This window comes from Microtus oregoni, unplaced genomic scaffold, assembly GCF_018167655.1.
Source record: "Microtus oregoni isolate MIOR12 unplaced genomic scaffold, Mior012 000014F_ref0000157, whole genome shotgun sequence".
Lineage (NCBI taxonomy): Eukaryota > Metazoa > Chordata > Mammalia > Rodentia > Cricetidae > Microtus > Microtus oregoni.
The window spans coordinates 2,282,564-2,426,742 of NW_024543073.1; the positions used below are offsets into that span (position 1 = coordinate 2,282,564).

A 144,179-nucleotide genomic window follows, 5' to 3' on the forward strand; every position below is an offset into this window, starting at 1 on the left:
GAGTATAGCCAAGATGATGCATACAGACGAGGTGGGAAAAGGAAGAAGCTGGGAGCACTAGTGGGGTTGGCGGTTCTTAAGAATCAAACCATTGTTGGAAGAGCCAGGCTACTGCCGTTCTTTCATTATGTAGAAGAGATCCTGTCCTTAGAAGCTGAGTTTTCATGTTGGCATGTACACAGCAGAACAGAAAATATGAAAAGGAGGAAAAGAAATATGGCCACTATACATGTTTAAAGAAGAATGCTAGAGCCGGGCGATGGTGGCGCACGCCTTTAATCCCAGCACTCGGGAGGCAGAGGCAGGCGGATCTCTGTGAGTTCGAGACCAGCCTGGTCTACAAGAGCTAGTTCCAGGACAGGCTCCAAAACCACAGAGAAACCCTGTCTCGAAAAAGCCAAAAAAAAAAAAAAAAAAAAAAAAGAATGCTAGAAAGTTGCCACATAAGGGCCGGAGCTGTGGTTCGGTTGGGAGAGTACTTACCTAGCATTCCTGAACACCTGGGTTTGACCTCCAGCATCACACGAAAGCTGAAGCTGACTTGGTGGCACACACCTGTAGTCCCAGCACTCAGGAGGTGAAAGTAGAAAGGTCAGAAGTTCAAGGTCATTCCCAGATACGTGGTGAATTTTAGACCAGCCTGGGCCACATGAGACAAACAGGATAGTTCAGTGACTATGCTTTCTGGTTTGAGCTCAATCCCTGGTACTCACATGATGGAAAGACAGAATGACTCCCAAGGTTGTCCTTGACTCACACGGTGGAAAGACAGAATGACTTCCAAGGTTGTCCTTGAACCTCTATACCCGTGCAATAGTATATGCATTACGGTACACACACAATCACCCCAGATGCAAAAATTTTTAAAAAGACAATTCACATTTCCCTTATATTTCACGGTCTAGAATTTGATAATACGGCTATTCCGATTAATTAAAAGGTGCTTGGGAGGCCGAGGCAAAAGAACCACAGCGACCTAGTAGGAACTTGCTTCAATTAAAAGAGAGAAAATAAAATAAAACCTTTACTCCAGCGGTCAGTAAAAATACAAGTTCTTTTACCAAGGACAAAGAGGGAAATATATTAAGTTAGGCAATTGCTGTACTTTTTGTTTGTGGTATGTGCATTTCCCACATCTTCCCTCTAAAGGCAAGACACGTAATTGGTACTGTGTCACGGTTCAATTGCTGGATTTTTTTCTTTCTTATTAGAACAGAAACTAATGATGAGTTTTATAGTTGATGACATCTTTCTACTCTAAGAAGGAAAGTGGTATTTTGCCAAGACAGAGAATATATAAGTGAGCAAGAGATTTTCTAGTAGTGAAGAAAAAGAAAGGACATCATTGGTTTGATTTCTCCATCTTAAGTTTGAGAAGGACATAGAAGCAGTTGAAACCTTAGGACGAGAATTCAAGAGTGTGAAGGGGCATGCGATTCAGTTTATGTAGGAAAATTCTTTGAGTTCATAAAGGCTTTGATCGTTTGTACCCATTTCCCAAAACTGATTTCAAGAACGAGTTCCTAACTACACATGGAAATTGTTTCATTGGTTGCCAACGTCTCTAAAGCCCTGCCAGAGGTCATAATAATTTTATAAGATGATACTGTATTAATTCAAGGTTTTTCAATTAAATTAGCAATAAAAATATAAGATGTGATTTAAAAAATTAGTTTGCAGCCAGTAAATGATGATGGAATTTTGCCATGCCTCTGGTGATTTTGTGTGAGACTTCTGATAGAAATATCTGGTTTTAATTTATTTTTCTGGATGCTTTATTAAAGACCCATGTGCAAGGAGCAAAATCAAAAACAGACAACTTTAGATCCACTGTAAATTTCACATGCCATCAGAAATACTAAGCTAAATGTTTCTTTTGGCCACCATGCATGAAATGCAAGCAAGAAGTCAATTCCTATGCTAATGCTCCTATTTTAAACAATAAAATGCAATTTGCTTTGAGATATCCTGTTGAACCTACTAGCATAATCTATAGTTTGGATGATATTGCATTAAAAAACCCAAACAGCAAACTATTTACGCTTCATTATCCAGCTTATATTCACTACCTGAAATGTAAGAAATCAGAAAATGAAAGTAGTTATATTAGTTTTTTTTAATGAGAGCTTAATAAAAGGTAGATTTATGTTTTCAGATCTCCTGCCAGCCCCATGGAGTCCTTATCTGTGGTATCCACCAAAGTATCCAGAAAATGGCATTTGATCAAGGATGGCATTTTAGAAACCAGTGAGGTGTATAGATTGGTGAGAATAACCATAGTAAACATAATTTATACACACTTTTTCTAAGTGACAAGAGAGAAATTCTTTTCTTGCACTTTATATTTATAAAGTTATAAGTAGTTTTCTTTTTCGTTTTGTTTTTGTTTTGAGGCACAACACTACTATGTAGTCCTGGTTGGCCCAGAACTTACTAAGGAGACAAGGCTAGCCTAGAATTTACAGAACTCTGTCAGCCTCTGTCTTCTGAGTGCTGGGGATAAAGGTATGCACTAGCACACTTAGTTTTTTGCACATCTTTTGCTACCCAGTATGTATCAAGTACTAGGCTAAACAAATGAGCATGCTGGTAATTGTAACACTCAGTAGGCTGAGGTAGGAGGACGGTGAGTTTGAAACCAACCTGGGCTACATACCAAGATTCTGTCAGGAGAGGGCGAATAATGAACTAGGCTACATGCTGGGAAAATGATCAGCAAAAACAGATATGATCCTTTCATCAGATAACTGACTTTGCATTCTAAAGAAAGAAGCAACTACGCTGAATTAAAAATTAAGCAAAGGAGACATAAAGAAGGAGACAGGTACTACCCTAGGGGAGTCTACACCAAGAACTGACACGGTCCCAGAAATCAGAGAGGGTTTGTTTGTAGAAGAGTATTCAAAAAGATGTTTCTGGTCGTAGCATGTCTAAGAATTGGTGGCATAATAATTAAGCTATGTATTATCTAATATCACAAAAAATGTGGACATATTTTTGCTCAGGGTTGGTTGAAGGCTTTATCAATGATGTCCAAAGCTCTCCAAAAACTACAGAGAAACCCTGTCTCAAGACCTCCCCCAAAATACAAACAAACAAAAAAAATCAAAAAACAAAAGAATATTTCCAGAGGTGAGATAAAAACTCTTAGAGAATTGATCTTAGAGAGATGGCTCCAGTAGTTGAGAGCACTCGCTGCTCTTTCAGAGGACTTTGATTCAATTTCCAGCACACACCTGGCAGCTTACTCTCTACAGTCCAGCTCCAAGTGATTTGACACTCTCACACAGGTATACATGCAGGCAAAACACCAATGCTCATAAAGTAAAAATAAACCATAAGAAGAAAACTGACCTTATTAGTCAAAGGATTTTTTGCCCTTGCTTCACAAATCATATCTGACTTTTCACAAAGGGCTAAAACTTATAAAATGCAAAATGGAAGAAAAATAAATCTGCAAATACATACAGAAATTTCTGGGGTGGTATTGAAATTGTAGACATCGAGGTTAGAAAGAGCCTTACAATGAAGGTGACATAAGAGCAAAGTTGTAGGATGAAGGACAGCAAAAGAGAGTGGGGGCAAAGGAAAGGCAAGATAAATGGAGAAAGAGTATTCCAGACGCTAGAAAACCATCCTGGGCATAGAGAAGGTCAAAGTCAAAGGCTCTCAGATAGAGAATGGCTGATACATTCTGGGAATAATATAGGTGATTGTGTTTAGAGGGTAGCAATTGAGGGGACAGAGTAAGGAGGGAAGTCAAGAGTCTTTCCCTTCCAGTGCTAGGACTGTGCCCAGGCCCTTCTCCTTGGTCAACAAATGAACCACTGAGCTACATCTGAGCCCCTACTTAGAGCTTTAAATGACAGAAGGTGTCTGACTTTTCTACTGAGGGGCTGAACTAGAAAGCCCTTGGGTGTTTAATAGAAAAGAAGGGAACTCTTTACTCTGACTCAATAGCTTTGACTGTTGTGCTGTGTGGAAGCACATTGGGGGACAATGAATGCAAACATCCCTGCAAAACAGAACTGTGGTTTGGATCAGAGTACAACTAGTAGCAGCAGGGAAAACAGTCAAATGCTGGATATATTTGAAAGATGGGGGCAAAAAGAGAAACTCAGAACCGCCCCCAAGAGTTCTGGTCAGAGAGCACAGTGGTAAAAGTACCTGCCACCAAGCCTGTGACATAGTTGGAGTTATAAAACTGGCTCCTCCAATGTCCCTCTAACCTTCACAATGTATGTCATGGCACATGTTGGCATGCCTACACATACCAATACATACATTTAAAAAATACCCCAAATATTATAAATATCTGAGTGAAGGCTATATCATTAGAAAAACATTTTTTTTTCAGGCATTCTGCTAAGCTCTTACAAAATTAGTGACTCCCATCAATGTTGGAGTATCACCTGATAAACGACGTTGAAAACATTAGTGGATGAACAGCTGTGCTAGCACTTGGGAGGCCAAAGGAGGAAGACTATAGGCTGATGGCTAACCCGGACAACACGGTGAGAGATCCTGTCTCTTACAAGCTCAGTGATAAACTGCACACTCACCCTGGATTGGACCACCAGCCTTGGAAGAAAGAAAAAGAAAAGGATGCTGAAGAACTGAGGAGCCAGATAAGGTTAGATAGGACTCATGTCAGTTAAACCTGGTTATTGTCTAGGATCTTGGGTTATTGTTCCTTTCAGTGGGGATTGGAATGGGATGAATGACAAGTGGAGGGATGACGGAAATGGGGAGAGTAAACAGAATGACTTCGTCCCTTTTCCTGACGGAGGTTTGTGCGTCATAGCTCCAGTGACAACCTTCCATACAGACCCTCTTCCTTCAACCTCAAACCAAAGGTTTACTAGAGATCAAAAGCTTTTAGGACTGCACCACCAGGCTCTGGGCTACCTCCATGCCAGGCAAGCACTCTACCAACTGAGCCAGATTTCATATAAATCCATATGTTGTTGTTGTTGTCCTTCTTCTTCTTCTTCTTCTTCTTCTTCTTCTTCTTCTTCTTCTTCTTCTTCTTCTTCTTCTTCTTCTTCTTTAATCTTTGGCGAGGCCTTATTTTTAGTGTGGAAAATAAGATTATTGTAACTACAGACCATCAAACTGAGCGCAGCCTGTTCTGAAGGCTTGCAAACAGAATCTGGCGACACTTTGAGAAAGTACTACTTTAGTTTCTCAAAGACTCGAGGAGCCCTCCGGCTCTTCCAGTGGGCTCAGACTCAGATATTCTGAGTTCTTTGAAAAATTATGAGTTACAGGTGTTTACATTTTTGAAGCATTTTCTTTCGGGCTTCTCAGCCTCAGTCTAAATAACCAACCCTGCTAACAAGGATTACTTTTTATAGAGGTAACATTTACACTCACTGAACCTTTTAATTTTTTTTCTTTCATCCTTTTTCCTCTTCAATTCTTCCAATCAGACCTTTTAACTCTTTTCTAAATCCCAACATCAAAAGGAAAACAAACACTAAATGATTTTGTTTCACTGCGGCCGCACTGCCTTGAGAACGAAGGAAGTGAGTCCCTAGCGGGGATCCGTCCTCCCGTCCTGGCGTTTGCCCGCAGGAAGATGGCGGCGGTCTCAATGTCAGTGGCGCTGAGACAGGCGTTGTTGGGGAGAAGGACAGCGGCTTCAGCTGCCGTTTCCGTCTCTAGAGTTCCAGCCAGGTAACATAATTATCAGCCTCGTCAGGCTCTCCATTCAGGTTTCTCAGGTCGCTGCGTTTTGGCAGAAGCCGGGCCGGCCGGGCCTCAGAGGCGGCCTGGGGGAGCGCGTCCTCGACTGACCCTTCCTTGGGGTGCGGGGACGAACTCGGGGCTCCCGCCAGGCGCCCGCGGGGCCTCTAGTTCTCGGGAGCTCTGGTTCTGCAGCCCCGGGAGAGGGTCTGTGCGGAGGAGCTGTGAACAGGATCTTGGTTCCCGAGAAGGGGAGGAGTCTGGCCGACTTCTCTCCCAACGTCCTGCATCCCTTCCGTTCTCACCTGTTTGCCCTGGCTGGAAGGTTAAAACCCTGCTCCCCTTCCCAGGCTGTAGCTATTATCTCTTGAGCTTCCAAACAGAAAGGTTGTTTTATTCACCATTCTGCAAACGAGGGAAACTTCTTAGGACTTCAGGGGTAATAATAATATTTATTGGAAGGTGATAGCGTACCTATTTTCCATCTTGGGGAGGACTGGAACCCCGGCTGTGAGTTCCAGGTTTGAGCTCCACCGCGGAGCTACGCCCTCAGCCAGCAAGGTGGTTTTTATTTGTATTTATTTTGTTTGTTTGAGACAGGATCACACTGTGTAGCCCCAGCTGGCCTGGAAATCAGATCAGCCTGCCAGCAAGATGATTTAAAAAAGGTTGATGGTAGTGTCGTTAAGTTTTCTCATCTACGTGTTTACTGACCCGGTACAGTAGTTGAGGGATTGTGGTTATTTTGTGATGGCACCCCTCCCCCGCTCCCGAAGCATTACTTTATTTTACGTATTTCTCTGTTTGCCTGAATTTATTAATAGCAGGTGTATACACATATTAGCGTTTTAATCTACGAGATAGCACGTTTTATCTCTTCTCTCACTGTTTGCTCCTGTATGGCCATGTATTGTCAGCTGCATGCTATGGAGACCACCCTAACTGTTCCCATTGAAGATGGAAGACTGTCAGGGCTGGGAAGCATGTGGTCGTTTTTTAGAAAAAAAGAAAAGTCAGGCGCAGTGGCACAGGCCTTTAATGCCAGCACTGTGGAGGGGGCAGAGGCAGTTGGATCTTTGCGAGTGCCAGGCCAGCCTAGTCTACAGAGAGAGAGTTCCAGGATAGCCAAGGCTACGTAGAGACCCTGTCTCAAACAAAACCAAGCCATTAAATTATTTTTTTAAAAAGGAAAACAGGGCCTATCAAAGTGCTTGTTAATTTAGTGTTAAACTAATACAAAAGGAACTGATTAGAACTTCTGAAGGTACATTTTATTACAGTTTTAAGTAGTGGTTTTGTGGGAAAGAAGAGGTTGCCCTTAGTAAGGTCAGGGGATTTGCGGTTTCGGGGACTGAGGATGTAGGTGAGTTGGTAGAGGACCTGGCATTCATGAGGTACTGGGTTCAGTCTGCAGCATCGAATAAACCCATTCTTGGGCACATAAACTGTAATCCCAGCACCCCGGAGTTGCAAAAGCAGGGAAAGGGAGGCTGTTCTGTAGGCAGAAGCAGAGCAGTGCATATATAATCAACAGTCACTGGAAAATAAATGCTGTTATACTGGTGGAAGTAAAAGGCACATTTGTAGTTAAGTATTTTACTTATGAGGAACTTAAGAAATACCAAGTAGTTCTCAAAGATAAAATACTCCGTGGTTAAGGCTACCATGGTGGTGATCTAGTTTAGTTCTGTTCTTAAATGTTATAGGTGTTATTTACAGACCCTAATACTAACATATTCGATATCGGATTGGAGCTAGACACAAATATAAGGGATCATTAGTATATTTCTCAGCAATTATGCTAGTTTAAATTAAGACAATACTGGATTTTACAAACTGATAGCTACTACCACACATCTAAATTTAACAGTTTCTGCTTGTGAATATGTTATTAGGGATTTGAAAATAGCTTATATAAATAAGACAACCTTTGTTTCTTATTTCAGAGAAATTCAAAACCCAGGGAAAATAATTTTGGCTTCACACTATTTTTATTTTATTTACATTGTTTTATGATATGCATCTTACTTGACAATTATGGTTCCCCTTCCTTGTTTATATGGAAACTTCTTACAATATGTGTTGAGAATAAGGCTTTGAAAAGGTTGAGGAGAAGGTTCCAATCCACCTGGGAAATTTAAATGTAAATTTCTTTTTTGGTAATCCATAAAGAAATTGCAATGACATGATTCTGCAGGTGTCTTGTGTGAAATAAGGGAGAGTGGAATCAGTAAGGCAAGTGCTGAGAGAGGAGTAGGGCTTCCCTACTACATTACCGTTTGGATTCAGTTATAAAGTCAGTGTAAAGAAAAAACCAGCCAGTAACATAGAGAAAGTCAGACCACAGGCATGTATTCAGACAGGAGCGAAAGCTGAGCAGCACTAGTGTTGGAAGCTTCTTAATGGCTTGTGTTCTAGAATGAGCTTCCTTGACTGAACATCCTTTGTCACCTGTTCTTACCCTTACCATCCATAAGTAGCCTAAAGGGTTTCCAACACAAATTCTACCTACTTAAGGTATGCATCTATTAATAGATAAGCTGGTTTTCTCTTTCAAAGCAGTGACACTTGGGACTTAAGATAATTGCCGTATCGGTAGGTTTTTGTTCATTTTAACATGATCGTGTATGTTTCTATCACCTGCTCTCATTTCTCTCCTCAGATTTGGACTAGAGTTTGTGTTTATCTAAAACAAAGCTCTGGGGATAGCAGGTCCCCACAGCATGTTAGTCTCTATGATGAAGACTAGGTGTACAGACTTTGTGAAATCTGTTTTATGTTCCCAATCTCTGCCTTTATTTTGTGGCCTCCTTTCCGACTGGGAAGTTGAGGTTGCACAGACCTCTTGTGATGGAAAGGAAAGTCTAAATTTGTAAACAAACATTCAAGATCAATAGGTTGGATTCTACCTGATTAAATATTTTTGCTTATATTTATTTATTTTGTATGCATGTGTATATATTCATGTGGGAAAGCAGGTCTTAAGAGAAACATCAGTGCTGGGCAGTGGTGGCGCACACCTTCAATCCCAGCACTTGGGAGGCAGAGGCAGGTGGATCTTTGTGAGTTCTGGTTGACAGAGTGAGTTTCAGGACAGCCGGGGTCATGTAGAGAGACCCTGTCTCAAAAGCCAGAAAACACAAACAACAACAACAAAACAACCAAAGAGACATTTAAGTGAAAGCCAGGTAGGTACTAGCCTACATAAATGTGAATTAAAAATATCTACAATATATATTTTTTATAATTATTTGCAGTGGTCTGAATTTAGGATATTCGCCTTGAACTCTGTTAATTTCCATATTAAAATTGTTTTATGAATGGATTTATACCTAGCACATTATGACAAATATCCTCACTCCTTTTTCATTCAGAAATTTAAAAATGGGAAGTGGAAATGAGTGATTTGTGAAAGGTACTTACTAGAATATGAGGACTTCTTTGAATGAGAATAATTGATTTCCCATGAAGATTTCAGTGAGGCATGATGGGAAAAGATGGAGCCCCTTGCTTCCTGAGTAACACCTGCTAGACTAGGTTTGGAGATGGGGTGGGTATAGAATTCTCACACCTCACAGACTGTTCGAATGAAGAAGCTTCTGCAACTTGTCATTCCTCTATCTAATGTGTGTAGTATTGGTTCTGAGCATAAACTCTGCAGAACTAGCTTTTGTAACTTAGTGATCCAGCCAGTGTGCCGAGGATGTCCCCTACCTGGTGTCTTGTATTTTCTCAGCAGCCCCGTGAATGGATGTTCTTGTTTTGTAGCAGAGTAGACAGGTACAAAAGAGAAATGACTTAAGTTCTCTTTGGTAGAAAAAAGTTTGATTTATTCATCAATATGTTGACTTTTGTAATGAGTATTATTTCTGATAACAGTAAATTAAAATTTCAGTGTCTTGTTTTTTCTTTTAGCAAAGAGTGTTCTTTGAAAAACTACTACAAAAACAGAAAAAGGAAAGAAAAACTGTCTACTGATGCTCTTGTCTTACTTCACCGTCACATCTCTACAGGGGCAGGGATGAATGTTGGGCTCTGAAAAAAAAGTAATTTTCTTCATGAATTCAGTATAAGAGATTTTTATAGGTGATTTCATTTTACTTTTTAACTGTTGCTTTGAGACAGTATCATTTGGCCAGGTTAGCATGAGACTCACCAAGTAGCTGGGATGACCTTGAACTCTTGATCCCTTAGCCTCCCTCTCAGGTGCTAAGAGTACAGTGAGTGCCACCATGCCCTGCCCTTTTTTATACTCTTAAGCAAAATATGTATAATGCATGTATTAAATGTGGAATCACAAACATATTTTTTTTTCTTGAGAACTTCAGTGGTCCTTAGAAAAACTGTATTCTACTTTTTAAAACTATTGAGTATACCAGCTATGCTTCTGTGGCTCTTGAGTCTGTTTTTTCTTTTTGTTTTGTTTTTCTAATTCTTCCTGCATTCTCCTTAGTAGTTTTGTTACCTGGAAAACTATGGTATTTGGGGATTTTAGTCTCATTAATAGACGACTTTAAAAATGGACTTGGAGAGAAGCTCGAGGACAGTTTTTATTAACAGTTAAGAGAAAAACAACAGACAGGCAAACAGCTCTTTGGAGCAGGAAAATAGGAGAGAGAGAAAGCAGCCGTATGGTGAATAAGGTAGGGTATCTTGAGAGAAAGAATAGGACTTCCCAGAGCACCAGGAACACACGCCCAGGCTTTGGTCAGTATCTGAAAGGAAAAGAGGAGAAGGGACAGCAGACAAACCAGATGTCAGCGGTGTGGAGGTGCTGCTGATGTTCTGAAGCACTGTAGGTAGCTACACCAAGGGCCGGGCTTCTGGGCAAGGTAAATACGGTGTCTCTCTCCTTCAGGGAATAATTATGTGAACCAGCTTTCCTGAGAGGTGCTCTCTTGGTCACATATAATTGACTAGCTAAACTGTACTAACTTAAAAAAATGATTTATTTTTACTTTATGTGTGTGTTTTGCCTGTATGTATGTATGTATGTCTGTGTACCATGTGCTCACCTGGTGTCTGAGGAGGTCAGAAGAGAGAGCCTTGGGTCCAATGGATTTGGTGTTATAGATGGCTGTGAGCTACTGTGTTGATCCTGGGATGTGAACCCTGTCCTGGAAGAAGCAGCCAGTGTTCTTAACATCTGAGACATAGTTCTAGCTTCTGGTTTTAACTCTTAAAGGAGGAGACAATGGTATGTAAAGTTTTGATCTTGAAGCAGATCAGAATATAGACAGAGGCCCACTGTTTGATTAGGAGAAAATAGCTTTCTCTTTATAGTCCTTACCTTCAAAACTACTTTAGCAGTGCTCCTCCCTCAGCAGCGGAGACTCAGAGAACATCCAGAGGGTGACTGGGATTGGAGAATAAATACAACCCGTTCCACCATGATAATCTAGAGATCCAGTTTCGGTTTGTTTCCCAGAAAGGATTCATGTCAGGACCAAAGTTTCCATTACATCTTCATGTTTCTGTCTGTTGGGTTTTTTGATAGGAAAATGCAGCCGTACGTTTTTTAGAATTAGTTAACCAAGTAGAATCTTTTCTCGCCTGCATTCACCAGACTTACATTAAAAAAATAGGATCATCCTTCAGTTTAATATTTTGTTCTTTCAATGTCAGCTGCTCAAATCAGCTCACCTGTTATTGCATCTGAGCCGTTGGTGTTCTTTGGCCACAGTTCAGTGCTTCAGTGAGTTAGGCTTAGGCTTTTAGCTCTGCAGTTCTGATAGGAAACTCCTGCCTTTCTTTCTTTCTTTCTTTCTTTTTTTTTCTCTAAGTAGTTTTAATGTTTTATCTTCAAAGACTTCAAAAATATGACTTTGGGAGAGGAATAACGGAGATTTCCAGAAACAAGAAATCTTCAGTTTTTTTCAGTTTTCACTCATATACTAATCAGAGGCGTTGGGGGGATGGGTGTTAAGGGGGTGTTAGAGGCAGAGAGGCATTTTGGTAGTTTTGGAGAAAGCAGGCCTTGCTGCTCCTCTCTAGAGACGCTTGTTCTTCATTTTGGAAGGGCTCAGGTTTAATATAGCACAGCTGTTGAACTCTGCCCTTTAGAGTTTTAAGAAAGTGTCTTATCCTTTATAATGCGCATGTGCTTTTTAGGGAGATGGGCTTTGGCTGGGCTAGTTTTTAAGAAAGTTCCTTGCTTTTCTAGAGTTCTTTTGTTTCAGTGAGCTTTTAGAAGGGAGTGCAGATCTTATTGCTTTTGTAGTGTGTTTTGCTGTGTCCTTAAACAAAACCAGGTGAAAAATTATTTCTTTGTGTTTTCTAGGGCTCAAAAATATGTTCTTTCCTTTATTTGGCCACTTCATGTAAGTAAAAGGGCCTTACTTGACAAAAGATCTCGTTCTAGATGACAGCGAGCCGTGTGCTTCTCCTGAAACTGTCACTCTGTCCTGATGAGCTTTAAAGTGAAGACAGATGTTGTGAGTCTTTTGAGGACCACTGCTCTTTGAATGGAAAGAGCACTTCTTTTTCAAGGGATTTCTTTATTGTACTTTTAATAGTTTGAAATTTATTTTAATATTCTTATTATTATGTTTTTGAGAAATAAAATATACCTCATTATACAGCATTGATTAATATCTTGCATTTATTAAACTTTAAAATATGAAACTTAAAGTACTTTGTAGTAATTAATTTTGGGTAGTGATAAGTGTTAGCTTTTAATCGAAAGGGTGGCTTCTACCTTCATAGGTTAACTTTTGAAATATAGTTTATAGAGTCTTGTCATACTTGAGTTGGAAGAAAATTCTTTTAGGGCTGTCAGCCCCTAACCTTTCTTTAGTGTAGGAATCTCTGGAGCTTCTGCTAGTGGTCTGAGTTTCTGGTAGCTCTAGAAAACAGTTTTCTTCACTGTGACAAGATGCGCTCTAGAAATACCAAGGCGGAGGGAGGTATCGTGGCGAATGTTTCAGATGTGTTGCCTCTATTCCCATGGACCTGTGATTAGCGGAGCACATAGCAGCAGAAGGGTGTGGCCCAGCACTGCTGCTTACCTCATGGCAGGCAGGACTCACAGACTGCAAGGGGCCCTAGCTAGATCCAGTCCCTGAGGACATCTGCCTCTTCCAGATACACCCTACCTCCCAAGTTACTAGCACTTTCCAAAATAGGGCCATTAGCTGGAAACCAAGCCCTTAAGACATGACGGGTGTGGGAGGGAGACCTTTCCTATTCAACCCACAGCACTACACTCTGTTCTTTTCTGCTCATTGGTAAGTGCTAGTTCTCTTTGTGTTCTTGGAGTAAGTCTTTCCCCTGTGTACTCATCAGCCCTTCCCATAGCTAGGCTTATGCTTAGCATCTTCAGCTTGTTTATTCTATTAAGATGGCCAGATTTCTTGACACTTTCTGCTTTTTGTACTCCTTAGGATGCCATAGTGTTTAATTTTGATGAGCAGCACGGTTGTATTAAGAGTGCCTAGGTAATTGGTGAAGCACACTTTTGAATATGTCTATGATGGTGGTGGTCTTGGATGATAGAACATACGGATTCTGGAATGATGGCTGGATCAATCCTTAGATGGATTCATATATTAATATCTGATTAGAAGGTGGTACAAAGAAGGCGGTGTGGTCTTTATGGGAAGTAAGTCTTTGGGAGTATGTCCTTGGGTCTTTACCTCACCTAGTCCCTTTCTGTACTGCCTCTTTCTTTGCTTCCTGGAGTGCCGTGAATGAAGTGGATAGTTCTGCCAAATACTCGACAGTCATGGTATTTTGCCCAACCTCATGGAGCCATGTGACTCTGAAACTCCTTCTGAGCCATCTACCCAGAGCTAATTTCCTTTCTTTGACTCCTTTTGGTTAGATTTATATCAAGATGCTACTGAACTCAAAAAGAGCTAGGAGTTGTTTCTCTTCCTCTTTCGAGTTACTGTAATTTTATTTAAAAAAAAATTATGCTGTATTTTATTTTGCTTAAAACAACTTTTTAATTTTACTTTGAGAGTTTCATACCTGAATACTGTACTTACATCATTTCCATCTCTCAGTAAACCATCTTCTTATTTCCCCTGAGACTTTCTTGATCATTTGTTGAGGGTTTGTTGGGCTGAGCACTTAGCATGAAGCTTAGTAGTAGAGCATTTGTCTGCAATGTGGAGTCCCTGGCCTTTACCGGCAGCACTGCAGCACAAGTAAGTAAAGTACAAGTGCCTACTTGATATGTGAAACCCAGTTTCATACAACTTCATTTTTTAGTGTCCATCCTAAAACTTGTGGCTCTATTGGCCTGGCTTTGTAGTCCACTTTCACAGTTGCCCCTGAGTCAGTCAGGGTTAAGGAACCTGGAATAAAAAAAAAAAAAAAAGGCAGGCTTAAAGAGCAGGCGTTGCATGAGCCCACCCCTTTAGAACCATCACTTCAGTGAGTGGAGATAAAGAATTTAATTAGTGGCAGTGGTGTACACCTTTATTTTCAGTACCCAGTAGACAGAGGCAGGTGGATCTCTGTGAGTTTGAGGCCAGCCAGGTCTACAGAGCGAGTTCCAGGATGTCAAGTCCACACAGAGAAACCCTGTCTTGAAACAAATAAACAGAAACTTTTTTTTTGTCATTTTTTTGCTCTTGCAAATATTTGTTGTTTCCCCACTGGTGCGGTTGCAGGATTATCTAAGATTGGTGCCAGGTATGAGAAAGGCAAGGTAAATGGTGGCTTCTACAGTTTCTGAGCATTGCTTTTCCTTTTTGTTCCTTGGGACAAATTTCTACAGAAGTGCTTATTTCTGTTTTCAGCCTTGTTAAGCACAGGTTTGGAGCACCATGGAGCAGAGTGAAAGGTAGCTTCACAGCAGGTTAAATGAAGCTCCAGGTCTGGGGCTTTTCCTGTTCTGCCTGCTGTATGCATCCAGATGATTATTATTATTGCATTTAGTGGGAGAGACAGTGGAGTGTGTTTACTAGATATTGCCTAGGACCAGACGCCCTAGGATGAATTACCTTAAAAGCTAATTATACTATTTCTTGCATTTTTAGAATAGCTGAATGGACTTAAGTGATCTAAATTGACTTCAGAAGTCATTATATCTTCAGATTCTTAATGAGTTATTTCTCAACTCTAGTGAAATTCACATGCCAGAGTCTGGGAAAGCAGAGAAAGTATTTCAGAGTATATGCTCCTGTTTGCAAATGTTGGCATTTAATAAAATGGAAGCTTGTAGTGAGTGATACAGAGCCAGAAAAATTCATTGAGTTTAAACTATCAAGCAACAATTTTGGTTAAAGACATTGAGCCTGACAGTGGTGGCGCACACCTTTAATCCCAGCACTCGGGAGGCAGAGGCAGAGGCAGGCGGGTCTTTGTAAGCTTGAGGCCGGTCTGGTTTACAGTCTGTGGTTACTCTGGAGGCATTGTTCTCATTGCCTGAAAAGACAAAGCCTTAGAGTGGATAGCACCATTCCTTGGTTTTGTGTTCTGGTCTATGCACAGTTATATGCTTCAACCTTCAGAGTCCCTCCCATTTGAAGGATGGAAGTCTTGAACATTCATCCAGAGTGCCTTCCTTCCTTCCCATTATAGGTATTGAAACCTAACGTACCTTGTGCATGATGGGCAATTGTTCTTCCACCGATCTTTATCTCAAGCCTGCTACCATGACTTTTAAAAGTCATTATTTATTCTTTAGCTGTTTCATACATGTGTATAATACATTCTAGCCACATTCACTTCACTCTTTTATCCTTTTCCGACTCCTTCCATAGTTCATCCTCTGATCCACCCATTGTCATGTCTTTGTTTTTGCTTTCCAATCCACTGGGTTTAACCAGGGTAACTCACCAGTTATTACATCACTGAAGGCAATGGCTTCTTTTCTCCCAGCAGCCCTAGACTATATGAGTGCCTTTGGATTGGGGTCTCATGAATTCATTCCCCTGTCTATAACTAAATGTTTTTGAGCCTAGTCTTGTCAAGCCCCATTCAGGTAACCACAGTTTTTGTGTGTTTGCGAGTACCGTGGCATGTCAGCTACCACGACTTTCTAAAGACTGAGTGTATTACACTGAAATTTCAAGAAATTCAATTTACAGAGGGCAGCTAAAGATACTTTAAAAACAAGCGACATAATGATGACATTATTCTATTTAGTGATCATTTGGTACTTCACCAGAGAAATAGTGACTTGTGGGAATGTGGGTCTCCATTGGAAGCTCCTCGGTAAAGACTTAACAGCAATAACTTTGAAGTTTTGCCACAGACTTTAGTCCATACCTAACACAGTGTTTTCTGTGCCTTCCCAGAAATCTAGACACACCTGGACAGGACTTTGCATGGCATCTTGATCTCACTGGAGTTGGAGCAATTGATGACATCATACCTTTATCACTCTCTGCCTTTCCTTCCTAATTACTGTCATCAGTACCTGGATGGTTTCTAAGCTAGGTACTTGTTTCATTCCTGTCTCTTTTCTCTTAGGCCTCATTTATTAGTCAATAACTTCTTAAAATATATTTTTTTAAAATACATGTATTAATTTGTATGTATATGTGGGTGTGCATGCAATCTTGTCATAGTATGTGTGTCAAGGTCAGAGGACAACTTGCAAAAGTCAGTTCTTTCCTTCCATCCCAGGGACTGAATTCATGTCATTAGGCATAATGCACACACCCTAACCTCTTACCATTGGAGCCATTTCTCCAGCTCCTAGTCACTAAATTCTCATGTTTATTTTTCTCTTGTATAGCTTCCATTTTCTTTCCATTTATGATTCTAAGAAACTGTCACTCAGCTTCCAACTGGTCTGCATTTGATGTGTCCATTTGCATTTCAAGTTGCATACAATATAAAGTTCAAACTTCTCTTCATTTTTCTGCTCTCATCTTCTATTCCTCTGTTCATTCCTGGGCATTCACCCCTTCTCCTTTTCTTTAAGTAGTAACTGGTTATACAGCCCAGATTGACACAGATTACTTCTGTAGCCCAAGTTTGCCTCATACTCACAATGTTCCAGCCGTAGCCTCCAATGTGCTGGGGTAGGCAAATGCAGCTGAACCCAGTGGCATCTGTATTTTTAACAACCTCTTTCTGGCCCAGTCTTCAGCCATGCATTAACACAGTTTTGGTGACTCTAAGTTACATACAATTCCATAGTTCTTCCCCCTTTTGTAATTAAATTTGTCTCTCTATACTGTTTCTTTCCTTCCTCCTAAAACTCCTGAAGCTTGTGTGCCTCTCTCTTGCCTACCCCGGCACCCTTTGCTCACAGATTCATCCTCAGGGAGCAGTTAGTCACACTAAGGTTAAACCTAGAGGTTTGGAGTCAGTGCCAATCTATGTGGTTTAGGGCTTCCTAATAGCATGCCCTGCTTTCCAGCATAGGTTGAATATTCCTATCTGAGGAGTCTGTGGCCAGATATTTTTCATTTTGAAAATCTTTTTAGAAATATTTGCATACACATAATGAGATATCTTGGAGATAGGACCCAGTCTATCTAGTACACAATTCACTTTGTTTCTTACGCACGTAAGTTAGAGTGTGGAACTTTCCATTTGTGATGGCATGTTAATGTTCAAATAGTTTCAAAGTTTGGAGCTTTGAGTTTCAGATGACTGGATTAGAGATTCCCTGTACTGCTGTGTATCCCTCTAGACTTGAGATCATTGGATTTAGAACTGTTTGTTATTATGTGTTTTCAGAGTATGTCTCTGGAGTCACTAGATTATGGAATAGTGTAGAAATTTAAAAAATACTGTTTAGCTGTCTTTCAATAAGGATATCATTCTGAATATTCTCTTCTTTTCTTTAAGATATATCTATTAATGGTACCAACCATTTAATAAGGGTTTTATGAACATGGTTTCATTTAATTCTCACAGTATCCCTATGCTATAGGTGAAAATATAGTCAATAGTGTTTTCAGTGTAATATTGTAAATGGGGAATACAGAGTTCTATATTGTAAAACACATTTTGTACAATTTCCTCTACCTCTGTCCCCATGTATTCTAATTTATTATTGTTGTTTCTATCATTTAACTACCAAATCACTGTTAGTAGTTTCTTTAAAGTCCTAAAAATGTTTTTGTTTTATATGTATGAGTGTTTTGTGTGCATGTTTATCTATGCATCTATGCCTGATGTCCACAGAGACCAGAAAAGGCCATCAGATCCCTTGGAACGAAATAGAGTTCCAGATGTGGGCCACAGTGTAGGTTCTGAGAATCAAACCTGAGCCCATGAGGAGCAGCCAGTGCTCTTAGTCATTGAATCATGTAGCTGAAGGTTTCTTTCCTGCCTGCCAGTTCCCAAATAACCACTCTGAGACTTAATATGAATTGCAAACTGTTTGGCCTATTAGCTCAGGCTTATGATTAACTAGCTCTTACAACTTAACCCCTTTCTATACTATATTTTACCACAAGGCTCGAGGCTTGTTTCCTCACATCTTGCTTTTCTTGCTGCTCCTCTGCCTTTTTTCCCCCATTTCTCTGCTGGATTTTTTGCCTATTTTCTGCACGACTACTGGTCAAATGAGCTTCTTTATTAACCAATGGTATTAAGGTATATTTGCAGCATACAGAAGGGCATCCCATATCATCTCCCCTTTTCTGCCTAATTGAAAAGGAAGATTTTAACTTTAACATAGTAAAATTACATATTACAAAACAGATATCAAGAATCGTAGTTATAATAGTCTACTTGTATTTTTCAAAATTAAAAATTTATCTGTCCTATCTTTGTGAGTCTAAAGTTTCATATTTAATTTATTTTTTATCATAATTAAGGAAAACTGTAATTGTAACTATCTAGTCTTCAACTCCATCAAAGACCCCAGAAGGATATAATATTACCTAAGTAAATTGGAAAGCAACTTACAAAACTCTAGAAATGACAGAGACATCTGGCTACCTGAATAGTTCTTCTGTAATGTTGGGACATCCATCTTCAGCCTATAGATCTAGAGTATCTGACAGATCATTTACTACAAAAGCAGGAAAATTCATAAGACTGTCCTACCATGTCTTGGCAAGGTTCAGCAGTCACTTTTCCTTGTGTCCTGCTTGTACAGATTGTATAGCATGCTTACTGTCAGCAGTTTGCCCAGTGGACCAGTTTTGCAAAGAAGAAAACAAGCTCCAAATGGAGTGTCTTCAGTGCCTGGCATCCTCTTATGAGTGCTGCTAGAAGCAATCATGTCTCACATTAACAGAATTCTAAGTAATTAAAACATTTAAATTCCATATTCTGTAGATCTTTGAAGTGTTTGAAGATTACCTATCTATATGGACTATATTCTTGTGCATCTAAAAACCTAAGTATTGTAACTATAAGTTTGACTGTTATAGATGACTATTAATTATTAATTTGTATTTCTTAACTGTACATAACATTTTAAATGAGCTGCATAAACATACCTTAAACAACAGTAGAAATATACATATAGTATAATAAAATTAATCTTAATTTTGTATTAATAAATCAAAATCCATACCAATGTAAAATATTTTGAGATTAACAGTTGTCTTTTTGGATTAAAGTGGACTCAATAATCAACCTTTTTTCATCTCTGTATCATATACCCCTTTTTCTTTCTAGATTTCAAGAGATTGACTATGACCATTAACCATTAATAACCAGCCCCCTTTTAAATGAAAACAACCATTCATAAAAATATTTTGGGAATTTGGGCATAGTTCTCTAGACTACTTGCTGATTAGTGGGTGCTGGTCATCTTATAGGTATCCTGACAAAATTTAGAAGAATGGTTAAATCTTGTGGTAGTCTATGAGGCTGCATTGTCTCAGCCAGTTGCCTTGAAGCTATTCTGGATGTTGGATCACATGGGCCATTGTTCCCATGGGAGACCTCTCAGGGGGTCTTACTTGGTCAAACCACATTAGCCTAGAGGCAATCCACAGCATCTCATCTTCTGTGGAAACAAAAACTGAACCTCTTTTTCAAAGCAATATATCCTTAGACCCCAATTTTGAAATCAAGATACCTTTGTGTTGGTTTAGGTTAGCTGCTAGAGTTATAAGGGATGCAGGCTGTTAAATTTGAGGTCAGCCAGGCTCCATATCCATGTCCAAGACTGTATTGAACAAGCTAGCTAACTCACTTCCTCAAGTACTAAAACCATTTGAAGTGATTAGAAATGTCTTGCTATGCCATCTCTACTTAAATTTTAAAAGACAAATTATAAGGCTAAGGCCATAGTTCACTTGCAGGGGTTCTGGGTTTCATCCTCAGCAGCACTGCATAAAATTGGGTGCACACCTGTAATCCCGTGGAATGTGGTGTGTAAATGTAGGAGGGGGAAAAGGTAAATTAATGAAGAGTTTTAGGCAAAGAATGATATAATCCGGTATAATTGCTTGATTAGGTGGGAGGATGCTTTGGCAGAGATTAGAGACAGTTGGGTTTAAGGGATTGTTGTACGAGCCCATGTGGAAGGAATGAAGATAGAGCAGTGGATATGATCACACCTGTAGCTGGCAGGGGGGCGGGGTGGGGAACAAAGGAAAGTCAGTTGGCCATGTTTGTTTAAGCCAAGTCTGGAAAAGATACTTGTCTTGTAGGGGTTTCTTTCCTCTTGGTTGTCTTGCTTGTTACTAGAGGGAAAGAAAGGAGCGTTTGTTTCTCTATACCGGGCATTACATGCAATTACTTAACATGCTATTTAATTCTACAAGTAACTCTGTGAGCTATTATTAACCTTGTTTGTATAGAAATTGAAGTGCAGAGTTGGAAGTCATGTTTTCAAGATCTTACTGCTGTTTAGTGGCAGATCTAGAGCTCTAACATGGGTATGACGGACTAGCTGGAGTCACTGGATGATTGTTCTCCAGTTTGTTTCATGAACATAGGAAATTAATGGTATTTTAAAACATATATTCATTTTAATCATGTGATCATCAACTTTCGAAAAGTGGTTTGTTCAAAATGCAAGATTTTGCCTACCAACAGAACTTCATCTTTGATCTAAAGAGTAAATAAACAGCAGCTACTAGTTTTATCTTTGATGTTATATTGGTGTCCCAAAAGATAACATAATGTGTTCAAAAAGTATTTCTTATCATTTCAGCATATTGGCTGTGGTCTGTTTGTTGTAAATATATTTATGATGCAAATATGGTCTCCGTGGCTTTTATTGCAGAAATAAAGTTTTTTTTTTTTTTTTAAACCCATAGTTTCCCAGGGGAGGGGAAAGGAGCAGCAAGTAGGAATTCTTAAAGTTGCAGATAAATGCCTAGGCTTAGGTAGCTCTTAATTTAGCAGGTAAACTCCACAAGCTGTAACAGCAACTTTAAAGCTTTTGTGAAACAGTCATCTAATGGCTTTTGGTGTCTTTTGAGCTTGGAAGACTTAAGAACTTAAATTATGCTGCCCTTAAGACCAAAATGTAACTTGGTAAAATGTGACATCTTGATTCACTTGAAAATAGTAAACTCTCAAAATATCACACTGAACTTCAAACAGTCAGCATATCGCAGATACCATGCAACTTGAGTGCTCATGTGGCATTCCCTGGAGAAGTATTATCAACAGACAATTGCTTATCAAGCTATTGCTGTCAGGGTTTGTTACTATGCTTTGTGTCTCTTACGGGGCAGTTAGGAATTTCATTCTCTATGTCCTCATTTGTGGATACCTTTGATTACTATGACAGGAAAAAAAGCTGAGGAAAAGGAGCTTAAGTCACGTGTAGACTTAAACTTGTCCACTTTTGTCACTTTCTTTTACTTTCCCCTGGCTAACATCATCACATGCCCTAACTAATTTTGAAGATGGTAAGGCAGTAGTACAGCTCCGCAGATGCTTGGGAGAAATGTAATATTACTGTCCAGCCCTAATGAGTAAGCTTTTATGAGGAGTATACAGAAACATTCATTGTTGATTAGTATATTTTTGGTAAAAGGTGTTAAGTAGCTCTTAAGTAATCCTGTTTAGACCCAACTCCCAACTGCTAGAAATAGGTCTAGGGTGGTGTCCCTTCTAGGTAAGGGCTCTACCACTGAGCTGCACCCTCAGAGCTGAATGCTCGGTGGCTCGTGGAGTGTGTGGTTACCTCCATCGCTGTTCTAGTGTTCTTCATTTCCACTGGCATGAACTGGCAGTCCTGGAACTGCATGGCCTGGAAGCTCAGCCTAGTGATAGCCTTCAGCATACCCTTGCCATTCAGAGAGTTGTAAAGGAGATAACTGTTTTTCTGTTGAAATGAAATATGACTTTAATTGTAATCTTGTCCATTATGAACTTAAAGTAGTTAAACATGATGGCAATGAAAGACAAGGTTCCCGCATTCCTGCATGTTTGAAAGGGTCTTGCAAGGATTGATTTAAACACCACATCTCTCCAGTGGAATTTCTGTTGGTATGGTACAACACTATAACCAAAACAACTTTGAGAAGAAAGGATGTATTTCAGCTCACGACTCACAGGTTGATCACTGAGCAACCACTCAGTGGTTACACAGCCACTCAAGGCAGCAATCTGGAGGCAGGAATTGAGGAAGTACCCATAGAGTGCTGCTTATTGACTTGCTTCTCCTGTCTGTCAGCCTGCTTCTTTATATACATACCCCAGGTATGTATGCCTCCTGTCGGGGGTAGCAGCACCCACAGTGTGCTGGTCCTTTCCACATCAATCATTAATAAAGAAAACCTCTCACAGGCTTACCTATAGATCAGTCTTATGGAGGTATTTGTTTGTTGAGAGAGGTTTTCCTGGCTTTTCAGGAGCTTGCTATATAGATCAGGCTGGCCTTGAACTCACAGAGATTCTTCTGCTTCCATCTCCTTCAGCAAATCCTACCAACATGCTGATGGGCCACCACGAATGACCATTTTGTCAATTGAGGTTCCCTTCCCTCAAACAACCTTAGCTTGTGTCAAGTTAAAAACAACAATAAAACACTAACTAGCATACCATGAAAGGCTTTTGAGGTTCCAGTTGTGAGCCCTAGAATTGTGAAACTTGAAACTAAAAGCAAACCCTTGTGTAACAAGGAAAATTGATACCTGCAACAAATGTTTATTAGTTCAAATGAAATACTGGTGTGGGATGTCCTTCTGTGACATGGTCGACTATATCCACATAAAAACATGAGAGAGTTTGAAAAGGAATTCTACACACACACACACACACACACACACAAACTCCAGAGTTTAACACAGTTTCTTGCTCTGTTTGCTGGCAGCAAGCAGAGACGTGGCTCCTTTAAGAGGTTTCCAAACTCAGCTTTAGTGGCAAGAACTGTGTGGTTTCTTTAAGGGAAGGCTTCCTGATTTGTGCTAGTTACAGGAACAGCTCTGGCTACTTTGTGGGGTTGATGCCCACCACCCACTTCAGGTTTGGATGCTTATGTGCCCACTCGGAGTTGGGAGGAAAGTAGCTACTCCCTGCCTGGGCAGGTGGCAGGATCGAGTCTGCTCAGTGGTGTACACAGGCAGGAGAGCATGGCGGATTTCCGTTGCCATATATAGAGATATTTCCAGGCTGTACATTGCGCTGCATGACAGATTTAGCTTTTACTCAGATAAAAAGGGTTTATATGCCGCACCGTGCTTCCCAGGGTTGAGGTGGTGAGGATGGCTCTCACCAGGCAGTCTCAGAGGCAGTAAACATGCTTCCTCCATGTTAGACTGGGCAGAGCCAACAGGCAGGGCCTTGTTGGCCTTAGCCATGCCTGCTTAGCAAAAAAAAAAAAAAAAAAAAAAAAAAAAAAGAGAAAAAAGACACTTCTGATCAGATAAAAAAAAACCCTCTAAATGGATCATAGTGTTGGTTTATCATAGTAATAAGAGCGGCGGGGCTGCGTCCCCAGCACCCGGCTGCCTAGCTAGCTTATGCCCGAAATAACAACACACAAACTGTATTCATTTAATCACTGCTTGGCCCATTTCTAATCATCTGTGTAGCGCCCCTAGGTGTGCTTACCGGGAAGATTCTAGCCTATGTCCATCCTGGGTCGGAGCTTCATCGCGTGTGTCTGCCCGGGAGCGAGGCATGGCCTCTCTTCTGAGGCATCTGCTCCCAAGAGGAGAGCTGTGGAATCTGAGCTCACTTCCTCTTCCTCCCAGCGTTCTGTTCTGTTTACTCCTCCCACCTATCTTCTAACCAGTTTCTTTTTATTTAACCAATGACCTTCCTCCATCATTTCCCGTTTTTCGGTTTAAACAAACAAACAAAAGGCTTTAACTTTAACATAGCAAAATTACATATAACAAAACAGTTATCAAGTAAAAGTTACAATAATCTTTATCATAACTAAGGAAAACTATAACTATAACTAACTATTCTTAACTCCATCAAAGACTCGAGAAAGATACAATACTACCTAAGCAAACAAGAAAAAAGCAACTTTTAAAACTCTAGAAATGACAGAGACATCACGCTGCCTGGACAGTCACCCAAAGTTCCTCTGAACCGTTGGGGCATCCATCTTCAGCCTTCAGGCCCATGGTATCCAGCAGACATTTCCATAAAGCAGGAAAATTCAAAGTCAGTTCAGTCACTATCTGTTGTGTCCTGCAGAATGTCTCGCAGACTCTTTCATGAATCAGGAACCCTGAAAGATCATCTCACCTTAGGCAAGTTCAGTAGTCCTCTCTCTGCGGGTTCTCTGTGTCCAGTTTATGCAATAGTCCAGGCAAGAGCAGTTTCTTGCCCAAATGGCTATCAAACTCCATAAGGTGCCTCTTCGATGCCCATCTTCCTCTTGAAGTAGATTGGTACGGCCAGGAGCAGAGTGTCTCATTGTCATGAAAAGTCCTAAGTTATTAAAACATTTAAAATGCCATATCCTATAATCTTTGAAAGATATGAAAAATGCCTATCTAAAATATATCTATGTACATCTAGAAAATCTTAACTAACATGACTACAAACTTGACTATTATGATTATCTATTAACAATCTATATTTCTAATTATATATTACATTTTTAAATGAACTACACAATCACAGTTCCTTAATCAAGATCAGAAACACATATACATATAACAAAATTGACCTTAAATTTAAATCACTAAAACAAAATCCTTATCAATGTAAATTATTCATATCTCTATCATATCCTCCTTTAAATGTAAAAGAACTTTTATAAACCATATTTGGGAACGTGGGCGCAGTTTTTTCTCTCCAAACTGCTTCCTGCTGAATGGGGGCATCGTTAATTAGGTCTTTCATGGTATAACCTGTGTGCTAGTTTCATCTCAGTTGGCAGTTGAGCGAAGCAATTTTTTGAAGGCGTGCACAGGAACCATTCAGGAGGACGTGGTCTATCATACCACATTGGGATGGAAGCAATCCACAGACTCTCACCCTCTGTGAAAACAAAATAAGAAACTCCTTTCCAAAGTATCATATCCTTAGATCCAAATTCAAAATACCTATGTTGGATTAGTTCAGCAGCATTTATAAATAAATATCTTTTAGCAGCTGTTGCTCCTTCCTCAGCATTCAAATAATTCAAAGAGAGCATAATAGCATACAGTATCAAGATTCTCTGTGTATTTTCCATCTTTGTTCGTTTTATTTTAACCTCTATTTTGTTTATTTTTACTTTTAACTTTTTGCTTTTTGAGATAGGTTCTCTGTATCTTTGACCTGAAGTAACTCTGTAGACCAGGCTGTCCTTGAGCTCTCAGAGATCTGCCTGTCTCTGCCTCCCAGGCATTGTGATTAAAGGCATGTGCTACCACACCTTGAAGTCACAGAGGTCAATCTCCCTCTGCCCACCAAGTGTTGGGATTAAAGGTGTGTACCACACACAACAACTCTCTTCCTTATTTTTTTAGTTTGTTACTTTAAGAACTTTAAATTATAGTCTGCATATATTTTTTAACACACTTCAAACCATTTAAAATTTTCTTTGTCTTTGAATCTCTCTTTACTGTATATCTTTCTTTTTCTGACCACATGAGTCTTTAATTTACCAAGCAATCTCAGTAGGACTAAAGGCATGGCTTTGCCGGCTAGATGTAGCCCATTCCTTAGCTTTCCAGCCTCATGGCTGAGGTACTGGCTGTAGCCATGTTTATAGCCACAACTCTATGGCGTTTCAAGGTCCCTGCCAGCCAGCGAGCTACAACAGACAACACTCAAGTCCTCTCTCTGGAGCCGGCCCTCCTGCCTCAAACAGTCAGAGTTTGTCCTGGCAGGATGGCCCAGAAAGCTGGCATTTTTAAACGGTGCAGCTTTTTTCCTGCTATGGCTGAAAACCGAAAAGCATGCGTTCAGCTTTTCGTCAACACCATGTAAGTGTTTTGTGGCAGGACCTCTTAATGAGCTGCAGGGTTTTGCAGCTGAAGCTGAGTCAGGAAGCCTCTCTTAGATAAGAGCGCTTGCTTGCCTCTAGCAAGCAGAGTAGAACCGAGAAATTGCTGCTACCAAGAAACCAGGCACAATGCTTTCATTTTGTTCTAGAATTACTTCCCAAGCTGTCTCAGGATTTATGTGGAAGCAGTTGTCCACGTGGGCGCCATTTGTAGTAATAAGAGGAGCGGCGGGGCTGCCTCCCCAGCATCCCGGCCGCCTGCTTGGCTAGCTTATGCCCCGAAATAATTACACGGACACTGTATTCTTTTAAACACCGCTTGGCCTATTTCTATCTAGCCTCTTCTAGGCTAATTCTCGCACCTGGACTAGCCCATTTCTGATCATCTGTGTAGTGCCCCTAGGTGCGCTTACCGGGAAGATTCTAGCTTATGTCCATCCTGGGTCGGAGCTTCATCGCGTGTGTCTGCCCAGGAGCGAGGGGAGCATGGCCTCTCTCTGAGGCGTCTGCTCTTGAGAGGAGAGCTGTCGAGTCTGAGCTCACTTCCTCTTCCTCCCAGTGTTCTGTTCTGTTTACTCCTCCCACCTATCTTCTAACCAATGAGGGTCAAGCAGTTTCTTTTTATTTAACCAATGACCTTTCTCCCTCATTTGTGGGCTTGGGAGAGAGAAGAAAAAGAGTAGTTAGAGTTATAAAAAGAAGAACAAAATCTTTAAAGAGACAGAGTAAACTTGTAGAAAAAGTAAAGGAGTAAAGAAAAATAAACCTCAAAGATGGAAGATACACAGAGAGTCTAGATTATGTATATTATTGTGTTTTCTTTGAATTTTTTTGACTGCAGAAAGATATTTGATTCTACAGACTGCTAAGATAAACCAACATAAAGGTATCTTGACTTCAAAATTTGGGTCTAAGGATTTGTTGCTTTGGAAAAGAGGTTCAGTTTTTGTTTCCACAGAAGATGAGATGCTGTGGATTACTTCCAGGCTAATGTAGTTTGGTGGACCAAGACCCCCTGGAAAGTTGCTGTGAACACCCCCCAAAATACTTTGCCCAACAAAAAGCCAGAAGCAGTTTGGAGAGAACTACTCTCAAATTCCCAAATATTGTTTATAAATGTTTGTTTACATTTAAAGCTATAGGGATTAGTATTTCGTATTTATAGGGATCTTTGCTCATTGATACAGATTTAAGGTCAATTTTATTATATATATATTTCTGCTCTTGATTAAGGTATTGTGTTTGTTCAGCTCATTTACAAATGTAATATATAATTTAGAATTTTAGGTTAATAGATAGTCATCTATTATAGTCAAGCTTATAGTCATCTTAGCTAGGTTTTCTAGATATGTAGAGATATATTTTAGTTAGATGGGGATTCTTCAAATCTTTCAAATACCTTCAAAATATGGCATTTAAAATGTTTAAGAACTTAGGACTTTTCATAACAACGAGACACATCTGCTCCTGGCAACACCAATTACTTTAAGAGGATGATGGGCATCGAAGAGGCTCCTTATGGAGTTTGTTAGCCATTTGGGCAAGAAACTGCTTTTGCCTGAACTGTTTGACTGGATACTATGGAACAGTAGGTGGAAGACTGATGCCCGCAATGTTACTGAACAGCTTCAAGTGACTGTCCAGGCAGCAAGATGTCTCTGTCAATTCTAGAGTTTTAGAAGTTGCTTACAATGCATTTCTGTTAACTTAGGTAATATTATATCCTTTTTTTTGGGGGGGGGTCTTTGATGGAGTTGAAGTTATAGTTTTCCTTAGTTATGATAGGAGATAAAGTAGATATAAATATTCTCTCATTCTTTCCCTCTACCTCCTCTCTGCACTACCCACCCCCATCCACTCCTCTGTTTCTGTTCAGAAAGGGGCAGAAAGGGCCTATCAAGTTGAGGTAGGACTAAGCTCCTCCCCTTGTGATAAGGCTACCAAGTTTGAGGAATAAGTTCCCAAGAGCCAGCCAAAGTGTTAGGAACAGCCCCTGCTCCCCTGCTAGGAGTTTGGCTTTTAAAAACAGTGCCAATGAAATCCTAAAGTAGATCGAGAAATACTGAAGGGACTTTTAGAACATAGGACATGATTGGCAGAAAAGTATACTAGAATGTGAAGCTATGGAAGGGTTTCCCATGACTCACTGAGTAAAGCACTTGCCGTGCAAAACATGAGGACCTGAAATCAGATCCCCAGCACTCATGTACAGTCCATACCTTTTCACACATGTCTGTAATCCCAGGCTGAGGGATGGAGACAAGGAGATCCCGAGGCATTGTCCAGTCAGCTTAGTCTAACTGATAAGCTGCAAGATGCCAGTGAAGTGAAAGACCCTGTCTTTTTTTAAAAAATATTTATTTATTTATTTATTATGTTTACAATATTCTGTCTGTGTGTATTTATGAAGGCTAGAAGAGGGCACCAGACCTCACTACAGATGGTTGTGAACCACCATGTGATTGATGGGAATTGCACTCAGGCCCTTTGGCAGAGCAGGCAATGCTCTTAACCACTGAGCCATCTCTCCAGCCCTCTAGAGAGACCCTGTCTTAAAAAGTAAGGTGGAGAGCAACATATAATAACCTCTGTCTGGTTCCCACATATACACATAGGGCTAGTGCGTCTGCACACAAGTACACACCCTTTCCCACACAAATGAAAAGTAATGTGAAAGCCTATATTTACTGTCTAACTCCCCTGCAAAAATCACATTAGTTTACAGCATGCTCCTTCATATGGGGAAGCTGTGGATTTGGTTATTGAAGACAAGGTGTCTATGTGATTATTGTAACATCAAAGACTGTTCGAATTGCTAGCTCCTAAAAGGGACCTTTGCCTGACATTGAAAAAAAAAAGACAAAAAGAATTTACAAAGATAATTATCTTAAGGTAATTTACAGTAAAGTTTAAGTTTTAAAAACTTTTTCATAAAAGAACAAACTTTTTAGTACTTTAAGAGGAGAACTAAATAGTTACCTGTTTGTGCTTAGAGGCTAAAGAAAATTGCTTTCAATTTTATGGCAAAGGAAGTTCATGAAATTTTACTTAAGAGTCTTAAATACAAATCTGTTTATCATAGCATTTCAGACATGCTTTACCAAATTTATATCAGTTATGGTATCAACTTGTGGAGTTTGTTAAATGTTGTATCTGTCTTTGTTACCTTAAGCCTCTTTTTCCTATGTCTCCCTCTTTGCAAAAAAAAAATCTCTTGTGAAATCTTCCTTTCCCTATTTTTGAAGTGTGTTTAGAATATTTTAAGGTATAAGTACTTACCAATTTTTATGTGGCAATGAAAATAAATATATACAAATTGGTTAATTTTGTTTCTGTTTTGAATAAAATTTTTATGTTTAATAGTGAATCTTTTTTTATTTTGGTGCCTAAAAGTAAAATGGGTAACTTAAAATGTCCATTAGTTACTGATCTGCCTAGAGAAATCACTGACTCCCTAGGCCTACTTTCCCTTCTGTTTTGTCCCTTACAGTTTTTTTAAGTGTCTTGTAAGAATAATTGCTTTCACGTGTTTGTTTATAAATCTATTAAGTAAAGAAAGATTCAGCATTAACAACTATTTCTATGTGAAATGTGTGTTGAACACTGGTGCTAGCCCAAGGTCTAAAAAATAGTAAGGGTGGCAATTGGTGGGACATATGGTCAAAAAAGCATGACCATATTTTGTTACACAGACACTAGAAGTTTCTAAAATGTATAATTTTTTTCAAAAGTGTATAATTTTGGAAAATTTGCTACATAATGCAGCACAAATGAATAATTATTGTGAAGTTCAGCAGCTCAATCTGGACTTCTAAACTTTTGTGAGCTGAGTGGTTAATATATACAGACATAGTATTTCTACATGCATATGTGAAGAGACTTTCTCTAGGCAAAGTTACAAGTCTACAACTTTGGAAACCTCTAGTGAGCCTTTCTCTTTATGAGGATAAACTGTGGCTCAACAGTTCTTACAAGCTATACTTTTTCTTTTTGACAGGGTTTTAATTGTGTAGCTCCAGCTGGCTTTGAATGCACCATTCTCTTTCCTCAGCCTTCCAAGTACTGGGGCTTCAGAAATACATCACCGTGGCTGGTCTCTCAAATTTTCATTGTGATAAAATATTCACAAAGAAAATAAACTCTTCTGTTTGTTTCAAGTGTGAGTTAGCATCTTGTATGTTTATGTTATTGTGACAAAAGGCTACCACTGTCAACACTGTCCTCTAATGAACTATTCATAACCCCAGTGGAAACTCTGGCCCATTATGTGATGTTTCTTCTCAACCTTCCAGCCTCTGGCAGCCACTGTGAGCTTTGGTGCTTCTTGAAACATACATGTTTTCTTTGCAATTGCTTTGTCTCATTTCCCACAGTGGATTCAAGGTTCATCACTTTTGTAGTAAGTGCCAGAATCTGCTTCCTTGGGGCAAAGTTATGTTTCTTCACCACGTTGTGTCTATCCACTGACTTGTCAATAGATTCTGGAATTGTTTGCACCCTTCAACCATTTGTGATTAATGCTGTTACAGTTTTTGAGTGTGCAAGCATGTCTTCGAATTTCTGTTTTCAGTGTCTTTGGTGTATATTCTGAAATGAAGTTGTTGGATACTGCAGTAACTTCATTTGTACTCTTTTCCTTGGTGCTGCAGTGAATAAACTCCCCCACACCCTTTGCCAATTCTTGCTGCTTTCTGTTTGTTTTAGTAATAATAACTTCTATGATGAACACAAAGATTTTTTTTATTTTGTTTCATGTGTGTGTTTTGAATTTTGAGATATGGTCTCACTATTTAGCATATCTGTCTTGGTACTCAATATGTAGACCAAGTTGCTGCCTGCCTCTGCCCCTTGAAGGCTGGATTAAAGGGGTGCACCTCCAGACCCAGCCTAGACTGTTGTATCTTAAACGTGTTTTGTTTTGTTTACTTTTGTTTTCTTGAATATTTTTGCATGTTTTTGTATAGACATTGAGCTTGTAGCTCAGATACATAATTGTTCTTGTGTTAGCTTTGTAAGAAACTGCCACATATGCCTCCAAAGTGGTTGTACCATTTTGTAGTTCAGTGATGAATGAGACTTCCTGATCTTCTCAACCTTGCCAGTATTTAGTGTGATCTGTGTTTTGAAATTTAGCTGTTTTTTGTTTTGTTTTATATTGTTTTGTTGAGACAGAGTCTCTACATAGCCCTGGCTGGCTTGGAACTCACTATGTAGTTATTCTAGATCTGCAGTTCCATTTTTTCTCCACTATTGTTTGAATTTTAACTTGTGATTGCCAATTGACATATGATGTGGACCACCTTTTCATATGTGCTGAATTATTATGTGGTTGTTATTGTTTGAAACTATAGGATCCTACTGTGTAGTCCTGGTTGGTCTGCAACTGGGTATGCAAATCATGCTGGCTTGAAGTCATTGCAGTCTTCCTGCCTCTGCCTCCCGAGGTCTGGGGATTAGAACATGAATCATCCTGCCTCATTGTGTGTCTGCTTTGATGAGATGTCTGATAACATCTTTTGCCTACTTCTTTTTTTTTTTTTTTTTTTTGATTTTTGAGACAGGGTTTCTCTGTGGTTTTGGAGCCTGTCCTGGAACTAGCTCTTGTAGAGCAGGCCGGTCTCGAACTCACGGAGAGCTGCCTGCCTCTGCCTCCCAAGTACTGGGATTAAAGGTGTGCACCACCACTGCCCGGCTCTTGCCTACTTCTTTTTATTTTATTTATTTATTTATTTTTTTGGTTTTTCGAGACAGGGTTTCTCTGTGGTTTTGGAGCCTGTCCTGGAACTAGCTCTTGTAGACCAGGCTGGTCTCGAACTCACGGAGATCCGCCTGCCTCTGCCTCCCAAGTGCTGGGATTAAAGGCGTGCGCCACCACCGCCCGGCTTCTTGCCTACTTCTTAACTGGGTTGTTTTCTTAGTGAAATTTTTGAGATGGTTGTGTATGATGGGTGCATTTTTTTTATTGAGGTAGATGTTTTGCAAATACAGTCTCTTAGTTTGTAGCTTTTCTTTTGATTTTTTAAAAGACAGTGATTTTTATATTACAGTAGTTTTCATTTTAATAAAATACAATTGACCCATTTTTGTTTGTCATGAATCATAGTTTTGGTAGCTACAAACTCAGTACCTACCGTAAGAACACCTAATTTTTTTTGCTTCTTAATATTAGTCCTTTGGTCTATTTCAGAAAATTTTGGTGAAAGGTTTAAGGTCAGTGTATGGAGCATAGGAAGAAGGCTCAGTGGGTACAGTACTTGCTGCACAGGTACAAAGGCCCAAGTTCACATTCCCAGACCTCATATGATAAAGGTCAGAAGTGACGTCATGAGCCTCTAACTGTGGTGCTGGGGAGGTGCAGACAGGAAGATCCCCAGAGATGGGCCTGCTTGCTATCTAGCTGATTTGTGAACTTCAGGTTCAGTGAGCTACCTGCTACCTTTCTCAGATAATGGAGTGGAGAATGATAGAAGGGGAAGCCCAGTGCCAACCTTTGGCTGCCACGTGCCCACACAGACATGACAGACTGACAGATGCAGTATTAAAGTTACTGTATAGATTTTTTTCCCCATCTTATTGCATTACCTTTTCTCCTTTTCCAAAAGTCAGTTGATTCTATATAAATAGTCTATTTCTGGGCTATTAGTTGTGTTATGTTGAGTCACTTATCTTTGTGTATTCATTGCCACATGCAGACGTGTTTTAAGTTCCACAATCAGTCTCCTGATTTTCTTAATTTTCTTTCAGCATTGTATTAGCAGTTTGGATCTTACGTCTTGAATATGAAAGTCTGGATTTGTTTACTAATGTCTTAAAAGTAACTTAGTAGGATTTTGATAGGGATTGTTACATCTTTAGAATAATTTGGAAAGAACTGATGTTTTAACAATATCATGGCCGGGCAGTGGTGGCGCATGCCTTTAATCCCAGCACTCGGAAGGCAGAGGCAGGCGGATCTTTGTGAGTTCGAGGCCAGCTTGCTCAACGAGAGCTAGTTCCAGGATAGGCTCCAAAGCTACAGAGAAACACTGTCTCAAAAAAACAAAAAAACCCAACCCCCCCCCAAGAAAAGCAATATCATGTATCTGCTTATGAATATAAAGCATATTGTATTTGTTATTTAGATATTTTAAGCATTCTTTCACTAGAGTTTTCTAATTTTGCTTATAAAGATCTTATACATAGTTAGAACTTCATCTAAATATTTACAATTTTATATCACTTAACTATGGGAAGAAATTCTGAGAATTGCATTGATGATTTATTCATTGGACAAACATCGTAGAATGTACTTTGGTAAACTGAGACACCTGTGTTGCTACTGGAGGTTGTGATTCTATGGAAACCTCATGATTTGTTGATGAAATGCTATTTTATAGTGTGACTATATTGTTGTATGACTTGTACAATTGTATTGTTTAGGGAATAATTTTATTTTTGTTGCTATATAAAAATTCATAAATTAATCGATCAACATATTCAATATTTGGATATGTTGTGTCATGCTTTGGCCAGATTAAACCCAACTATCTCTTCAAACGTTCACCTTTCCTTTATTGTAAAACCTTTGCCTGTGTGTGTGTGTGTGTGTGTGTGTGTGTGTGTGTGTGTGTGTACACTGTGTGTGCTTGGTGTCCCTGAGGGCAGAAGAGGATGTTAGATCCTCTCAAACTAAGTTATAGCCATGTGGGTGTTCAGAACCAAACCCGAGTACCCTGAAAGAACAGAAAGTGCTCTTAACTGCTGAACCATCCCTCCGCCCTTGCCCCCCTTTTTCTTCTTTCATGTCAGGTTTATATGGTTGTTTCCCCCCCCTGAAGTTTTCTGTGGTAGGTGCTTAGATTGTTGAATTTAGATCTTGTGATATCCTTTGTATTGTATTATTTTAGATCTTATCACAAGTTTTTCTTAAACATAGGAATAAGAAAAAAGACACCTATGAATAGATGATATTTACAATTTATTGATTTGACCAGCTGACAGTTTTTAGTAATAGGTACTCAGCGATAGAAATTACTGTAATAAATCTGAATTATAAGGTAGTTTTGATGAAAGGAGTACAACTGAAATATTTTCACTGTTATTTCCTTTGAACCTAAAGCACTTGCAGGATCTTAATTTTTTTCCTTTTATTCTATTCTGTATATTTTCCCAGAATATTAAAATGGTCTCTTGATAATTTTGAGACACACACAATTTTGAGACACACACAAAAGGTGAACAAATGAAGGCCAGAAGACAACTTGTAGGAATTGGTTTTCTCCGTCTACTATGTGGATTCCAGGAATTGAACATCTTTACCCATTGAGCCATTTTGCTGTACTCTTTAATCCTATTATCCTTAATTTGCTCATGAATAATTTATTATTGCTTTTTTCTAGAGAAAATTTGCTGAAGGCAATTTAAAATTGCTATGTTGATTTAAATTTCTATGTGAGAAAATTTAAGATCATTATTTGAGGGTAATTAACATATCAACACATTTCAGGTCCAAGATAATTACTGTGATATGGAGAACATAGATTAATACTTTGTCATTTCTATTAGAGTCTCAGTAATATTTTCCTATGGTTTAACATGGAGCTAAACACTTTCTGATTTAATGTGAATTTGGGTTAACTTAGTTTGTAAGAAGTTGGAAACAAACACAATGGGTTCTAATAAAAGTCTAAGGACTAATTCCTAGAGATTTGTGCAAGATTAGGAATTTTATTTTGTACACCGTGGATCACTTCTTGTCTTGAAATTACTAGCCTAGCTTTAATTTTATAAAGTGATATTTAGTTATTTGCAGAAATTTTTGGATAAGTACTGCTGATTCCTCACCAAAGGAGATAAGAGTGTGTCTGCTCTGTGCTGTGTGTCCTCTGATTGTTTAACTAAATGTTGAACAGAAATCGTGTTCTTGGATGAAGTGACACTAGACGTCAGTTCCTCTTCTTTACATGGACCGATCTTTATATCATGATCTCTGGGTTCCAAGAGTGACACACCCAAGAATTAATGTCCCAAGAAATAGAAAGAAGAAACTGCTAATCTCTCCAACCCTTTCCTGTAATACACATAGCTTCATTCTCCTCAACAGGTAGCTTAGAACTCACTGAGGAGGGACATGACCTCATGCTGCTGGTGTTAACAGGAGTGTCAAAGATATTTAGAGCCACATTTTTAACTATCACAACAGATGGGGGACGTTGACTAAATTATTTTTACTTGACAAGGTTAATTTTCTGCAAAGTGGGGTATTATTTGTACTTTGGGTCAAGAAGTTTACTCTTATTCAGATTTTGTTTTTGTACAAGTGAGCATCTAAAAGATTTGAAAAGTTTTATGTTGAAAACAAGCACAATGGGTTCTGATCAAAGGCCAGGTTTAATTCATTCTTTAAAGGTGCCTATAAGATTAGCAATTTTATACGCAGGACAAACAAATAAGTTCTGGTCTTGAAATTACTAGCTTAGTTTTAAAGTTTATAAAACTGTATTCAGCTTTTTTTTCCTGCTCACAAATCTGAAATTCAAGCAGATTTTGGCAGGGAAGTCTGTCTGCTCTATGTTAAATATGCTCTGTATGCTTTGAAACATTAAAATCAGTATTTATAAGCTGGGTGTTGGGACATGTGCCTGTATTCTCAACTACTTGAGACCTTGAGGCAGGAAGATCACTTGAGATCCTGCTTGGGCAAGTTGCTATGTCAAAACAATCAAGCACCCCAGTATTTAGAAAGTCTAAATGAAGAAAACCATGAACCACTGATGAAGGAAGTCAAGTAGATTCACAAATGTGCACTCATGGTGATATTAGAAAAGCATAAAACTCATGGTCCATCAAAGAAAAAAAAATGTGGAAGCTATACTTCATTGGTTTTGAGCTCAAGGCCAGCATAGTCTACATAGTGAGCTCCAGGCTAGCAAGAACTATACAGTGAAACCTTGTCTAACAAAGTAAAATAAGAAATTTGTATCCTATGAGGTAATACTCTAAAAAGAATGAAAAGACACTACAGCATGAAAGAAATATTTTCAATACACTCATCTTTGAAAGATCATTATCTACAATTCACAAAGAATTTGGAAGACAATAAGGCTTGATGACACAGGCCTGTAATCCCACCACTAAGGAGGCTGAGACAGGAGGATGGCAATTTTGAAGCCATCCTGGGTTATGTAGAAGGGGGTGGTGGAAAAGACACTTGTCACATGAAGGCTAGTGATCTCAGTACAGGTAGGAGATAGTCCACAAAGTTATTCTCTGACTTTCATATGCATGCCTTGGCCCATGTACCACCACCATACATGCACACACACTAATAATAAGTAAAAAAAAAAATTAAAAATAAACCATCTGGACTGTGAGCAAAGTGCTAATGACAGTGAGATAGCACTGTACACCTATTAGAATGACTGATAGCTAAAACAATAACCATAGTCAAATACTAACTAGAATAGGGGGGAAAAGCCTGACTTATTTTTAGTGGAAATGCAAGGTGGTCCAGCCACATTAGAAAGCAGTGGAAAATATGGAAGTTTATTAAAAAGTAGTATTATCATAAGATTAGCTGTTCTTTACACGGGTATTTTCCCAAATGAGCTGAAATCCTGTCTGGACAGAAGCTTCTACATAGGTGCCTTTTTTTTGCAAAATAACCCAAGTGGTCACCCATTAAGATATGAATAAGAAAACTTGAAGTTGTAACTGTAGATGTTTAAGGAAAATATTTCATGAGTATGTAGAGACTATTATTATATAGAGAATTCTTCAAACAAATTAGAAGTGTATGCATTGTACTTACTGGGATCACGTAGACTGTCATTATTAGAAGTGTTAGAGCAATCAGTCTTTTTAGAAACATAAAGAGTGACATCTGGAAACAGGAGAGCTAGGAAATTGTAAAGCCAGGGTTAGAAATAAGACCTCAATTCCCAGTTACATACACACACACAGACAGACTCACTCACTCACTCAATCACTCATACGCACTCTCTCCTTCTTTCTTCCTTCTTCTCTCTCTCTCTCTCTCTCTCTCTCTCTGTGAATTTACACCCACTCAAAAGTAAGTGAGTTGTATACTTTAATAATAATGGTAGCCAATAATTACAAACATAGCTGGCAGAGACTTATCCTTTGGGCTGAGAATTAATAATATTAATACTTTAGATATCTGGAACTATGATTGGTCCAATTACAAAAATGTAAGTGGTTAATTGATTCTCAATGCTGTCTTAGTTTTTGCTTTTAACAGTGTAGCACTCTTAGGATCACTGGTGTATAAAGATCTTTTTAAGATACCACTTTCATTTGTTGGGACATATATTCAGTAATGGGATGGCCACATCAAATGATAACCCAGTGTTTAATTTTTTTTTAAGATACCACCATGTTATTTTTGCACAGTCCTGTACCATCTTAGATTCCACAGAGATCCCAGTTTCTCTGTGTTCTTGTCCATGAGTATGGTCTGTTTGTTTATAACTATCCAAAAGGATATGAAGTAGCATGTTGTTGTATTTTGACTTGTATTTTCCTAATCCTTAGTAATCTTGAACATTTTCATTTACTTATTGGTCATTTATAAATAGATAAATACTAATGTGTTCATTCCTGCTTTTATTTTGTTTTATTTTTTTGCTGCTAAATCTTTGTAGACTTGGGAATTATTCAGTGTATTGGTCTTGCCCTTTTGGAAACTGAGTCTTTACTGTCTTGTAAATACATTCTCCTTGCTTGCTATCTAATATTATGTTATAGTACATTTGGTTTAAAAGATTATATTCTGTAGGTATATTCCTTAGGGTTAGGAGAAATGCTGCATTTCAAATCAGAGCCTTGAGCTTCCAAGGCAGATGCACTACCACTATGCTACACTCTTTCATGGGTATAATTATTATTGTTATGTTTATAATTGACTCTGGCTACTTAAATATTTGGAACCAGAGAACATTTTCTTCTCCTGCATATTTATTTATTTAGCATATAGCCTAGACAAATATATATTACATATCCTTTATGTAGGCAATTTTTATGAAATTAAATACATGGATGTATTATTTTAAATAAAAATTAGCATCCTGCTAGCCATGGTGATGCCCATCTTTAATTCTACCTCTCTAGAGGCAGAAGTGAGGAGATCTCTCAGTTTAATGGCAGTGTGGTCAACATAGCAAGTTCAAGACTAGCCAGGACTGCATAGTCTGAATGCATATCAAAAACAGAAAAGCCACGGAAAAAATAACCCTCCCAAACCCAGAAAAAGTTAGAATCTTTTGATCTCATTGCAATATAACACATCTTAAAAGTTTTCTCTTATAAAAAAAATTAAATTTTGGGCCTGGAGATGTAACTCAGCCTGTAGAATGTCTGCGGAAAGTGCAGAAACCCTGGATCAGTCCCCACTACTACAGAAACTGGCACGGTAGTATGGTAGTAAGAGTACCAGAAGCTCAAGGGCGGCTTTATCTACTGTAAAGTAGTTCAAGGCTAGCTAGAGTGTTTAAGACCTAAGTCAAAGGAAAAAGAAGTCATGAAAGGAATTGCTTTTGTGCCCTACTTCCAACCTAATATTTCTGTTTCAATATTCAGACTCTTTTCAGTTTTGTGAACAAGATAGTGGACTAGACTAACACTAGTTAAAGTAATCGTTCAAATACTTTCTGTTTAAATTGCTTCTAGATTGAGAGTGAAGAAGCTTGTTCCTATAACTGCGGACTCCCCTTCCCTGATGCCGTCATTTAGGAATCGGCATTCCAGAACAGTTGATAGTATTTTGCATCCTTTTGCCTTGTCTTGACAAACCAACACTGTACCCTCATAGAGAGCAGCAGTCCAGCTCTTGTCATTGGTGTGGCCTCTCTGTGAGAGTCTGCAGACTGACGGAAAGTGCCGCCTGTTGTGAACTGTCAAGTGAGAGTCTGCCAACAACTCAGCAGACACAACTAATTGGGGAGAGAAAGGGCTTTTGTGCCGTCTTCTCTTTCTTTCTTTCTTTCCTTTCATTTTGATTTTTAAGAAGACAGATACTGTTAAAGTAGCATGTTTATGTAAGTCTGTCTGCTTCTCTCTCTTCATGGCAAAGATCATTATTTAACTCCAAGTCTTGCACTGCAGGTTGTTGAGCACATCCACATGGAAGCTGGCACAGGATCAAACTCAAGACACACAGCTTATAACAGTTGATGAAAAATTGGTAAGGATTTCCTACAACATGTTGCTATGAGTCTGCCACTGGGATTGTTTTATACAATAAATTTTTCAGTATAGTGGTCTGAGTTCTGCTAGGAAAGTTATATACAGACCTTAAGATTTTCACAGTGAAATAAAAAGTTGAATACTATATTTAAGTACTAAGAAATTAAAGAAAGGTTTCTATTTTTGAAATGCTGATGAGCGGTAATTGGAAGCTTTATTGTGAAATAAATATATTGTTTTCTAAGTTACATTTCTATTTAAGTTTTATGATACTTACCATGCTCTCTAAATTAAATATTTTAGGTTTTTATAGAACCATGAGTTTTGTGATACTTACCAGTGTTCTCTAAATTAAATATTTTGGGTTTTTATAGAACCATGCAATGTTATTATCACTGTCTTTTTGTATGTGTGCCCATAAGCAATGCATTTCTGCTTACTAAATTATAGATAGCAACAAATGAATAATAGTAATGTTTTTCCATCATTAGTCAATAAAATTTTTGCAGCTATCATTCAAAAATATCCTCAGTGTTTAGATGCAGTTTGATATAAAGGCTTATATTATATAACAAAACAACTTTTGTAATGTTTCAAAACTACTAGCACAAATATATAATAGTAGAATAAGTATGCATTTTGTTTATTATGTGGTTTACAATATAAATGGAAGTGTCTCTTCATTACCCCTTCCTAGACAAACTCTACACTGAGCTCCACCCCAGCACCACCTTTCTAATGATGTATTTTTTAATCACGCGACTTTGTATCTATGAGCATGATCCATACATGCCATTCTGAAATTCCTGTTTATACTACTAAAGATAATAGATGGATAAATAATAGAAAAGTAGTAGATAGTTTGGAAAATTCCTCTTAGACCTCAGGCTAATTGGTGTTATTCAGACTGTCTGTTGACACTGCTGTCATCTTAGTGTAGACAGTGTCATGTGATTGGTCTCCCCATGTTTTTCATCTCCTTCGGATTCATTGTCCCCAGCATAGTTAGATTAGATTATTGTTTGTTTGTTTATTTTTTTGAGACAGAGTTTCTTTGTATAACAGCCCTGGCTGTCTTGGAATTCTCTTTGTAGACCAGGCTGTCCTCGAACTCTCAGAGAACTGCCTGCCTCTTCCTCCCAAATGCTTCATCTGTACCTGTGCCATACCCAATGTAACTCCAAGTTTTAGATATAAACTTGTGGTACTGAATTTCTAACTAAAATATAAAATTCCTGGAAGAAAATGAAGGAGATTTTTGTAGCTTCGGATTAGACTAATAGTTTTTAGATGTGACACTAATATAATAGTGTTGAATTTATGGTTTTTAAGAATTATAACACTGGACTTTCTCACAATTAAAAATGTGCTTAAAAAAATGTAAGACAGGGACTAGCAAAATGGTTCAGTGGATAAAGATGCCTGCCACCAAGCCTGATGACCTGAATTTGATTTGCAGATCCTTTATGTTGGAAGGAGAGAACCAGTACCTACAAATTGTCCTATGACCATTACCTGAGACTGTGACCCACATGTGCACACCCACATACAAACATGCAGAAACACACACACACACACACACACACACACACACACACACACACGCACGTACAAATATGCAGAAACATACCCACACACTCACACACACACACACATAAAAACATGCAGAAACACACCCACACACACACACATACAAACATGCAGAAGCACACACACACACACACACACACACACACACAGAGTTAAGTAAAATGTATTTGTTAAATGTATTTAATGGAAATTATATCCAGAAAATTTATGCATAACTTATGTCAGCCTCAAAGGCTATATGCTATGTAATTCCATCGATGTTCTAGATATCAGAAAACTATAGTAATAAGAAATTTATTAGTGATTAGCAGGATTGGATGTGGGTTAGGAAGAATTAAATTGAAAAGAAATGAGGAATTTTGGAGAGTGAGGTAACTATTCTTAATTGAGATGGTGAGCCTCTTGTGAAAGCCCATATTTCTATTGATTTGTGAAATTAGCAAAAATCCACAGAACTGTGCAATAACAGTAGCACATTTTCCTGTTTCTAAACTATCAATTTTCAAAAAGAGTATGAAGGTCATTTCTTTTTTTTTTTTTTTTTTTTTTTTTTTTTTAAATATTTATTTATTTATTATGTATACAATATTCTGTCTGTGTGTATGTCTGCAGGCCAGAAGAGGGCACCAGACCTCATTACAGATGGTTGTGAGCCACCATGTGGTTGCTGGGAATTGAACTCAGGACCTTTGGAAGAGCAGCCAGTGCTCTTAACCACTGAGCCATCTCTCCAGCCCCCTGAAGGTCATTTCTTAAACTTTTTTTTTAAAAATTAACTTGTGTCAGTTGTTCTAAGGTCTTCCCAAATCATATGTAGGGCATGACATATTTTATAGGTCAGCCGTCTGTGTACTGAATCTGCTGCCAGCTTTTGGGTCTATTAAATTGAGACCTTAAAGGATGGTTGTAGGTTTCCTTGCAAAGTGAATTATTTTCATAATCACACCATCTTTAATTGCCCTTCTCACTGTGTTAACAGTTTACAAAAAGATAAAAACCTGAACAATTGAGGGGGTGTAACTGGTCATTAAATCCTTCTGTTCTTTGCAACCACAGTTTGAAATTAAGGAACTAGTTTATGTGAGGAAACTGGAAAATTTGTAAAAATTTAACTTTTAACCCTGTGTACATATCTTTTTATGTTTCAGGGAATAAAACAAATTGTGCATAGAATATTTCTGTTATTCACCAGAGCTCAGTGGTCGTCCTTAGGACAACCATGTGTGCTTTAATATTGTTACTGATGGAATTAGCCAGATGACAGACTGGGTATTTAGTCACGCATATTTGGCAGGCATTTTCCCCAAATGAACCCACTAACTTTAAGAAAATGTTGTCTATGGTGAACTTGAGCTTTTAAGTGAAAATTAGGATTCTTTTTTAGTTAAAACATACTTCTAGTGTTCCTGTGTGGGTGTACGCACGTGTGCCTATGTGTGGTTGGACTGTGTGAAAGTGCTCTAGAAGGTGGGGAGTGAGTGTCAGGTATGGCTTCAGGTGTGGGTGCTCAGGCATGGCCTCAGGTGTTGCCCACCTTTGTTTGGAGGTAAGCTTGATTGCTAATTTGGCTGTGTTAACTGGTCACAAGTCCCAGAAATCCTCTTGTCTTCACTTTCCTCTGCTGAAATTACAAGCACACATCATGTTTGGCTTTTTACATGGCTGCTCGAGGAGCAAACTAAGGTTTTCTTGCTTGCTTGGCAAGAACTTTACTGACTGAGCTATTCTGAAATTTATAATTGTTGTAGACTTTGGTTGTGCATCTGACCTGATTAAATTTGATGCCTTTGTAGTACTTCAGTCCTATTTCAATATGATTGGAATTTACAGCAACAAATGTTTTTTAAAATTTTTAATTTTTTTAAAGATGTGGTAATAAGCCAGGCCACCACAAGCCCTTAATCCCAGCACTCAGGAGGATCTCTGTGATGTCAAGGCTAGAGTGAGTTCCAGGACAGCCAGAGCTGTTACACAGAGAAATCTTGAAAAACAAAAACAAAAATGTGGTAATAAAATATGTTTGGAATATGTATTTGATATATATATATATATACACACACACATATATATATACATATATATTTCTGTGAATCAGTATAACCAATACATGATGATTCTTGGATAAAATTTTAACTATAACACAATGAATTATAACCAGATATGAAACTATTAGCATTATCAAATAATTTATTTTTCTGATTAATGTCTATTTGAAAATGCATTTTTTGTATTGCAACCAAAGTACCTATATTAGAATGCATGAACAGATGTCAGAATTCATCTGCTTTCCATTAAACTAGATGTCTATTAAAGATAGCTTCAAAAATGCAACTATATCTCAAGTGTATACTAAAATTTTACTCAGTTAGAATTTATCCCTTAGTAAATATCTATAGCTATGGCTTATATAAGCAAGAGTTTTATATATAGCTTACATATAACAAGATCTTGAAACAATAACAGTAGTCATCCCCCAATTCTTTTATTTGGGTGAATTATCTCAGAGCTTTGAATGATTTCCTGGTAATTTATCATCTTGAGTACTTTGCAATTGCACTGAATCTCTTTAGAATGTTGTCAGCTTTTCTTGTGCCACTGCACATGTGGTTTATGCAGGGTGTGGTGGCAAGTGTGGCCTCCCTTTTAACCACAGCAGTTCTCGAAGGACCTCTTAAAATTTAGCTCTTATACATCTTTATGTGGGTCTCATGGAGCGCTAGGAGCTCATCAGCTTTTTTCTGGACTGTTAGCAAGTCAAGTTTCCTCCAGCTTGAGCATAAACCAGTTATTATTTCTGACTGCTGTTCTCTGATTCAAGTGAAGTTTTTCTTTTTAACTAGTGCTTCCTATGTGTAGAATTTGCTATATAGGTTATAAATTAAGGCATCTGTATAGTGTCTGGTGAATGTTAGTATCATAAGTACAAAAAGTGTCTCCCCCCCCCCCCCCGTATCGGTTGTATATTGACATTATATACTCTGTCCTTAAGGCATTGGATGTCTGCTAGCATTACTCTAGTACAAAGAGCCATCTTTCATTTGGAACTACATACAATGGAATTGTTATAGAACAAAATCTGGGAGTAAAGTTGTTTCCCTGGGCTACTATTAATAAAGACTATCATATTAGAATGTGGTGAAATTTTAAGGAGTAGAAGCCGTTTCTTGTTTGTTGAGTATAAATTTCTTATCTTTTCACTAATGAAGATTAAAATATCAGATATTCAAAATATCCTAAAATAATCTTATAAAGTTAGTTTAGGAGTACGTTTTTTTTTTAAAAAAAATTTTTTTTCGCTTGCACTGTTTTTATTTCCACACACGTTGTACTGTGCACAGATGTTGAGGGAAGCTTGCAATGGCTGCTCTGCCCTTGGTTTCTGTGAGAGGAGGGGCCGGCCATGGGGGTTGGGAGACCAGTGCCCTTGCTGTGGAGCTTATGTGGAGAAGCAGTTTGTCTCCCTTGATGCCTCCTCTTCACTCCAGTCTTCTTTTGGTAAATTTAATGAACACCCAATTAAATGAACATGTTGTCTTCTTATTTTCCCTTTAACTTTACAATAGAGAATGTAAATTGTTAATGTTCTTTAAAGAGTTTGAGTAGCTGCTCTCTCCAAGTAACCAAAGCATGAATTAAACTTACATTTTTAATTTTTAAAATCATTTTAGTGTACTGATTGTTTATTTGTCAACATTTTTTAAATTAACAAGTTACTACCCCATTAAAAATATATCGACAAAGATAGAAAAGTGCTCTGTCAGAGTAGTCTCCACTCTTATTGTAAGTACTACGAAGGAAGCTCTAATATTTGAAATTAGTAGTTTAGTTTTATGAAAACTGTTGGTTGTCATCTTTTTTCACCAAGTGCTTGCTGGATGTTGTCACATGCCACACATGAGGCCTCTGTATTTATCCTGACATGTGAAGTACTTTTCATTTATATGCTTAATTATCTTGTTCATAAACTACTTAATGCCATTTGTTTGTAACTTTTATGAAGATTTTATGATTACATATGTATCTTCAACTTAAATGCCTATGAAATAAGGAACTTTTAGTAATTTATAAATCTGGCATCTTTTTTGAGGGGTACAGGATTGGGAAAGGCAGCTGTAGAAATGTCTTTATAGTATAATTCTACTAATGTAAAATGCTAGCATTTTGGACATTTTCAGTTGCCACTATTATTTTTATTAAAAGTAGAGTATGCATGAAAAGTAATCATTGTTAGGTTTTGCCGTTTTGTTTTTATTAAGTTCCTTACAAATTGCAGTAAAATAGCAGTTAAAGCTGTTCACTGGAATTGTTGCTGTTTGGTAATGACCACATGACACTGGCAGCAATCTTAGCTGGTGAGACTTGAATATTACCGTTTTGGATGTATTTAAGCAGCAGCTTGTATCTGTAGAAATTTTTTGTTGCTTCATTTTAAATATTCTCATAACTAACTTTTTCTAATACATTTTAATTGAATAATCTTTTTGCAAACCTTCAAAAGTAAAACAAGTAGATATGCTATAAGTATTTGTGTTTTCCTCTTACATACTATAAGTTCATGAGTGAAATTTCTAACTTAGATTTAAAATTAACCAGTAACAGTGACCTGTACTGAGAGATAAAGTTCAGTTGAAGGCTTCCATTTTCCTTGACTGTGTGCTCCCTTCCCCTGCTAGGCTCAGCTTTCTTTTGGAGATGGCAGCACTATCTCTGCCAGATTATAAGTAGTGTCTGCAGTCGGGCTGTGCAGCCTTCCAGCATCTCAAGTGTCTGTTTTGTCTGCACTTTACGCACACACATTCTTTTGCACAATTTCAAGGCTTTAGTCTTGAGCACTGGGTCAAAGGATATGTCCCTTTGAAGGGTAGACAGGAGGTTTTTTAAAAAATGTTTTATTCACTAAGTAATATTTCATTTTACATCAAAGAATAGCAGTCTCTGTGAACCTACCATGGTGGCAGTTTAGCATGTGGGTTTTTCTCTTCTTTCAGTAAATATAGATAATGTTGCTTCCAGTAAATAGGACTGTTAAATTTAAAATGTAAAGAAAAGGCATTGGCTGACTGTAAATGTTACTTTGCAATATCATTTACATTTTAAAAGAAATGTAGTATTTTAGAGTATATTTCCCTCAGCTATTGAAAACAATGATGAGTAGCCATGAAAAACTGCAGAGGTAGTGGTTATAATTCTTTGGAAGTGAGGTAGCCACCCTCAGTCAGCTTTTTTAGTATTATAGATGTGTGGCCGTTATTAGGAAAATATTAAAGACTCAAGCAATGAGACATGTTTTTAGGCTTACACTACACGGAGAGTTTCTTTCTTGTACTATTTGCATGGGTTAATTAGTGATGTAATAATCATGGAATGTGATTATATTTATAAGAGTATTGCATTTCATATTTGAATCATGATATATATGCACACCTAAGCATAGGAATTAATATGAAAATTGTTTTTCTGTTTATTTATAGACGTGGTGAAATTTATGGAAAGTTTGTCTAAATAGAGTTAAAGTAGAAATGTTTTCACTCTTTATGGCATGGCAGTCTTAAAGCAAGCACAGCTAACATGTACATCTCATTTAAGAATAATGATCATTAAGTCAGACTGTTTATATAATTCTTTGTAGATAGAATTCTATATATAAGTGCAGAACTTTATTTCCAAAATGTTTCCAAAAATGTTATTCTAACATATCATTAGACTGTATGAAACTTACACTTTTGAAGTGTTACAAAGGAAATAAATGTTAAAAATACTAGTTTTTATATATAGACAAGACCCATTAAAACTTACAGAGTAGCTATATTAAATTGCTGGAAGAACAAAAGGTCTTTAGTCTACAGTATTCAGCCACCTCTATTATCTGTGATTCTTCAGCAATTAAAGCAGATTATTTTTTTCTTTCTTCCCACTTAGAACACTTGAATAATGCTGAAGAATTGAATTGACTGGAATGTTTTATCTTACAAAAGATTTAAAGTCCTATGCACCAATTAGCAAAATACAGTAAAGGTTTAAACTGCTAATAGCCACAACATGGTGAATGCAGAGACCTGGAGTATGCGAGGTCCATGTAATAGCTGCCATTGTGGTCTCTCCAGAAGAGTAACTGTGTCTGCTCTTTTCTTGCTTTGCTACCTGCTGGGTATGGAGATTTTGAATAGTACTGGACACTTGCTTTTAAGAATTCAAATTCTTGGATATTATATTGTCACTTTGGCTCTCATTAAATTAGAGTTGATAATATTTTATTTGGATTTCCACAAAGTTTTTTTTTGCTGTTTTGAGGACAGTTCTAGTGTGAAAATATCACTCCTTTAGTAACAGATCCAAAGTGTTTGTGCTGTGTGTTATCTCCTTGCAGCAAACTGCTTGTCCAATAGTTTTCATTTAACCGAATATAACCAACCATTCTGTATTTGTACTGTCTTTAAATACGTGTTTATTTTGGTTTTGATTTGGATTGGTTTTGATCTCCTTGATAGTAGAAAATGTTTTTAGTACAGCTTTTTGGTCAATTTGCCAAATTGAAAAGAATTCATCTAAAAGAGGTAGGAGGAGGTAAAAATTTGGTTGTAGCACATTTTGGTGACAATTATTTTTCCTTTCTATATTGTATACCCCAGGTAATACAATGTAGAATTAGAGCAAAATAAGAAGAATATAGGCCTCAAAGTTTGAGGCTAGCAAACTTTGTTTCTTTGTTTAGAGTTTATAATTTTATATGACCTACTCTTCGCTTTAGTTCTACTCTCAAAAATAGTGCCTACAAGATTACGAGTATTCGTGTTTTACAAAGTGGGTACGTTTTTAAAATTAGCAGGGATGTGGAAGCTTTTACTGTATTAAATGTGCTGTCTCCACAAATCTGCCTCTTTCTGAACTATACTCTTCTAGAAATGTGTGAATGGGTTCTGTTCAGTTGCTGTTTCATGTTAACACTCTTTTTTTTTTTTTAAAGATTTATTTAGCTGAGTGGTGGTGGCGCACACCTTTAATCCCAGAACTCGGGAGGCAGAGGCAGGCGGATCTCTGTGAGTTCGAGACCAGCCTGGTCTCTACAAGAGCTAGTTCCAGGACAGGCTCTAAAGCTACAGAGAAACCCTGTCTCGAAAAACAAAACAAAACAAAAAACAAAAAAAAGAGATTTATTTATTTATTATGTATACAATATTCTGCCTGCATGTATCCCTGTGGGCCAGAAGTGGGCACCAGATGTCATTACAGATGGTTGTGAGATGCCATTTGGGTGCTGGGAACTGAACTCAGGTCCTCTGAAAGGGCAGCCAGGGCTCTTAACCACTGAGCCATCTCTCCAGCCCCTCATGTTAACACTCTAAAGGCTTCCAGTTTACTGGATGTTAGTTAATAAAGGCTTCAATTTTTGTCATGCTTCCTTAGACATAAACAATTTTAGGGTTTTTTGTTTTGTTTTTTAAGTAACACATGGGATACAGATACACCAAAATGCTAGGCTGGGATTACTAATTTAAGATGAAGAACCAGGGATCTGATTACTTGGTCATTGCCTATATTATATAGTGACTATTGAGTGTACATTGAGTAAAAAAAATCTGTCTATGAAAATAATTTAGCACAATTAAACAGTGCCAGGTTGTTTACATTTCTGATCCTTAGTCATTTCCTGTATCTGAAATGCTCTTATTTTAGACCTCACTTAGATGAATTCTCTGTCATCATTTAGATTTTAGTTTACATGTGGCATAATCTCAAAGTATGTTGACTCAGGTCCTCAAACTTGGCAACAAGTGCCTTTTTCCACTGAGCCATCTCATTGTTTCCTGAAAAATTTTTCCTGTACTATCATGACTGAGACTCTTGTTTCCTCTGTGTATAATATTTCTGTAACTCTTGTCTTCAGTTTTGGCTTGATAGCCACAAATAGCTGTAGTTTGCAGTTGTCTTAAAATGTCTTTATTTCTCCATCAGTTTTTAAAAGCTAGTTCTTCAGGATTTAGCAGTGCTGGTTGGCACTTACTTGCTTTTGTGATTTGAAATTGTCATTCTGAGCCTTTTCTGTCTTTTAGGGTTTCTGATGAGAAATCTAAAGTGTTCACCTTTGTAAGTTAAGTTGACATTTTTCTCTCATAGCTTTTATTTTTTCTTTCCTTATATTTTTGACATATTGATTATATCATTGATAAGTTTTCTAGTCATGTCTGTTGGAGTTCTGAATGCCTTTTGTACTTGGATGTCCATTTTGTTCCCTAGTTTTGGGAAATGTCTGCTATAATTTCACTGAATTATATTCTCTGTGCTTTTAGTTTTAATCTCAGCTCTGTCTGTACTGTGGATCTTTTGATTCTATTCTAGAGTTTTTCGTGCCCTATTGAATGTCGTATTTCTTCAACTATATCCTGACATACTTTCGTGTGGTCATGCTTTCCAGTGTGTTTTTATTTCACACAGTGAGCTTTTCATTTCTAGCATTTTACAGTTTTTCTTAATCTGTTTTCCTTGTTGAAATGTTCTCATATGCTGCTGACGTTTTCATCTCTGTTGCTGATCTTCTCATCTATTTTCCCAACTGTTTCATCTGTTGCTGGCTTTTCTTTCTTGGTCCTATATTGAATTCATCTGTTTGTATCTGTTTTGAGTTTTTCCTAGTGAACTTTTGAAATTTTCATCTCACATTATATCTGCTTCAGTATCTTTGGGTTCATTAGTTGGTGAGTTAGTCTTTTATTGTAGTCCTGTTGCTTTGCTATTTTGTATTTTCATCTTGTAATTTGTACCTTCTGTTTGGATATCTCTTCTACTTTTATTCTTGGTTCTTCTAATGGAACAGCCTACTTGTATATACTTAATCCCACTTAAATATTTCAGAGAAAGAAAACAAACTGCCACATCAAATTAGTTAAGTGTGGAAATGCTGTTACAATTGATCAAAAGTCGCTTAGTATCATCAATGAACATAAAACATAAAGTGGTAAAACTAATACAGAGTATATTATGACACAAAAGATGTTTAGGGTAAAGGAGGAGGCCAGCAAGGGGGAAAAACAGAAGAGAAGCAAGATTTAATAAATGAAAGGAAAAGGAAGACAAAAGAGAGTTTGAGTAAAAGGAACCAGTGGTTTATCAATAATGAGAACACTTAAAAAAATAGGTAACTGTAAGAAGTAGCATTAAAAAATAAAACACAAGTTATAAAAATGACACCAAAAGTAAAGAAGGAAAAGAAAGCAAACAAAAAAAATCCAGAAAATCAAAAAGTTGCCCTATAATGGAAATAATAAACACTTTTCAGTGAATAAGTGAGAAATAAAAAATGAAAACAGAAGATTGGGTTTTGTTTTTGTTTTTAAATAAAATAAGGTGAAAATGCTCTTCTAAGTTTAGTAAAAATGGAAAAATCAGATGCGGGGGAGAACAGAAGGAAGGGTAGATTGGAGCAGTCCTGCTTTCTGGAGATTGAGACTGCTGATTATGTGACAGACTAGGATGGGGTCTCTTGAACTGGTGGGCTCTGGTCTTTTCTCTGGTTAGTGCTGATGTTGAGCCTGTGCTCTATCAGTGTCCATTGGCCAACAGAGTTGTCTTCACTGCAGTTAGTATTGGAGGATATAGTTCATTATGACAGGGAAGTCATGCAGAAGAGCTCCAGGCAGTGTGTGACAGCAGGAAGCAGAGAGAGAGAGAGAGAGAGAGAGAGAGAGAGAGAGAGAGAGAGAGAGAGAGAGAGACCGACCTGGTAGTTAGCTAGGTGTCTCTTTTGTAGTCCAGAGCCAAGTGCCAAGGAATGGTGCTATCTACTTTTAGAGTGGATCTTCACACCTCAACTTAATCAAGATATGAGTCACTTGATAGATTATCCAACCCCAAAGGGTCAGTCATAAACACAGTTTCATATAAGCAATACTAAATAGAATTTAGCAGGATGTTTTTGTATTTTTAAAAGCAGATCATTCTTCCTAGACATGGCCATTACTAACCTAATCTAAATAATTCTTCACAGGAGTATGGAAGATCCTAGGGGATTCTTAGGCCTGTTGAGTTGATAACATTAAATCCAAGTACCTTACTTTCTTTGTATATCACCAGCCTCTGATGGCCACGTTTGGGTGTCTAAAGTATGTGTTCTGGACAGAATCTTTTGCTCATCCAAGACTCTTCACATGGTACCCAATGAAATGACTAATATTCAAGCTAGGAGGTGACTAGTGTGGGTAGCATCCATAACACTGAGATCTCTACAGGCATATTTATAAGACCGCCAGTATTTATCCACTCTGCGGGAGCTATGTTCTCCTGTGTTCTAGGGCTCAACAACAGTAAGAGGTAGACAGGTTGCTCTGGAAGTTGATCCCTGGCTGACCTCAGCCTCAAGGCTGTCAGACTCTACTGTCACCCTGGCCACTGAGAGTTTGTTCCCTTCCATTTTTCACCGCCTGATCTGAGCCTCCTGATCCTTGCACTCTCAGTTTGTCGGCTAGTGCCTGTCCCTGCATCCTCCTCGCCAGGTGCTACAGTATGTTAAATTCAAGTCTTCTGGGGCTGTGGTATGTTAAGTTAAAGCTCCCTAGGGCTAATGTATGTTAAATCCAAGTTGCCTGGGCCTATGGTGTGTTAAGTTAGGTTCCCTGGGACTATGGTATATTAAATTCAAGTTCTCTGGGTCTATGGTATGCTAAATTCAAGTTCCCTGGGACTATGGTATGTTAAATTCAAGTTCCCTGGGTCTATGGTATGTTAAATTCAAGTTCCCTGGGACTATGGTATGTTAAATTCAAGTTCCCTGGGTCTATGGTATGCTAAATTCAAGTTCCCTGGGTCTATGGTATGTTAAATTCAAGTTCCCTCGGACTATGGTATGCTAAATTCAAGTTCCCTGGGTCTATGGTATGCTAAATTCAAGTTCCCTGGGTCTATGGTATGCTAAATTCAAGTTCCCTGGGTCTATGGTATGTTAAATCCAAGTTCCTTGGAGCTATGGTATGTTAGATTCAGGCTCTCTGGGTCTATGGTATGTTAAATCCAAGTTCCCTGGAGCTATGGTATGTTAAATTCAAGTTCTCTGGGTCTATGGTATGTTAAATTCAAGTTCTCTGGATCTATGGTATGTTAAATTCAAGTTCCCTGGATCTATGGTATGTTAAATTCAAGTTCCCTGGGTCTATGGTATGTTAAATTCAAGTTCTCTGGGTCTATGGCATGTTAAATTCAAGTTCTCTGACTCCCAAGATAGTTCAATTTTTAGCAGTAGGTTCATTTTCAGCCACTGGCCCCAAATCATATAGAGTGACCAAATGGTCTTCCCCAAGGCTGACCATCTGTTTTCTCTTTTAAACTACCAGCAGGAATGGAGACTTGTAAAGGCTTTGGGAAGCCATGTGGTTGGAGCTGTGCTTAGTGTGTCTTCCCATCTTTTTCTCAACAATGTTCAGCTTTCTATTCCTGCCTTCATGAAGACTCTGCCCATCTTTGGAGTTGAGTCCCTTCTTTCTTCTTTTTAATCAGTTCATGCAGCTTCACTGGGCTTTCTTACACTAAGGATAAAATTCCTTGAGATTAATTCTTATTGCCTAGACTTTGTTTTGTTCCCATTTGTGGTATTGGGGATTTAATTAAGGCCCTTGTGAATACTAAGCAGACGCTCTACCACTGAGCTACATTCTCATCCATGGGTTTAGCTTGATTAATGTTTTTTATATACATTTCTGAAGAATATGTATTCTCCAGTTTGGGAGTAATCTATAAATTGAAATTAAGTTTTTAAAAAATTAATATTCTAATTAATTTAATCTTTTGATGTGTATGGGTATATTGCAGTGGATGGTGGACCCCCATGTCTTGAGTTACAGATGGTTGTGAATCATACGTGGATACTGGAACTCAAACATGGGCCTCTGGAAGAATAATCAGTGTGCTTAACCGTTGAGCCACTTTCGCAGACTCTGCAATTAAGTTTTAATTTGATTAATAATATTATTCAAATTTTATTTATCCTAAGTATATTTTTAATCTCTCTGTCAGTACCCAAATTAACATCTTAAAAGATTATTTGATTGGTTCTTCCATTATTTGGATGATTTCTTTGCTTCACTTATTTTAAATCTCTACTGTTGGGTACATACAGAAGACTGTTCTTCCCCAATTGATGCTTTATCCTACTTGACACTCCTCTTTATCCTGGTGTTATTGCTTGTTTGACATTTACTTTGATTCTAATATAACTGTCTGGTTTTCTTACTCTTGGTTTTGCTTGGAGCATATTGAATCTCCCTCCCTTTTAATTTAATTGTGAACTTACATTTATAGTTTTATCTTACTTAATATATTTGGGTCTTACCTTTTCATCCAGTTTGATGACCTGTACTATTTAATTTAGTTTTAAAAATAAGCATTTCCTAGAGAAATGGTTAGACTTAAAGCTACTGCCTTGTTCTTTGTTTTCCATTTGCCTCCTCTAATATCTGTTTTACTTTTTCTTTCTTTTTTTGCTCCCACCCCAGCAGTTGCTTTAGGAATTACAGAATACACCCTTAGTTTTACACAGTTACAAATGGTTAGTTGTCCTTGTCAATGTCACCAAGGAAACACACTTTTGAGCATGTTGTAAGCAGTGCTTAATGGCCTATTCTGATGGGAGTGCTGTGGGAACTCTTTCAGCCAATAGCCTTTAAGATACTGGCCCACTTTGGGGGTGGTCTCATGTACTATAAATGTAGATGAAAAGCTTGTGCTGGCCTCTTGGCTGTCGGATTTGGTTCCAGTTCCCAGCTCACATATCCAGGACTGTGGATTGCTACCCTTTCTGTGAATTTATCCCTAAATAAATATAACTAAAGTTTATTAATAGCCATTCTGGGCTATTGTGGAACTCTTATGTTTGCCAACAAATTGGCGCCCAATGTAGGGCTCAAACCCATGACCTTGAGATTAAGAGTGTCATGCTAGACCAGAACGCCAGGAAAAATTAGACAGTAGAAACCTCAGCTTTTAAGTTTTCAGAGGGGAACAAGGATATAGTATCTGGGCTAGAAGCCATTCATGTTATAATCAGGCAAAGAATCATTTTCAGTGGTTGGAGAGATGGCTCGATAGTTAAGAGCACTTTCTGCTTTTCCAGGAGACCTGAGTTCAGTTTCCTGCACCCATATTGGGAAGCTAACAACCACCTGTAACTTTAGCTCTAGGAGACCCAATATCCTCTTCTGTCCTCTGTGGGCTCCTGCATTCAGTGGCATGTACACACACTCACACACACATGTACAAATAAATGAAAGAGAATAACAAGTGAAGCAGAAAGATACTAAAAATGTCTGGTTTGGTGAGGAAAGTAGTAGGAGTTTAAAGTTGCAAACAGAGTTGGAGATGGGCTCAGAGGGTAAGGGTAGCAGCACTTGCTCTTGCACAGGACATCAGTTCTTAGCACTCATTTGGTAGCCCAGAATCTTCCTTAAAAGAGACAAACATCATTGAAGAGAAGCCCCAGAGTTTATAGTGGGATGATAGAGAATGTGTTCTGAGGATACCACAGCCAGCCAGCACCCTTCTGCCCCCCACCCAAGTTTATAGGGTATAAACTAGTAGAAATGCAAGTTCATGAATGAATTGCCTTCTCACTCTTTTTTTATTTTAGTTTTTCAAGACAGGGTTTCTCTGTGTAGTTCTCCTGGTACTAGTTCTTTAGACCAGGCTAGCTTGCAATGCACAGGCATCATCTGCCTGCTTCTACTTCCTGACTGATGAGATTAAAGGTGTGTGCCATCACCACTTGGTAAGGATTGCCTTCTTGTAAATAAGTGTGTAACATACTGTCTGTCTTCTTAGGTCAAGTTGTAGAGACATCATCATACCTTTGAGAGAGAGGGGAAAGCCAAACTATATCTTGAGCTGGCAGCAAAACTTGTCAGCATTGTCTGCAAGGTACTGCTTCTATAGGCATGCAGAATACAAGAGTTACAGGGTTATGGATGCATTCCTGTACCAAGGTTCCAGAAAGCTGTTGAGGCCAGGCTATATTGGCCTATTAGGTACCCCACAAGAAATCTCTGGGGCTGGAGAGATGGCTCAGTGGTTAAGAGGATTGCCTGCTCTTCCAAAGGTCCTGAGTACAATTCCAAGCAACCGTTACATGGTGGCTCACAACCATCTGTAATGAGGTTTGATGCCCTCTTCTGACCTTCAGGTATACACACACAGACAGAACATTGTATATATAATAAATAATTTTTTTTTTAAAAAAAGAAATCTCTGAAAAGCTATTGCAAGAAACTGAGGTTTAAGCCTAAATTGGAATGGAGATCCCAGCATGTTGGAGATGCCAGGACAATTTGGTATTTGCCAGAGGAAGCTGGCAAATGGAATGAAACCAACACAAAGAGGCTGTGTAAAATAAGCTGTGGAGCTGGAGGGCAGGCTTATTCAAGTCACATAATTCTACTGCAAACTCCAAATGTCAAGCATATATCTGGAGGGTTTATTGTCTTTTGAGTTTATAGGTGTTCACAGTTAAGATTGTGTCTCATAACTGGAAAGATGACTTAGTGGCTAAAACCTCCTGATGTGCATGCTGTAAACCCAGGCTCAGCTCCCAGTACCCACAGGCAGCTCACAACCATTTGTAACTCAGGTTCCAGGAGATCCAATATGTTTTTCTAGCCTCTGAGGGAACCAGGCACAGAAGTTCCACCTACATACATGAAGCAAAACACTCTTACTCATAAAATAAAAATAAACAATTCTTTTCTTGGAGTCCATCTCAGAATTGGGTCTTCACATACATGCTTGAACAAGTTTGGAACTGTTAAAACTTTGGGGACTTTTGGAGATGGACTAAATGAATCTTGCATTATGGGATGAACATGATTATTAAGGGAGTCTTGGAATGTTAAGATTTACAATGACGGGTTTTGTTTTCATGTTGTCTTTAAGTCTAGTCAACCTACAGGATTTAGAATCACCTGGAGACTTTGTGTGTGTGTGTGTGTGTGTGTGTGTGTGTGTGTGTGTGTGTGTGTGTGTTTTGGAGGGGTCGGGTCCAGAATGGTTTTTCTGAGAGGAGAAAGTGGGCAGAGCACTATTATCTGTCTCCTTGCGCACTCTGCCTGTAGACACAGTGTGGCCACCTCATGCACTTGCCGCCGTTCTTTCCTGCCATAATGGACCCCATGCCCCCTCTAAATCGTGAACCAGCGCAAACATTCCCCTCTTTTGTCAGATACTGTGTCACAGCAACTAGAATAGTATCACACATATGCAAGGGGAAGACTCTTAAATTGCACTTCATGTTTCATTACAGTCCTGTGTTAGGTTGACATCTCCTTTACAGCCACTTGTGTTATCAATCCATAGCATCGATTTTGCTTGCAAGTCATGTTTTAATGAAATCATCACAAAAGAAAAGCAGGACTTGGAGATAGCTCAGTTGGTACAGTGCTTGCTTTCAAGCGTTAGGACCTGAATTGGATCACTAAGCTCCATATAGAAAAGCTCGGCAGGATGGCACATGCTTGTGTGGTCCTAGTTCTGGAAATACATCGACCAGGGCATGCTTGAGAATAGCCAAATTGGGGACCTCAGGTTTCAGAGACATTGTCTCAACAAACAAGTTGGATGGTTTCTGATGAACCCATCACATATTGCATGTACATGAATGTACATGCAAAGAAGAAAATGCTCATACTTATAAAATTATCGTGTTTTGTTGTTCTTAATCCTTTGAGGTCAATTTATATCCGCCACCCTTGCTTACTATCTTTCTTTTAATGTCTCCGTTAGGGCAGATATATCAGGACAGCTTCTCTTGGCTCCTGATTATCTGAAAGTATCCTCCCTGCCCTGTACTTCTAAAAGACATTACGTGGCACCAGCAAGATGACTTAGTAGGTAAAGCTGCCTGTTAGCTATGATAAGTTGATCCCCAGGACTTACACTGCGGAGAGAGAACTCACTCATGCAAGTTGTCCTCTGATCCTCTCTCGCTTGCACACCCATGCATGCGTACACATACATTGAAAAATTTGAAAATTTTACATCGAAAAGATCTTAAATTATCCTGGTCTGCCATAATAATATACTATAGACTGGGTAGTTGGAATAAGAGAAGTTTGTTTTTTGACAACTCTAAAGGCTAGATTTTCGAGATCAGGGTGACAGCAAGTTTGGTTTCTTTTGCGGGTTCCTTTTCTGGTTTGTTAGAGACTGTGTTCTAGCCATGTCCTTGGGTAAACAAAAGAAAGGAAGAAAGCAACCCTTCTGATACCTTACCCTCATGATCTTAGCAGAAGTCCTGTTTCAGTACCACCAATATGGGGTTTTAAGGAAGGCACAGATTCTCAGCTCCTACTATTCCCTTCATGACATATAAAAATTCTAGGTGTTAGACCTTTATTTTATTACTTAAGCACCAATCTGGTTACATAGTATTTGAAAAAACTGTGATGAAATTCGTAACACAAAGTTTTGAGTTGGTGGCATCAACCACATCACAGTATTGTGCAGCTGTTGTCACCATCCATTTAAAGGACTTTCCTTCCTCATTCTGAAGAGAAGCTATCCATCAAACACTAGTGGCTTGTCCTTTCTTAGCTCTCAGGGCCTGTTACACTTCTGTATGAATCTGCCTCATAAGAAGAACCAAAGGAGATTGCCTGTTTGTGTTTTGTTTTGTTCTTTTTGGCTTTTTGTTTGTTTGTTTGTTTGTTTTTGTTTTTCAAGACAGGGTTTCTCACAGAGATCCACAACTCCTTTGCCTCTGGAGTGCTGGGATTAAAGGCATGAGCCACCACTGCCCAGTGAAGATTGCCTTTTTGCCACTCATTATTTTTAGCATCTTCAAGGCTCATCCATGTCATGGCATGTGTCAGAATTTCATTCCTTTTAAGGGCTGTATAACATTTTATTTAGGAAGTTATATCACATTATGCTTACCAGTTCTCTTGACAGATACAAGTTACTTTTACATTTTGACTATTATAAATAGTGCTAATGTGAATATGTATATTCAGACAACTTTTGAGGTTACTTCTTTTGGTAGAAACTTCAGAAATTTTTACTGATCTTGTGATTATTTCATGTTTACTTTTGGAAGCACTGTCAAACTGTTTTCCATGATGAATGTACCCCGTCTTTCATTGTAAAAGGGTCTTGGTTCTGTATCTGAGCTGTCTTTGTGGGCTTCCCATTTCATTGCGCTTTATGTCTTCCTTGAATACATACATACATACAGACAGACAGACAGACAGACATACAGACAGACATACATACATACATACAGACATACATACATACAGACATACATACATACATACAGACATACATACATACATACATACAGACATACAGACATACAGACATACAGACATACATGCACATGTCACACTGCGCTAAATTCATCATATTACAGTAAATTTTTCAATCTGCAGTGAATCCTCCAGTTTTGTTATTTTAAAAATTGTTTTCAAACATGCATTGTTTGAGATGGAGTTTTCTATCTCTGTCAAAATGTCATTGGAATTTTGTTTGTTTTTGTTATTTTGAGATGGGGTCTGTATGTAGACCTGACTGACCTGGAACTTGCTACAGAGCGTGGACTGACCTCACAAGAGATCTGCTAGTGTCTGCTGAGATTAAAGGTGTGAAACACCATGGCTGGCCATGATTGAGATTTTGATAGGGTAGCATTGAATCTGTGATTACTTTGGGCAGGAATGTCATTTTGATAGTATTAAGATTTCCAATCCATTAACATATGATGCTTAGATTTATGTATTTAATTTCTTTCAAAAATGTTTGTCATTTTGAGTATGCAAATCTTTCATCTCTTTCTGTTAAAACTGACCTTGTTTATTAAGATTTTATGATGGGGTTGTTTATGTAATTTCCTGTTCATATTGTTCTTTCTTAGTGTACAAAGCACAGCTGAGCCGGGCTGTGGTGGTGCACGCCTTGAAGCCTCTAACCCCAGCACTCAGGAGGCAGAGGCAGGCTGATCTCTGTGAATTTGAGGCCGGCTTGGTCAACAAAGCAAGTTCCAGGACAGCCAGAACTGTTAAACAGAGAAACCCTGTCTGGGAAAAACAAACAACAGCAATATAAAACCAAAGCCAAGACTAAAACAAAACAAAAACTCCAAAACACTGCTGATTTTTGTATGTTTTGTACTCATCCAGCTTGCTGAGTTGGCTTATTAGTTGTAACCAGGATTTCTTAGGCAGTCTTGTAAGGTTTCTACATAGTACATCATGTGATCTGGGAGCAGAGGTAATTGTGTCTGCTTTAAGTTACTTTTCTTGCCTAATGACTCTGGCTAGAACTGTGGCTCTCTGTTGAGAATCAGCACGGGTAGACCTTCCTTCTTCACCTTAGAGGAAACAGTTTCAGTTCAGTCTTTGTCATTGTTTCTGTATATGTCATGTGCACAGCCTTTCCTAAGACCACAGTTAAAGGTAGATGCTTTTTTTTTTAACCTCTGAAACAACTTTTTATTAAACAGCAAAGCAGAACTTGAACACAATTTTAAATATTTGTAAAAGGGTTGCAGAATATCTGCATTGTGAGGATTACATGTCCATATAGGTAACGCCACTAATATATTAGATAATTCCACGAGTCAGCACAGCCCAATCTAAGAGCCATCAGCTGCATTAGAGGATCTTCCCTATTGTTACATTTCAATATTACTTTCAATATCAACTCCTTTATCAAGTGGAAGCAGAATTTTAGTCATTTCTTTTAACAATTTTTAATAGAGTAGATTCTTAATCCCTAGATTTGGAAGTTTGATTAAACTTTGCTTATGTGTAGTTTTAACTGGGATCTTATTTGGGATTCTTGGATCTTTTAGTTTATATTTTTCTTATTTAGATATATTCTATTTTATTTAATTTCTTCCTCAGATTTTCTTCCCTATGTGTATGGGTGGTTTGTTTTTGTTTTTGCTTTTGTGTGTCTCAGTGTATTACAAGCATGCATTGTGTTTGTGGAAGCCAGAAGAGGTTATCAGATTCTATGGAACTGGCATTACATACAATTATGAATCTCCGCGTGGGTACTGGGTATTGAACCTCAGCCTCTCTGGAGGAACAGCCAGTGCTCTTAACTGTTGCACCATTTCTCCAGCCTCTATTCTACAGCTCTTAAACTCTTATTGTATTGATTGATTTTTTTCTCAATATTTTTCTGTCAGATGGCTCATGTCTAGTTTCTCTTGTTTTGTCTTTGATTTTAATGCCAGAGAGAGAGAGAGAGAGAGAGAGAGACCGACCATTACTAAGTTGCCTGGTCTAACCTGAACTCATGGGCTTATGGGAGCTTCCTGCTTCTGCCTCCCCCAAGTAGTTGGGACTATTGGTGCATGCCACCCTACCTAGTTTGCCTAATAAATATTTTTTATTAAATAAAAAACTTTGGCTTTTAATTAATCAAGTTCTTTCTTTTTATTTCCAGCTTTCCTTTCTGATTTTATTAGTTTATTGCTCAAACTATCACTTGATTTTTCTTTTTTTTTTTTTTTTTTTTTTTTTTTTTTTTTTTTTAAGAAAAGTCCTTTGGGGCTGGAGAGATGGCTCAGCGGTTAAGAGCACTGACTGTTCTTCCAGAGGACCTGAGTTCAATTCCCAGCAACCACATGGTGGCTCACAACCATCTGTAATGAGATCTGGCACCCTCTGGCCTGCAGGCATACATGGAGGCAGACTTTCTATACATAATAAATAAATAAAATCTTAAAAAAAAAAAAAAAGGCCTTTGGCCTGATACTTACTCAGTATTTATTTCATATGTAGTTTTCTGCTGCCGTTGTTTCTACTTTCATGCCTCTTGGTATATATTGTGTATATGCTTGCCTCTTATTACCAGGGAATAAAAAGGTACTATTAGAAATTAACATTAATTAATTAATTAGTTAAGAAATAGATTATTTTCAAACTGTAATGTTATATAATTCCAAGACTCTTTTAGCCACTTTTAAAAATAAAAATTATAATATATAATAATAAAATATAATATGATAGTTCTGAAAATATTACAAGGTGCCTTAAGGTAGTTGACTGACCTTTCAGAACATTAAAATTAAAAAGCAAAGAAATATGCAATTTTAGTTGTTAAAATTTTTCTCACTATGAAATGTTCATCTTGTAACATTTGTGGGGCTAGGGAGTTGGCTCAGCATTAGGAGCACTTGCTGCTTTTGTAAAGTGCCCAGGTGTAGCTGTCAGCACCCGCGTGGACGTTCACAGGCTGCAGGCATGCACACGATGCACATACATACACTCAGGCAAACACACACAGAAGTAAAAATAAGTCTTTTTGAAAAGGAAAGATAAGCATGGTGGTACATATCTTTAATCCCAGCAAGAGGCAGGCACATCTCTGTGAGTTTGAGGCTAGCTTGATCTACAGAGCAAATACCAAGCCGGCTTGGGATTCATCCCTATTCCCCTGCCCTAAAATAAAAACAAACAGAAAAACCCCAAAAATCTCACAAAACAAAAAATAAGATTTTTCTAAAAGAAAAAAAATCGTATTAATTTTTAAAGTACTTTATTAAGCCTCCTGATTTTCAGTGATTTGTTAAGCATGCTTTTGTTTGGATTTTTTTCTTTTGAGACAGACTCTCATTATGTTTACCAGACTGGCCTCAAACTCACAGAGATCTGTTTGTCTACTGAGTGCTGGGATTGAAGGCATGTGAGTGGGCCACCATACCCTGCCAGCATGATATTTTTAACAACTTTACTTTCAGTTGTCCCTAAATTAATAGAAAACAAATATTATTTCAAGTATCTTTGAATCTTCTAGTAGATTTTTCTGATTTAATGGGAGAAAGCTTACTTTTATATTACAGTATTTTGTTACAAAATAACTTGCTGGTAGACCTAATTTGTGGTGCCATGTCTAATTATCTACTACTACAAAGAAGAAAATCAACAACTTGATTCATCAAAGGTTCATGGCTTACATCCAGTAACAAGACAGATGGACAAGAGAAAAACATACCAAATTATTTAGCCATAATTTTATGTGACACAGGAGGATTCAGAAATAACCAAAGACGTGGGGAATGCTGAGAAGTTTCTTTGTGGATTCCTAAATGGACAGTTCTGTAATGTGTGATTGAACAGGACGGTGAGGATGTACGTAAGGCTCCTAGACTAGAGGTAAGAGCATCTGTTGGTGTAGAGTCTTCATGGCTTCTGGGTTGGTGTAGGGCAGGATATCTACAATGAGAGTTTTGGTTCCTAGATGGGGTAGGTCAGGTATTTCCCCCAGGAGACAGGAGAAGGCTAGGGAGTGACTTCTATTGTTCTGTTATTTCCAGGTATTATGTTCTGAGCCATGACATTATAACATGTAACTACATAAAATAAAATCTAAAAGTGTTTGTGAGTCTCACACAGTAATCAAGTCCTTGCACATATGTTTGATACTCCAGAACTATAGTTTTGAACAGCTCACTTAAGTTTTTAATAAGGACTTTCTTAACATCCTTGTTTCTTCTTATAGTAGCGCTCTTACAAAGGAACTTTCAGTTGGGGTTTGTTTGTTTGTGATAATGTTTCACAATGTGGCTCTGACTGGCCTGGACCTCACTAAGTAGACCAGCCTGACTGACCCTGAACTCGGAGACCTCTGCCTGCACCTTTTGTTAATTTTTTGTCTTAGATATATCAAAAATTAAAGTCATAACTGGTCATGTGAGACACATCTGTCATCTCTGCACTAAGGAAGCAAATCAAGAGGATTGCTTATGACTGGGTTATAGAAAGCAAGACAGAATATAAATGAACAAACAAAATCAAGCTCCTTTCTTCTTTGTTGTTGGAATCGAAGAACATGCACTAAAGTCAAGCTAACTGTTGTGTTAAGGGACCATCAGGCATGGTTGGCACATGCCCTTAATCCCTGCATTGCGAGGCTGATTTTGAGGCCAGTCTGGTCTACAAGTGAGTTTCAGGCTCCCAGGACTACATAGTGAGACCCTGTCTTAGGAACAAAAAGGATATAAATGGAAATTGATCTGCTTTTTTACATTGTTGATTAACAGCATAGGATTTTACCTCCAGTTTGCAAACTAATGAGATAACATGTCAGACTAGAAATTCTGATAACTTTTGTTACAGTTAATTGTATTTTTCATGGCTAACTTTAGTTATTGCTGGGCAGTGGTGGCACATGCCTTTTAATTGTAGCAATTGGTTCATAGAGGTCAACCTGGTGTATAGAGAGAGTTCCAGCACAGCCAGGGCTACACAGAGAAACACTGTTTTGAAAACAAAAATAAAACAAAAAAATATATACACACACACACACATAAAATTTAGTTACTGATGGGTCTGGAGAGATGGCTCAGTAGTGTCAAGAAGAGCACTTACTGCTTTTACAGGACACCCAAGTTCAAGTCCCAGTTGGTGACTCATACACATCTGTAACTGCTTTTCAGGAATTGCTCTGATTCCTCTGGCCTCTGAGGGCACCCATACTCATTTGCACAGACACATACAGAAACACTAATTAAAAATAAATCGTGGGGAAAAATAATTTGTTATTGAGATTTTCATTTAAAAAAGCATATTTAACAACTTTTGTTATACTAATAAATGGTGCCACATCAACTGAATAAATTGTTATGAGGCTATTAAAACAAAAATTATGAAGACTGAGTATCTCTGTGGAGAAGGGATGCTGTGTTACTTGGAAATAGTCAATAGAAAACTTTATTAGTAAAATAAATAAACATGGATATTTATTGGTAGGTAATGAAAGTAAGAAAGTAGTTGGTAGGGCATTAGGAATATTGATATATAAATTTTCTGTTTAATATTTTTGATGTTTTAATAGTATTATTTATTTATTGGTTTTATTTGTTTGTTCATAGATAGAGCTCACTAAGTAGCTCTTGTTCTGCGATGCACTCTGTAGACCAGGCTGGCCTCCAACTCACAGAGATCCACCTGCCTCTACCTCACGAGTGCTAGGATTAAAGATGTGCACCACTATGCCCAGCTCGCCGTACCTTTTAAAAATGAGTATCCGGAAAGAATCATCTCCTATCTCCCTCTTTGGTCTGACATTTTGACGCCTTTCTACCTTTAAAATCAAGTAGGATCTTCTTTTTAGGTAGCTTGAGAGATGGCTCAGCAGTGAAGAGTACTTGTTGCTCTTATAGAGAACATGGATTTGATCTCCAGCACCCTCATGGTGTCCCACAGCCATCCTGTAACTCCAGTTCTAAAGGATCTCATGCCCTCTTCTGGCCTCCATAAGCACCAGACATACGTGCAGACATACATGTGGTTAACATGTATCTGTTCAGGCAAACCATTAATACATAAAAATCTAACAAAATTTTTTATTTTAAAGAACTCTCTTTTCTTTGGCCACTATGACAGGTATGTTGTGCTTGTTTAGACTTAATCCTTGTAACCAGTGATAAGAGATAAGTGTTGTTGTGTGCTTCTTAATGGAAGAAACTATCACAGAGCCGAGTGACTAATTTGTCAATGCCTTTCAGATCAGATCTACATCTATATCTATGTGTATTTGTGTACACACACACACACACACACACACATTGCTTACACTTAGAAATAAAGACATAGCATTATAGCCTTTGAAGCACTTAAGATAGTTAACTTTGCATACAAACATCTTTGAACTGAAATATAGGTAAATTATACATCAATCCTTCATTTTCATGGATGTCATAGGCCTTTCCACATGTGGCTGCATACTTAAGTTTTGGTGTAGGAGGTTCTTCTGTTTGTGTGTTGCTTTCATTGGTTGAATAACGAGACTGCCTTGGCCTTTTGATAGGGCAGCCCTTAAATGGATGGAGTAGACAGAACAGAATGCTGGGAAGAAGGGAAGTGTGGCAGATGCCATGAATTTCCAGCCCAAGGCAGATGTAGATTAGAATCTCTCCTGGTAAGCCACAACCTCGTGGTGACACACAGATTATTAGAAATGGGTTAGATCAAGATGTGAGAGTTAGCCAATAAGAGGCTAGAGCTAATGGCCAGACAGTGATTTAATTAATACAATTTCTGTGTGCTTATTTCAGGGGTATAAGCTACCCGGGCAGAGGGACACAGCCTGCTCCTCTGTACTACAAAGTTTGCTTACCATACATTATATTCTGTATTTTTTTTTCAATTCTATATGTGAGAGTATGTGTGCATGTATGTGTGTAAGTGTGTAAGAGAGACAGACTGACTGACTGACTGAGGATGAGAGACTAGAAGTGGGGATCAAGTGACCTCCTTTATTATTCTCCACCTATTCCTTGAGGCAGAGTCTATCCCTCAGCCTGGGACTCAAATTTTCAACTAGGCTGGCAGCTAGCAAGCCTCAGTGATCCTCCTGTGTTTGTGTACGGAATGCCCTGCTTGTTATGTATATGCTGGGAACTAAACTCTGTTCCTCATGGTTGCTCAACAAGTGCTCTTAACTGCTGAATTGATTTTCAGCCAAGAGAGACAGACAGAGACAGAGAATGAATTAATACTAATTATTATATATCCCTGTTTTAGGGCCAGTCAGTTTGAAGAAAGATGGAATGGCTGATTGACCCAAAACCGTTGTGTAGAGTATTCAGCCTTTAAAAAGGGAAGGTATTTCTTCAAAGGGCTTGGTATATCTCTTTTCCAGACTTGAAGTAAAACTACTGACTAGATTAAAAAAAATGTTAACTAATAATTTTTAAGAAAGATTGGATATTTCTGTATCTTGACACCAGCTTCCCTTTATTTGTTCATCCTTCTCAAAAATGTCCAGTGGTTTTCTTGAGAATAGAGTTGATGTCTACTCAGGAGATTGCATCCCGTATGTAATGCACTGGTGCTGAGCAGCAACTTTTCTTCTTGTTCGAAGTGAGCACAGTGTGTACGTTATCTAATCTTTAGCTTACAAGTAAGTTCATTTATGGATTTGCAACAAGAGAGATTTGCCCATGGTTGAAGTTGGGATTCAAACCAATTTTGACATACCTTGTGGCTATAGTAATTGCTCTTGCTCCTCAGAAGACTCTAAGAATAATAGAAGAATAATAGTTTGAAAAGGTCTCTAGTTGTTTTCTTCTCCGTGTGATCTATAGTACTTTTTGCGTGCTATCTTCCTGTATCACTCATAACACGTGATAGACAGCTATAATTTTAGTGCTGTGATAGCTTTGCCCAACATGGAAAATATAAGGGTGTCACATCCAGTCTTTAATAACCTGCTTGAATTTCTTCACCTGTTTGTTGGTGAGCAAACACGAATTGCATTTACTTTCACAACTCAAATTTACTTGAACATTTGTGATTTATACCTGAATTCTTTTGACCATTGATTTTTTAAAAATTCTTTCATAGTAAGTAACTATGTTATGTATTTTTATGTATAATTATGTATTCTGTAAATTTTTATTTTGTAATTGCTTATGAAACCTGTAATGAATTTCTTGGTCTAAGACTCTATTGGGTTTTTTAAAAGGAAGGGGTTTTGGTTTGTCTGTTTGTCTTTTTGAGGCTTTCTTGCTCTGTGACTCAGTCTGGCCCAGAATTCACAATCCTCTTGCCTCTGCCTCCCTAGTGTTGAGATTACAGATGGGTATTATAAAAGGAAGTTGTTATTACAAATATAATTTCTTTAATCTTTGATGATTGATATAAAATATTAACAGTCATTAAAATTTAGATCAGTTTCAGCTCTACTATAAATTTAAACAGAATTGGCCTTTAATATCCTGCAATAGAGCAAGTCTCTAGAAGTATTGTCACTTGATGTCTAATGGATACTCTTATTAAATCTTTAGCTTCAACCCATGCTGACGCTGTTAGTGAACTAATTGCCAAAGACCGTGGTAACCATTGTGATGCAGCAAGATTTCTGTTGAAGCTCATCCAGAAATGTCACAGCATTTCCTTACTTCTTTTACAATAAGTGTGAACTGATAAGGGTAGAGTGGGTAGGGCAACTGGAAGTCATTACTAAGGCTAGTGGCATTTTTGTGGTTTAATAAAGGCAGAAGCTAGTTATTCGGTTTTTATTTAAGTGAAATGATGCCAAAAAGGAGGTTCCTGCAGAGCAGCTGCACTTCTTCAGTGTCACCCTAGTTTACCAGAGACACAACTGTCACAAACAGGACTTTTAAACTTGATATACAGCCACAGAAGGAAGGAGGCTTTTGTTTGGAGTGCATGCTGGAGAACTCCTTTATACAAATCAGCCGGCAGATGACGGACAATGATGAAAATTTGATTCTTTGAAGTCATAATAGTCATTGAAATGTGTGAAATTCTGGTATTGAAAAGAGAGCAGCCAGCAAGACTCTAAATGCTGGGTGGTTGCAGGAAGCTTGCTGGGAGGTTTTTCTGTATTGTGACACCAACTTCCCATTGCTTGTTCCTCACTTCCTTTGTTAAAAAAGAAAAAAGTTGGGTTCATACAAGTGGGGACAGATGATAACCGAATCAGTTTTTATATGGAAAACTAGTATTTTATCATTTAACATTATTAGGGTAATTGCATTCCTTAATAATTAAAATAGATTTCCTTTGAACCCAACTGTTTAAAAGTGAGAAGCTTTAAAACAACAAATTTGTGTATTGTCTATGTAATAATATGACCTATTAGAACTTAGAGAGATTCGTAACTGTAACTAATGAGTTGAGATTCTTTAGTGCCAACTTGATGGCTTCTTATATCTTACATGACTTGACTTTTTTTATGATTCTAGAAAATTTTTAAAAAGAAATTAGTAAAAGACAATGTCAACATCTATGTCATTTCTTTTATTAAAAATAGTGTTTTAGAAAGATCACAGGTAATCAGTATTTTAGTACAAAAGTAGAAATCCATGGAGAATTCCACTAATTCAGGTTAATTTGTAGGTGTTTTATTTGTTTGCTCGTTTGCAAAATATGAGTCACAGGTAGCTCAGCGTGAATTGAGAGAAAAGGGGAATCCCTGAAGACATTCAACATAGGGCTCACAGATCTTTCCAAGTGTTACAGTGCTTGAATGGACTCCTGGAGTTAGCCCACTGCAGTGTGTGTTTGAGAAGAGGTTCTTGTCACTTGCTAATTCTGTTTGCATGAAATGATAGCAACAGAGTGTCAGCGCATTTTACAGGCATAGGAAGTAAGTTTGTCTGGGCTGAGAGTGCATCTGCAGGGACTGGGAATTACAGAGCTCTGTAAGCATTAGGTGTCTCAAGTGTGTGAGCTGCCAAGCCTTTGTATCTTCTGTCCTGCAGCAGCTCACATCTTCTGCAGGCAAAAACAGTGAGTCTGTCAGGACAACTTGTAAGGGCTTCAAAACTCAGAAGCTCCTCGCTTGACTATCAGCTTAAAATTGGGGGCATGTGCCAATAAGAAAGTGCCAGAATTTGAGGGGACATGAAACAATATAAAGTGTAAGCTTTATTGGTTTAATTTTTTGCCATGCATGCATCACAGAATAGAAGTATGAAAAATATATATATATTTCTTATAATCTCATTTTCTGGATGTAAAAGATTAATTGAATGTTTCCTTTCATACAGTTGAAAACAAGCCACGTAGCATAATTTTATTCATTAGAAACTTGGTGCAAAATAGAGGCGTTGATCTGGGATTTGGAGAAGATGCCTGCCTATTAATTTTATAGCATGCTTATAATGAGTGTTTATACTTTAATGCAACTATGATGAGGAAATATGATCTTAATCTGGGACTAGAAAGATGGCTCAGCAGCTAAGACTGAGAATTATTCTCCCCGAAGACCTGAGCTCACGTTCCAGCATCACATGTAGCTCACAACTTCCTGTAACTCCAGCTCCAGGAGATCCGACCTTCTCTTCTGGACTTTTCCAGCGCCTGCACTCACATCTATCTGCAGACACACACACACATGATTATAAATAGATCTTCTTAGAAAATATATTAGCGTAACAATAGAAAATAGTAAACAGTTAACTAAATGGCAGTTACAAAAGAAGAAATAAACAGTGAGGACCTCCCACAGAGCCATGTTACTTCATGCTCTAAGTAGAGGACTGTGCTTTAGAAAGTCACTCCTTAAAATGTTAACATTTGGGCTGGGAATATACCTTAGTAATAGAGTTCTTGCCCAGCCATGTGTGATGCCTTAAGTTCAATTCCCAGCCCCTCCAAAAACAAAAAACAAAAACCTATGTGCATGTGCACTTGTGTGTGTGTGTGTATGTGTGTGTGTGAGTGTGTGTGTGTGTGTGTGTGTGTGTTGAGCACACACATTGTGCCATGCTGGAGATTTAGTCTGTCCCTTATAAGTGCTAAGCAAACAGTGCCTCAAAAATAAAAAAGTTATGATTTTATTTAAATTGAACATAACAATTAAAAATTACCAATTAGAGCAAGTGGGGTATCTCAATTGGGTGAGGTACTTGGACTCAGACTTAATGACTTGAGTTCAAGTCCCAGATCACTCAAATGGAGGGAGAGAGCAAATTCCTGAGAGTAATCCTCTGACCTCCAGAAGTGCGCTGAACCTGCGCTCTCTCTTCCTCTCTCTTCCTCTCTCTTCCTCTCTCTCTCTCTCTCTCTCTCTCTCTCTCTCTCTCTCTCTCACACACACACACACACACACACACACACAATTTTAAAGCTACCACATATTATTAATGCTTAAGCTTTCTGTGCTAATTGTACTCATTTTCTTGTCTCCTAGATATAAAGCACTTAGTTGCCTTTTATCCTAGATGTAAGAAAACTTAAAAAAACAAACTAATGTCAGTCAGTGCGCATTGGATTTTCCTGTGTGGCTGAGAAGATGGCTTAAGGGAAAAAGTGCTTTGCGACAACTGTGTGAGCTGGAGTTCAGATCCCTCCACATCAAACTCGGCAGGGTCACTGGAGAGTGGGGGCGCAAGACCCCAGAGCAAGCGAGCTAGCTTAAGTAGCCACGTCAGTGAGTTTCAGCTTTAGTGAAACTGAGAAAACTACCTGATGTGCACACAGGCACTCCACACAGTACACACAAGAAATCCTGTTATCATGTAAACATGTTTCTGCATTATTTTGGTAATTTCTCTAACTATGTAAGCTGTAACAAAATAGCCATGTCTCTTGGTACAGCTAGAAAGATATTGTGCTAAGCAGGGAACTGGGTACTCACTGAATTAACAAAGAATTGTTCTTTTAATCTCAGCACAGATGTGAGCTGTGTTTCCTACTGTAGCTCTTTGGTTCATAGCATTAATAGACACACTACAAGTGAACAGCCTTCATAGAGGATACATGACACTGAAACAAAACTAACAGTACCAGAAACAGGTTACATGATAGAACCGTTTCATTCTCTTTCTTAATTGTAAGCCGTTATTCAAAAGTTTCTATATGAACTTTTCCCCTCCTTTAATGGTCCTGGGAATTGAACTCAGGGCCTCACATATGGGAGGCAAGTGTTCCACCCTATTCCTAATGATTTTAAATATTTTACTTAAAAGAAGATATAAATGGTTGGGGATTGAGATGCTGAATGGGTAAAGTTCTTGGCCCTGAGTTCAGATCTCAAAAGCCATATAAAAGCCAGACATGTCCGCATACACCTATATCCCAGCTCTGGGAAGAAAAAGGAAGAAGGAGCGTTGGGACTTGTTAGCCAGCCAGTATAGCCAACAGGTGAGATTCCAGTTCAGCGAAAGACCCTGTCTCAAAATAAGATGAAGACTTGTGAAATCAATACCGACTCCTACGTTCCCCTGACCCCCCCCCCCAAAAAAAAAACACCAAATAGGAATGATATGATGAACCCTGATATGATTCTGATGGGTTACTATGATAGGGTGACCTACTACTAACTGTAGATTTAAACTCAAACTTATTTCATTATTGTGTGCACTGACTGCTACTATGTTTGGTGAATGTGTTTAATCTAGAACATCAAAATTCTATGCATTCTCCCAGTGAAGCATTTGTTAGTGGATAAATGTGTAAAAACTGAAAGAGATTACAGGTGTTTACAGTTGTATTGTCTCTGAAGTTGGGCACCTTTGGCATACCTTCCCACCTTATGGCATACCTTTACAGGATTTTTGTGTTACTCTTTCAGTCATTCACCATAGGGAGAGAAAACACTAAAGCTTTTTTCTTTTGTGTACAGTTTCAGACTTTGCCCAGTGGTGAGCAGTTTGACATAAAAACCACTGACTGGGTTTTTTTTTCTATTTAAAATTTAGTGATTGTGTCTCTTTATTAAAAATTGCATTTATATTTTTACATATTGTATTTATATAAATATATGTATTTCTCTTTTGTCTGATACCAGAAATTTGGGGGAGTTCTGATGGAATCACCAGATGCTATCAGAGATGTCAGAATCCCCCTTAGGTTTGTTAGTCTCATTAATGAAAGAATTCAAAAATCTCAGGGACAGTTTAAGCTAGCCTTTAAAAGAGAAACCCCAGGGCAGCAAGCTGTATACCTTCATAGCAGCCAGGAGGAGGGAAATAGAGAAGAGGAAAGGTCATGGCATTTGAGTTAAGGCAGCATGGAGGTCAGTCACATGATGGACAAGCAGTCACTTCTCAGTGACAGGAGCTTTAGAGAAAGACTTAAAAATTCCAAAGTACCCCTGGGCATGGTGGCATACACCTTTAATCCCAGCACTCAGGGAGGCTAGTAGCCTAGCCTACAAAGCAAGTTCCAGAATAACCAGGCTACACAGAGAAACCCTTTCTACAAAAACAAATTCAGAGTACCAAAGAAAGCAAACATAGGCTCTGGCAACCATCTAGAAGAGAATCAGGAAAAGTTAGACCTTCCTGAGTTCTCACTCAGAACCTCTTGATGACTCCCTATAGGTACTACACTAGGGGATAGGAATTCTGGAAAGGAAAATTTATCCCTAATAAGCACTAATTACTCCTCCTGTCTCTTTAACTTGACTTAAGGTGAACCCACACCAGAGGGATGGTCCCTTGGCAAGGTGATTGGCTGGTATCATGTGATGTGGGATTCCCCTCTGTATGCTATGAATATGTTTTATTACCACTGGTTAATAAAGAAGCTACTTTGGCCTGCAGCAGGGCAGAATATAGGTTCGCAGGAAAACTAAACTGAATGCAGGGAGAAAGAAGGCAGAGTCAGGCAGACTCCATGTATCTGCCAAAAGAGAAGACACCAGAATCTTACCTGTAAGCCACAGCCTCGTGGCAATACACAGATTAATAGAAACGGATTAATTTAAGATGTAAGAGCTAGCTAAGAATATGCTTAAACCATTGGCCAAATAGTGTTGTAATTAATATAGTTTCTGTGTGATTATTCGGGTCTGGCGACTGGGAAATGAACTCACAGTCTCCGTTTACAACCATGAAATTAATTCTTAAGGGAGGAGTCAAGGCAGATTTCATTCTTTTGGCTAGAAGGTAACAACTTTCCCGTAATGGGCCTTTTATGCTTCTGTAACATCTGTTATCCCTTATCACAAAGTAAGAATGCAGCATTGTCTACACACTCCTCAGAAATGACCATGGTGCCTTCAGAGGTGGAAGCAGGGGGAAGCTATTGGATACAAGAGAGTCTATCAAAGAAAGGACGGGATAGCATGATGAACTGTTGATAGTTCAGTGCTTAGCCACTTGCTTGGCCTACAAAAGGCCTCAGGTTCAATCTGTACAAAGGAAAGAAAAAAAATTTGATAGCCCCTCTTTCACTGTACCCCAAAACTAATTCTCACCTTTACTATTTACAGATAGCACAGTGGAGATTCATAAAATAAAATATCAGGGTAAACAAATCAGAAAAAAAGCATATAGAGGTGGGAAGTGGGAAAGGTGCATCAGTCGCTATGCAGGGGTTCAAAGATGTTTACTTTCTTATTCTTCCTCAGGATATCACCACTTTAACTGGTGTTCCAGAAGAGCACATAAAAACCAGAAAGGTCAGGATCTTTGTTCCTGCTCGCAATAACATGCAGTCTGGAGTAAACAACACAAAGAAATGGAAGTTGGAGTTTGATACCAGAGAGAGATGGGAAAATCCTTTGATGGGTTGGGCATCAACGTGAGTACTCTGAATTTTTTTTTCGGATTTTCTGTTAAAAATAGTAAATTTTTTTGTAAAGAAAACACTAACTTTTCTTAGAGCTAGTAAGCTTGTGAAAATCCTTTTTAGTACAGTTAGATTTTATTACAACCAAAAACATGGAATTATATATATTCTTTTATATATCTGTAGTCGTGTTCATATGTATTTGGGACATAACGATAAACTGCAGAAGTACTATTTTTGGATACTGTTATAAGACAGCATTCATAAATGATATGAATACTAGTTGAAAATACTCTGGGAGTGATAGCAATAGTTTGGTGACACTAAGTGGTCTTTGTTTTGGTTTGGTTTTTAGTTTGTTGAAGCAAGCTCTCACTGTGTCGCTCTGGTCAGCCCAGAACTTGCTATAGACCAGATGGGCCTCGGTGTTGTGGCCGTGCTACCATCTATTTCCTTAGTGTGCCATCATGCCCAGCTTCGATTTATTTTTAAATTCAAATAATATTCCTGCATGACATTTATTTGTTTATCAGAAGTATCGAACAGAAATCAGAAATTAGGTAATTTTGAGGGATACCTGTAATTTCCTGAGATTTTAGGATTAAGATTATAAATTAATTATAAAGTAATTTTTAGAACATAGTGGAATAAATTTTAGAAGACATCGTTTTCTGTTGCTGTATTCTGGAAACTTTTTATTAGATATTCTTCAATATTAAAGTTTTTATAGAATTATATTGAGCAAATTATATAAAACATAGTTTCCAAGAGTTGGTATCTTATATTTTATATTTCATGGAGTCTTTTGTAAATCATGTTTTTCCAGTGGAAATTTAGAAGATAATTCTTTATCCATACCTACTGGTTAGAATCTTATAATCATTCTTTTGAGTTCTGTGAGATTTTAGTGTGTTCATCTGTTCCTGGAATTCACATACAAATGCATCTCTAGCAATAACAGATCCTGGTTCAGCATTGATACCTTTTATATTTTAGGTTGTTTTTGATGAAAACACTTTAGATAAGTGGCCAATACATATAATACCTGAGTTTTGAAGAATGGGGCAAAAGATAAGGAGTTTGAAACCAGCCTGGGTTAAAACAATGAGACACTATGAAAAAGGAAAAAAACGAGTTGGGGTGAGGAAGGGAAAGAGAGAAGAAAAGGTTAAATTTTGTGAAATTTACACACAGACACACACTCACACACACAGATGTATTTATACCATCACAACATGAATGACTGAGGCATCAACAATAGCAAGATTAATAATAGAATAAACATAAAATGTATATACACTTTATATGAAACAGTCTTCAAATAAAGACCTAAAGAGAGAGAATCCTGTGTATTCTTATGCTTAGATTTGATGATGTATAGACAGTTGTGTAAAGGTATGCCTAGACTAAGGAGCTGTGATCTAATTAATGGTAGTAACTTAGCTTTCTTTAAGTTTTCATCTGTAGCCCGTGTCTTCAGGGATACATTCCTTTTCTCTAGGTATAACAGTCACCTCTAGAACGAATATTTCATAATGACGTCAGAGGAAGGTCAGAAACTTCTAATAAATACAGCCTGCTTCAGGATAGAAGGGCAAGAAAGGGCCAGAGAGACCTGACTGCTGCTAAAACATTTTCTCAAATGCCAGATATCACACTTTGTGTAGTGTCTTAAGCCTCATCATTTGGTTTAGTAAGTACATTTCACTTTGCTATGCTTCTGCAAATACCCTCCAGTTGTCATCATCATAGCTTTCCATCTAGAAATATCACACTTTGATTCTGAAATTCTGATTACTTAATTAATATATGGTTTGGAAATTACACACTCTCCATGCATTAGGAGGTAAAGTTCTTTTCAGAATAGTTTCTTCAAAGTAAAGTGTGTCTTTCAAATAAGAGAGCTTTTATATAGTTGCTTTGTCTACACTGTTGTTTTGCATCTTAAATATTTTTTAAAAATTGGTTCTCTTTGCTGTCATATTAAGAAGTAACCAAAATTAGCTTGAAAAATATAGTATGAAGACCCATGACTGATTTGTTTTACCAAAGCAGGAACTGTCACATTTGCTGATATCAGAATCGTTAGTTTTTCAATGTTTAGCTTCTCTTTTTTTTTGGGGGGGGGGGGGGTAGGGGGTGTCAACGCTGACTGTCCTTGAACTTGCTTTGTAGAGCATGCTGGCCTCGAACTCACAGAGATCCGCCTGCCTCTGACTCCCAGGTGCTGGGATTAAGGGCATATACTACCACTGTCCAGCAAATGTTTGTCTTCTTAATAACAAAAAAAAATAGTACATAAAATTATTGTTATACAGTGAGTTTTGACTTCTTTTGTGACATATTTTAAACCTTTTTGTAAAACTGTTGATATTGGAAGGTGAACTTTTTGTACTTATAAGTTTATTATTTACAAAATTTTCATCTTGGGTTGCAGAGATGGCACAGTGGTTAAGAAATCTTTAAGAAGATCCAAGTTTGATTCACACTGTGTGACTCACACTTTGTAACTCCAGCTCCAGGGTAGTCTGACACCTCTGACTTTTATGGACATCTGCTTTCATGTGCACATACCTCCATATGAACACACATGCATACACATAATAATAAAACTAAATCCTAAAATTTTGTATCTCAAATTAATGGCTTCACCATAATTTGGGTTCTCAAATCTACCTATATGTTATCATTATATATCTAAGATTAGCATGTTGAGTGTAGGAAAATACTTAAAGCCTAGTTCTATATATGTCTGTAAGTTTATAGTTGTGTGCAGATGTGGTACCGGGATCAACTCTACGACTTTATTCATGCTGGGTAAATATTCTACATCAAATCCACGTCTTCAGCTTAAAATTTTCATTTTGATGAGAGAACTACTTTAACAGGAAGAAGAAAGTATCTATTGAATTGAATTAATTTTTAGTACTGATAGGCCATTCTTGAATATGTTGAAAGAGAAACAACCGTAGATCTTATACCTAAAAGACTTCTTTTTCTAAAGACCCAAAATTTTGCCATGTATGTGACCTAGATTTGATGAATTTCCCACCTAGTAAATTGGCCTTTGGTTTGAATCTGCCATATGACGTAACATGGAGGATTAACAGGGACCTAGTTCCAATGGGGAAGAAATTTTACACTTAAAAGCTCAAGGAACTTGACATAGCACCTAGAAAGAGAATCTTTGTGTTTGTTTGGAGATCCTTTTCCTGACTTGCAATTAATGCACAAACAGAAAAGACGCTGATTCCTAAAGTAGAGCAGTGCTAACAGAAAGGGCAGTTCTGCAGTTCTGATAGTGTCACAACAGAAGCTTCATCCCAGATCATCTGTCTGTCTATCTATCTATCTATCTATCTATCTATCTATCTATCTGCTTGATCCAGTGGAGGCATATAAGGAGGTTGCTGTGTAAGTAAGCTAATGAACATAGTTTTGGTTTTAAATGTAGTTTTCATTGTTACCTATTTGTACTATTTTATTTAAAAAAAATAATTTTTGAAAGCCTACTTTCTAACAATAAGTGTTCCTTGATGTTTGTTTTTAAGATTTTAAAATTCTCATTTTTAAATACTGTATTGACATTTTATATCTGAATGGCAAGCTTCTTATGCTCTTTTAATTACCTGAGTCTTTTAAATGTTAGAACTCAAAGGTAAAAGATTTATCTTTATGTAAACTTGAAAAGTATTATAAGATATAAAAATCATCATAAGTTTGACCCAGGGTTTTTACAGTATAAATCTCCTTAAACCAACAGAGAAGCATAGTGGGGCCAAAATAAACATTCCTTGTCATTTAATAGTACAGCTAGTTGGATATTAAACTCATAGATTTCTTTCTTTTTTGATACTTATTTAATGTGTGCATGTGTATGAATGTGAGATCATGTCATCAAGTTTGGCAGCAAGCACCCTCAACTACTGAGCCATCTCATCAGAGAAGTATCAACTTGTCATTTAGTTTCTAGAAACAAGTATTTTGTTTCATGTCACGTGGGCATGGAAGGCCCTCTCATTTAAGCAGAGGTATTCATGAATTTTGATGTTGTTAATTCTTTTGTTGCCTCATTATCCACATAGTATGCTTGACCCATAATAACATAATAATGTGCACATGATTCGTAGGCTTGTCATTAGTCCTTTGGCTTATCAGTTAGTAAATAGTATTGTCTGTGCCATCCTTTCCTTTAGCACTGTTTGACTTCATTACTTTTAAAGTTTGTTTGAATTATTTGGATCAGTTTTGTAAATTCTTTAAGTATGGCCTACTTCTCTTTATTGGCTTTTGTGAACAAGTAAATGAGTGTTTGTAGTTGTAGATGGTAGTAATCTGGATACAGAGAATTATTGGCTAGTCCTCTCCTGCCTTCTATCCATCCACTATTGTGCACATACTTACTATCTCCACAGAAGAGAACTCAGTCAATATAGAATGTATTTTTGTGGATTTTTTTCAGTGTTTATAGGCATATATGTGGCTTTGTAGGTCTCCTGGTCAGATTTGATAGCACTCGTTTCAGGATTGGGAAACTGATTGATGACATGTTCACCCACACAGAAGAAGCTGATAGATTAACACAAGGTAGAGTGAGGTCATAAACCTCCAAAGTCTGCCCTAGTGTCCTGCTTCCTCCAGAGGCTTCTACTCCTAAGGGTTCCCTAGTCTCCCCACACATGGCACCAGCTGGTGACCAGAGATGCAAATATGTGAGTCTGTGGACGGGCATCTCTCGGCCAGACCTCTGCACTTAGCATTCTTTTCTTGTCAGAGGTCATTGAAGAAAAACTCTCAGTACAAGAAGGCTTTGTAGATAATTTATGGAGTCATAACTCCATTAAGTCAATACTTGTTAGATATTTATGATAATTTTCATACATTTATGTTAAAATTCTAAAGGTCTACAAAATGACTCTTTTAAAAAACACCATAAAGAACAAGGAAATGTATTAATATATCCACATTGAGAAACAGCATGTCTAATATCCTAGAAGCGTTTAGCCTATTTTTGTATTTATTTTATATAATAATGTTCTGTGATTGGTGTTTTTGAACAACATTGTATTTACAGGATGCATCCATGTTAGTACCAAAGCAACACTTTGGTTTCAGTTGGACTTTTTACATGTAATCTGAAGTGAAGAATCTCATTTGGATCTTTTAATGAATGTGTGACTTCCTGATATTTTACTTAACCTTTAAAACAATAGGTATTGATTTATAATCAAATTAGTTTATATCGTGGAGTATTAGTAATACACTAATTCTGATCCTTACTTGTCTTGAATTAATGGCAGCACCTCTGTAGAGTTTTGTTCTGATAGATAGTCATATTCACTGGAACCAGTGAAGGATTGATTTTTTTTGTTTGTTTGTTTATTTGTTTTTTGTTTTGTTAGCTTTGCCTTGTGGGGGCATGGCTTAGTTCTGAAACTCACTATTTTAGGTTTAAAAGACATAGTCTTTCTGGCTTTCCAGTGGAGAGTACAAGGTGCTCACAAGTCCTGACTTGTTTTAGCCTGAAGTGGACAGCTGCTGAAATCGCTATTCAGTTTTTTTTTCAGTCTTCCCAGACCTGTCCATTCATACACAGTACAAAAGTTTACTGCTCTATAGATTTCCCGCTTCACAGATTTCACCCCGTGTGTCCAGATGCTCTGCTAGTTGGACTGTACTTGATCTTCAAATTTCTTGTGTTGACAAGCTATGTCTTTTTGCTTGACTTCTCTTTGTTCCTATCTGTCTAAACTAGAGAATTCCTAAGGGCAACTGTGAAACTGAATTCCTATATAGTTTGTTTTCAGAGAGGGCAGAATTCTCTCCAGTTATTTCTGCTTCTGGTCTCTCTCTTGAAGTTCTACTAATAAGAACTCAGAGAGAGAAATTGGGGTTCAGCCTGAAGATCCAAAAAGCAAAACAGCCAGCCAGTGGTTGGCTCTTACCTCTACCTCAGTCCGAAATGGTGATTCTGCCTCCAGGAATCTCAGAATGAGATGTGTCTGAAAGCTGTCTCCTCCTGTTTTATACTACTCTCTAGGGCTGGGATTAAAGGTGTGTACCACTGGGATTAAAAGCATACACCACCCGGTTTCTATGGCAACTAGTGTGGCTTCTGGGATTAAAGGTGTGCGTACCACTGCCTGGTATGTAAAAGTGACCAGTGGGGCTGTTTTTTTACTCTCTGATCATCAGGCAATCTTTATTTATTAAAATACAAATGAAATGCCACTACACTCTGTCATCCATTTTTTTCTGTTGAGAGTTTATAATTGCTATGCATGTATTTATTTGTTAGTCAGGTACACTTACTAAGATACAGGTTTCTTTATCATTACTGACTTGGAACCTCAGTAGTTGAGAATTGAGCAAATAGAGTATCAAAGTATAAATAGAAATATAAAGATTGAAAGACACAGGGTATAAGAGATTTCATGGAAAAGATTTGTACTCAAACTGAGCCATGAGATGATTGCAGTGGATTTCCACATGTAGAGATGCTGGGAGAGTATTCTCAATGGGAGGAACAACTGCACTGTTGGGCAGGTGCAGGCTGTGTGTTCATAGAAACAAGTCTAATTTGACCAGTTGGTTACTTATGAGGGGATAATTTAAAATATCTGGAAAGCCTTCTGACCATACTATACAGGGGCTTAAATGGTAAGGAGGTGGAAACCACCACAGTGGATGATAGAAACTGTTTGGAGTTTTGGCTTGGCACTAGATTTGGGAAATAAATAACTGGAAGATAAATGTGGTAACATGTTAAATGGTGGGGTGGAATCAAATAAAGGAGACAGAAAGATTAAGATCTTGGTAGCAATATTACCTAGAAAGAATTATAAAATATAAGACATGAAGGAGGAGAATGATAAACCAGCTGGAAGAATGAGTGCTTGTTAACAGTTTTACCATTTAACCTACGTGTAGTTCTTTATACAGCACGTAACTAAAAAGCTCTGTCACCTTTGGAGGAAATGGATCTGTTCTCTTGATTTCTGAGGTCTCTCTCCCTCTTCCTCTCTCTACCTCTCTCTCCCTCTCACAAGCATACACACACACACACACACACACACACACACACACACACACACTATTCTGAATGAAGCCAGTGTGTATGTTGAAACTCTTCAAATCACTTGGTCATATTTATATTATCACTTCTGAAGATTACTAGTTTATTTAACTATCAACTGTGAAACCACATATACCTTGGAAAGTAGTATCACTACAAAAACATCATTCGATTTTAGAACTAATATAACTAGTTTAAAAGGGGAATTTAGTATAGGAATCCAGGCTTATAGGGATCATAGGATTCCCAGACTTACAGTTTATGACCAGAACTTCATCAGCAGCCTGTGGGGCTTCAGCTCAGGGAGAGCTACTTGAGCTCTCTGCTTATGTCATATATCTTTCAGATGTCCAGGTTGCCCAGAGTATTTCTCCTTTTTCTTCTCAAGATAGGGGGCATAGAGTGCAGGCTAGTCTTGATTCTCCATCCCAGAGTATTGCAATTACAGGTATCTGCCTCCCATATTTAGTTTTATTCAGTTCTAGGGATTAACCTAGGGTTTCTTGCATCTAGTCAAGAACTGTATGTACCAGCTAAGCTATGTTCCTAGCCCCCCACTTCCATAGTTTTGAGTAAGTTTCCAGAGAATGTCATATTCATCTGAGAGATTTACATTAAACATTTATAGCAAACATGGTTATACTTTTATAAACATCAATATAAGGGATGTCAAGTCTCAGAATGTTTGTTCTTATTTTATAGACCTTTCCCTTAAAAGAACATTATTAGTAATGAAGTTTTGTTGAGAGAAGGTTCAGTTTTCAGGATTTGTATTATGTGGATGCTTCTTAACTACAATGGGGTTACTGTCCCAGCAAACCCATTATAAATAGAAAGCATCTTGAGTTGAAAATGTTTCCTACTACTAACCTATTGGACATAGTAGTTTAGTGATGCAGTTGTTTACACTGTGGCCCAACATGGCTAACTGTTTCATTGCTGTTGCTCATCATTCAGGTGAACATTTAAAATGTGAAAAATAGTTCCTTGGGCCCAATGGTCTGACTCACTGGGTAAAATCAACTCCTGTAAGTGGTCCTGTGACCTCCACATGTACTGTACATTCACAATGTACAAACATGAATACAAACTCAAATACTTTTAAAAGAAAAATATTTTCTGTTGTTATATATTGCTCTGTCACCATCATAAAGTTGAAAATCTTAGGTAAAATTATCATAAACTAGGGGCTGTCTGTACTGGCAATTCTACTCGGCAGTAAATTTCTTGATATTGAAGTTTCTAAGGTCAGTTTGGGAATCTTCTGGGGTTTTTTTTTTATTTTTTATTATTTTTTTTAATATTTATTTATTTATTATGTACACAATATTCTGTCTGTGTGTATGCCTGAAGGCCAGAAGAGGGCAACAGACCCCATTACAGATGGTTGTGAGCCACCATGCGGTTGCTGGGAATTGAACTCAGGACCTTTGGAAGAGCAGGCAATGCTCTTAACCTCTGAGCTATCTCTCCAGCCCCCTCTTCTGGGGTTTTTTAATTCAAAACTTTACACTGCCCTTTTAATAGAGTTTAGTAGACCTTAGTAAAGAGAACTTAAATGTTTTTGAAATTATGGTTTTTATTATTAGATAATGCATACTAGAAAAATCAGACTTAATACAGAAATAAAGTATTTTCAGAGATTATTACAAATAAAATATTGTCATAATTTTCTTGATATTAAACCAACTGTCTATTTTCTTTTTTTTTAATATTTATTTATTTATTTATTATGTATACAATGTTCTGTCTGTGTGTATGTCTGCAGGCCAGAAGAGGGCACCAGACCTCATTCCAGATGGTTGTGAGCCACCATGTGGTTGCTGGGAATTGAACTCAGGACCTTTGGAAGAGCAGGCAATGCTCTTAACCACTGAGCCATCTCTCCAGCCCCCCCAACTGTCTATTTTCTAAACACTGCATTTAAAACTTTGATTGTCTTGCAGCCAAGGCTTACTATTAAATCATGGGCATTCTTTCTTCTAGGGCTGATCCCCTCTCCAACATGGTTTTAACCTTTAGTACCAAAGAAGCCGCAATTGCCTTTGCAGAAAAAAATGGTAAGTAAGATTCCTTTCTTTCTAAATCAAGATAAAATTTTTGTGTTTTTAACCTTGAAACCATTTAAGAATTTGAAGTGTGGACAGATACTTAGCTGGTCATTCACTCTCCACCAAGCCAGAGTTTGATCCTTGACGCTCACATGATAGAAACAGAGAACTCTCCCAGTTGTGCTTTGACATCCATGTGCATGCTTCAGTGTATGTTTGCACACATGCACACACACAATAAATAAATGTGAAGAAAACATTCTTTAAGTAAATGAAATTTGACCTGAAAAAAAAAATCTTTCTGTATATCTAACCCAGTGGTTTTTAGGTTTGTTTCTACATCAAAAATTCTCTCTGCGCTGATGATTAAATCTAAAATGGAATGTCCAGTGTTACATGAAAGATCAATTTACATTGAAATAAAGATAGAGAATAAGATCATTGGCTAATACTTACCTTGTTTTTGAATCTTCCTGAAAACATCCCTAATATTTAGTTAATTAAGCTCTGATTGCATATCTCATGAGGTGGTCTGTTCCAGTTGTGACATTTCACTGTAACAGGCTTTCTTCTTTTGACCTAAAATCTAATGTCTGTTATTCTACCTGATAGCCTTTTAATTACTTGAAGGGAATTACCTGCTCTCATATTCATTCTAAACTGTCCTTTAAGCTTAAATGATTACATTTGTTGCTTTAGTAGATATGACAGGTCTGATACCAAACATAATTTCAACAGTACATTACATTTATGCAGCATAATAATATATTGAAACTTTTGGAAAAGCAATAATACATATTAGTTTGTGGTGATCTTGCTGTAAACAAAATTTTTAAATTATTATCAAAAATAATTTTCTATTAATAAGTCTGTAATATACTGTACTGAAAAGGAGGCATTACGGTTATATCAATCTATATGCTATTCCATTTATGAAATTATGTGTTAAATTTCATAGTGGCCTTAATGTGTTTTCATAGTTAAGAGTACTTGTAATGAACTGGAGAAGTGGCTCAGTGGTTATTATAGGCTCTCAGGAATGACTGCTCTTCCAGATAACCCAGCTTCTATTCCCAGCACCCACATGGTGGCTCATAGCTATCTGTAACTCATGCATGTAGTGTTCAGATACACACACACACACACACAGGCAATACACATAAAATAAAAATAGTATGTATGAAATAGAACTGTCAGGTGTTCACCTGAAATGTTGTAAGTAATTGGTAATGTTTGTCTCTGACCCATACCTCCCTCCCTGCACCTGGCATCCTTGCAGTTTGTGTCTTTTACACTTAAATGCAATACTTATATCTGTAACTGAATGAATGTATTGGATTTGACAGTGCATATGTTGTGTGACTTTTCTTGGGGAAAATGTCAGCCAGTGACTATTCCCCCAGATTAGGCACCATCAACAGACCAAAGAAGCTATTGCTCCTGAATCTCCCTTAGTGTACGTTCATTGGGTGGATACTTCAAGGGAGCTGAATGACTAGAAGGCCCACCCATCCTGGGTGCCTCCTGCCTGGTTTGTAGGCAGCTCCACTGAAGAGTCTCCCCAGTAACCCATGAGTCTTATAACTTTCTGAGCTTCCTGTTTCCTTGACTTCCTGAGCTTCTTTCCTCCTTCACAATGGAACAATTGAATTTGAAGGAAATAGCTAGACAACATGTTAGGAAATATCCTAATTTTAATATAAAAAGATATTTAAGTTGTAGTTGTGCCATTTGGATTTCAATCTATATTTGTTATCCTTTGAATTAAAAGATAATATATACACCTTAAGTACATTATTAGTATAAGGTATTATATGTGAAAAATTTGTGTTATCTAATATATTTGAAGTACAAATCTGAAAGCACTATAAATGTTTTCTAGAATATTTGTTTTACTTCCTTATTTAGCACTACATAGCCTATAATTAAAAGTCTAAAGTCAGGATTTGGGGTACATAGGATAATGGCAGGGCATATACTGAGCATTCCCTGGGTTCACAACCAAACTAATCTGAGTCCATGGCTGGTCATTGTGACTTTGTAATTCTGTTTCCGTACATATAATGAGAATTGCTGTGAGGATTAAATGAGTTGATAAATAGCAAGTAATTAGATAGGAGCTGACACATTATGTATAAATATATCTTAGGTTGTTAGTAATAGACCAAAAACTTTTCTTCAGAAAGGTTTCTTAAGTGTGCTCTCCTTGGACACTTTTTGGCCAAGTTTTAAATTTCTTTAGATGTGAAATTGTTGTCAGCACAACCATATTACTACTTTGTTTCAAGATAGCATTTCTGTATTTTAATTAAACAGTTCTATTAATGTTTTCCATCCTTTCAGCCTTCTATACTTCATGTCTCACACCTTGAAAATTACTCATCTGGGGTTTGTATCATGACTTCAATAACAGGAAATCTAATTAAACTGTTAAATCCCTAGCTAGCCTTTCTCTAAGCCGTCACAAGGCATATATAACTACGGTTGCTATGTGAATTGCAGGTGTGAAGTAGAAACTGCTGCTATTGAAATCAGGTGATTCTCTAATTTGATTTACCTCCCCAGGAAAGAAAGTCGAGTATCAAAGTCAGTAGGAAATGTAACTTGGGAAAGGTCAGCAGAGAGTGACTGAGAAAACTGCACTCAGAGTGGAGGGAAGTCTCAGTCTGCAGCAGTGCAGACGTTAGAGCCACTGCAGCGCTTTCACCAGGCCTGACACATACTCACATCCTGTTCCCAGGGAAATTAGGGTTTTCTCTGTAGGCTCAAAAATGTAAAGCTTTGCTGGATAATGGATAATGCCATTCCTTATATTCAGTGTGGTACTTGTGATCTGTTATGTGTCTTTAACAGTTAGCATTATGCATCTTTAAGTAGGGAAGTCCTACTTTTTTCATGTTCGTGGAAGCAAGGTGCCTTAGTCACTGCATGACCCAAGGCAAATACGTACAAAAGAAAGCATTTAATTGGGGGATACTTATCGTTTAAGAGGTTTAGCCCATTATCATCATGGCAGGAGCATGGCAGCAGGCAGGTTTGGTACTGGAGAAATAGCTGAGAGTTAACTTTTTTTTTTTTTATTGAGAAAAGGAAAAAAAAGTTTCAGCCTCCTCCCAGCCTCCCATTTCCCTCCCCCTCCTCCCACCCCTCTTCCCCTCCCCCCACTCCTCTCCCCCTCCCTCTCCAGTCCATAGAGCAGTCAGGGTTCCCCGCCCTGTGGAAAGTCCAAGGTCCTCCCCTCTCCGTCCATGTCTAGGAAGGTGAGCATCCAAACCGGCTAGGCTCCCACAAAGCCAGAACATGAAGTAGGATCAAAACCCCGTGCCATTGTCCTTGGCTTCTCATCAGCCCTCATTGCTTGCCATGTTCAGAGTCCGGCTTTATCCCATGCTTTTTCGGTCATAGTCCAGCTGGCCTTGGTGAGCTCCCAATAGATCAGCCCCACTGTCTCAGTGGGTGGGTGCACCCCTCGTGGTCCTGACTTCCTTGCTCATCTTCTCCCTCCTTCCGCTCCTCATTGGGACCTTGGGAGCTCAGTCCAGTGCTCCAGTGTGGGTCTCTGTCTCTATCTCCATCCATCACCAGATGAAGGTTCTATGGTGATATGCAAGATATTCGTCAGTATTGCTATAGGATAGGGTCATTTCAGGTTCCCTATCAGCTGCCCAAGGAACTAACTGGGGACATCGCCTTGGGCTCCTGGGAGCCACTCTAGGTTCAAGTCTCTTGCCAACCCTAATGTGGCTCCATTAACTAAGAATTGTGCTTCCGTGCTCCCCTATCCATCCTTCCTATATCCCAATCATCCTGTTTCCCCAAGTTTCCCCCATCCTCCCCTTCTCACTTTTCTCTCCCCATCTCCCCTTACCCCCATCCCACCCCACCCCCAAGATCCCAATTTTCTCCCCGGCAATTTTGTCTACTTCCCATAGCCAAGAGGATAACTATATGTTTTTCCTCGGGTTCACCTTCTTATTTAGCTTCTTTAGGTTCACCAATTGTAGACTCCGTGACCCTTATTTATGGCTAGAAACCAATTATGAGTGAGTACATCCCATATTCATCTTTTTGGGTCTGGGTTACCTCACTCAGGATAGTGTTTTCTATTTCCGTCCATTTGCATGCAAAATTCGAGAAGTCATTGTTTTTTACCGCAGCGTAGTACTCTAATGTGTAGATATTCCACACTTTCTTCATCCATTCTTCCATTGAAGGACATCTAGGTTGTTTCCAGGTTCTGGCTATTACAAATAATACTGCTATGAACATAGTTGAACAAATGCTTTTGTCATATGATAGGGCATCTCTTGGCTATATTCCCAAGAGTGTTATTGCTGGGTCTAGGGGTAGGTTGATCCCGAATTTCCTGAGAAACCGAAACACTGACTTCCACAGTGGTTGCACAAGATTGCATTCCCACCAGCAATGGATGAGGGTTCCCCTTCCTCCACAGCCTCTCCAGCAAAGGCTATCATTGGAGTTTTTTATTTTAGCCATTCTGATAGGTGTAAGATGATATCTCAAAGTTGTTTTGATTTGCATTTCCCTGATTACTAAGGAGGTTGAGCGTGACCTTAAGTGTCTTTTGGCCATTTGAACTTCTGTTGAGAATTCTCTGTTCAGTTCAGTGCCCCATTTTTTAATTGGGTTAATTAGCATTTTAAAGTCTAGTTTCTTGAGTTCTCTATATATTTTGGAGATCAGACCTTTGTTGTGGGGTTGGTGAAGATCCTCATCTTGATCTGCAGACAGAGAAAGAGCTGGGGCCTAGCATGGGCTTTGAAACCTCAAATCCCACCCCCAGTGACACACTTCCTCTAACAAGGTCACACTTCCTTATCCTTCTAATCCTATCAAAGTTCTACTTTTTGGTGACTGAGCATTCAAGTATATGAGCCTATACTGCCATTCTTATTCAAATTACTGTTTCTTTAATAATCAGATATGAACTAACACAGACGAAAATACAAACCCATTAAGACCACGCTGCTTTAGCGACTGTAGAAAGAAGCTGGGTTTGTTTTCTTTTTTCCACACATCTGGTTCTGGTAGCAAGTGGTATGCAGCCTGGGCAGTTAGTCAGCTGTGGGCATTGGATCACCTCACACAGGAAAGAGCTTGTTCTACACTCCTCCAGCACCTCTGCCTCCAGAAGCCACAGTGTTAATGAGAAGGATGCTTTCTGGTAATGGCATGGTACAATTATTTGTCTCCAGTCAACTTTTCCATTTTCTCTAAGAGAAATTTCTCTAAGAGAGGTGGTGGAGATGCACAGAAGGCTGCCGAGTCCAGGTGTAAGTAAATGGCTGAGTGTTACACAATCCCCATAGCTTGAGGGCTCTTTCCTGGATTCCCCAGCAACCCTCTCCATATGATTTTCTTCTCATAGACCATTGTAAGGGACATAAAAATGAAACTTCTTTCTTCTTTACCTAACATCATTTTATTGTGAGCTAATGCTGTTGAAAGTTAAGTGAACTAATGTCTAAATTACCAGATGTAGGACATTGAAATCCATCAAGCATGTGTGGTATCACACACCTGTAATTCCTGCCCATGTGAATTTGAAGCAGGAAGATTGAGAGTTCAAGATTGTCTCAGAGAGAGGGGGTGGGGAGAGGGAGAGACAGGAGTTTAAAAGCACTAATGTATAGACTGCTGGATTAAGAGGCTAGTAACTGGGATTCTAACTCCACATTGTCTTGCCGCACGGGCTAGCTTGGCCAATCATGCATTACTGCACTTGGTCTTTAATACACGTTTATATTTCATCTTTGAAATGAGAAGGTGGGTTGAATAATTCTCAGAACTTTATATATTAAGGATGTTATTTCATGGGACAACCCTGATCTCATTATTTTCTTTGCATGGAAAAATGTATTTGTGTTGGTAAAGGTGGCTCTGTTGAAAGTAAAATTTTTAAAGGTTCTACATTTGTGAGTAGTATATGCTTACTTTTCAGTAGTATCCAAAAGTCAGAGGCCAAGGTAAAACTCTCACAAAAAAAAGGATAATTTATATATTCAGAAAGTTCAGAGAACTGTATTTTCTTAGTTTTTTCTTTCCCTAACATCTAAATGTTAAATTAAAAAGAGAGAAATTGTAGTTATCATTTCCTGCATAAAGTTATTTATAGAGAATAAGTACAATGAAGAATAAGATGTATAGATCTGCTTGCTTTCCAGACAGGTTTGTTGACCTCTATTGTAATTTGATAACTCAGGCAACAAATGTCCTCATGACAAAAGTTAATATTTAGAAATAGTCATAATCCTCATTAGAATCCCAGGAAACATGAACAGTCATTATTCTACTCAAACTAAGGTGTAGAGACATTAAGTAACATTAAGTAGCAAGTCACATGTTTATAATTTGAACAAATTTTATTTAAAAATCATGGGCCAGTGAGGTGTCTCAGCCAATAAAAGCACTGATAACCTAAATTTAATCCCTGGGACCACAATGATAGAAGGCGAGAACTGACTCCCCCTAAGTTGTCTTCTGATACATGCAGATGTGACCCATGGACACGTGCACACTGAATAAGTAAAAGTGCCATTTAAAAAAAAAGACAGTGGTAGCATGCACCTTTAATCCCAGCACTTGGGAAGCAGAAGCAGGTGGATCTCTGTGAGTTCTAGGCCAGGCTGGTCTACAAAGTGAGTCCTAGCAACAGCCAGGACTGTTACAGAGAAAAACCCTGTCTTGGAAGAAAAAAAATACTATCTATTCATCTGTCTATAGTCCATGCTGGCTTCTCTGTGGTGGGACAGCTGTTGTAGTAGGGACCGTATGGGCCGTGCCTGAAGACTGAAAACAATGATTGCTTGTCCCATGACAGAAAGTTTTCGTTGTCCTCTGCTTTGTCACTTATTTTTGAGGTGCAGGGGATCTCACCTAGGGTCTTAAACATACTAGACAAGTAGCCTGCCAACTGAGTTCTGGTCCCAGACCCTGCTCTTTTTATCATTCTTCCCCAATTCTGGTTCCATTACTACTGGGTAAGCTCTTTTCCTTTTAACATAAAAAAATTAAAGTTTTTTTGAATTAAAATATAATTACATTATTTTCCCTTTCTTTCCTCCAACCCTCCTAAGTATACCGTTTTCCCCTCTATCAAATTCATAGCCTCTGCCTCATTTTTCAAATAATTGTATTTATATATGTAAAAATATACATACATGCATAGTCCATATAATATTACTTGTATGTACATGTTTTCAGGGCTGATCCCTTGGTATTGGATAACTAGGGAACTTTTCCCTACCTATGGAAGACTATTTCTCCTACTCTCAACATACCTTAGTTGCCTACAGTTTTGTTTTTGTTTTTTGTTTTTTCCTTTGAGACAGGGTTTTTCTGTAGCTTTGGAGCCTGTCTTGGAACTAGCTCTTGTAGACCAGGCTGGCCTCGAACTCATAGAGTGCTGGGATTAAAGGCAAGCACCACCACCACTTGGCTTGCCTAGAGTTCTTTATTTAAGGTTGGGGCCTGGTAAAATTTCTTTCTTTCATATCAGCATGTCTGTTGCTATCTTTCTTCAGGTCTTGTTTAGGCGGCCAAGACTTCCTGTGTATAGCTTTCCTGATGTTGCTACGAGACACAGTCTCACTCTTCAGATTTTTTTCTGCTCCCTCTTTCTCAACGTGCCTAGAGACTTAGGTGCAGGAATTGTGTTGGAGATGGCTCATTTGGGACTAAGCACCATTTGTTCTTTGCATTTTGATCAGTTGTGGTTTCTATAATGATCTCCATCTGTTGCAAAGATAAGTTTCATTGTTGAAGGGTGAGAACTACACTTATCTGTGGATAGGGGATAAATATTTAGAATGTAGTTAGGAGTTATGCTGGTTTAGTAAAGTGTTAGCTGTGGATTTGCCTCCAAGATCCATGACTTCACTAGCCTTGAGTAGTTGGCTAGGTTTCCAGTACAAGATATGATTTCCCTTTTATTGAGCAGGCCTTAAATCCAGTTAGAGAGCTGTTGGTTACCCCCAAGTCCTTTGAACTCTTACAACGATCCCTTTACAACTTGTGCCGTGCGGTTGTACATCTCACTTTTTTGCCTTGCAGTTTCAGAACACTCTGTTATACGTCAGTGCTGTGTGGCCAGGCACGTTGGCTAAATGACTATGTACGGCATAGCTTAGATAGTCCTGATACTCAAACAGTAGTATTTTACCCTGCCTATTAAATTGTAAGCACCTACGAGGGAAAACAGAATTTTATTCATTTTTATCTTTAATATGTTCAGTACATATTGGTGAATTTCAGTTAGTATAGTTAGAATTATTTCAGATTCAGTTGCTTTCCAGAAAACAAAGTAATTTGTAAACTGTCCTCCATATCATTTAAATTCTCTAAGTCATTTTAAGTTGCTATTGCTTCTGTCTCATAATAGAAATATTCAAACCTACTGATTAGAAATTCAAAGAAAAAGCTATAGAAAAATGATTAGCAGTCTGTTATGTTTTTAAATAATTTATTTTACATGTGTGGGTGTTTTTTTCTGCATGTATGTCTGTGTACCAAATATGTGTCATGTGCCCTCGGAGGTTCTGGGACTGGGATTACAGATGGTTGTGAGCCACCATGTTGGGGCCCGGAATTGAACCCAGGTCCTGTGGAAGAGCAGCCAGTGATTGGTCTTGTTCATTGAGCCATCCTTTGAGCCCTCATGCCAGTTTCTTTCATAGGAGCAAAGGGAATTTCTCTTTCTTTTGAACTTCGATACGTAAGTCATTGAAAATAAACCTGACAAATAGACTATTCACAGGCCAGAAAGTTGCAAGATTTTATTTTGTAAACTGTGGAATGGAGTAAAAGTTTGGAGTTGGAACACAGGGACAGATTATAGAATGATAGCATGAAAAGAGGAAACTCATGGTGAACAAAGATTATCTTATTCTGGATTTTAAAAAATTTCTTTTGTGCATGTGTGAATGTTGTCCATTTTTTTCCCATCCACTGTGTGAATTCTGGAGCTGGCACTCAGGCTTGCATAGTTAGGTGGTGGCACCCTTAGCTGCTGAGCCATCTCACTGGCTCAGACTGTCTTTACGTTTTCAGGTAGCATCCCTTAGAGCAATTAATGGTAGTCGTGCATAGTTGCTCCGAGCACGGTGAGCAGCTGATCTCTAGTCTTCTCCTGCTATGAAAGGGTGGTTATTTTTACGGACAGCTACCTACTATTTTATGAACATTTAGTCAATTTGTTGTATAGCTTTATGTTGTTGCTGTGCCTAAATACTTAACTTAAACAAAATAGAAGTGATACAGGACTGGGCGACATGGCACACCTCTTTATTCCCAGTACTCAGAAGCAGAGGTGGGCAGATCTCTGAATTCAAGAACAGTCTGTTCTTCAGAGTGAGTTCCAGGACAGCAGGGCCATGTAGATACCTTGTCTAAAAAAATACCCTCCAAAAAAGTGATACAGGAATATTTTAGAATAATTTTGAGGGCTGGAGAGATGGCTCAGAGGTTAAGAGCATTGCCTGCTCTTCCCAAGGTCCTGAGTTCAATTCCCAACAAGCACATGTTGGCTCACAACCATCTGTAATGGGGTCTGGTGCCCTCTTCTGGCCTGCAGGCATACACAGACAGAATATTGTATACATAATTAATAAATAAATAAATAAACAAACACAGGCAGGATATTGTATAATAAATAAATAAATATAAAAAATAGAATAATTTTGAGAAAGATGGATAGAGAGCCAAGGTCCAGAAACTTGACCATCACCCACCACCAAAACTGCCCTCAGCCAGCAGCTTTAATGTTAACTCACAAATTAAAAGCATGAAACTTAAGAACCACCAAGGGTGAGTTTTAGAAATTATAGATAAAGGCATGTGCCATAACTGCCGGGGTTAAATCCCAGCAATTGGGAGGCAGGAACAGGCAGATCCCTGTGAGTTGAAGGCTAGCCTTGTCTACAAAGTGAGTTCCAGGACAGCCTGGGCTGTTACACTGGGAAACCCTGGCTCAAAACAACAGCAAAAATAAAAACTAAAAAAATGAAGTTATAGATTTATAGGTGGTAGTTTAAGACAAAAAAAAAAAAAGAGTAGTGTGTTGACAAAGGTTTCTGTCCTTTCCTGACCCACAGCCATTCAGTCCCAAAGAAACACACAGAGTTCTACATTAATCATATAAAGTGGTTGGCCTATTAGCTCAGGCTTCTTATTAATTCTTTGGGGGTTTTTTGTTTTTTTGTTTGTTTTTTTTGTTTGTTTTTCGAGACAGGGTTTCTCTGTGGTTTTGGAGCCTGTCCTGGAACTAGCTCTTGTAGACCAGGCTGGTCTTGAACTCACAGAGATCCGCCTGCCTCTGCCTCCCGAGTGCTGGGATTAAAGGCGTGCACCACCACCGCCCGGCTTATTAATTCTTATAATTAGTTCATAACATCCTGAACTGATGTTAGCCATATTGCTTGGTACCTGTTACCTGCAAGGCATTCTCATCTTGCTTTCTCAGTTTCTGGGTGACAACTGCAGACTGAATCTTTCTTCTTCCTAGAATTCTCCTGTTCTCCTTGCTCCTCCTCTACTTTCTGCCTGGCTACTGGCCAATCAGCATTTTGTTAAACATACGTAATCTCAAGAGGTGTCCCAGAAAATACACTGCCATTGCACTGCCTTGGATTAATAAGGCTTTACCAGGTAGAGGAAGTAGGGATAGGTGAGCTGGTGTATCCAATTCCTTCCAGATGCTGCAGTACCTTATAGTTTCTGCCATGTCCTCAGGATGGTTTCCAGGAAAAGGAAAGATTAGGAAATAGCAGATCCCATTCCTGGCATCTTCTAGCCTCTGGCAAGGACAAGGCTGCCCACAGACTCAAGGACATTTCTAGCTGGTAGCCAAGAAAGAAACCGGTCCCTTTTCTTTGTGGTCTTTTTATCCTGAACTGCCTCCCCAGTTGCTATGTCCAGTTCCCATCAACACTAGAAAAGATTCGCTTTGGCTTCTTATTTGAGAAGTCTCTGTCTGCAGTCGGATGGCCGTCTTGCTTTAGGGTAGAACATTTTGTCAGGGGAGTATGATGTGGAGGCAGCTGTTCACTTGACCTGGCAGTGCCTCAGAAGCAGAGGGGAAGGAAGGGCTCCAATCACACAGCTTCCTCCGAGCAGACCCTGCTCCTCGCAGCACTGTCCCCCTTTTGTGACCAGACCTTCACTTGAGCCTTTAGGGGACGGTTAAGTGTAAACCATAACAGATAAAGGGAATTCAGAAAAAGCTTGTTCGGGGAAAGAAGGGCCAGAAACAGGAGACTGGGAGAAGGCCAGGAAGACCTGGCTCTGAGATGGCTCATTTGGCTTAAGTACTTGGCTGACCAAAGCACCAGCCTTGGGGATACCTCTTTCAGAGCCACAACACATACATTTTAGTGTCTGTAAAACTCCTTACAGACAGCAAATGTTTTTCTGCCAAATTTACCCTGGGTTTTTAAGGCTGAACACCCTGAAGTATATTGGAGCATTCTTAGAAATCCTTTCATAAAGTTGGCGTTGTTTCTAAACTGTATGTGATCCTTGTTCTAAAGTCTTATTTTGTTTTTTGTGTTTAAAAAAGGTAAAGAGAAGCCTGAGACTAGCCATGGTGTCTCTGCTCTGGAGTCCATAGTTTTAAAGGCTAAGTGCAGTGCTTTTTCTGACACCCTGATAGGACCTGAAAATTCATCTAGAACCACACTGACCATGTGGGAGGGAACACCACTCAGTATCCTGGTTAAAAGCTGTGCTATTAATTTAAAATATAATTGTTAATAGTTTTTATTGTGTGTTAAAATAATATTGAAGTAATTTTGGGCTAAGTATATGATTCAAACTAATTTTTCTTGCTTCTTCTCACTCATTTCTTTGGTATGACTAACTAAAATTTTATAAAATGAAATACATATACACACATCTCTATTTTTTATTTATTTTTATTTGGTTTTTCGAGGCAGGGTTTTTCTGTAGCTTTGGAGCCTTTCCTGGATCTAGCTCTTGTAGTCCAGGGTGGCCTAGAATTCACAGAGATCCACCTGCCTCTGCCTCCCATCCGGTCCCACACATCTCTATTGAACAGCATCGGTCTAGTCCTTAACTGTACACAGGGTACATATTGTTTCTATATGGTAAATCTTCTATATGCTAAATCTTTCTTTAGCCTATATCTGAGAATGTCTATGAGAAATGAGAAATCACCTATTTTTAACCAAACTAGGTATTATATTGAATATAATATAAAAAGAACATTTTGTCAGGAGAGCTCTCACTCCTGAGACTAAAAGAAGTTTCCTTCCTTGGGCCAGTTGCTAATTTTTGAAGTGTCCCAGACTTGGTCTCTTCATGTAGCCCTTTCTCACCACACCTCACTTGTTGTGGAAGTCTGGTTCTCTAAATTTGGACAGTTTGGAAGAAAGGTGTTGGTATTTACTCAGTTCTCTCCTTGTTCGGCATCTTTCTCTCTTCTAACTCTTCTCTGATCCCAAATACTTAATACAAAGTAAAGAAAATACAAAAATGCTGATTGTCTTTGGGCTTTAATGCTACATCCTAAACCTCTAGCCCTGCATGCATCCCAGAGGAAGGCTTCAAAGCTAACCTTTGTAAAAGAGGAAGGAATCCGAGGTCTCTGAAATGTAGATGAACCTCACTTGTGTCCTTTGTGGCTGCAGAGGGGAGCCTTTCTCACCCAGGTGGCTTTTGTCTTCCCCTGTGCTCTGTGAACTCTGGGGAGGAGGAAGCTACCTCTTAGAGACAGGAGGTGGGAGACAGCTGTGGAAAATATGGATGGTAGAGGCCTAAAATCTACTACCATTTACATGCTAATAAAAACCAGAAATGGCTTTTTCCCCTGTTTGATCTGATTTGGAACTTTGTGACTTTTCTCTGGTATGGCATTTTACCCCCTGTGTTTTTCCCATTGTTGTTAGCTGTAAAAGTCTTTGAAATTCTCAAAATGAAGGAAGGTTTTCCTCAGGAATAAGAGAACAGAACAAGCTGTGAAACTGCTTTGTGCTCGTGGTGGGTCTGTTGGTGGAGAAAACCTCCCTTTGAAGATAGAGGTAGACAAGGAAAATTATCCAGCTTTGGGTTTTGAACATTCTCACAAAACATAGTTTCACAGCAAAGGGAATTAGGAGATAAGTTTATTCTGAGCAGAATATGAGTGACATGGATTCTGGTTGCCACAAATAATACTTTCCATTATGGAAGTGATTACATGAACTTTTATGTTGACTGAACAAAAGGAAGTCATAAATCAAGGCAGATCACAGTCAAGCAAGGAAAACTCTTAGAGAATTTTTCTTTCAATTGTTCTGTTTTGTTTGAGACAGGGTCTTATTTAGCCCAAGATGGCCTACAGCTTGTTTTGTGACCTGGGTTATCCGGGAACTCATGGTATCCTCCTGGCTCATCCATACTTGAATTATGCATGCAGCACCACGACCAACAACTACTTTCAGTTTAGGTGGCCTGTCTTGGGTTGAAAAAAGGACAGGAGCCGGGCGGTGGTGGCACACACCTTTAATCCCAGCACTTGGGAGGCAGAGGCAGGAGGATCTTTGTGAGTTCGAGACCAGCCTGGTCTACAAGAGCTAGTTCCAGGACAGGCTCCAAAACCACAGAGAAACCCTGTCTCGAAAAACCAAAAAAAAAAAAAAAAAAAAAAAAAAAAAAGAAAAAAGGACAGGAGCAAGTGGAAAGATCTGGTCTCTGAGGGTCTTTCATTCAGCTAATTCAGGGCAGCACTTTCCCTTGTAGAGACAATGCTCTTGAGATAAGAATACAGGGAGCATGCAGTAAAATGTATTGAAATTATGGAAGCATAGCAAGTGCAGGGACATACTAAATACCTGTGTGTGAAATTCAGGTGAGTGGCTGTAGATTCCAAGTTAAGGTTTGTTACCTGGACGATAATGAGATTTAAGCAAAGTAGTACAAGGACTTCATATGATAAATGGAAATAGAGTGCCAGCTTAACCACTCTTCCTAAATAGGAAGTAGACAGCCTCCCTGGGCAGCTGACAGATAAGGAGAGGAGCCATGACTTGGTAAGAAAGGTGGACCTAACCGAACCTAACGAAGCCTGGTCCCTTAAAACAAAGACCTTACAGGTTTTCTCTTCTCCTGACAGCAGGCCCCTGCTACTGGCTCTATGCATTAGTTCCAGGGCCAGAGCAGGATATGCTACACAGCAGTCGTGGGCCAATCAACCAACCACAATAGATTAGGACGGGGGGAGGAAAATGCTTCACACACACACATACACACACACACACACACACACACACACACACGTGTGCACGCAGACCCTCTAGAACTGTGATTTCGGCTTCCCAGGCCCCTCTACTCATACTGTTCCCGCACTCCCAATAAACACCTTGCTTCAGTTGCTGATTCTGTCTGCTCCTGTTAGCAGTGTTTGAGATTTCTCTCTGCTCCCTGTTGTGCTTGAGATTTTTCCTGCCTTTTAATTCTTTAACTCCCAGAGACAATGAGCCCAATCAATACTCTGGAGCACAGCCTCAGATGTGCTTATTTTTGGTAACCTTCTTACCCATCAGATTTAACCCCAGGGTGGCTAAGCATCTCCTGACTTACCACCTGTGTCTTCCACAGCAGCATTTCCGAGGTAGCAGGCCAGATGAATGCACTTCTTCCAAACACTTCCCTTAGCAGTGTGAAAGTGTCTGAGTCAACAAGGTCACCTGTGGAGTCTTAACATTGTGTGGGTTTTTGTTGTTGTTTACAATTTTATTTTGGAAAGGCAAATGTAAAAGTTGAGAACCAAGTACCATAGCTCGGCAATAGAGCACATACCCAAGGATAACCAAAGCCCTGAGTTTGATAGCCAGCTCCACAGAAGTACATAATACAGCAGGAGGTGCTAGATGGGACCATATGTGCTTGCAATATGATCATGAATCCCTAAATACTGAAATTTGCCTGCTCATTTCAGAGTCAGAGTACAACATAAAAATTAGCAGAGAGGGTAGCAGAGGCGGGTGACCTGAAGTTAGCAGAGAGCTTATGAAGTCATTGATAAACCAGCCTTGGTGCTAGGAAGAATAACCTTTACATCGCACATGGGAACAGTAACCTAGAACTTGAATCCAGTAACACAAAACAAACTTTGCTAAAATTTCTACACAGTTTATGGATTTTTTTCAGACTTAATATTTTCATATGCCATAATCCATATTTATTTTAATCAACTTTCTGTATTTAGGTCTGTCTTCTTTATGATACAAATATTCTCTTTCCCCTTAATAAATAAGTCACATCCTGTCATGTTGCTCACAAAATTTTTTCCTTGTTTACATAAAAAGATTTAACCTCTTTGCCATTATATCAGTTGTCTGGGGGTAGGGGGTGAGGTGAGGCAGGGTTTTCCTTTGTAGCCTGGCTGTCCTGAAACTCACTCTGTCGACCAGGCTGGCCTAGAACTCAGAGATCAGCCTGCCTCTGGGATTAAAGGTGTGAGCCACCACACCTAGTCGCTCCTTCCTTCCTTCCTTCCTTCCTTCCTTCCTTCCTTCCTTCCTTCCTTGTCTTTTACCTAGAGTTACTTTATGAAATCACAGAAGAAATAAGTAGGAAATAGATGAGCTTGATGTAATAACTCACACCTGTATTCCTAGCACTTAGGAGGTTGAGGTAGGAGGATGAAAAGCTCATGATCATTCTCTACTGTGTTAGGAGCAACACCAGCCTAAGATACATATGACTCTACCCCACCCCAAAATGTGCTGGATTTGATGAACTGACTCATAGTTGTGCTGAGGTTTGGTGGACAGAGAATGATGTAACTTAGGATTTTTCCAGACTTGTTTGTTGTCTCTGCTGCTCTGTGGCATCTCTGTTCTCTGCATGTAGGACATATGACGGCCTTACATCTTATTTCAAAAGAAGGATAGGCAGTTCTTTTAGCTTCAGGGAACAAGAGCCAGAGATCAGAGTAGTCTTTTTACTATTGCTGTTTTATTATTGAATACCCAAGTGTCATATTTGAGCTCATGTTCCCTGAACCTTGTCATAATTAATAGATCAGTAAACCATTTCATTTAGTAACAGTCTAGATATCTATTAAGGTCATTTGAGGTTAAAGGCATGTTATATTGGGTTTTTTAAAAGATTCATTTATTTATTTGTTTATACAGTATCCTATCTGTAGGCCAGAAGAGGGCACCAGATTCTATTATAGGTGGTTGCTGGGAATTGAACACAGGACCTCTGGAAGAGCAGTCAATGTTCTTAACTGCTGAGCCATCTCTCTAGCCCCAAAGGCATGGTATTTATTTACTTACTATGTGTGTGCATACATATACACATGTTTGTATGTGTGTGTGCACACACGTGTGTACATACCTGCATGTGCATGTGTGTAGGTCTGTAGCACGAATAAAACCCCAGAGATAGATATTGGGCTTCAACCTGAAGATCAGAGAAGCAAAGCAGCCAAGCCACTAGAGAGCTCTTACCTCTGTGAAGACTTCAGATTGAAAGAGAGCAAGTTCCTGTCTCATCCTGCCTTATATTCCTCTCTAGTACTGGGATTAAAGGCATACACCACCACCGCCCGGCCTCTATGACTAACTAGTGTGCTGCTGGGATTAAACATGTGTGCCACCAGTGCCTGGCCTGTATGGCTGACTAGTCTGGCTGCTTTGCACTGATCTTCAGGCAAGACTTATTTATTAAAAAACAAATAATATACCACTGTATTTCCCTTTGTTTGTCTAAGATAAAAAAGGCTATAACTAATACAAGAAAAAACTACATACAATAAGTACAATAACTGTATACAATATATACAGCCATTAAATATATCAACAATGTCTAGTCCATTTTCTTTTGACAAATTCAGAAAAAATACTCTATTATCTTTCATATCTTGGTAAGTCCAAAGTTTTGTGCCTAATTTACTTTCTATCATAACTTACTTTCTGTTTCTGGTAAACAAGAAAAACTCTATCTAATCTTCAACTCTCTCAGAGACTCAAGAAGGAAATAATATTAACTGAGTAAGCAGGAAGTACATGCAAGCAACTTCCCAAAAATGTGAGAAATGATAGAAACAGCTGGCTGCCTGGACACTCACCCAAAGTTCTGCTGCAATAGTGGGGCATCCATCTTTGGCCTACAGGCCTAGCTTATCTGACAGACTATTCTGTGAAGATATTCTGAAGGGCTGTCCTTCCTTGTCTTGACAGTATTTGGCAGTCGCTTTCTTTTGTGTCCTGCTTGCCCAATTAGGGCAGGATACTGTCAGCAGTCGAGGCAAAGGCATTTTCTTTCCCAGTGACTTATTTTTGCCTCAGAGAAAGTAAACTTCATGTGGAATTTCTTCGATGTCCATTTTCTTCACTGAAGTAGATTGGTGCTGCCAGGAGCAGACATGTCTCATTAAAGAACCTATATTATTAAAACATCTTAAGTGCCATATTCTGTATGTCTCTGAAGTGTTTGAAGGTGACCAGTCTATCTAAAATACATCTTTGCTTGACTTTGCAAGCATACCTAATGTGACTATAAGTTCAATTATAATAGGTGATTAACTACTAACCTACATTTTCTTATTATTCTAAACAGTTGATAATAATTTTCAAGGGCTAGAAATTTGCATCTACGTGATTAAATGAGTTATATAGGTACAGTACCTTGAGCAAGAGTAAAAATGTATGTACAGTATGTTCTAACAAAATCTTAAATTTTTATCAATATACAAAATTTGTATACAGTATACAATAGTCTAATTCGATGTAAAACATTTAAAGCTAGCTGGGCACTAGTAGTGCACACCTTTAATCCCAGCACGCAGGAGGCAGAGACAGGAGGATTTCCATGGGTTTGAGACCAGCCTGTTCTACAAAGTGAGTTCCAGAACAGGCTCCAAAAGATACATAGAAACCCTGTCTTGAAAAAACAACAAAAAAAAAAAAAAAAAAAGAGAAGACCCAGCAAACAAAAAATTTAAAACTAGTAGTTGCTTTTTTTTTTTTCAATACTGTTTGGCCAATGGCTCAGGCATATTCACAGCTAGATCATTTTTTATTACTTTATAAATAATACCAATCAAAATTTCCACTTCCCTCCCGCTCCCCCACACACCCTGTCCCCCACCCCCTCCAGTCCTAAGAGAGGGCAAGGTACCCTGCCCTCTGGGAAGTTCAAGGCCCTCCCCCCTACATCCAGGCTTAGGAAGGTATGCATCCAAAGAGAATAGGATCCCCAAATGCCGGTACATGCAGTAGAGACAAATCCCAGTGCCATTATCATTGCCTTCTCAGTCTGCCCCAATTGTCAACCACATTCATAGAGCCCAGTTTGATCCAATGCTCGTTTAGTCCCAGTCCAGCTGGCATTGGTGAGCTCCCATTAGCTCAGGCACATCAGTGGGTGGATCAACCCCTTGTGGTCCTGACTAACTTGCTCATATTCTCCCTCCTTCCACTCTTAACTGGACCTTGGGAACTCATTCCAGTGCTTCGATGTGGGTCTCTGTTTCTATTTCCATCCGTCGCCAGATGAAGGGTCTATGGTGATATGCAAGATAGTCATCAATCTGACTATGGGGCAAGGCCAGTTCAGGCACCCTCTCTTCCACTGCCCAGGGACATAGCTGGGGACATCCCCTTGGACACCTGGGAACTCCTCCAGAGCCAAACCTCTTGCCAACTTCAAAATGGCTCCATCAAGATGTCCTTCCCTGCTCCCATATCTGTCCTTCTTCCATCTCAACCATCCCATTCCCCCAAAGTCTCCCCAAGCATCTCCTTCTCCCCTCTTTCTTTCCCTCTCCCCTTCCCTCTACACCCTCATCCCCATTCTCCCAACTTTTGCCTAGCAATCTTGTCTGCTTCCAATTTCCAGGAGAATCTATGTATGTTTTTCTTTGGATTCACCTTATTACTTAGCTTCTCTAGGATCATGAACTGTAGGCTCAATGTCCTTTGTTTATGGCTAGAATCCACTAATGAGTGAGTACATACCATATTCATATTTTTGGGTCTGGGTTATCCCACTCAGGATAGTGTTTTCTACTTCTATCCATTTGCATGCAAAATTCAAGATGTCATTGTTTTTTTTTACCACTGAGTAGTACTCCAATGTGTATATATTCCACACTTTATCCATTCTTCCATTGAGGGGCATCTAAGGTCGTTTCCAGGTTCTGGCTATTACAAATAATGCTCCTATGAACATAGTTGAACAAATGTCCTTGTAGCATGATTGGGCATTTCTTGGGTATATTCCCAAGAATTGTATTGGTGGATCCTGAGGTAGGTTGACTCCCAATTTTCTGAGAAACCGCTACACTAATTTCCAAAGTGGTTGCACAGGTTTGCATTCCCACCAGCAATGGATGAGTTTTCCCCTTACTCCACATCCTCTCCAGCATAGGCTATCATTGGTGTTTTTGATTTTAGCTATTCTGACAGGTATAAGATGGTATCTCAAAGTTGTTTTGATTTGCATTTCCCTGATAGCTAAGGAAGTTGAACATGTCCTTAAGTATCTTTTGGACATTTGAAATTCTTCTGTTGAGAATTCTCTGTTCAGTTCAGTACCCCATATAGTAGTTACTTTTTAAAGGTAGATTCAATAATATACCTTTTGATCTTATGATATCTATGTCCTCCCTTTTTTCTTTTCAGAGTAGATTCAATAATCCTCCCTTTTATCCTGTCATAGCTATATCCCCTCCATATTTTTCAAAACAAGAACCTTGAATCTAATTTCCTTTGTTTAGCTTTTTTCCTGACCATTACCAATAACAACTTGTAACCAATCCCCTAAAAAATGACAAATATCCATAACCCATTGAACTACCAAAACCACCCACCCCACCTCTTGGGGAATGTGGTTGTCATATTCTTAAATTTACTTCCTGCTGTCTGTGGGCAACAATATCTTTAGGGCACACTGAAAAGAAAATTTTGAGTTAATTGTCAAGTCCTGGGAGAAGTAGCTGCACCATTTGTTGTCCAGTCTCTGTGTAAGAGGCTTCTCTCTGTGCAGGGCTTCTCTCAAGTCCCTGCTAGAGTAGTCTTTTAGGCTGGATCATCTCAGCTAGCCACCTCAAAATTGTTCTGAGCAGTTTGTAGTCCAAAGCCGATATTTAGTTGGTGTTTTTCAGCTTAGTGGTATTATCATAGTCCTGGATAAATCGTTGTTGTGGGACCCCATCCTATTTATGGAGACTTCAAAGTTTGCTGTTAGGCATGCTCATGGTTTACTGCAGAAAACTAATAGAGGATCAAACCCAAAATCATGTACAGGAAGGTACATGAAACCTGTTTCTAGAATTAGTACTCTATATAACCATTGATATCATGACAAAAAGATATATAGATATAGATATATACATACACACACATATATTTTATGAATCTTTTACCTTAAAAAAGCTGTTAAAGAGTCAATATAAAACCAAAGGGTTATGAGTCCTAAATTTTTGTCTTTTCTTTTGTTCTATATCATGTGGCTCTTCAGACATGAGACAGAGATTTTGGATTTCACTTTAATAAGAGTTTAGAGAAGGAGAGAGCCACATTCCAACTCCAAAGCCAGCCTTAATCTTTAGTTGGATTGGGAGGGACTACTTAAAGACCATTTGCATTATATGTCTGTAGAGAACAGCAGAAACAAACATTTGGGAAGATTTCTGAAATTTTAACTTGTTGGAAATGTGATTTACTCTTTTTCTTGAGACCTTTGTTATAGATAATTTGTCTTTTTTCTTTATATGTCTCATTTGTCCAGGTTTCAGATTTCTTAGTTGGATACCTTTATTCTCCTGAAAAGACAGAAACAAAACACTTTCCCAACCCTAATTGTGAAGAGATTCTCCTTTGGCAAGTTATATCTGATTTGTTAGTATTATAGGGTTAGTTTAGATTTAACAGCCATGCTGTTTGATGAACTATCATCTCTTCTAATTAAGAGGTGTCTCTTGTTCAGATAAAATTTTTATCAATTTTGATGGTATCCATAGCTTTTCTTCTCCTACGGAAACAAAAGCAAAACCCGTTCCCCAACATAACACATGTCTTAGTTTCCATTCTGAGGTCAGTACATCTTTAAAGTATACTGGCTGGTTTAATTTTGTACTTTTGTCTACTATATAATGTTTCTCCATAGCTGTTGTTCCTTTCTCATTAGCATGTAGATTATGCAATCTATTTCTGGTGGTATTTATCATCCCTTTCTGTTTATTTAACATATCCTTTAGAGTTTGATTTCATCTTTATGTAACTGCCTGGCCTGTAGCATTGTGTGGTATACCTGTAATATACTTTATATTATAAGTAAAAAATTGTTTTATTTTCTTAGAGACATATGCTGGAGCATTTTCTGTCTTTATTTGTGCAGGTATACCCATGATGGCCATAACTTCTAAATGGGTGATTATCGAATAAGCCTTTTCAAATTCAGTGCTGTTTCCTATTGAAAATCTGAATAGGTGTCAATGGTGTGGTGTGCTTGTCTTAGTTTTCCAAATCCTACAAAATGGAACACATCCATCTGCAAGATTTCATTCCTCTGAGTACCCTTTGGGCTATTTCCTGCAGTGTTTGGTTATATAAAGCACAAGTAAGACATTTCGTTATAATTTTCTTGACTTGTTGCCATGTAATGGCAAAGTCTTTTTTTTTTTAAACCTTTGCTATTGACATGGCTTTTTTAAATAAAATTCTGAGGTCTTCAGCACATTTGCAGTCAATAATTGATCGATTTCTGCATTTTACCTTGTGCTAGAGGACCTGGCAGACCCATATGGGAACGGATATGTGTTATTTCTATGGGATGGTTTCTATAACTGATTATATCAACTTTGTATCATTTGGTATAAGTTCAGTATGAGAAACAACTCTTTCTGCATATTGCAAATCTGTAACTATGTTGAGAGGGTCTTTAAAATCTCTAAAAACTGAACATTGACATCCTATCCATGTATCATCTTGGTCATGAAATTCAATATTAATTGTATCTCAGATCCATTACTCCACAGGTGTTGGCCTTGCCTTTAATTGCCTAGTTATCCCTGTGCTAGAGAATTGGCATTTTCAAAAGCCAGAAAATCAATTATTATTTGTGTAGCTTTTGAATTTGGCATCATTCTGTTTACCGCTGAAGTCAATCTTTGCAAGAAATTCCTAAAGGCTTCCTTTGGACCCTGTACAACTTTAGTAAAAGACTCAATTTTCTTTCCTATTTCTCCAATTCTGCCCCAAACATTTAAAGCTGCTGCTTGACATAAATCTAGGGTGTGGTCATCATATACAACTTGCCTTTCTATAGTAGCGTAATTTCCTTCTCCAAGAATTTGATTTTGGGAGATTTCCCCACCTTTAGCTTTTCTCCATTGTTCAATAATCTTAGCCTCTTCTCTGAACCCGGTACTCCCATTTTAATTGTGGACCTGGCTCTAAAACATATTTAACTAATTCTATCCAGTATTTAGGGATAATTCTATTACAAACTGACCATGAGTTTAACATTTGCTTCACAAAAAGTAAATGCATGCCATATGAGACTATTGTTTTCTTGAATCTCCTTAAATCTAATATTGTTACAGGAGTCCAGTTAGCTATACCAGAGCCCTTGCCATTTGGCAATTCCTGTAAGTTTACTGGCTATATTAAGGTTGGTTGTTTGAAAACCTTAGGCTGTTCCCCTTTATTCTTATAATGCAACTCTGAAATCAGTTCTCCATTAAATTCCTCTGTCTGAATTTGAATATCTCTATGATCTGTTTATTTAGGTTTTGCTTATTTAGGTTTTGCTAAGGTTTGTATCTTAGCGCTCAGCCAACTTTTTTAGTGATAAGACAAAAAAATGATAAAGTTGATAATGTTTATAATTGGCATTATATAAATCCCATCTAAATTTGATATCCTCTCATTTAATCATTGCGTTTTCAAACTGTCTAGCATATTATCATACAGGGACCCAAACCCCTCCATTGTAATTTTTCCCATTTATTAATGTGGTGGGAAACTCTCCTTTAACTAATCCCTCCCTTGAAGAATTCCCAATTGTCTTACCACATCTGACAATGTTGATGAAGATGTGAGGCTGATTGCTGCTGTGTAAAACATAAAAGCCTGACAGGATTTCAAGTCATCTGCCTACTTTGTCAGTAGCTTGAGAAGGGTTTCAGGGAGAGCCTGCCACCCGTGGTGAAGAGAAAAGAGAAAGAGCCGACTTTCTGAAAACACATACACACAGGAGATTGTTCGGATAAAGCAGGTTTGGTGGTGGTGGCGGTGTGCTGCCTGAAGGCAGAACCAGCCATGCTAGGGCGGGTGAGTCCTGTGGCATTTTAGCCAAGGTGCTTCTGGAGTTTGGGTGGCAACTGGAGACTCTTTCAGAGAGGTTTTAGCAGGAAAATCCCACATTCACTCAGAGGCTGGGGAAAAAAGCAAAGAAAGCCTAGCCCCATGTAAAACCCTAGCCTGTGTGGTGGCTAAAAAGCCACAAATGGCTTTTTTTTTTTTTTTTTTTTTTGTGAATTCATGCCCCAAATGTTGGGCTCCAAATGTAGCACAAGTAATAAAAACCTAGGACAGATACTAGCTTCAACCTGAAGATCAGAGAAGCAAACCAGCCAAGCCACTAGCGAGCTCTTCCCTATGAAATCTTCAGACTGAAAGAGAGCTAGTACCTGTCTCATTCTACCTTATATTCGTCTCTAGTGCTGGGATTAAAAGTGTGCACCACCACTGCCCAACCTCTATGGCTAACTAGAGTGGCTGCTGGGATTAAAATTGGCTTGTATGGCTGACTAGTCTGGTTGCTTTGTACTGATCTTCAGGCAAGATTTATTTACTAAAACACAAATAATATACCACTATGAGGCCCGAGAACAACTTGAAAGAGTTGCTTCTCTCCCTCTGCCATTTGTCTTCTAGGGATCATACTCAGGTACTTAGGCCAACATGCTTGGTGGCAAGCACCTTTGCCTCTCTGCCATCTTGCCAGTCTATCATCTAAGGTTTTAAGAATAATCCTGGATAAATTTTTAAAGTAAATTCTACAGAACATTATTTCTTTTTATATAAAAACTACTGGAGAGATTAATCAACCCATTTAAAGACACTTTTACAGCCTGTCGTTGGTGGCACACAGCTTTAATCGCAGCACTTGGGAGGCAGAGGCAGGCGGATCTCTGTGAGTTCGAGGCCAGCCTAGTCTACAAGAGCTAGTTCCAGGACAGGCTCCAAAGCTACAGAGAAACCCTGGAAATCCTGGAAAGAAGAAGGGGGAAAAAAAGACACTTTTACATTCTTATGGCTATAAACATTAATCCGAAGTAACACTCACTGTTTTATTTGATTGGCAAATATTTGTAACTTGATAAAGAACACATTCAAATAGAATAGAAGTCTTTGCTTACCAGTTTGGGAGGTCTTCATGAGACGTCCAGCAGATTCACCAGTGTAGTCACACTTCTCCACCACAGAAACTCTGTACCTATCCTTCAGCCTGTACACTGAAGCACAAGAGAACACCCCTTACTCCACTTTATAGTTTTAATTTTGCCATTAATTTTTTAAAAATATTTTTATTTATTTATTTATTATGTATACAATATTCTGTCTGTGTATATGCCTGCAGGCCAGAAGAGGGCACCAAACCTCATTACAGATGGTTGTGAGCCACCATGTGGTTGCTGGGAATTGAACTCAGGGCCTTTGGAAGAGCAGGCAATGCTCTTACCCTCTGAGCCATCTCTCCAGCCCTGCCATTAATTTTGTGACTTGTTTTTATAGTCTGTCTGGCCATTTGATGATCCCAGTAAACAAATGAACAGTTTATGGTAATCTATTCTAGTGGGAAAAAAAAAACTCTGGCTAGGTAATCTTTGCTGTTTTGAGTTCAAATAAATTGAGAATTTGGAGTTTCTGAAAAGAAAATAGCTCTTTGATAGGAACTAGCAAAGCTTTACAATTGGGTGCTTATTGTCCTGTCTGGAATTTTAGAACTGAGACCATAAATGCTATATGACTAGCTCCACCAGCATCTCTCTAATTCAGAGAAGCCTTTCTTTCCTTCTCCTGTGTGCAGTGTTAATGAAAAAACTGCACCTTATCCTGATGAGAAAGTATTCACAGTGGTGTAAAAAGCAGAATTTATAGGTCAGAGCCAAATCATAGTTTTTGGAGTATCTCTCACCCCCTTAATAATTATTGCTTGTCCACCTGGGTCTGACATAACATCTGGTGACTAACAGATAAACAGACACCAGAGAGCATCTGAGGCCTACGGGACCTGAGGAGAGCCCTCTGTTAGCCTGCCTACTCAGTGTTTCCCACCAATGTATGTAAAGGTGATTCGATCAAAAACTTTGTTCTTTGACTGTAAACTTCACAGTTAGCAAACTGAAACATGCATTTTCAGTAGACTTAATTTGTATTCCCTTTCCTTGGTCACTCATATTTGGCTTGTAAGTGAAATGAACACATACATTAAAGAATTTATTTCACTTGTGAGTTCCAAAGAAGCCTAGCAGGTATTACAGACAGCTCGAAAAAACAAGTCAAGACTGTAAACAGGGCACAGTAACAACACTATCAAAATTACAACTCCATGGTCAGGAGAAAGTTTTTTTTATTGTGAATAAGGGAGAAAGAATATCCAAAGACATCTAGAAGAGTCCAGCACAGAGAGAAAGAAGAAAAAGAAGCAGACTGGACATGTCCAGGGCAGTCTGCGAGAGAAGAGTAGCAGAGAATAGCAAGAGAGAATAATAGGGGCAGGGGGAGAAACCTCATTATAAAGAGAGTGGGAAGTAAGTTGTAGTCTGCAACAGTCTGTGAGTTGGCAAAGGGGAGGAGTAGAAGACATGAGAAGGGCCAGGAGGATAACACAGGCTTTGAGATGCATAACAAGTGTATGTGAATAGGGGTCTGAGGAGTCTGGAGGCTAGCATTGGCTTTGCTATGCACCATAGGTTCATGTCAATAGAAAGCCACAGGAATGGGAGATAGTTAAGTGGCTCTTCCTGACAGAAACCTGGGTCATAGATTCCTGGGGAGTGCTGGAAGTGTCCAATTGCAATCCTCCTGTAGTCTTGTTTGAGCTGAGCCAAGACTGTCACTTTGGATGAAGTCGGTGAATTTGCCCTTGGGGTGCTTCTGATTTTTTGAGGGTGGGGGTTTTGTTGTTGTTGTTTTGGGTTTTAAGACCTAACAAAGACAATATGAATTTAAACAAAGGAATGTTGAGATAAATTTCAAATAGATAAAAAATTGGTATTTCTAGAATAAGGTCAGTGAGTAAAGGTCAGCAGATGGGAGATAGGACAGAATTTATGTGCCTGTCAATGTTAGCCATTCACTTTACTGGTGATAATCACGTTCTCTGATACTGAACAGTTGTTCTAGGAAAATAGAGATGAGTTCCTCCAAGCCTCTGATGAACTGCTTTCATCAGTTGACCAACACGTGTCTGTTGTATGTATCGCCTAGAGATACTTTACCCTGAACTTGTAAAGAGCAACATGTGAACTCATACTGAACAGAGGTTATCCAGTGCCCATCTTGTCACATCCCAGTCTTCTAGCACCATGCTAAGAACTACTGGAGTCAGTGAAACGTGGCTCTAAATAGACATTGAAGAAGACACCTGAGCGTCGAAGGGCTGAACCAAGAAGGCGGCAAGAGTACTTTGCTTGAGCTTGGCCAGGAGGCCATGGAAAGTCGTTCTCCTTCTGGGCACACCATAGCTGATCGCAGAAGGATGAGTGTATTGAGCTGGGGGCTACAGATGAGTTTTTATGAGTAAGTCAATTAACGAGTTAGTATTATTTGTACCAAGAGCCTACAGAAGATTTCTTCCTACTTAGCTCTTTCTTCCCAATCCATGGTTGGGAGATTTCAGGGGGTTGAGAAAGGCAATGAGGATAGATGAAAATAAGGGAGAAGGGTTAGTTTTAGACCCGCCCCCCAGCTCTGGAATCATTTGTTTTATGGTAGGATTCTCTGGTGGTTTGGTGGGGTTCCTAGTATATAACAAGTTAAGCAGGATTCTGGTAATGCTTATAAATAGCTTGTGCCCCATACTAATTACTTCAAAATGTCTGGTCATGATTTTTAGATATTTGCATATTTCGTCTCAAGGAATTTTTTTTGAAAGGTGTTCTAAATTTCTAACTGGTTTTCAACTGTACTTTTGAAACACAAAAGTCACAGTTATGGTTGATCTCTTGGTTTGTTTTATAACAAATTCTGAATAGGTGTTTCCAGTTACTGATTTGGAAATACTAATCTGTATGACAGTGTGTTATTGAAAATACATTTAGCGAGACCATTGACTGTTGCATCAGAGGGTGGTGGTATTTGAAAGGTATCACAGTTCTAGCAGGTATAGGGTGTTTGTTACTCTAATGAATCTTCAGGTGCTGTGTGTGCCTTTATTTGCTTGCTGATCGCCTATGTCCTTTCACAGGATGGTTGTTCTGCCCCTTTATCCACAACCTTAGTCACTTCCTTAGTATTTCCTAAAACATTTTCTAAGATACTTACAATCATTTCAAAGTGGGATTTTTGAAGTGAAATTCCTGGGTCTTTCTTACCTTTCCTCACCTCAAACGCTAGGTGTCTGCTTAGCCTTCCACTAGGTGTGATATACCAGATTAGAGTCCAGGAAAGCAGCTTGAAGCCTTAAATATTTACCCTTGTGCCTCCTGTAGTGTCTCAGACTGGTTTGTTCGGATCTCCCAAGGTATAGTAGTATCTTCCAGTTGTGTGTCACATTATATGGTGTTTGCTTGTTTCAGCAAAAATTATTAAACTGTTTGCTTCCATCCTAATTAACGTCAGGTTTGTGGTTGTGTTCTCAAAGGTTCTAGAAGAACCTTTTGCAAGACTGGAATTGGGGGTATCTACAGTAAAATTTGTCATAAACGGTAAAAGAACAAATGAATGTTTTTCTTTATTACTGAGCCATAAATGAAATGGTTCTGTAAATCAAAATGAATGGATTTCTCTTTATCTCATATGAAAGTCATAACTATTGTGTCTGGTTTGTTTTCAAGGGCATGTGTGCGTGCATGGTATATACGTGCGTGTGTGAAAAGATTGTGCCAATCATTGCGTCGGAAATAGAACAGTCCAGACACAGTGTAGATCTATAAAATACGATGGCCTGCTTTTAGAAAAAAAAATAGTTATTGGACATTAAAGATCACATTTTAAGTTTCTTAAGCATTTGCCAGATGTACTTCTCTTATACTATAGCTTAAAGTACAAAATATTTTTGTGAAAGCATTCTAGTGTGTGAAACAGCAGTCAGCTTCTCATCATGTAGGTGCTGGTGGGTGGATTTGTGGCTAATCTGTGCCATATGGCTACTCTCCTAGTGGGAAGTGATGGCAGTCCCAGGAGCTTTACTCCATCCCTGGGCAGCTGCCTTGGACTCAGTTGCTTTGATCTTCTTGTAGCACAGCTGGAAAAAGCAGGGCCTGGTTTTGAGTGACCTAATAAGATAACATATGGGACCATTGTCGTAGACTGCACCTTCGTTTTATATAGGCATTCTTTAGACAATGTACTGTTTCATCTAAAATACAAATTTGAAATATTTGTTTTTTAAAAGAACTTAAAGGTGAAAAATAGAAATTTGGATATTGTGAATATTTAACTGAATCTGTGTTCAGTTTCATATAAAATTCTTCCTTTGTAGCAGCAAATTTCAGATGAGAAGTAAAAATAAAGGTTGTGTATAATTCCCATAGCTTGCCCGTTGCTAAGTACAGGTTCAGTGTCTTCTCAAGTGTTGTTCTTGCAGCTTCCTCATACTAGTGTCCCAGAACGGAGCAGAAATACCTGCTGGTGAATGGAAATCCAAGGTTCCATGGTCTTCCTTTACTTCACTGTCTGCTGTGATTGCTGCCAGCCTGCCTCATAACCCCATTGCTTTCCATCAGACAAATGCAGTCGCCTGTTCAGCATTAAGAACAAAGCTGGTTTCCACAAAAAACATAAGGGGAGTTTGTCCTATAGAGCCTAACAGTCATGTAACGGGGGAAGCAGTCATAGAGATCAGATGCAGACCACAGGTCTCTTCTGAACTGTGTCACCATTGATAACTATACATGAAACTAAACCTATAACTATAAAGGAAAAACTAAACCTGTGTCCAACTTTTCTACTCTTCTCTCATGGCAGTGGCCCTGACAGCATTCTGAAAGTCTGTAACCAGACAGATAATAAGTAGCAGAGTTGTGCCCAGGCTCTGATGTAAGGTGTGCAGTGGACTTTGTCCATATATTCCCACTTCATTTCCTGTTAGGACACTATTCTTAAACTGGAAAGTCTGGCTTGCCAGTCAGTAGGTGGTGATAAAGCATGTTTCTTACCCATCATTTGGCATTAAATTAATTAATTAATTAATTAACTAAATCAGTCAGTCAATCATAGAATTCCTGAGTAACCTAACCAATGACTGCCACAACAAGACATAGACTCAACATTAGAAAACATCTTGGTTCTTCCTCCATAGTTGGAACAAGGTGGAGTGAGCACTGTGGGCACATACATTTCATTTTCAGGAATTGTTAAAAAGTCTTGTAAAAATACTTCTTAAATGACAAAAAGTATACAATTAGGTTGAAAGGGAGTGGGTAAAGCAAAAACGGTAATTACAATATATGTGTGTATATATTTATATCTTATTTATTTTATATGTCTGAATGCTCTATTTTATGTGTATGAATGCTCTATCTGCATGTACACCCTTATTCCAGAAGAGGGTATCAGATCCCACTGTAAATGGTTGTGAGCCACCATACAGTTGCTGGGAATCAAACTCCAGCCCTACAAGATATATTTTTTTTTACAAGATATATTTTTAAAAATTTAGTTTTACATGTGAGGTGGACAGTGTATGGCTTTAAACTCAACCTATTTTTCCATGTGCTTTTTTTTTGAAAATAGATATATTTAGTCTGGATATAAATAAACCATAACCAATTACATATAACTTTTTTTTTTTTTTTGAGACAGAGTTTCTCTGTGTAGCCCTGGCTGTCCTAAAACTAGCTTTGTAGACCAGGCAGGCCTTGAACTCACAGAGATCTGCCTCCCCAGTGCTGGGATTAAAGGTGTGCACCACCACCACCCAGTATATATAAATATATTATATGTATAATTTATTATGTATAATGCCTGTCCCATAAGCCAAGTAACTTACAAAGTCAAACACAGACCTCAGTCTACCAGTTGTGTTCTCGCCTCAGGGCCTAAGTAGCTACTTTTTCTTTCCCTGAAACCTTCCCCAGAGATGACTACCTGGTGCACTCCCAGACCTCTTAACGCTACCTTCTCCAGGAAGGAAGGAGGGCTTGCCCTTCTAGAAGTCATCAGAGCAGCATGTAGTGTCATTCAAGTGGTGTGTTTCAGCACCGTGATTACTATGCATTTGTTTATTCAGTTTTCTTCTTCTTTAAGCAGCTTAGGTGGTTTTGTTTTGTTCTATCCCTTCGTTTACCCCCAGTCTCTAAAAATAGTCTTTCACATATAATAAGCTATCAGTAATTTAAACAAATACAAAATGTTCAGTAAATATGTTGTATTTGCTTCATTAAATTATATTTTACACTTATCAGCATTTGCCGATTGATGTGGAAAGTGCCTTACAAGTTTGCAGTCTTTGAATGATCATGCTCCGACTACTCCGATACTTAATAACTAGGTTGTTGCTAATTATGTCCAATTCCTCACACAGACAGATATAATTGACTCAGTATAATAGAAATTTATTTATATGACTACTTTGAGTAGATCCATTCCTCAGGGCAACCTTATGAAGTATATACTATCCTAATGTCTTTTAATAAATGATTTGAAGTGAGAGTAACCATCTAATGTACTTTATTTTATGAGATCTGCTTCTCTTAAACTGTAGTGTTGTTTTCTTAACGAATAGGGAAGTACTCAAAACATTTACTCTGAGTAATGTTGAGCAGATGAATTAAATAGGTACTTTTATGTTTCTTTTCTTAACCACTTTATTGTGATGAGCTCACATACATCACATAGCTAAATTAAGGCAGCCATTCAAACATCTGCCACATTCCAAACTCTAGACATCTCAGGGACCTGATAAACAGTGAGAAAGACTATTCTGAAGCCGGGGAGCTTCTGTCATAAACCCTTTTTCTGCCAATTATATTGTATGCACTTACCTACCACCAAAAAAAGAAAAGGAAAAAACTGTGACAGAATTGAGCTGGTCTATTGCTGAGTTTGCCTTTCTGATTTCCAGTTTCCTTGTAGGTATTGAGCTTTGTTTGAATATTAAATACCAGTAATAGGATGGTGGAGAATCAAGTAGTGTAACAGATTAAAGTATCATATTCAGTGCTACTGTTAGACTTTCTTAGACAATTACAGTAGGATATTTTGAACTTCACAAGTCAGTTTTATGGCATAATTGATAATTGGCCTGAGCGTTACGCATATACTATACCCATGAAGAGATACTAGAATTCTTTAGAAGTCACTTGTTTAGACTATATAACATGCAGTTTGGACATTTTATACATGATGATCATGAAATAGGCTTCAAGGTGAGTTATTTGAAAAAGAGTCCAGAGAGAAAAGAATGTTGGGAAAGTGGATTTTATAAAGGAAAATAAAAGCTGTAAGAGTTGCTTAGCCTAAGGGAGCATAAGGGTAACAGTTTGTTCAAGGAGGATTGTTGATTTGATTTTTCCCTTCTTTGGGGAGAACTAAATGGGACTCAAAAACAGAGATAGTCTTACAAAGAAGTCCAGTTTCCAAAGTTATTAAACACACATACACACACACAAAGGCATCTGGAGAGAAGACACAAACTCAGAAAAGAACATTTTTGACCAAAGGCTCAGTTAGGTTTGTCTTAAAATCTCCTGAAATTGAGAGTTTAAGTACAACTCTCATGGTCCCGCCAGATGTTCAGATCCAGCTGGATTTTAATCAGGTCTCAAAATTTGCCTTGTTAGTCTATGATTTGAACTAATCATTTAACCATTAAACAAATATTGAAATTCAGTTTTTACTTTTGTTAGTAAGGGGACAGAACTTGATCCTCTTCCAGGGTTGGAGAGATCTCTTTTTTTGATGTGTTCCAGACTGTCATAAAGACACTAGGTCTTAGAGCAGTGAGGTGATTATTATTATATTATATTATTGAGTGGTTTTTGTAGTGGTTAAATTTGTCACATATTAAGCCATTATAGAAATCTAATTCTACATATTGCATAACTGTTGGTAATTAAGCAAGGAATTTTAAGTATGGAAAAATTTAAATCATAGGTTACACCTTTACTTTGAAATATGACAACCCATCTTCAGGCAGTGTTTGGACTCCTGCGCAAAGGATTGAGAGGAAACAAATTACTAAATATTTATATTTCAGATATGTTGACATTTATTCCTGTTCATAAATGAACATGAAATTATAAAAGTAAGTCTTTTTTGCTGTGTTTCTAAAGCATCCTCATTAATTCTGTTCCTGTGGGTTTGTTTTGGTTTTGTTTTTCCTTCTAGGATGGAGCTATGATGTGGAAGAGAAGAAAGTTCCAAAACCCAAGTCCAAGTCTTACGGTGCAAACTTTTCTTGGAACAAAAGAACAAGAGTGTCTACAAAATAGGTTGGCACTGGCTTCATTTCTGCTTGACTGTGAATAAAGTCAGCTGTGCACTATTTATAGTCTGTGGATAATGCACCTCTTAATCTCCTAATAAATGTGACCTTTAAACCATAGGTACACTTGGCAGTTTCTATTTTAAGTGTTTTTGATGTCTCACAGTGAACACATTACAATTTCCTGCATAGAGAGATTTGAGGTGTTCATCCCTCTAGGAAATCATAGCACTTAGAATCTACTAAATTAAATGCCTGGAAACAACTGCCACCTAGGTGTTTTCTGGTTGCTTTTTGTAGCCACTCCCAAATCAATTGTGTATAAACTCCAAGCCATCATTATTGTACTGTCTGAGAGACTCTTGCTATGGGTAGAGGAGTACATGATTATCCTGCAATCTGATCACCCTCAACTTAATTCCCTTATAGCAAACGTTCTCCTTTTCAGTTAGAGCTTTGTATTTTTTCAGTGCTAATAAAAGTAAATGGATTTGTCCATACTACATTCTGCCTTATGACATCCAGTGGTTGTGAGTGCTTCCAGTGGAGATTTTTTGTTCTTAGGAAATGAATATTCAAAACAAAATAAAACCAATAGTTTTTGAACCTTTGGTGTTTTTAAAATGTAAGTAAATACATTTTGTTAGTTTCAGCAATGTAGCCTAAATGATTACCCACAAAGCCATGCTCTTGTGATGCTCTTAAAAAAATACCATGGCTACTAACTCTCATAATCACTGTATTGGGGAGGCACTTAATGGTTCTTGTTTTGCAAAGAAGAGACACAAATTAAGACCCAAGAAGGATTAAATAGTGGACTCAGGATAACAGTGGTCCCAGAGACTGAAGATGACACTGGACCTGCCTGCTTCAAAACCATGCACCATGTTGCTTATAGTAGCTACTGAAAAATGGGCGTTAGTAATAGCATGCTGTGTCTCTAGACTGTGAGTGTGTTCTTCAGGGTGTGAGTTCACACTTTCTTCATTATTTCAATAAACACTTGTAACACATTGCTCTAGCTCAACAAAATGAATCAGAATACAGTTTTGTTTTGGGAAGCAAATTGACAATCCTTTAAAAACATGTGAACACATACTCCATTTCATTCTAAAAATATCCCTTTAATTAAACAGTCAAGGAATAGACACCGAGATTCTCTCTGCAAAATTGTTTCTAAAACTAGTAGTTGAAACAATATAAATGTCTAGTCAAAGAAGTTGAGGTGAGTGGAGAACTAGGAAATTACTGAAATGAACAAGATGTCTCTGGGCTCCAGAGACAGGTCAGCAGGTAAAGTGTCTGTTGCCAAGCCTGGTGACCTGAATTCAGTTTGATCCTTGGGGCCCAGCAGGAAGAGAGGACCAACTTCTGCAAGTTCTTCTTTGACCTTTACTAGCACTTGAGCACACAAAGTAAAATGTTAAAAAAAAAAAAAAAAAGATGTGTCTATATGAATTTTTAGAAGGGATGCCCAAGGTACATTTGTTGGAAAACCAAAATTCACCCACGTTCCAGAACCAGGTGCTCCCTAGCCTGCCTTCAATGACCCAGCACAAGTGGCCATGTCATCACCCACCTATCAAATGTGACACATTTTCACTGTTGCCATGAGTCATATATTCCCCCTATGTGCGTATGCTAAGCCCAAAACCTTCATCACGGCCCGTTCTCTTTCTTCCATCCTCATTCAGGGGAACCCCCCAATAAATCTCAAGTGAGAGCCTCTGCATGGTGTGACTTTGTGGTATTCCTTGTCCCTCTAGTGTTTTTCTTTAAAAAAAAAATAGCAAAACAAAACTAACATTGGTGCCAAGACTTGGTAGAATATCCTAGTGCCTCTGCTTCCCTTTGGGGGACTAAGCTCCACTGGGACTCTCTCTCTTATCTCCAGTCCACCTGCACAGACCCAACTGTCCAACAGCACCCAAGATCCCAGTATTATTCAGGACTTTACAGCTCCTGACAGTGATTGGGAAATGGAGAGAGATTCCCTATGTGCAAGCTTTCTTTTACCTTTATTCCAAGCCTTCCCTCTATTCTTCCTGTTCCTCAAACTTAGCTCCTTCTGCACAGATGATTCCTTCCCTGCTCTTGATCCTGCTAATGAGGCCTCCTCCCTCTTACCAGCATCAACCTACAGCTCCTTCAGTCTCTTTTTCTCCCTCTCCAGCAGCAGGCTGCCCTAACCCTCCCTTACTAGCAACCACTTCAGTCCCCCTGCTACTTACTCCTGCTCCACTGTGGGACTCCCTCTACCTCTCCTAACCGGACTTAACCTGGCCCCCATTCTCTCTTTACAGGAGACTGCCAGGGTAGACAACCTGGTCAGGGTATGTAGATAGAAGTTTCTGTCCTGCCTGGTCCCTCAGCCGTTCAGTCCCAAACACAGAGGCTTATATTATTTATAAATTGTTTGACCTTTTGCTCAAACTTATTATCATCTAGCTCTTACAACTTAATCCATAATTTTTTATCTATGTTTAGCCACATGGCTTAGTACCTTTTCTCAGGAAGGCTTTCTCATCTTGCTTTTTCTGCATCTGACTGGCAGATGCATCTGGCATCTCTGCCTCTCCTCTTCCCAGAATTCTCCTATTCTGGTCACCCTGCCTATACTTCCTGCCTAGCTACTGGCCAGTCAGCATTTTATTAAACTAATACAAGTAACAAATCTTTACCGTTTATAAGACCATTATTCCACGGCAAAGGTACATGTCCCTTTTTCACTAAGGGAACTCTCTCAGATAGAAAAAGAACTGAGAACTCACTCCTCTACTTTCATTTAAAAAAATCCAACATATCACTCAATCCTATAATCTCACCTTCCATGACATATATATGATTCTAACTAACAACCTACTTCGTGAAGAGCACAAGCAAGTTTGGGAACAGGCTGGAGCACTTGTAGATGCAGCATACACACCCAGTCGGGATTGCCAGTGGAACTACAATGCCCCAGGAGGCTGGTCCCCTTAAGGCTGCCTTCAAACCAGTAAACTATGAGAAACTCCGAGAGATTGTCCCGCACAAATAAGAAAACCTGTCATTTCCTAGAATGCTCATAAACCTCCTCTTAGAGTGTACCAGTCTAGGCTCCCAAAACCCAGAGGGTAAACAACTCATCACCTCTTTCTTTCCCCAGAGTTTCCTCAACATTAAGGTTAAGCTTAAGCATCTGGAGAGAGGACCCATAAACCCACAGGCAGAAGTCTTAGCACTGGCCTTTAAGGTGTACCAGGGGAGAGATGAGAAGGCTCGTAAACAGAAAAGAAATAGCAAACGCTGCCCAAGGCCATTAACCAGCTTCCGCATCTGCCACCAGGTCCCTGCCTCCAACATAGTCAGGAGGGTCACTGCACCTGGGCCTGCCCTAACTCCCACAGGCCATCTCAACAATGTCCAAGGTGCCATCAAGAGCGACATTGGACTGTTGACTGCTCCGTGTCCTTCAAGACATGGGGACATCAGACTTAGGCCACCCTTCAGCCAACCTTTTAGGTCTAGCCATGGGTGATTGAGGGGGCTCTGGGCTCCCTTGGCCAGACCAATTGTCATCGCTGACAGAGAGCCCTGGATAGTTGTTACACAGTATCAGGGCAGTCCATCCTTCTTCCTCCTGGACACCAGAACTACTTACTTGGTCCTGAAGTTTTGGGTACCCACCTCTCCTCATTCCCCTATTGTTGGGGTAGGAAGACAGTCTTACAACCTCACCAGACCTTATCACTCAATTGGATTTTCAGGGAGAAATGTTCCTCTCATTTCTTCCTGCTGGTGTCAACCTGGCAGCCCTTACTAGGAAGGGGTCTTCTAGTCAAAGTGGGAACCTTTATTTCCTTTGCTCCCCATTTCTTGACCCCAAGCTCACCAGTAGCCTCCCCTCCTAGCCACCCAACCTACTGGCTCCAACACGCTTCACAGGTGGACCCCCAAGTCTGAGGTTGCCAAGCACCATTCCCTCAGTTATAAGACCCTACCCAGTGCACCCAAGCCCAGGGCCTGCTCTCACTCCAGAGCCTCAGGGGATTGAAACCTGTCATCTCTGACCTCCTAAGAAAAGAAAAATCTACTTCATCCCACATCATTCCCCTTTAGCACCCCTATACTTGCCGCTAAAAAGTCCAATGGCGCTTACTGCCTGGTTCAAGATCTCCATCTCTTCAATTCTGCAGTGGTCCCCCTTCTACCCGGACACACTCCTTTCCATTATCCCCTCAGGAACCTCCCATTTCTCAAGGATGCTTTTGATGTCCCCCTTCACATACAGTCACAAACCACCTTTGCTTTCACCTAGACTGACCCTCTTAGACTCCTGGGTCCCCTCCTTTTGCATGCTTGCCCACCCTCTATATAAGGCAGCCCATGAACCCCTCCTCACAGCCGTTTCAGAAGCTCCCGCAGGCCCTCCTTTAGGCCCCAACACTACACCTTCTAAAGCTAACCCATCCCTTTTCCCTCTATATACAGAAAAAGAGAGCTGTGCCCTCAGAGTCCTAGGCCACCAACTGTGTGGCCTCCCTTTGTACCTGTAGAATACCTGTCAAAGAAATGAGGCCTTCTCACCCAGGGATGGGCACTCCGCATATGTACTTCAGCAGCTCCTCATTCGCAGACCCAAATAACCAACTTGTGGATCACCCACCACTACCTTGTCCCATAACCTGTTCCACCTGCTCATGCATAAAGGCTCACAAACTCTACCTTGGTCCCAGGTTCCTTTTCTCCAGGTGGCATTAGTAGAACTTTCCCGTCATGCCCACCCGGAAAAGCCCACCACTGTGAGGGGGTGACCTGACCAACTCGACAGACATCCAGGCCCAGATCTAGCACTTTATGTAGGTCAAGCTACTCCACCTCTGAGCTGAGGAGCCTCAAGGAGGAACCACTGCTGCAGAACCGGATCCGAGAACACAGCATTGCCACCAAAGATGAAAACCTAAAGCATGGCTGTCTCTGCAATGGTCTGCTCCTTACAGTGCTTCAGAGACCAGAGGCCTACCAGACCAGTGCTCGTGGCCATGAATATTTGCATGAAGAGCTGTGTGGGCAAAAAATAATAATAGACTGAGTGACATGCTGCAGTTTCCAGTGCCACTGTGATGAATGAATGCAGGGGTGGGAAGGATGGAGGAACAGCCATGGAGAGAGGCTATGTGGATGTTCTATGGCCTGTACTGCCTTGAGGCCTTGTTCATGTCTGTGGTCCATGCTGCTGCTGGGACCATGTTTGGGTCTGTGGTCCTGCCAGGACCCATGTTGATGTCAATGGTGGTCCTTGTTACCACTGAAGGCCATGTTGATGACTGTGGCCCATGGTAGCACTGTGCGGGGCATTGCTGGGTCTGTGATCCTGCTGCAGTTGGGGGCTGTGTTGATGTCCGTGGCCTGTGTTACCATTAAAGGCCATGCAGATGTCCATAGTCTGTGCTGCCACCTAAAACTGTATGGATGCCCATTGGCCAGACTACCACTGGGGGCTTTGTGAGTGCTGAGGTCCATGACACATGTCGACACTGGAGGCCAGGTGGATGTCCATGAGCTATGTTCCTGCTGACTGTAAAGGGCAAGGAACTTCTACAGTATCAATGACTGCAGACACCCAATGAAAGACGTAGACAACCCCTACCCCCACCGAAAGTAACAACCTAGACAGGAAGCCATTGAAGAGAACTCCTAATTGTAAGACAGAAGCTGAAGTGTAACTCTCCAAAACAAATGGCCTACTGGGGTGGTGGGGGAGACTCACTTTTCTTTAAGGGGCAGGCCACCAGGAGGTTGATCATGCTCCAATGACCATATGAACAAAAAAAATTGGACTGTCTTTCTCTCTCTCTCTCTCTCTCTCTCTCTCTCTCTCTCTCTCTAAGTCTTTTCTGGGGGGAGGACTTGGATGCAAGGGTAATTAGTGTGTGTTATGTGAACTTCCCAAATAATCAATAAAAATGCTTTTAAAACAAACAACAACAACAAAACACCCTTGTCAAACTTCACAAGAACTTTACCTTGATCGGGTAAAGCTCCTACCTCTGGCCTTTCTCAGACTTCAGGCTCTCCCCAAGCAACCTCCTTCCATCTCACTATTTGAGCTCATGCACAGATGACCGGTTCTGACGCATCTTTAACCCAAACCTTCACCTCCCCTACTCACCTCCTTACTCTGTCATCTCCACTACCTCTATGGATTTTGTTTGTTCTTTTGTTTTTCATTTTTCGAGATAGGGTTTCTCAATAGAGTTTCTCTATGTAATAGCCCTGGCTCTCCTGTAGACCAGACTGACCTCAAACTTACAAAGATCCGCCTACCTCTGCTTCCCAAGTGCTGGGATTAAAGGCGTGTGCCTCCACTGCCCAGGTTCTCTATGGAATTTTACTGACCACTACCTACCTGGTCATACGCCAACCCGTCTGTCTCCAATCAACATCATGGATCAGGTCCTTCTCTCCCCTCCAGATCCCTTGTTTTTTTCCCTAAGTGGCAGGACCCCTTCAAGGTAATTCTTGCAACCCCCCTCTATAGTTACCAAGCTTATCAGAGACTTAACAACTAACATCCACATATAAGTAAATGCACACCATATTTGTCTTTCTGGGTCAACTCACTTGGGATGATTTTTTTTTTCTAGCTCCATCCATTTACCTGCAAATTTCAAGATTTTATTTTTTTAAATAACTGTGTAATAAATCATTATGTAAATGTACCACATTTTCTTTACCCATTCAACCACTGAAGGACGTCTAGGCTGTTTCCAGTATCTGACTATTATGAACACAGTAGCAATGGACATAGTTGGGCCCTGAAGATAAAAGAGAAGTACCTCGGTCAAAGAAATTGTGAAATCTAAAAAGACCCAGACACAAGACATCCAGGAAATCTGGGACACTATTAAAAAAAAAAGACCAAATATATGAATAATATGAAGGAGAAGAAGAAACCTAGGTCAACAGCATAGAAATTATTTTCAACAAAATCATAGAAGAAAATTTCCCTAGCTTGAAGAAGGGGAAGCCTGTCAAGGTACAAGAAGCATACAGAACACCAAATAGACCAGAGTGGAAATTCCCCATAACACATAGTAACCAAATCACTAAATATACAGAACAAAGAAAGTATTAAAGTTGCAAGAAAAAAAAGACCAAGTAACATATAAAGGCAGACCTATTAGAACACCTCCTGACTCTTCAATAGAGTCTTTATTTAGTATAGATTGAATGCACACCCAAACCAAGTAGTTGAACTCAAAACACCAATTCGGTGATCCTAATGAAATTGCATTTTCCTACATGTTTCTAAAATGGAGAAGGTAAAGATTAAATGACTAAGATATCCACTCATCACTAATAAACTAGTGGTTTACTTCCTGTGTGCCATGCAAGGTGCTGTGGGAAACTGTGTGGGAGGAGGGGAAGAGAGGTGGCACGGTGGTTGTCTCCTCTAAGGGTACATGCCTGACCTCTTCGGTCCTACAAAGTTGATCTCACAGAACTGACAGGACTGTTTGGTTCTTTGTGCACTCTGTTGTCTTTGTATTGTTAATTACTTCTTTAAGAATGCTCGGATTATAGAAAAGTTGGAATAGCATGCTATATAAAAATGATAAAGAAGAGCGTGAATGTGAAGTATACTGCTCGAATTGATACAAGCTAGGGTCTGTTTCTGGTGATTTATGCCCTTGGATACATTTATTTATATAAAACAAAATTGTGATACCATTTTGCATTTGAAAAATAAGAAAACTGCACTAAATGCCAACCCCCTTTCCACTTCATGTGTTATGTTTTCCATTGACATTGTTCTACTGCATGATGCTTAATTTCCAGACAGTAGGAAGTTCATTGTCTAACATTTGGGTGTTTGTCCTTTTAAAAAGTTTTTTTCACTTCAATTATAATAAATTAGCTGGCACCTCTTCAGCTAGACTGCAAATCATAGCCATAAAAGGTTCCCTCGCAGGCTAGGTCAGTGCACATTGCACTGCTTAAATAATCACAATATTGTTAGCACTCATCTAGAAATTATACCGAATGCTCAATGTACTAATAAAATGATTTTTTAAATGTATGAGTCAACCTATTAAAAAATATAATTGTGTTTTGCCCTCAACAATTTTAAAAATAATCTCTCAAGAAGTCTCAAATACCAAAAAAGAGCACATAATTAGTACGAAGTAGATTTCTTTGGAGATAAATTTCAACTGTAAATGAGTTTAAGTCACAAAGTTGCAAAGAAAAATTAGACTCTGGCTTGTAGTTTAATGGCTCACCTATCAATACACACTGGCCCCACTGTTCTTTTGACTCTAGTTGGAGGAGTAGGTCTGAGCGAAGGAAAGAACATGCTGGGATTTGGGACAGCACAGGGACGGAAGCTTCAGTGTCTTCACTTGGTGGTGTTTAACAAGAGTGAATGAGCCCAAGAGAGTCCATTAGTGCAGGAAACATGCAGTATTAATTACTCTTCTTTTTCTCTGACCAGATGCCAGAATCAACTTAAGGGAGAAAGGATTTATTTTGGCTCGTGATTTTAGAAACTATGGGTGTTAATCATGATGTAAACAGAGCAGAGCAAGCACTTTAAATCATAGCAACCAGAAAGCAAAGACAAGGAGCAAGGGGGCTCCACCTCCTGCCTTTCAGCACCTTCCAGTGATAACCATCATATTATGAACCCACCAAGGGATTATCCGTTCCTTACAGTAGAGCCTTTGGGAACTAACGTCTGGAAAAGTCGTCAAGGGTACATCTAGATCTCTTAGGCATGTCTTATCCAATCAGTCCAGTCAAGAGGGCAAAAAGCAATGCTCATTTGAAAACCAAGTGTACTAATAATGTTATTTGATAACAGTATATTATAATGGTATAAGTTCTCTTAAATCTAAAAGTCACAGATATTTTTTCACCAAAATTTTCTCCAAGTTCTTTCTTAAAATGATGGCACATTTGATGATGAACATTCAGTTAAGTGAAATGAGTTTCATATATCTTTCCGGGCTCAGGGGACATGTCTCTACATGTTATAATGTCTCTACATTATAACAATAGTGTCACAATAAAAATAAATTAATATATTTACTCAGTATTGTCACTTTGCCAAATATTGTTCTTTGGGAGTGGTAAAGGAGCGAAAAAGAGTCTTCCTAAGTAGCCCAGGCTAGCCTTCAAGTCATGATCTTTCTGCTTCAGTCTCCCAAGTGCTGAGATTATAGGGATGTACCACCACACCCAGATGCAGTGTTGTTCTTCTTTTGATTTTTTTTTAAGAGTAGAATTTAGAGTATACGCTAGCCAATAGTTAACGCTTCTATTGAATTTTTTTTGTTTTGTTTTGTTTTTCAAGACAAAAACAAAAGTGTAGGTGCACCCACCCACGGAGACAGTGGGGCTGATCTATTGGGAGTTCACCAAGGCCAGCTGGACTGTGACTGAAAAAGCATGGGATAAAACCGGACTCTGAACATGGCAGACAATGAGGGCTGCTGAGAAGCCAAGGACAATGGCACTGGGTTTTGATCCTACTTCATGTTCTGGCTTTGTGGGAGCCTAGCCAGTTTGGATGCTCACCTTCCTAGACCAGGATGCAGAGGGGAGGACTTTGGACTTTCCACAGGGCAGGGAACCCTGAGTGCTCTTCAGACTGGAGAGGGAGGGGGAGAGGCGTGAGGGAAAGGGGAGAGGAGTGGAAGAAGGGGGAGGGAAATGGGAGGCTGGGAGGAGGCGGAAATTTTTTTTTCAATAAAAAAAAATTTAAAAAAAAGTGTAGCTTTGGCTATCTTGGGAATCACTTATTAGACCAGGCTGGCCTCGAGCTCAATGATCTGTCTTCGTTTGTTGCTCAAATGCAGGAATTAAAGGAATGTGCTACCATGTGCAGCTTTTAAAAAAAAATTAATTTTGTGTGTATGAGTTCCGCCTGCATGTATATACTTGTTTCCTTGTGATGAGATTCAGGTCCCACATTTATGGTAAGATTATTCTCTCTATTATAAGGATGTCCCCAAAACCTCACTTCTGAAGGCACAAGTCAGTGTTCAGGCTCTAGTGATGTTAAATTTGATCTCGTATGATATTACTAACATGGAAGTTGACGTTTCCAAGGCCATGGGCCCAGATTCCTAATAAGTTTGTTCTGTAGCTGTTGGGGCTCAAACTCAGGTCTTCATGATTCACCCTGTTCTAATTGAGCCATTTCCCTGAGCTGCAGTTAGTTTCTGGTTCTGTCATTTATTTCAGATTTACTAACTGACCCAACCGGGCTTTTGTTGTTGCTGTCATAGTGCGTCCATTACTACTGACCGACTGACGAATGGATTCATGTCCTTACTGCCACGCCATTATGGACTCTTCAAACTGACTCTCATGTCCTTAATATTTGCTCATCTATTGTTGAGTACTTTATTGATTTCTGTACCCTCTTACATCCTGTACATACCCCTCCTCACACCTAGCATCATGTCTCTGAGGAGCAGTATTCATTTTAGCGGGGAGCAGGATGTAGACACAAAGACTCTACTACACTAAGGTCTTGTATGCTCTCATTGTTTCATCTAAAGACCTATTTAATAGACAGCGCACAGACACACATACATACACACTTAGTAACTGGTTTCAGTCCTGTTGACACCAGGGAAATCACAGTCCTCCCTTGAGGTTCTTAGTCTCAATAATAAAACAATTTAAGAGGGAAGTCAAACAGAATTCCAAGGATAATATCATTAGAGTGTAAAAGAAAAATTGCATACCAGGCTATCTCTGCAGCTACTGGGAAGAAGAGGAGTGAAAAGGCTGAGACAGACAGGTGGGGGAAGAGACTAGGGGTTTGCTTTAGAGACACAGTAAGGAAGTCCAAAGTACCAGGGAAAGCACATGACTGAGCAACAACAAAAGACAAAAACGGTTGTTACACCTTTCTGTTAAATGCAAACAGATCCAGCCAAACCTCATAGTTTCTAGAGACTGTGCTGGAGACAGGAATTCTGGGAAAGAAAAGTGCATTATCTTAATGTCAAACCTCTTCCTAGAGAGGTGGTCCCTTAGCCAAGCCCTAGACCTGCCCAACTTGGTTGACTCCTCTGGGAGGAGACAGGGCAGTCTCCACCTAGAGGTGATGCCCTTCCCTACTGTAACAGGTGCCCTTCTCTAGCCTCTGCTGTCATTCTTGTTTCTCCTCTCCCCTCTGGGGTCTGCTAGCAGCACATTTGCTCATCCCTTGTATCCCACTGCAGACACAACATGGTTTAAAGGGGGTTAGAGTACTTGCCTCACACATGCAAAACCCTAGGTTTGATCCCCAGAACTGCTAAAATGGATGGATGGGCAGGTGAACTAAACTACTGCTCTGATACCACCCTCAATATACAGGTTTTAAAATATGTTTTATATCTGTCTATCTATATGTAGATATATAAATATATCTTTAGTTTTTGTATGTGTGTCTTTAGAAATAAATTTATATCTTTAATCCCAGCACTTAGGAGGCAGAGGCAGGAAGATCTTTGTGAGTTCAAGGCCATCCTGGTTTACATAGTGGGTTCCTGGATAGCCAGAAATCAGATATAGAATGGTGCTATACAAGCACTGTTCACAACACTTGGAGGGAAAGGCGGCCTTTTGAGCAGTGTTAGCATAAGTTTGATTTTGACCACACACAAGAATAAACTCCAAATGGATAAGGGGTCTTGACAGCAAAAGGAGGGTGGGGTTATACAGATTTTTAAAAGAAATCATTGGTAAATTTCTCTGAAACCTGAGTAGGGATAGGCTTAGCTTTAATTAATTGCTTTTAAATTTATGATGCAAAGGATAATCACAGTACAAGGATTGATAAATGTTACTTCATAAAATATTTTTATATTAAAAACCCAACAATTAAAAATGTATACATACATACATACACAAAGTGACTGCAGTATTAAATATAAAAAATTGGAAGCCAGTCAATCAGATTGATCAACAACAGTCTCAAAATTACAATTAGAGAAGAATAAGTCTTGGTGTCCTCCACAGTAAAGTGATTAGTTAAATTTATTGTAGTGAATATTGCAAAATAACTAGAAGCTATATTAGGTGATGGTCAGCCAACATGATATAATAATTTCATATATATATATATATATATATATATATATATATATATATATATATCTGTGGTCAGATATCACATTGGACCCCATAAATGTTACATTAGTTGAAAACGAAACCTTAAAAAGAGAAATTGGTTGATTGAATTACAGACTATCAATAGGCTGCATATTACCTACCTATTTAAAAGAAAGAAAAGCTTTTCAAATATGGAATGATCTCTAGGAAAAAGAAACTGCAAAACAGCAGGTATATATGTGTTGTAATGTACACATACATGTACACATATAGATGGGTGCACATGTAATTCTACTTTCTGTGTGACAAGGCAAAAACAAAAACCAACGTAATTCTTGACCTCCAAGGGATGGATGGAACCAGGCAGAGGGATTTGGAAATGACAATCCCTCTCTATGGATAATTTTGTATTGTTTTGACTCTTGGAAGTATGTTAACATTCTACATGTTCAAAGAAAAGTAAATCAAATATGAGAAGAAAAAAGTCCTAAAATATAAAGCAAACAGAGAAACGATCCCATGTGTAGCATAAATGAAAACCAGAACCACAGTGAGGTAGAAGGAAGAACACACTCAAGTTACTTTGAACACAGAATTGGCCTTATATCCATGGTATTAGATGGAGCTGGATGGTTGGAGACCACTTCAAACAAACACTTAAATTCCCTTTCAATATGATTTCTTTATGTAGTGGAATGAGTAACAAAATCTTGAAACAAATTTGGATATATAGTAAAATTGGATTAAGAAATATAGTGATATTTTGGGGAAGCCATTTTTTTTCACCAGGTTTCATACAAATACAGAATGAGGAAAGAAAATTCTGTGGAGTAAAATGGGAATTATATCAAAGTAAATGGATATATAAACTAATACATGCATGTGTAGATCTACATGTGGTCAGCTATGCATTACACACTGTAGTAGTCTGAATGTAATTGGCCCTCATAAGCTCAGAGGGAGGGACACTATTAGGAGGCATAGCCTACCTGGAGTAGGTGTGGCCTTGTTGGAGGAAGTATGTCACTGTGGAGGTGGGCTTTAAGGTCTTAAATGCTCAAGCTAGGTCTAGTGGGGAAATCTCCCTCTGCTGCCTGCAGATCAAGATGTAGAACTCTCAGCTCCTTCTCCAGCACCATGTCTGCCTGCATGCTTCCATGCCTTTCACCATGATGATAATGGACTATCCACCACAATTAAATGTTTTCTTTTGTAAGGCTCACCATAGACATGGTATCCCTCCTCAGCAATCAAACTCTAACTAAGACACTGACTAACAAAGACAATTCTTGTTAAGAAAAATGATTTGGGCCAGGACGAAAGCAGGTAATGATGCTTGCCACCAAGCCTGACAACTTAAGTCCCAGAGACCCACAGGGTAGGAAAGAACTATCTCCTGAAGGTTGTACACTTGCCCTCCACAGATGCACCCTAGCATCCCACATGCACATACACAATGAAAGGAATTCCCAAAACAAAACCTTTTAAGTGATTGCTGTTTCTCTTAACTACACTTGAAACAACATAGAAAGGCCTTTAAGGTGGTTTATATGAGAAACTTGAAAAGGTGTAGACAGCCAAACCAGAGACACACCTAGAATCCCGTGGGATGAACCTAATAGATGACTGTTGGGACCCCCAAGGAACAGAATGCCTGCATAAATGTGGATAGTAAGGATCCTGCTGACAATGTTTTTGATGGAAATGAAGACTAGGGAATTGGGCAGAGGCTCTCCAGGTATCACCAAACCCATGTGCAGCTGATAGCTGAGTTAACAGCTGATGGACTAGGTTATCTGTGAGGTGAGGTTTCAAGGCAGCAGAGTGTGTGACCTGGATACTACTAGCGGCTCTTAGACTTTCGGTGAGAAATGGGAGCATAAAGAAGCAGCTGAGTGATGTAGAAAACGTTTCATCTTGACCTCAGAATGAACATCAAGGGAGCCAGAGAAGTACAGCACAATTAGAAGGAGGCCTGCAATTAAAAACTGGAAATGATTGAATGGTTAGTTAAGCCACAGCCATCCCGGGACCAGAGATGTATATAAATAAATAAATAAAAACACTTTCCACCCAGACAATTTCAAGGTTTTGGTTTTGGGATTTTTGTTTCTTTGTTTGCCTTTTGTTTTTGTTTTTAAGACCCCTGAGTCACCATATGCCTACAATACAAATGGAATGCCACCACATCCCTCCCAAAGCCCTTGTGTTGAAAGCTTCTTTCTAGCATGGCACGATAGGAAGGTGGTAATTAGTAGATGGAGGATGCTTGCCTCTTCCTGCCTCTCCATGTCCCCACCAGGGGGCAAGCAGTTCTGTTGTTACATTGTCCTTATCATCCCATAAGGTCCTCAAAACTGTGAGCCCAAATAATCCCTTTCTCCTTATAAACGGTCTGCCTCAGAGTTATTTGTTATAGCAATAAAATTCTGGGTAACATTTATTTCTTATAAAAATAAAATTCTGGAGCACAAGCTGCAACTACACAGAGCAGACCAAAGAGGTGAGTGATCAGCCAGCCAACTGGGCACTGCCTTCTCTAGGCCCCTTGATAAGGGGCAAACCCCCTGACCCTCCCCCACCTACCTCAGCTTCACTAGCCAACCAGCAGGCAAGCTTCCTGCAGGTAGGTTCCTCCAATGCTCCTCCCCCCACCATTGATTGCACTCTGTAAGCTACAAGGCCCACTCTGCCCCCAAACCCACCCATCCCCAGCAACCTCAGAGGAACTCTGAAGCACAGGTGGGTACTGCACAGAACAGATCAAGAGAACCGGCCAAGAGAGCCCTCAGTGGCTCCCTGAGACACAGATAGCAACTGGACAGAGCTGACTAAGAGCAGCTCTCTAAGACTCAGATATCAACTGCAAGGATTGGACCAAGAGGCAAAGACAATACCAGCACCAATTGGAGGAAGAGATGGGTAGGTGCCAATGCAAGAATTCATTCAACAACATAAAAAGCAACATGGTGACACCAGAACCCAGTGGTCATTCAACAGGAAGAACTGATCATCCTAACCCAGAAGCAGCAGAAGAAAATGATCTTAAATATAACTTTATGAAGATGATAGAGACCCTTAAAAAGGAAAATTTCCTTAAAGAAATGGAGGAAAAGGTAAACAAAAAATTGAAAGAAATCAATGAATCTCTTAAAGAAAATTAAGAAAAAAATCAAACAGGTGAAGCAAGCAGTTCAAACAGTTTAAGACTTGAAAACTGAAATAGAAGCAATAAAAAAAAACACAAACGGAGGGAATTCTGGAAATAGAAAATCTGGGTAAACAAACAGGAACTACAGATGCGAGCATAATTAAGAGAATACAAGAGATGGAAGACAGAATCTCAAATGTTGAAGATACTATAGAGAAAATAGATTCATCAGTCAAAGAAAATGTTAAATCCAACAAATTCTTAACACAAAACATCCAAGAAATCTGGAACACCATGAATAGACCAAACCTAAGCATAATAGGAATTGGTAATTAAGTCCAGCTCAAAGGCACAGAAAATATATTCAACAAAATCATAGAAGAAAACCTTCCTAACCTTAAAAGGATTTGCCTATGAAAATACAAGAAGCTTACAGAACACCAAATAGATTGGAAAAACACACACACAAAAACAAAAAACATCCTCTTGCCATATAATAGTCAAAACCCAAAACAGAAGAAAGAAATAATATTAAGAGCTGCAAAGGGAGAAGGCCAAATAACGTATAAAGGCTAGACCTATCAGGATTACACCCAACTTTTCAATGGAAACCATGAAAACCAGAAGGTCCTAGACAGATGTGCTGCAGACACTAAGAGACTATCAATGCAAGCCCAGACTACAATACTCAGTAAAGATTTCAGTCACCATCAATAGAGAAAATAAGATATTCTATGACAAAACCAAATTTAAACAATATCTATTCACAAACCCAGTCTTACAGAAAGTACTACAAGGAAAACTCCAACCCAAGGAAGCTAACTGCACTCAAAAAAGAACACAGGCAACAGATAACTTCACATCAGCAAACCCCAAATAAGGAATACACACAAACACTACCACCAAAAAATAATAGGAAATAACAATCAGTGGTCATTAATATCTCTTAATATCAATGGACTCAATCCACCTATAAAAAGGCACAGGCTAACAGAATCGATATGAAAGCAGGATTCATCCTTCTACTGTATACAAGAAACATGCTCCAACCTCAAAGACAGACATTACTTCAGAGTAAAGAGGTGGGAAAAGATTTTCTAATCAAATGGACCCAAGAAAAAAGTGGGTGTAGCTATCCTAATATCTAACAAAATAGACTTCAAACTAAAATCAATCAGAAGAGATAGAGAAGGATACTTTATATTTATCACAGGAAAAACCCATCAATCCTGAACATTTATGCCTCAAATACAAGAGCATGCAAATGTGTGAAGGAAACATTACTAAAGCTTAAATTGGGCATCAAACCCCACAAATAGTAGACTACTTCAACACCCCACTCTCCCCGATGGACAGGTCAACCAGACAGAATCTTAACAGAGAAATAAGAGCACTAACAGCTGTCATGGCACAAAAGAACTTAACAGACATCTATAGAACATTTCACCCAAACACAAAAGAATATACCTTCTTCTCAGTACCTCATAGAACCTACTCTATTAATGACCACATTCTCGGTAACAAAGCAAATGCAACAGATACAAAAAAAAAATTGGAATAACCCCCTGTATCTTATTGGATCACCATGGTTTAAAGTTAGAATTCAACAAAAACACTAACTGTAGAAAGATTACAAACTCATGGAAATTGAACAGTATTCAATTAAATCATCCCCAGGTCAAGGAATAAATAAGAAAGAAATCAAAAATTTCCTATAATTCAATGAAAATGAAGGCCCAATGTACTCCAAACCATGGGAAACTATGAAAGCAGTGCTACCAAGAAAGTTCATAGCACTGAGTGTCTACTTAAAGAAAGTGGAAAAAATCTCACACTGGTGATTTAACAGCACATCTGAAATCCCTAGAACAAAAAGAAGCAGACTTACCCAGGAGGAATATACAACAGGAAATACTCAAATTGAGGGCTCATATCAATAAAATAGAAACAAAACAATACAAAGAATCAATGAAACAAAGAAATGGTTCTTGAGAAAATTCAACAAGATAGACAAACCCTTATCCAAACTAATCAAAAGGCAGAGAGAGAATATCCAAATTAACAAAATCAGAAATGAAAGGGGGCATAACAACAGACCCTGAGGAAATACAGAGAATTATTAGGTCATACTATGAGAACTTGTACTCCATAAAATTAGAAAATGTCAAAAAATGGACAATTTTCTGGATAGGTACCATCTACCAAAATTAAATCAAGAGTAGGTGAACAATTTAAATAGACCTATAACTTGCAAAAAAAAAAATAGAAGCTGTTATCAAAAGCCTCCAAACCAAAAAAAAGTCCAGGGCCCGATGGTTTCAGCACAGAATTATACCAGAACTTCAAAGAAGAGTTAATACCAATACTCCTCAAATTACTTCACATAATAGAAACAGAAGAAACATTGCCAAACTCTTTCTGTGAGGCTACAGTTATCCTGATACCGAAATCACACAAAGACTCAACCAAGAAGGAGAACTACAGACCAATCTCTCTCATGAACATTGATGCAAAAGTACTCAGTAAAATACTGGCAAATTGAATCCAAGAACACATTAAAAAAAAAATCATTCACCATGATCAGGTCAGCTTCATCCCAGAGATGGAGGGAAGATTTATCAATGTAAAACAGTATATAAACAAACTGAAAGAAAAAAAATATATGATCATCTCATTAGATGCTGAAAAAGCATTTGACAAAATCCAACTCCCCTTCATAATAAGGTCTTGGAGAGATCAGGGATACAAAGAACATGTCTAAACATAATAAAAGCAATATACAGCAAGCCAACAGCCAACATCAAATTAAATGAAGATAAACTCAAAGTAATTACACTAAAATCAGGAACAGGACAATGCTGTCTACTCTCTTCATATCTATTCAACATAGTTCTTGAAGTTCTAGCTAGAGCAATAAGACAACAAAAGAAAATCATATTGTAAAGGAAAAAAGTCAAACATTTGGTATTCTCAGATGATATGATAATATATATATAAGTGACCAAGAATTTGACAAGGGAACTCCTACAATTGATAAACACCTTCAGTAATGTGGCAGGATACAAGATCAACTAAAAAAAATCAGTAGCCCTCTCTTATATACAAATGATAAAGAATCTGAGACAGAAATGAGACAGAAATCAGAGAAACATCACCTTTCACAATAGCCACAAATAACATAAAATATCTTGGGGTAACACTAACCTGTTCGACAAGAACTTTAAGTCTGTCTTTGAAGAAATTGAAGAAGATATCAAAAAATGAAAAGATCTCCTTTGATCTTGTATACATAGGATCAACCAAATTAAAATGGCAATCCTACTAAAATCAATAAACAGATTCAATGCAATCCCCATCAAAATCCTAACACAATTATTCGCATAACTAAAAAAAAACAATACTAAACTTTATATAGAAAAACAACAACCAAAAAAAAAAAACCCCAGGATAGCCAAAACAATCCTGTATAATAAAGGAACTTCCAGAGGCATCACCTTTATTAGACATCAATCTCTATTATACAACTACAGTAATGAAAAACAGCTTGGTATTGGCATAAAAACAGACAGGTTGACTAATGGAAATGAATCAAAGACCTAGATATTAATCCACACACCTATTAATCCACACACTTATGAATACCTGATTTTTGACAAAGAAGCTAAAACTATACAATGGAAAAAGGAAAGCATCTTTAACAAATGGTGCTGGCATAACTGGGTGTCAACACGTAGAAGAATGAAAATAGATCCATATCTATCACTATGCACAAAACTCAAGTCCAAATAAATTAAAGACCTCAATTTAAATTCAACTCTGGACCTGATAGAAGGGAAACTGGGAAGTAGCCTTCATGTATGGGTATAGGAGACTACTTCCTATGCATAACCCCAGTAGAATATAACCCCAGTAGCACAGAAACTGAGAAGCTTCTGTAAAGCAAAGGACACAGTCAATAAGACAAAATGGCAGCTCTAAATCAGACAGATAACTTATCTCTAAAATATATAAAGAACTCAGAAAATTAGACATCAAAATTCCAAATAACCTGGTAAAAAATGGGGTGCAAAACTAAACAATGAATTCTGAATAGAAGAATCTCAAATGGCCAGAAGACACTTAAGGAAATGTTCAATATCCTTAGACATCAGGAAAGTGCGAATCAAAACAACTCTGAGGTTCCATCTTGCACCTGAAAGAATGGTCAAAATCAAAAACACTGATGACAGCTTATGCTGGAGAGGATATGGAAAAAAGGGAACAACACTTCTGCATTGATGGTGGAAATGCAAGCTGGTACAACCCCTTTGGATGTCAGTGTGGTGATTTCCCAGAAAATTAGGAAACAACCTTCCTCAAGACCACTTTTGGGTATATATCCAAAGGATGCTCAGCTGTGTCACAAGGACATGTGCTCAACTATGTTCATAGCAGCTTTGTTTGTCATAGCCAGAACCTGGAAACAGCCTAAATGCCCTTTGACCAAAGAATGGATAAGGGAAATGTGGTACGTTTACACAATGGAGTACTACACAGCAGAAAAAAGATAACATCTTGAAATTTGCAGGAAAATGGAGGGGAAGGAGTGGGAACTGATCTTGGCATATAAAATGAGGAAAGATAGTTTTTTAAAAAATAAAGTTTAAAAAAAGGAAAAGAAATTCTTGGTAGCATTGTCTATAGCAGTGCCTCTCCCTGAAATTTGTTGGGTCTTCTCCCCCAAATGATTGAGTTATTATGAAAATGAAATGAGCTAAAAACATCTCAATTTGCCATTAAATTTAAAGGAAGCAAACAAAAAATCTGCCTGCATTAGTAACGTACTTCTTTAACAGGAGGCAAAGGCAAGTGGATCTTTGCGAATTCGAGGCAAGCCTGCTCTACGCAGCACATCAAAGCACAGCCACAGCCACAAAATGAGAAAATCATTTATGATATACGGAGATATCACCTGAAGGGACCACTACTGGTTAAATTAAATAAGAAAATGATCACGTAACAATGAAGTATGAACCCACTATTGGGGAAAGATAGGAACTTCTAAATTCATTACTGACAGCAGAGAAAAAGAATGATGGAGAGCTAGTGATAAAAAAGGAGAACCAAGTGATATGGGATTCCAATCTGTATGCTGTGAATACCATCAGTTAATTAAGAACTGCTCTGAGCCTGTGGCAGGGAAGAACAGAACTAGGCAGGAAAAGCTAGGCTGTATGCTGGGAGAAAGGAGGGTGGAGTCAGGGAGAAGCCATGGAGCCGCCAGAGACAGACACTGGAAAATTTAGCTGGTAAGCCACAGCCATGTGGTAATACACAGATTAATAATATGTAAGAATTAGCCAATATGTAAAAATTAGCCAATAAGAAGCTAGAGTTAATGGGCTAAACAGTGATTTAAATTAATACAGCTTCTGTGTGATTTCAGGTCTAAGCTAGCTAGGCAACTGGGAACTAATGAGCTCCCTTCAACAATCAAGCATGGTTGCACACACCTGTAATTACTGCATTTGAAAGGCAGAGGCAGGCAGAGCTCTATGAGTTCAAGGCCACCCTGGTAACATAGGAAATTCCAGGTCAGCCAGGTTACATAGTGAGATCCTGTCTAAAATAAGAAGAAAGAAAAAAGGAATGAGAATTCTTGCTTCAAAGGAGAATATCAAGTCCTGAGTGGCAAATTTGGAGAAAATGCTGTATTTGGAAAATCAATAATTTGAAAACATGGTAGATAAAATTGGATTAGGCAGAATTACAAAATATCTACATGAAAAGCTTAACAGGTCATCTCTTGAAAAAATGGTAATGTAGCTAGGTAAATATAAAAAGGTTTTATTTTATTTTTTTTATTGCGAAAAGAAGAAAAAAAAACATAAACAAAAAACAAGGTTTTAGAAGTTGGTGTAAGAGCATACGAAATACCAAGATACTTTTCATGAAAATCTATCCTTTTTTAAAGTAGGAATCTGTAATTGACATTAGGGACTGATAGCTCCTATACCGCACCCATCACCTGTTGCAGATCTGGACCACAGGTTCTATTCCATGAGAAGTGAGGGAGGTTGGGAGGACCAGAGGTATGTAGCTTTATAGAGCACTGCCTAAGGGACCCACTTTGATCACAACACTGTAAGAAAAGTTTTCTTTTTCCCATCAAAGGGAGCTAGTATGCCAAGGGCCAATATTCATAAATCTCCCCCACCTGGTAAAACTGTTTATGAAAAGATGGCGTACATTCTGGGAATGTGATGACTTGGAACAGCTGTCTCCATCCCCCGTCCTTTATTTCCTTTGTGTCAATGCTCTTAAGACTAGCCAGCAGAAAGACTGCAAGGTCAGACCCCAGCCAGTGGGGGAAAGTCTCGGTTACCACTCATGCTAGAATTAAAAACTAAGTGAAGTTGGGTACATCTGTTCTACAAAAATAAATTAACTTCCAAGTTGCTTTCGCCTTATTGTTTGTTTGTGCAATATCAAGAATATTTGTTTTTGCTATTCCATTATTTACTTTCCCCACCCAGGCAATGAGGTTGCAGCAAACACAGTATTACAACAGATGCTATGGTGATCTCAACAACCAATGCTGACCTTAGTAACAGGCTGATGGACCTCACTAGGAGCCTTCCCCGAAAATCCACAGATGCCTCACCTATAGTACCCCTCCAAATAGCCAGGTAACCCCAACACTGTGCAGCCATCCCTTACCCATTGTCTCTTTGTGTTATACATTAACATTGTGCATTTGGGAAGTAATATAAAATTTTTAATATCCCAGGCCATCATTCTGTGATAAACCAACAGGAACCCAAACCTCAAGTTGTCAGATCGGGAGAAAGCATATGGCCCTAGTGTCCTCAAGAAAAATGAAGTGGACACATTCTTATAAAATGTCTAAAAGACCCCAAGGATCCCCCCATAGACTCAGTGGTAAGTCAATCAGAACAAGATAATGTCTGTTTCTTCAAATACAAAGAAAGCAAAACAAGTTTTAAAGAACATAAAGTCATGATGGCACCAATGAGCAAAATGAAGCTTCAGTGGTTGGCCATAAGGTAACAAAGGTCTACCAGTTGCCTGACAAAGAATTCAATATAATAATCTTAAAGTGACTCAGTTTGCAAGAGAACATAAGGAGACAGCTAAATGAAAATGAGACATGAACAAAATAAACCTTTCAGCAAAGAGAGGTGACTGGAAAGAAGCCAGCAGAAATTCTGGAGGTGAAGACTGTAATTGACTGAAATAAAAATCTAATCGGGAGCATCAACAGCAGACTTCCAGGAAAAAGATGAAGAAAGTAGCCTGTGGTTATTACATTAGGATGCTACCTCTCATCATCCAGGAGCACTAGAAATGTAAATATCAGTTACTCATTGTGGAATTCAAATTACTATATTAATAGGTGAGGACGCTGTCTGGGCTTTGTTCTACGTTCCATTTCTTGCCCAGGGTGGAGACTTGGCATTTCAGGTGCCCCATAGGCGAAGATTATCTCCTTACTGAGATAATGCACCTTTCCTTCCCAGGAACACCTTCTATGGCGCAGATGCTGAGGACGTTTGCCAAGAGGACCATGGTGCTGGCGCGGACTCAGGAAAGCATAACTTTTACTTTTCTTCATTTGCTTTTTCAGAGACTGACCCAAACAGAGAATGCTTTCCATCATGCTTTCCTTAGTACTCTGGGCTTTTTCATGTTTTCTTTGAGGCCCCTTTGTCATATGGCTGCCTGTAGACCTCCTTTGCAAACTGCAGGGCCTTCTTCCTTCTCCAGTTCCCTTCTTCTGGCAGCTGCCAAGGCCCACAGCTTGCCCAGTTTTTCTCATAAACTCTAATAACATTGTCCTTGAGTTTCCTTTCGGGTTCATCTCTAAATGACTTTATTACTGAGGTTAAGCACCCCAAAAGCGAAGCAATAGGCCTATTTAGAGATAATTGAACAGAAAGAAAGGTAGGAAGCTAATTTAGAGAAGAAAAAATCAAAGCCTGTGGAGGGGATGAACACACACAATGCACAGAGTACGCCATGCAGACTGGAATAAGGTTTTCATGGAGACACAATATAAACATATTGAAAGAAATCAATGGCAAAGAATTGTAAAAGAAAGAAAGAAAGAAAGAAAGAAAAGGGAAAAAAAGACTCATTGCATGTCAGAGAAAGCCCATACCACTGCAAGCAGATTTCTCCCCAGAAGCCTTTGGGTCAGCAGTTAGATGATGAATGCCAACCATTGAAAGGAGGGTACTGCCCACCAACCAAGAATACTTCATGGCAAAGCTGGCCCTGAACCCAGAAATGGGAGACGGAAGAGACATTCCTCAAGTGAATAAAAGAAGGGCAATTGCTCACTAGCTCTGCCTTCTATCAAGTCTTGGAAGCAACGGGCTGTTAGTTCTCAGCCTAAAAACTGAAGCCTAAACACATGAAGACACAAAACTCGCAGGCAAACGTCATTATACACACAGATTCAGAATGTTCTAACCCTTAGCATGGCGTTACTCCAGACTCCCCTCCCTTTCCCTTCCTGGTGTTCTTCCTTGAAAGGGTTCCGATGAGCCATGCAGCATCGTGCAGAAGCTAGTCAGGGTTTATTACAAGACAAAGTGGGCTGAGTGGGTGGTGGCCACAGAGACGTACACGTTTAGGTAGGCTCTGTACTCTTTCTAATCCTTGGAACAGACGTCTTTCCTGAGGGGTGTTTTATGTCTCAGTGACTGAGAGTCCCATTTGGGTTGACTCCTAAAGGAAACATGATGGTATGTGCGGCCTTCTGCTGGATAATAAACATTTGACCTTCCAGCCAGCTCAGAACGCCACGTCTCTATCCAGGACTGGAGACATGACTCAGATCTCATCCTTTTGATGAATAATATGTAACAGATTAGCAGATTAAAAAGAATTGCAGCAAAAATCAAAGTGAATCTGTTAAAAAAAAAAAAAAAAACCCTTGCTTTACCAGGAGGAAATAACCTTCCTTTGGCTGAATTCAACAAAGTACTATGACTTCCTCCTTCTTGCTTTTGGCCTCATCTATAGCTAGCCTTTCACTTAGAACCTCGAGTTTTGGGGGCAGTTGTAATGCTTTCTCCCTCTTTTCACACGGTATTTGAACGTTTTTTATTAATCTCTTACATCTCAACTGCGGTTTCCCCTCCCTCCTCTCTTCCCATTCTCTCCCCCGGGATTTGAACTTCTAAAGAGGAGCAATTGTCAAGGCTCCCACTTCCTTTATCTACTACTTTTCCCCCACAAAATTGGAGTGTTAATGGGTACATATGGAGTGGGCCTGATGTAAATGGGCCTGCAGAGCATCCTTTGCAGGACAGGTTTAGCCAGTAGACTGGAGAGGAACAAGGGGCTCTGCCCAGCACAGACGTCTTCCACCCTGGGGACTCTGCTTTGTGGCGGTCTCTGTTCCATCTTTACAAGCACTGATGTAAAACTACCCCTTCTTCTAATCTCTGTCTTCTAATTTGCTTTGGTAGTGGTGACAGGTAATATAGGATCAGCTGTGACAGCTGATATAGGACTGCCAAGTCCCAGGAGCAAGCAGAGTCTGTCGGTTTCCATTCTTGGCTTTACATGCTGGTGAAGATAGAGGAATCTATCTTCAACAACCTGTAAAAATCTGCTGGTGTTTAGACATCTAATGAAAGTATTCAAAATAACTATAGGTACAATATTTTAGACACGTTATTAGAACGTGTAAATTGTTATGTCATAAGAATGACTGAAGGGCTGAGGTTGGTATTCACTTAAAACTGATGGTTACAAGTATTTTAGAAATGGAGAGATATGCATCTCCTGATCTTAAGGTCTTATTTCAAAGTGTGTGGTCAGATAAAACAGTTGACACTCTGTCTACTGGAAGTTTTATTCTGTTCCTCCACTGTTGGTCAAGCCTTGGCTTTCCCCTTGACTAGAGATGTGAAAAACCATCTCAACTCCCGATTAGCCTTGTGTAATCACAGCACTGGCCAATTTTGTATAGTGGCTAAACTCCACCCAAACCTTTCCTGTGTTTTTTCTTCAGAAAATGAAAAACTAGATGCCAGTGACAAAACCTATCACAAGGGACAAGGACAGCACTACTATAATGATGTGGGGTTCAAGTCATTAAATTATGTGATAGTCATACATGTGGAGCACACCTTTAATATCAGCAACTAGGAGGCAGAGACAGGCAGATCTCTGTGAGTTCAAGGCCAGCCAGGGCCATGTAGTGAGACTCTGGGAAAAAAAGAAAAATAAATAAACTGGTTAACAGTTGTAAGCATGTATGCACCCAAATTAAACATAATGATGGGGGACATAGCAAAACAGTAATAATTTTCAACAATGAATAGATCAGCCAGCCAGAAGACTATAGGCATGAATACCACTACAAGCCAAACAGAACTAACTAAAATAAACAGACTGTTAAGTTCAGCAGAAGCAGAAGGAAACATTCTTCCCCAACACACAGAAAATTCTCTAGGATATCATATGTTAGGCCACAAAAGTCTTAATAAACTTAAGGAGATTTAAATCATATTAAATATCTTTCCTAATCATAACAGTATGAAACTAGAAACCAATAAGAGGGGGAAAAAGTTGGAACATGCACAAATATGTAACCAATTTTAAAAGGGAAATAAAAATGAATCTTGAGACGAATAAGGACGGAAATGCAACAGACCAGATCTTGCAGTGTGCAGCAAACACAGTTCTGAGAGGAACGTTATAGTGATGATAGATACCTACACTGAAAAAAAGGGGACTCCAAAAACTAAGCTTATACCCCAAGGAAGTAAAGATAGCAAACTAAGCCACAAATTAGACTAAGAAAGGAAATAATGTCATAACCCAATAATTTTTAAGGTAAAATTAAGAACCCATGGCTGGACTAAGATAAAGAAAGGACTTGAATAAAATTAAAAAGGGAACAGTACAACTGATTTTACAGAAACACAGAGGATCAGGGAAGAGGAATGTGGACAGTCATATGCAGGTATATTGTCCACACTTTCACGTAAAAGAAGAGTTCCTAAACATGTTCAACCTGTCTGAACCATGGAAAAATAAGCCTAAACAGAACAATAACGAGGGAGGAAATTCTATCAATTTTCTTTTTTTTTTTTTTTTTTTGATTTTCGAGACAGGGTTTCTCCGTAGCTTTTTGGTTCCTGTCCTGGAACTAGCTCTTGTAGACCAGGCTGGCCTCGAATTCACAGAGATCCGCCTGCCTCTGCCTCCCGAGTGCTGGGATTACAGGCGTGTGCCACCACCGCCCGGCAATTCTATCAATTTTCAAAGGCTTTTCAAAGAAAAGCCCAAGACTTGATGTCTCCCTCAGTAAATTCTACAATACATTAAAGAAGAGTAGTGGTCAATATTTCACAAACTCCTTCCTGTTGACAGAAGTTTCTCTCCCACCTGGTCCCTTAGTCATTCAGTCCCAAAGAAACACATAGAGGTCTACATTAATTATAAACTGGCTGGCCTAATAGCTCAGGCTTAATATTAACTCTTATAACTTATATTATTCCATAATTCTTGTCTGTGTTAGACACATGGTTTGGCACCTTTTTCAGCGAGGCAGTTACTTCTTGTTTCCTCTACATCTGGGTGACAGCTACAAACTGAGCTTTCCTCTTTCCAGAATTCTCCTGTTCTCATTGCCCCACCTCTACTTCCTGCCTGGCTACGGACCAATCAGCATTTTATTAAACAAGTACAAGAAAGAAATCTTTACAGGGTAAAACCATTGTCCCACAGCACCTGCCAAATATTGAAAGGGGACCTAGGCCAGAGTGGGCCTGAGAAAGCAAGTTCCATGGAAGTGGGAGCAGATCCAGTCTGGGGACATTTGTGGACCAGGATTGAGCCAGTGACCTGGGCCAGAGCAGACCTGAGACAGCGACCATCACAGGAACAAGCACAGTGGTTTTTTAAACATAAAGCAAAGAAAACCAGCAATCACAAATCACAATCCCAGAGAACCTAGACAACAATGAGACCTTAAGAGAGACACACATAGATCTACTCTACATGGGTAGTAGAAAAAGATAAGATCTCCTGAGTAAATTGAGAGCATGGGGACCTTGGGAGAGGATTGGAGGGAAAGGGGAGGGGGGAGGGGAGCAGAGAAATAAGAAATAATGTAGAGCTCAACAAAAAAATCAATTAAAAAAAAACAAAAAAAAAACCCCAAAATATTGAAGGGAGGAAAACACTTCCAGCTCAATTTTATAAGCCCATATTACCTGATTGTAAGCCACAAGAAAAAAAAAAGAACTTAAAAAATTAAAGACCAATATTTCTGAGAAATATACATGCATAAATCCTCAGGAAAATGTTAAATTTAACAGTACATTAAAATACTATTACATCACAAACCCATGAGCTTTATTCTTGCCATTCAATTCACTGTCTGAGAACTTATAAATGTGAGAGGTCACCTTATTAGAAGGAAAGTGAAAGCTGGTCCTCACCATGGATACCAAGGAGGCATTTGACAGGATGCAGCATCTGCCAACGCAGCTGTGGCTCACGCCTGTCATGGCAGCACTTAGGTAGGACTACTGAGAGTTTGAGGCTAGGGTAGGTGGCATAGTAAGCTGCAGGCTGGTTTGGATGACACAGCGTGGTCCGATCTTAAAGCACATACATTTCAACATCTGTTCATAAACCACATAGGTTTCAACATCTGTTCAACATAGACACTCTCAATCCAGGCGAGGCACTGCATGCCTCAAATACCATGATAGTGAAGCCGAGACAGAAGGATTGCAAACTCAAGACCAGCCTGGGTGACACAGCAAGTTTGAAGCCCACCTAGGCTATATCATGAAACCTCATCTGCAGAAACAAATAAGTGAACAATAATAAACCCTCAATAAATTTGACATAGAAAGGATGCATGTGAACACAATAAAGGTCATGTACATCTGGACTGTGTAACATGATACGCTATCAGTTTTCTTCTAAATCAGGAGGACACATTTCTATTTAGTATTGTTCTGATCTGAGAAATTAAGCAAGATAAAGTCATCAAAAGAAGAAATGTAATTGTCTCTCTTTGCAGATGGAATAATCCCCTTGAAAGAAAACCCTGAAGATTTATCAAGGTCTCTCTCTCAATCTCTATCTCTTTCACAGACACAGACACACACACACACACACACACACACACACACACACACACACTCCAAGCAAAACAAAACATCTTTTGGAATTATTTACCAAATCCAGTAAAGTTGCAGGACAGTAGGAAGAAGGAAGGAAGGAAGGAAGGAAGGAAGGAAGGAAGGAAGGAAGGAAACTGAAGTACCAATAAGGTGATCGAGACCACTTGATCATAGGAATGGCATAAAACATAAACAATGAGAATTAAGTAAAACAGTAAAGAATAAATGTAAGGAGGGAAAAATATCTATCCACTGAAAAGTGTTAGCTACTGAGTGTGCTGGCTGATTTGCGAGTCAGCTTGAGACAAACTAGAGTCAGAGTGGAAGGAGCCTCAGTTGAGGAAATGCCTCCATGAGATCCATCTGTAAGGCATTTTCTCAATTAGTGATCAATGCGGGAGGGCCCAGCCCCATGGTAGGTGGTGCCATCCCTGGGTTGGTGGTCCTGGACTCTGTAAGTAACCAGGCTGAGCAAGCTAGGGGAAACAAGCCAGTAAGCATCATTCTCCATGGCCTCTGAATCAGCTCCTGTCTCCAGGTTCCAGTCCTGTTTGAGTTCCTGTCCTGAATTCCTCTGATAATGTACTATGTTAGGGAAGTGTGAGGCAAATAAACCCTTTTCTCCCCAACATGCTTTTTGGTCATGGTGTTTCATTACAGCAATAGAAATCCTAAGACATTGAGTAATGAAAGAAAATACAAATGAATGAAAGTATTTCCTATGATCATAGACTAAAGAAATTAATATTGTTAAAATGTTTCAATTACCCAAGTGATAAATAGATTCAATATAATCTAGCAACATTCCAATAACATCTTATACAGAATCAGGATAAATGTGTCAAAATTCATACAGAATAAGGAAAGATTCAGAGCAAAGGCAAGCTTGAACAAGAAAAAAATAATTTCAGTTGTATCATACTTGATAATTTTTTAAAATTACGTAGTAACAGTAATCAAAATAGCACAGCAAAGATAGAAGAACAAATATTTGGGCCAGTGTAATAGAGTAATGAGTACAGAAATACAGAAATAAAGTTATAATACCAGAAGCAAAGTAATGATAGTTTCTTTTTTAAAATGTTGGGTAAACTGAATATCTACAATCAGAAGACGAAAAGTGGATCCTTCACCATGTGCAAAAACAAACTCAAAATAGAACACAAACTCCAGTCTGAAGACTGAAATTGAAACCATAAAATTCCTAGAAGAAAATGTAGCTCTTGACATCAGTCTTAACAATATTTTATTTTCTTTATGTGACACCAAAAGCCAAAATAAAGAAGTGGAACTAAACAAAGCTATAAAAGGCTTCTACACAGTACAAGAAGTGATCAAACATGAAAGGCAAC

At 38.8% G+C, this 144,179-nt stretch overlaps 1 protein-coding gene across 1 annotated transcript; it reads left to right on the top strand.

The window, feature by feature from the left end:
* Positions 1–5,551: 5,551 nt before the first annotated feature.
* Positions 5,552–114,537, top strand: Ndufs4 (NADH:ubiquinone oxidoreductase subunit S4). The gene is made up of 5 exons (XM_041663790.1): positions 5,552–5,679; positions 39,020–39,098; positions 72,500–72,672; positions 81,722–81,795; positions 114,321–114,537. Exons 1-5 carry the CDS (start codon positions 5,582–5,584, stop codon positions 114,422–114,424), a joined length of 528 nt encoding a protein of 175 aa, XP_041519724.1. The 5' UTR covers positions 5,552–5,581; the 3' UTR covers positions 114,425–114,537.
* Positions 114,538–144,179: the final 29,642 nt, after the last annotated feature.

What these genes read in the sequence shown, in the direction of transcription:
- Ndufs4 (XM_041663790.1), top strand. Translation starts at nt 5,582, where the DNA reads ATGGCGGCGGTCTCAATGTCAGTGGCGCTGAGACAGGCGTTGTTGGGG. An exon ending in TTGATGGGTTGGGCATCAAC is followed by an intron (nt 72,673 to 81,721) that starts GTGAGTACTCTG and finishes TCTTTCTTCTAG; the next exon opens with GGCTGATCCCCTCTCCAACA. An exon ending in TGCCTTTGCAGAAAAAAATG is followed by an intron (nt 81,796 to 114,320) that starts GTAAGTAAGATT and finishes TTTTCCTTCTAG; the next exon opens with GATGGAGCTATGATGTGGAA.